Below are 115384 nucleotides of genomic sequence, written 5' to 3' on the forward strand. Positions count from 1 at the left end.
CAATATTGGGTTTTTTGTCAAGAAGTTCTTAGTAGTTGGGCCTCAGGCCCTACAGCGGTTGAGCCTTCGTTACTCTATCTGGACGTATCGTGTTAGGAACAATCACGTCAATTTCGAAACCGATCTGTCACTGCAATATCTTCAAAATGCTTAGTTAGCGTTTTTGTCTTTTAAACTTAGCCTTTATGTATTTTATATATTTAATATTCTCATTACACAATACAAAAAAATTAGACAGTTGACAAAAAAACGCAGGATTTGTATTCGTCGTATTTAATTTCAGTATACGTATGATGTATTTTCGTTCATGGAAATAACTATCGAGTTACATGTCGCGGTTTCTCGATAGAATCTACATTCCAAAGCGGTGGCAGATTTACATACAAATGAATCCAGTAACATGTCGATATAAATTTTCTTAATAAGCATAAGAGACTTCATAAACGAATAATAATTTGATTGGTTTTCTTGATACATGTCGTCAAAATAATTGATGAACCTCAAAAAAATTCCACTTAGATCAAAATGTACTAAATAAAGCGTAACAAATGGTTACTGATTAAAAAAAAACCACCATCGTATAGAAAATCATCCTTAGATCTAAGCGGGATGTGTATTTGTTTTTTGTTCGAACCATAGATTTTTTTTTAATTTATTAATAATTCATTAATTAAACACGAACAGTAGGAACTAATTACGCGCCCCATTCAAAGGCTCAATTAACACCGGACACTAAATTATTTATTTTATTCCAGATAACTCATGAAATAGAATTATATAATCTTTGCTTTCATTAAACAAAAGTTTACTTAATTGTTGCAGCCTTCATAAACGTAAACCGTTTTCATTGGGCGTCGTAAAATAATTCTAAAGATAACGAATCACTTGAAATCTACGTTCAGATTTGCGACTTTGTGACATGGCTCGTCAAATTTGGATTTTTTAAAGGAAGATGGTTTGTAAGTTTAACGTTTAACATCAGGTTTTATACATTACGTAGCCCACTGAACATCTTCGGACATGAACATTTATCTTTGTATTGCCAACGATCTTTATTATTATTATGTTCTATCTCGTATTTTACACTTTCATTTGAAAAAAATAATGTAAAAAAAATTCCTGTGAATTATCTGTTTTTATATAAATTAAATTTAAAATTAGAATTAAATGTTATTTGAAATATACAAGAAGTAAAATGGCATTTAAACTTTCAGGTTTCATATATGACATAGCCCACAGAACATTAAAACTTCACTACGATTTTATCTTCGTACTGTCAACGATGCGTTATAATATGTTCTCGTGCTTGTCACTCACCAATCAAACCTGAAGATAAAACTAATCTTGAGTTTTAACGTAGCTCGTGACTAGTACGAGAGAGAAGTTGGATGACATAGTATTATACATTTATAATTAAAAAAGAAATTATTTTGCATTTTCTTGTTTTATAAATATTACATTTAAAAATAGAATAAAATATTATTTAAAATATACAAGAAGTAAAAAGACACGTAAGGTTTTGTTTTGGTTATACGGTTCGTAGAGTTCCGCTACGAATCCATCTACACGCTACGTATAGTTCATTAATATAACTATTTACTTGAATGCTTCAAATTAATATGAGAAAACGTTATCTAAATTGATGAATCTAAGAAATCCAGATAACAGAAGAATTAATATTTTTTAAAACATGCCCAAATGAAATATTATAACAACATAAAGTAACTCTTCTATAATAAAGCGCAGGCTGTATGTGTCCTGCTTCCTAACAAAAAATGAAAGTATATGTTATTTGTTTGACCACGAGGCATCAGCAAATTGTAATTTGTCAGACATTTATGAATGATTTTTTCGCATTATACTTTTTATTTTTGTCATATAGTTTGTTTTTGTTTTTGTCATTTAGTTAGGCGAACTGGCGAACAGGTAATCATCACCACTGCCTTTAAGAAATATTAATCATACCTCATATGACCAATGTGCCACCAAGCTTCACAAGGTACTAAGATGTTATGTCACGCTGGCTCACTCGCCATTCAAACCAGAACACAATACGTAAACTTAACTTAAACCCTGTACAAGATAGCTTGATCTTTTTGACAGGAGTAAATTTTTCTGATCGACATAACTTTGCATGACGAACGTATTATTTTCTTAATTTAATGATTTTAAAAATTGTAAAAATATTTGAAAAAATACATATAATACAAAAGTTCCTATAGATTCAAGCGGTATCCGAAAATTTTAAGACTTTCCATTTATATAATTGCTTCAAAGTAAAATTAAAATGGAAACACTGACAATAATAGACGCTTGTACATTGTTACATCGGTCGAACGATAGGGATGCGAATAACAGGCAGTAACTGCTACAAATATCGATTACAAAAATACTTATTAAAGATCATTGTTAAGTTATTGTTACCTGCGGGGGTCCTTGTTGCGGTCTTTTTGGCTAGAGGTTGAGGTATCTTTAGCTGGTATAACTCTTTTTAAAAAAATAAGTTGAAAAAAAATTGAATTCTAATTTGAATTACGCATTCCATCGTTCCATCGACTGTTATACATATATGTTATATTTTCTGTTTTTCATCACTAGCCCGTCTGTCAAAAAGATCAAGCTAACTTGAACAGGATATTGGTATTGCTGTTTTGCAGAGCAGCAAGTTGCTAGAACTTACTTCATTATAACGTGTCGTAATGATTATTACAAATGTAATAAATTACATCATTACCGTGATAACAATTCACTGCGTAAAGATAACGCGATTCCCTAATACTATCATCAAAGAGATTTCGTTCTCTAACAAATTAATGTAACGAGTTAGGGGTATGGTCGTATCACCGGATGTAGTGGTTAATATAATTATGACATTATAGTTACACATTCGTTGCGAGTATTATAATATCCGGAGAATATATACCATATAGCATATTATATTTACAACTTGTATCATGCAAAATTGTTATGTTAAACTTTGACGTAACATGACATACAATAGCATGGCTAAATTTTAATAATAATAAAATAAAATTAGATATGTTTTCAGGTTGTTGAGGTTGATCAAAAACATTAAAGAATATAATTTTCTCGATAGAAAAAAAAACCACGAAAAAATTCCACTAATTTTTATAATTATATATAGATATATTTATATATACTTGTAGTGCTACAGATTATTGGCTGGCAAGACAAAAAATCTGGGGCTGAATTAGCGTTTTTTTACTCCACTTTTTTTCCGCGAAAATCTGCGTCTCCTTTCGCATGCTACTTCAAACATAATATACTTGTGTCTCAAATAAATCGCTATGGCGCTCTTAAAATTATAGAAATACGGGAGAAAAGTTATAGCGTTTTCTATTAATAGTTATCATATTATAGTTAAAATATATTTCATCATATTGGGCAGATAAATAATTAAAATTTTAGCTGGCTTTAGACGAGCTCTTAAGATGTAATAACTAAATAACTACAGATCAAGAGCTTAACTCCTCTAAAAATATTGGATTTTTCTATCCAGGAACACTTTTTTTTATCAAGTAGTCTAGACATTTAAAGATGACATTGTTGATGAGTTTGTAGATCAGTGCCTCGGAAACTACATTGAGTTAACAATAAAAAAAATGTGCCCTATAATATCTCCTGGACACTGGAATTACCATTTGTCAAATCCTGTTTAATAACAATTGGAAAATAATTGCCATAAGATAAAATTAAATAAAAAGTCTAACACAGTTTTTGACAATAGATAGATTTTTTATCCACTATAAATGGATTTCTGCGAACCTTAAAGTTTTAGTTTTCCGGTTTGATATCCCTAGTTACATTTGGACTTGACTTGGACTCACCTTGTGAGTCAGTTTAACAAGGGACATAACATCTTTGTTTCTAAGGTTGATGACGTATTTGCGATATAAGGAATGATACCTAGTTAGTGTAGAGACTTTAGCTGTCTAAATGCTGTGTTCATGCTCCGTGTCAGTTAAATAGTTAATAATAGTTATTGGGTTTTGGCTAGGCTAGTATTTGCCGTCCCAGTAAATGTACTACAAACACAATGGGCTAACCTTCCTTAAAAAAATACCTTTTGAAGCTGCGTAAACAACTGTTTCGTAATTCTTTCTTATATATATTTTAAAATTAATTATTTAAAAATCTCCTAAAGGCATGGTTACCCTATTTCTAAGTATCATCCCGCTGCTAAATCAAGTTGCAAATGGCCCACATTTGCATTACAAGGATTTCAATTCGCAGTTCGCTTGCATTTAGACATGATTTGCCACTATACTGTATTACCATGCTAAGTGCAGAACTATTCGGTATTATTAACGTTTAAATAAACATTGTTATGTATTTGTGTATCGAATTTACTATTTTATCCTCGACATCTTAACAATGTGTGGTCTGCTTAGTTTTTTATATCATTTCCAATTAGACTTATGATAAAATATTAGGAAATAGAGATGACAAAATGGTACATTATCATTAGTTAAGCTTAGAAAACGAGAATTATGTATTATTTTTTTAAATTAAAAGGGCCTTTTTTCCTTAAAATTTCCTATATACATGTACAATACATGGGGTATTTTGACTTGCCGAGTACGAATATGATAATTAAAATTGACACGAATTTCATTTTCAAGGCCAAAACGAATAAAATCGAAATACCCATAGATATTTCACTGTATAAAAAACCTTAAATTTTTTTTAAATATAGATTTATATTATATTTATTATTATAGATAGATATTCATAATGTTTAATTAAGAAAATCAAGGTTGGATAAGCAAGTAACTAACATTCGCAAGAAACATTTAATAACTACGGGGAACAAATATGATGTTTGCTTAGCGTCCTTGTTAGTATAAGTGAAATCCGCCAAAGTAAATAACAATCCTGAACTAACTAAAGCAAGTAAGTTGTCACATTTTGTCTTTGAAGAGCCAAATTCAACTTCTGCACCTGAGTTCAAACTGCGTTACATCTCTAATTAGTTTATACAAATATACAAAAACCACATCACGTACTCTACTTTTTGTTGTTTCTGTCGACGCATCTATGCATCGCGCAACGCATCCTATTGGTCAGCTGATCGGCGATGACGACGATGATGTCAGCGCGAGTAGACCAATAGGGTGACCACGGCAGCGGTCTAGGAGGGATACGGACGACCTTTGTACTTGACCCACTCGAATTCTGCCCTTACCGTGTAAAGCACTAATAAACGAAATTTCTTTAAACGCAATTTTTATTCACCCGTACTCCATTTCGCCACCTCAAGAAATAAGAAATATACGCAACAATAAATTCATCACTAAACATTGTCTTGACGTACAGTTACAAAGAATACCAAAATATTATAAGCATATTCATGAGAGTCTTGTGTGATAGTGACAGGTGTTTCAAATAACTTTAATATCAGATTATAATCGATTTATTGTAGTTGGAATTTTAATTATTGCGTTATTCGAAAGCGAAAATTAATAAGTATTAGTTTAAGAAATATTTTCTAAGGTGATCTTTCTGTTTTTACTACTGGAATATAGATTCAAAGTAAGAAATCTAAATAATTTCTGCGAATTTTCGAGATATTTTTCATATTCTGATACAGAGCTATTGCTCTGTATGACCATACCTAAAAATTTGTTGAAATAGGGTATTAACTTTACGATAGCAACATTGAAATATTTTATTTTTATTCTACTAAATTCGCGTTTTTTATATGATACACTTTTGTTTGATTCACATATCACAAAATTCAAAATCAATATTAATTCATACTAATAGGCAAACGAAGAGAGTTTTTGTAATTCATAACTGAAAAAAGTACTATTCCAAACCAGAATATGCAGGGCAGTTCAGAAGTTTTAGTATGAAATACATAAATATTGCTTATATACTGAAATAAATACTAGTTTTGGGTGCCTTCCCGGCAAACACGAGTACAATAAGGGATTTTTATTGAAGAACAAACACTAGAAGATGATTCCTGTTCCTCACCGACTTGGAAAGTTGAAGGTCTCAACTTTTCTCTAGTATAATATATATGTTTTGTATTGTCTTTCTCTTGAATCACTTTGTTTATTAATTAAAATCCGTTATTTAGCTTAAAAGATCTAAGCCAGACAAAAGGAAGCGACTTTCTTTCATTCTATGTAGAAATGGTTGATTTTGGTATCCCAATTAATCTTAAACGTGCAGTAAATGCGTTTACCGGAATCATTTATCATTTATTACTCAATATGTCGGCATTTAAAGAGCCTGCCTAAAGAAATAAATGACATGACAGAATTATTATACACTGACCGTTATAATGAGATATATCTTTATAAATCGACAGATACAAAGTATTCGTATCAACGAAATTGGTTGTCGGACGTGTTTCCAATTCCGCGGAATTATATTAGATCAAACGATATATTCTGTTGACTGCTTTACTAAAAATAACATTGTAATAATTATACCTCTGATTGAATTTACTTTCGATAAATTAGTTTTGAGTAGACCATAACATAAATTAAATTTAAATAAGATCTTAAATGGATGGTAACTAATGCCAAGCTTCTAATAAATAAGAATACCTATAGAAACTTGATAATTTAATTCTAAGCATATTTTTGATTGTATGTACCTATAGCTTAAACTTCAGGTAGTATGAAAATTATCCTAGTACAATAGTATTCGCCCACTTTACTATGACTGATTCAATTTATTTGTTGCAAATGTTGACGTATCATTTTTTTCAATACAGCTTTAGTCGCAGTTAATATGAACATTTTTTTGGCGTGGTAGTAAAACAAGATAATTTTTGGGTACAATCTGTATGCACTTTTATAATGGTACCACAACCTCTACAATCATGCTACCGCTAAACTTAATATTTATATAATTACTGTGTTTCGCAATAAAGGGAAAATTAAGTAATGTAATACAGGCACGAGAAATGAAAAATCTTAGATGGTTAACCCTGTGGCTGAAGGCGAATTGTTTTTGAAGGATGTTTTTTTTATGTGATGAGTGATCGGTACCTACCCAAACGGTATTGCATAGAGCTTTACAGAGTAATACAATATACCTCTTATAGATCAAATGGATAAAACTCTCCAGCATTGCCATGAGGAATCCCAATTGCAATTCTGCATTCCTAAAATAAATTTAAATGAAACAATAATAAATACGACGTTTAGTTTCTGAAGCAAACCCTTCTATTCAATGTACCGAATAGCTCTCTTTATTTTTGTTTAAGTTCAATAACATTTTGAAATAAACTTTTCAATTTCAATTACAATAGTTTTCAAAAGGTAACTGAAATAATATCGAATTTATTGTAATATCCCAAAATGGTCCATTTTCTTTCAACCGTCTAACAGAGCCGCACCAGCAATTCCCAAGCGTCTGCTGAAAACGTCCATTTTTCAATAGCCTTTTTAACTTTATAAACGAAAATCTCATAGGAATTTGAAGTCAAATTTTTGATTAATATTATTTATGGCCTACAATTTTGAATATAACTAGAATCAAGTGTATTGTGAAGATTAAATACCTTTAATAATTATATGCAGGTAATAATTTTGGGTATACATAAATGATATGCCTTAGTTAAGCAGCTTCAGAACTATTAGTAGTAGTCACTAGTTCAAATTATAATTTATCGTTTAATCAATTGTTATTTTGAATTAATAAGCTTTTATTGATACGAAACCACCTTGAAGGATACTCCTGCCAATTACAACAAATAAATTAAATTTTACGGACCACCCGATTAATTCTCAGGCATTCAAATTAATTTACATGTAGATGAGAATATCACAAATTCAATAATATGTATATTTATAACCTTTAATTAGTGCACCCAATTTAAGACATCAATTTACTCGTCATTATATCTAAATTATTAATAACAATTAAATTAGATTTAAGCTAGATTACTAAAAAAATGTCTTATTTGTGGACAGCAAAAATAGATGCTATTGGAGGTGGTCATGTGGAAAGAACGCGCAGCCAAATCGGGGACCAACTTTACTGTGCTCAATTTGTATCTCTATATTATATTTATCACATGCTTACCGGTGCAGGAATTAACGGTGTAGAAGAACCTATGTGTCAGATAAAATTATATTCAACCCGCACTGGAACATCATAGTGATATATGCACCAAACCTTATTTCTAAGAGGTAGGTCTTTGCTAAAGTGCTACACTTTTACGGGTTGGTGCTATTACTATAATATAAAATCCCTAGAAATTCATGTCGTGTCGTTCACGTCACGTACAATCGAAACGAGCGTAACATTCTCTATTTCGAAATTCGTGACAACGCATGAAGTTGACAGTGCATTGACAATTAATATGCATCGCGATATTTGGTCTGCGAATGAAGTGATAATGATGATTCCTAGATTTGCATGAAATAAGTATTACTTATATCACGACATAATTATCTTCGTTATTGTGTAATTAATAGTTTCTGCCCGCGCGTTGGGTTTATAAAGGACGTAAGGTAGGGTACCTAACATCTGAAGGGATTTCAGGTGTTAGGTACTTCTCCTTTTCTCTACCCCTAACGATTATAACATATATAAAAATTGCATGATAATCGGTCAAGTACTAAAATATATGAGAGCTTCCTTGTATTAATTATTATTATTTATATTTTTCTATAAGCATCTTTGCCACTTTTTAATATTTTTTATATATTTAAATTATATTGTTTGAAATTTGATTTATGGGGCATTATTATTAATAATAATAAAATACAATAATTGTTTATAAAGATTATATCATTTATTATTATAAAACTGTACTATAGTACTTGTTGCATACGCGAACTATTAAAAATATTTTTCAAGCGGTTCCCCGAGGATCTGTTCCAATGTACGAACTGCATTCTTAGTTGCTACTTCTATTCTCTGATCGCCATCTTCGAGCAACTCTGCGAGAAAAGGTACACTTTCCGCTAAGAGCGGGAGCCAGTTGCTGCCCAATTGAGATGCCATTGCCACGAGGCATTCCAAGCCTGCGAGTCTGAAAAAAAATATTAACGTATAATTAAGACTCTAAAAAACGGACGACGGGCGACAAAAAATTAACATTGTTTTTATATTATGTATAATTATAGGTATTTTTACCTTATTTCCGCGTCGTTATGTCTCGTCTTCAATAAAACCTGATAATTTAATAGCTTCCAAAGCGAATCGTCAGCGGTTGCCACAGCGAACTGGGATATACAGGGGATTATAAACTCAGTTGCCCTCGTTTTAAGATTTGCTATTCCGCCTACAGTATTCTCCAATTGATCTACAATCGGCTGCATGAGGGTTTCGAATCGGTCCTTATTTAAGAAGGTCTGGCTGTCGTATAAGAACACTATGTGCAGTGTTTTGATGACATATTTGATCAATGAAATACACTTATCGTCTGTATCAAAGAATAGGTCTTCCGTTTTGCTATTGTTGCACGCGTCCAGAAGTTCCGCCGCATTTTTCACAAAGTGACCAGCGAATAATACAAAGAGTCCTTTTAATTTATCAGCGATAGCACTGCTCAACCTGGAAAAAAAAATATTTTTAACCATGGACAATATCTTTATAATTCGTTTAATTAATTAACATAAAACATACCTATAAAATGTGATACTTCTATCCTTACGACCCTCAATATTAGTTCTTATTGCCCAGTCATAGATCTTGAAATAGAACGGCCTAAAGCTCGTTTCAGACAACTTAAGAACGAGACTGACTAGGGCATTTACAACTTCATCCTCTGCCGTGTCGATAACATTAACATCGATGTTTTTATCGGACGCTTCGCCTCTTAATTGTAAAGCCGATAGGAAGAATGACGTCAAATCTTGCTGTAGTGCGGCAAAATCAGCAGTAGTCATGTTGCCGAAACTATCAGCTAGAACAGACATTACTGGACCAACAGCATTAAAGTTTTCCTTTTCCAATATTAATTTATGAGTCTCATTCGCTACCGGTATCAATACTCTCGGTGGAATCGAGCTGGCGATCTTTTTCTTTATATTTATCAATTTAGATGTGATCGGTGAGTGTTTACTATTTTTTTCGTATTCTTGCCACTTAGCAAATAATATTGCGTACTCATACAGAATTTTCTGTAAATACGGACTTAAGAACAACGGAAGACTTTCAACGATCTTCGAAATAGCTGTGACAGTACTCAATAAAACTAGTTCCGGTGTATCAGATTTGCGTTGTTTTTTGAGAACTTTAATTAGAGCCGGCATAAATTTTCTCAAGCTTCCTAACGCATGTGCCTTCAAATTTCCACACAGTTCAGCAAGGCAAAGGACAATAGACGCCATCACGTTGCCAGGTATATTTGAATTGCATGTGTAATCGGTTACCGTTTCTAAAACTGGCTTAAATGGCTGTGGATTTTCTGAAGCTAACATTCGAGCCAATAACTTCAACGATAATAGAGCTGTTTGTTGATTCAATTCTAATTCCTGAGCATCATTTTCATTGAGGTCATCATTGTGAATTTCAATAGTTTTTACAATATTTAAGAGTTCTGGAAGCAATGAGAAAAGTAATTTCTTATCGACATCAGCGAACATCTCGGGACTCGTTTGAATTTTTGAATTTAGTAACTCCATCGCCTTCTTTCGGACTGTTTGTAAACTGTGCGGCAACAGACCCCGGACAACAGACAAGAACATAGGCGCAGATAACAAATTATTAGTGTGATCTAACAAATCGTAACTGTAGTGCAACATTACACGCCAATATTTTCCCGTTTTCTCATCACCCATTTTTGGTATACTTTGAATAAACGTTAATATTTTAATAATGAACATTTTATAATGATGCTCCATTGTTTTTATGTCAACGGCTTGACTATTATGCTGTATAAATCTCGATGAAGATAAACAAGTATTCATGAAAGTCACAATTACATATTTATAATGTCTTAATTGGAAAGGCGTGTGCCCATTGATGCTGAAAATATCAGTGGGGTCCACATCGGTATCCATCGCGTTTTCATCTTTTTGTAATGGCAAAGATCTCATATAAATTATTAACTTCGTAAAATTTTCCAAACAAACTTCAGGCGTGAATTCCAACAAAATACTTTGTCCAAAGTCCATTCTATTGATTGGTGATTCTTGTTCGGCTAAGCTTTTTGGCGTTGTCTTATCCTTTTTCTTGTCATCGCTAAAATGAGCGATATGGGTTTCGAGTAATAAAGCAAGAAATACCCAAAGAAACTGACTAGGTCCTAGTGTTTCTATAAGTTTCTTATAAAGTGGTAATCTTCTGTGTTCAGGTACATGAAGAACCACATCTGCAAAAATACGTAAAACAGGAACGACGCGTTTTTGTAGCTGTTGGAATTCTTTTTCCGTGTAATCCTCGATGTTTTTATCTAATTTCACTAAAATTGGTACAAGGGTTTCTATTATTTTTGTAATTATTTGGAAACTATAGGCATCGTCGTGTCTCAATACTGACGATCCCATAAATGTGAATATTTCCATAGTGTGGTGAAGGACTTGTTCAGGTAGCATATACGCAGCGTGAGATAGTAGTATCAAGGCATGATGTTGCGTCTGTGGATTTTGCGTTCCTCTTATGCATTGCACGACGGTCTCAACATCGAAAATATTCTTGATCGACTTAATTTGTTCTTTATCTGTATCATTAACAAATTTCTTACAGAAATACCATAGTGACGACAAAATTAGTTGTTTTGTATATTCGACATGGGATTGTTCTTCAAATCTCAAACATTTATTGAGTATCTGGAATAAAATTGTGACAAATGAACTATCTACAGTCATTTTCTTTTTACTTTGAACATATTCAAGAATGGTAAGTCCAAGTCGCCATTCATCGGTATCGGCTAAATGATGCGAGAGCATTGATACTGTAGCTTTTTTCTTTTTTGGTACGTTAGCTGCAGGATCTACCACATTTAGCATCTTGTCAAGAATAGGCTTGAAATCTTTAAAATCTATGTGTATCTTCTTCATAACTTTTGAGGCTACACTCGAAATACTAGGATTATTGCTGAACGTTCCAGCTAAAGTTATCAAATAGACGAAGTCTTTAGTTTTTTCATCTGGTATTTTTTTAAAAACATCCTCGTTGATTTGTCTCATTATTAAAACACTTGGACATACAAACGACATGTCCTCATTTAAAACACATTCTTTGTACTCTTTCAATCCAATTTCAATTATTTTCCAAACTTGTTCTTTATTAAACGTAGTAACAGTGGTTTCGTTTATTTGTGAATACACAGTTCTGATCAAATTTGATTCATAAATATCGAAAGCGAATTTTTTATTAAATTCATTTTGTTTTAGACGTTTCTGTACACTATCAAGTGCAGGAATTACGTTACAAAAAGTAGATTCATTATTGATATTGGAAAGGATTTTTACAAGTGATGACTTTATATGTGCTGGTGTATCTCCAATTAGAATCGATGTTAATTTTAATAAGCAATTTCTTCTAAATATTTTTGTTTGCATAGATTTTTGGGTCAGTATCGTCTTAAGTACTTGGGGCACTTGTTCATGATCGAGTATCAACTCTTGTTCGTGATCGATTAATTCTTTTAATAACTGCACATAAACATTTTTTTTATCTGGTGCATCTCTTAATACATTATTTATTATATTGACAACACACTGACGTATTGGCGCAATCGAATTATTTAAATCAAAGAGTATTGTTAATATCAGAACGTCGGAGTCATAAATCCAGTCAGTATTGTTTTGGATAGACAGAAAGTTTGTCATTAACTTAAGGCTACGAAGCTGAAGTTCTGGCGCGATTACATCTTTCGGATCAGTGGCGTATAATATATGCCCACAAGCGAAATTTGCCACGAATTCGAATTTTTCCTTTGGAGTTTTAAACAATTTCTCTAAAAGCTTTTGTGTCAATTTGGCATAATTATCCCCATATGTTGGAATTCCACATCCCGTTATAAATATTTCATACAATCGTCTGATGAGAATAGTTTCGGGTGTATTAAGTAAATTACACCATGGTGTAGTAATAACATCAGGATTCAGCTGCTCCGTGATACTGTAGAGGATATATTCCATTACTTCAAACAAAATTTGATCTTTTTTAGAAAGTTTAATAAATTCTACCATCACATCCGCTGAAAAGAGTGAACTCTCTGAACTCGAAACTATTACTCTACTTTGAACTGCATCTAATAAAAGATTTAATACAGCTGTTGTTTCTGAAACCGGTGCATTATTTAATGAACATGACTTCAGAAGTATAAAAAAGCAAAGATCAAGAGTGCTTTCTTTGTTCAAAAGATTAAAGTCGAGAATGTTATCAAATTGTATACACTTATCAACAAATAGGGCTTTAAATACACATTGATTAATCACTTCAGGATTATCTTCACATGAATTTTTAAAAGCGGTGAGTTTATTTTTCAGTCCGAATTTTTTACCCCATGGAGAAGACAGTATTTTGTATGTGAGCTGAGCTGATTGTTCGTCTTTTGGAAATAAATACGGCATAAGGGATAGGACGATTTCATGGTTGACCGGCAATGTATCCATTGAGCAAAATTTGCTAATCATTTTTCTTACTACACTCAACCATTTCTTAGTACATTTAGAAGCAATATAAACAAAAACATTTGTTAAATCATGTTCATCGAGCAAATCCTTGAAATCTTTATTTGGAATTTCTAAAGCCGCCGAAACCACGTCCATACTATCATCCTTTAATCTGCTCACAATGGAATCTTTCACAAAGCCTTTGTTCTCTATTTTCAATGATTGAAATTCTTTTGCAATATAATTAACAGCCTCAACTCTCATTTCTGGGTTGATATGATTCAGGTTTTCGAATAAGTATGCACTTCCAACTTTACGTGCAACAGCTGGCTTGAACCCTAAAACTTTGGATAGCTGCAGTTTTTGTTTAGAAGGTAATTTGCTATTAGATCCCATTAATTTCTTAATTACTTTATCAAATGTTTCCGGGTATCTGGTTTCTATGTTTTTCAAGAACTGTGAATACCAAGACAATATCTTGCTTGAAATTTCATCATCTTCATCAATAATTTCAATATCACTTTCATCATCCTTATTATCACTATTAGAGGATTTTAATGCAGTCAGTGCACATCTGTAAATGTTAAACATAAATTATTTTAATACATTTTTATTTTTAACAGTAATATTCCATATCTGAATCATTTAAATACATATTGGAAAAAATAAATATAAGTTTAATGAATTTAATAAATAAATAAAATGAAAATTAAATTAATAATATAATACATATATAGTAATTGATATTTTTTTTTTTATCTGTTCTATTTAGGCAAAAGTCATTTGAAAACTTACATAACAATCTTCTCAGGCTGCTGATTCTTGAAGTCCACAACATCAATAAATATTTCGGGTAGTTGGCTAAACCTTCGAAAATCTTCAATATTATTTTGAACAAGAGGCAATATACTGTGCAGAAATACCAAGCTAAGGGTCTGAATATTAATTTTCAGTTCGACCAACTTCATTAAATGCTTACACATTTCATTCATAACATCAACTGATATATTACACAGCACACCTTCCGGTATCTTAGTTAAATGTTTTTGATTTGTATAAATTAAATTTATAAGCAACACAACATCATATGACAAGTCAAATTCAGAGGTCATTAATCGAAATATGACTTCATTTATAGTGTTCTTTTTAAATGTAGCCTTGGTAGATAGATATCCAATTATAACATATGCAGCAGATCTGAAATCCTTAACGGAAGATTCTAGACCCATTAACAATGTCGGTAATAAAGCATTTATTATAGATTCGGTAACATGTTTGCTGGTATTTATAATGCCAATAGCAGTTGAACAGAAAAATGCATATACCGTGTTCAATTGATTCGCTCTTTCACCAAATTCTGTTACATATTTGGAGACACTTTTAGTTATGAATTGTAATGTGGCTGTGTTGGAGACACACTGATTGTATAAAATTTGTCTCGTCAATGGTACACTGCATTTTTGTATCGACTCCAACCAATTCCATCTATTTGAAGTAGAATTCAATTTAAATAGCTGTATGAATCGAATGAATATCTTTGTCTCATGATACGGTAGGATTAGCATCATTATTGCATCTTGATTGTATTCATGTATGTGGTATCTATTGACGAGCCATTCCAATGCTTTGTGAGAGGATTGAAGGAGCAGGTATGGGGAGAGTTGTATGAGGAACTTTTCAATTGTTTCATTTAAATTCTGATTAACCTCTTTACTCTGTACAGCTCTTTCAAAATCTATAGAGGTTATACTAAACAAGGAGTCTTCGAATACACGAAAGCCTTCGTACAATGCAATTAGTTCTTTAAGGCCACTTATTCCAATTTCATAAAAGGTGTTGCGGTCCTTCAAAGCTGCTTCCTTTGGGTCAAAAAGTAGAGACGACTTTTTGTTATCATCTTTGTAAATAGATGATTGTGGAACGGAAAGCTTTTGTAGCTGTTCCGCTAATGACGTAGAAGCCATGTTCACTTGGATTTATAAATAACCTTAAAATAAAAACAGTGATTTTATATATATACATTAGGGTAATTAAAATGTATAAAAAAAAGAAAATTACTATTACCTTTTAAGAGTTAAAAGCACATAACTATGCGAACATAACTTTTTTTTAATTTTAGAATGGTAATTACATAAAAAACTACGTTAAATTTTAACTTATTCACTCTAATTTCTTTGTTCGTGTTAAAGACACTATTTCCTAGCTTGCTAACAAATAATTATCAACATAAATATTCAAGATTTTTACTTAAAAATAATTAATAAGCCGGGACGTATAGTACCCATATGACAAGCACGTGTTAATGACAATTAACAAGTGACATTGACAGTTGCATCAAAACAGTCGGTTTATGATCAGTCGCAGTGTTGCCACCTTGGTGGTTTTCCCACCAGAACTGGTGTTTTTTCAAGGCTTCTGGTGGTATTTTTTCATTATATAGCGCTTTTATTTTTTTTGGTGGTTTTTAGCGGTTTTTAGATATGTAATCTGGCAACACATTTTTGAGAGGGAAATACCCTACCATTTCGGAATTTCATAATTTCACAATTATGAATTACCACAACATGTCATTGCAGCTATTGGCAAAAACACAAAGTACTCTTACAAAATTCAACCACATCCAACAACATCTTCAGCATCGGCGTCAGCGTCGTCAGAAGTAGCGTCTGCATCTGTGAATGATGACGAAGTTATAGAAGATATAACATTTGATAATCTTGAATTATAACTTGTAAATTTTTTTTACTTGTTTCTTTTGATTTTTTCTACTGATTAGGTACAAATGAATAACAAATTAACATTATTTATGTGGTTTTATTTTATTGCATATACAATACTACTCATTATGTCAAGTTATGTATACCGAATATAATGTTTATGTTTAGTAAATTGTAAGTTAGTAAAACTCTTTAATGCACTCTGGTAAAAAACACAAAATTTTAAAAATACGTAAAATTATATAATTAATAAGAACGACATACATATTCGTTTGTTTTTAATTTAAATAAGGGTTTCTTTGTCTGAGATTTAAATGCAATTTTAGCGGAATTTGGTGTTTTTTTTTTAAATCCAAATTTCTGAAATCTGGCGACTTTTTACTCTTGACCTAGCGCCTTAAAAAATTTAAAGGTGGCAACACTGATCAGTCGGATGATAGATGCAGTCATATTTTCACTGAAGTATTACTCGGGACAGAAATAAAATTGTTTGATTGGCTCAACTTGTACTCGGCCACATGTATCAAATTGCGTATTAATTTAATTAATAATCGTAGCTACTGGCGACCACAGAATACCAGCGTTGAAGCTCATTTAACAATGGTTTCAACACAAGCTGAGTGGTTTACCAATTTGGGCATCACATTCTGTCCTGTTTTTTGTCATTTTGTATATTTTTTATTTTATTTTATGATTTGTACAATGTGTATGTCCAAATAAAGAGTTTTTGATTTGATTTTGATTTAAATTATTAAACAAAATGACATATTTATTTCATTACAAATTAAAAAATGCAAACAGAAAACATTAGATATTGTCATTTTTACATGAAAATTAACCTTAAACATAAATAAATGTAAATCCTAAATCCTCCATCAATCCTTAAATTAATTTTATTCTTTTTACATTATTGTTTTAAAAATATGATTATTAGCTTTACTACAGTAATGAGTTAGTAAAGCTGCAATTATTAGAAGTACAACAACAACTAGTATATAAAATAATTTAGATTATATTATATTACAGTTGACACGAGATTGGCTTGATTTATTTTACACATAATGTGTCAGCAATATAACAACAGGACTTTGGAGGTTCTTCTTTAAAAAAATGGATAAAAATTCGGGTTATTGTCAACGATGCAGTAATTAAAAGTATTTATCTATTTTCACGAAGATTATATTAAGGGTAACTATGATTCTTAAAAGCTGGCAATTTCAATATTCAATCATGTTTTTTTTCTAAAATGCCACTGACACTCTGACAGACGACACTACGACAGTAGTAATTTAAATCGTATCAAGTAGATCCTGTGTCCCGTAAAATTTTATTAAAAATTATTGCGTTTATTGTTTATTTACATTATATTAAACTCCAAACATTTTATGAGTCTATTTTGTTTATTTAACATATAAATGCTATTACTAAATTAAAAAAAAACCGTATTGACTTTTTACAAAGTTTAAATAACATTTCTTTGTTCTCGTATCGGAAGCTGCTACAATGTCTTCAATGGCAAATATTTTATTTTTCGTGCTAACTTTATTATTTCACCAAAGCTTTACTTACAAACCCGTGGTTTTAATTCACGGGATCATGACTGGAAGTGGTAGTATGGAAATGATAAAACGCAGAATTGAGGAGGTATGTTTTTAAGCGGAGCATATTCCATTTCTTTTTTCTTTTTTTTATGGCATTGATTGGCGGACGAGCATATGGGCCACCTGATGGTAAGTGGTCACCACCAAAGGTGCTGTAAGAAATACTAACGATTCCTTACATCACCTATGCGCCACTAACCTTAGGAACTAAGGTGCTTGTCCCTTGTGCCAGTGTATTTCATCACTACTTAGCTCAACTTACATAAAATTATATTATTAACTATATTTATCTCATTGTATTGTATCATATGTTTAACTATATGATAATAAAATATCAAACAAATTTTATTCTGTAATCTTTTCATTTAAAAAATAATAATATACATACTTGAGATTTAGAAAATAATATAAAAATTCTATTAAATTTCAGAAACATCCCGGTACAATAGTTTATAATGTCAATAGATTTGAGAGCTGGTCCAGCTTGGAAACAATGTGGCATCAAGTTTTGGAGATTGGCTTGGATGTTGCTAATATCTCAAGTAAACACCCGGAGGGAATCAATCTTATTGGTTAGTTTGTTCAAAAGAACATATTTTCTTTCCAACTTTAATATCCATAAAAAAAAATCATAATGTGAATAGCTCTATAATAATAGGACTATTTACATTATGATCTATAAATGACCAAACTAAAATATGAGATGTTTATAAGATAGACATACATATTTATTATATTTTTAGTTCATAAGCATTATCAAAATTTAAAAAAAATATATATATTTACACTAACAATTATTTTTTTCACTTGAAAAACCTTTTATGCATGCTTCCCTCTGTAAGCAAAGGTATGTGGAACCACTGGCCAAATACCATACCTACTAAAAACAAGCTGTAAACTATGACAACTAATTACTCTGTGGTTAATACATGAAACACTTTTATATTTCCGAATTATTAAATCTTTTATAAGAAGCATAATTGTCAATATATATGCTATTTTCAAATATTTTTTTTGATATATTTTGTAATATGACAATAGGATTGAATATTACTCCTATTGAATGACATGACTTTGCAAAACGCTTAAATATCTAAATATAGAATAGTGTACTAAGAACTTATATGCTTACTAAGACTAGATTTAAACGAAAACAAAGAAATTGTATGTATTGTTGTATTGTATTTGAAATGTTAATGAGATTATTTATCTTAATTACAGGTTATTCTCAAGGCGGTCTACTAGCACGGGGCATTGTTGAAACATTCTCCAATGTGTCTGTTAGCACATTTATATCCTTGAGCTCACCGCAAGCTGGTCAATATGGAGGTATTATTATTTTTATTCTCGTATAAGATCATTCTTAATCTACATTGTGTAAAACTAAGTCGTTTACCATCCTAGATCTTTATCCCATGCTCAGATCTTTTAAAGTAGGCAATGGATTTAAATGCTGTTTTCATAGATTAACAGAGTATATTAGAGTAAAGCTTAGGATTTCAACTTACATTCTTAACTTTATTAAAAAAGAAAAACAATGTATTTTTTTTGTTCATATAAAGAACTATATAGAACTTATAAAGAATTAACAATATAAACATTTTATTTTTCAGCTGGATTCCTCCATGTTGTATTCCCTGGACTAGTCAAAGAATCAGCATATGAATTATTCTATTCTAGGGTTGGGCAGCACACGTCAGTCGGCAACTATTGGAGAGACCCATACCATCAAACATTATATGAGTCATACAGTGTATACCTGCCTTATATAAATAATCATATCATGTAAGTATATATTTAATACTATTTTTTGAATATTTAAAATATTGTCTTTTGAAGGGAGTAAAAATGTGATAATTTTTTTTTTTTTTTTTTAATATAATAGTAATTAAACATTGAAGCTATTGACTGAAACTTTCAAAAGTTAAATTAGTACAAGAATTTCGATACGATAGTCATCCGGTTCCATGGTGTAATGGTTAGCACTCTGGACTCTGAATCCAGCGATCCGAGTTCAAATCTCGGTGGAACCTGGCTTTTTTGTTTTATTTTTTTTTTCATTTGTACCAAATCATTTTTATTGTTTTTATGGAATTATTTTATAATATATATTTCTTATTATAATACATATATATTTTTTTATTATATGACGCATGTATAATCATGTGTTTTAGCGTATTCTTTTACGATTATAAATAAATCTTGAACCTAAGGTCAGAGATAAGTGATTTCATTGAACTAATTTACGTCAGAAAAGTCGATAAATATAATTATTAATTATATTGTTTACGAATATAAATACATATTTAATATGAATATTCTTAATCTCAACCAACATAACTGAAAAAAACATCGACCCATAAAAGTTGCATAGTTTTATATCAAGATTAGTTAGCCTTTTTCATTGACAGTTATTAAATTTCAAAATGAATTTTATTTTCAAGATAAAATCTATTACACTTAATTTCACCTAGCAAGTTAAAGCTACGTTAAGTATATTAATATATATATATATATATATATAGTTCATTTCTAAATTTGAAAATAATAATATGTACTAAGTTTCTAGTCGATTCTCTTTGGTTGAATCTTAATTATGTAACGGCTTAGCTTTATATTCAGTTTAATCTTATATCTATGGTGATATCTTTATATCTATGATGAAAAAAATTTAGTTAATGAATTTTGTGAAATAAAACAGATTCTAATTTAAGACAACAGTAACAGCTGTTTACTATTAATTATTCAGTAAAATATTGCCTATAAGCTCCAATAACCATTGAATTGCAACAAGTTTAATAATATACTTTAATTCTGTGTATAATTTTGATAAATTAGTATTTCTTGTGCATTATTGAAAACTTTGTTAGTAAGTTTCTCTAATATACCATAAAAAATTGTATTGTAACGCCATGTTACAATAGAAGATAAAATTAGGTGTTTTAACGACTGCTAATGCTAACTGACTAGCTAGATAGAAAACTAGCTCGTTTTTAATAAAGTTAATTTTTTCTTACAGGTCTGCGAAATCAGAAGATTTCAAAAATAATTTGCTCCGATTAAAGAGACTTGTTCTCATTGGAGGACCAGACGACCAAGTTATCACGCCCTGGCAGAGCAGGTACATATAAATTAAAATAAAATATAAGAAACCAGAACTGTCATGTCAACAATCATGATTTAAAATCCAGACATAACAGTTTTTTTTTTAAGTATATTTATTTCATGGTAGGGTTTTGTGCAAGCTCATCTGGTTAGGTAAAACTCACTCATCGAATATTGAGATGAGTGAGTCAGTGTAACTTCAGGCACTAGGGATCTTAGTTTCCAAAGTTGGTGTCACAGTGGTGATTTATATTTATGTCGGAGGAGCAGGATGCCGAACAGTTGGGTTCGGGGATTGATTTGACATTTGGAAGACTATGGGGCGTGCAATGGAGATATTCACAAAATAAAACGTATTCAATATCGTCTAATCACTGTATTAATTGATTTTATAATCGTACACCACAAAAATATCAAAAGATTACAATAATTCATCACGATTAAGAGCAAATTGGTTTGCTAGCAACCATCGCATTCGAATTGCTTATATATATGTTAACTTAAAAAAATTGATATATTTGTTTTATTATATTTTAACAAAAAGTTATTGCCATTTATCTTTAATTATTTAATTGTAGAGATCAGCTGTGGGTCGAAAATATTTTTGAAACATTTATAAAAATATCTTTTATTATTTTCAGTCAATTCGGCTACTACGATGCAAATGAAACGGTTGTAGAGATGCGCAATCAAGAAATATACTTATCAGATAAGATTGGACTCAGGACTCTGGACAAGAGCAAGCGGTTGCACATCGTGACCGTCCCCGGGGTAAACCACTTCAGTTGGCATATGAATGTGAGCATTGTAGACGATTACTTGTTACCGTATTTAGATTAAAGATATTCGAAATTCGAAGCCATTCAAGAGGTCAGTTAAATTTAAAAAAAAAAAACAAACAATTTTTTTTAATAATTTTTTTTATGTAATTTAATTTTGAAATTGTTTTGTTTTAAATTTACAAAATGGATACTATATATTTTTAAGCTTAGGGTTGTCAAGTTTGTATTAAAATTTGGAAGAAAATTTAATAAAAATGAATTTTACTTAAATGAAGTAATGATTACCACAACATCAAGAAAGGAATATCTTGTATATTTCATGATTTTTTAATTTCCATAAATTCATTTACACTCGTGTATTAATTGTATAATTAATACATTATTATATTCCTGATTTACGGCGTATTTAAGTCGTTATCAATTTTATTGAAATACCAAAAAAAAAATTAAAATTTGTTACAAAATGGGAGAATTACATATTTCTGCAAACATTGACAACCCTAATAGGGCAACTCGATTACCAAAAACATTAGATATGTTGAGTTTTATTACGGATTAGGGTGTGCCAAAACAATTCCTATTAGTTATAATTAGTATATTGTGCAATGTTATAATTCTCAATATAAATAACACGTAATAACAAATTCTTGTGATAATATGTTCATAAACGCTCAGTATACCTCGTTAGTGATCGTTTTATAATAAAATAATTATTGAAATTGGGTATTTGAATAAAAAATAATGAATAAGGTTTCGTATGTAAGTTTCTTTATTCACCGTGACTCTTAAAAACCTGAACAGATTTGAATGTATGAACTTATGAAGTATCATAACCCTTACTTCATCCCGAGTGACAATGATTATTGATTAATTCGCTTAATTTTTCAGGGCTGTCACGATTTCTTTATTTTATTGGTAATTGATTTTTTGAAATTTTTTGACAATGACTGTAACTAAAATATAAGAAATTCAATCTTGTCTAGTGTTGTTATGTGTACAATGTATAACGTCGTTGTGAAATTTCATATTGTATCACTAAAATAAGTTTTGTGAACATAAAAAAAAAATTGTCATAATATTAGTGCCATCAAATACCCAATTATATTAAATTAAATTTTTAATAAATAGTTTTAATTCATCAGTCAATAAATGATGTACAAATTAATAATAATATTATATTTAATTATTCACATAAAAAAAAAAAATCTTGATGAATCTCATCTTTGTTTATGTAATAATATTAAATGTAATTCGTAACGAGGCTTTTTATAGGTACATTTATTTTATTTTATTTGGGCCATCATTGTCTAGTATTTACTAATTAATTAAATAAATACATATGTGATATCTAAACAAGAATGTTTATACATAAGCTCTTTATTATATACGTAATATTTGACCATAGGCAATGTTAATGATAAAAACGGGTCACAGTCGGAATCTTTAATATGCTTAGGGTTATTTGTAAAAAATAATAATTATGTATTGACTAATATAATACACGCAAAAGTAATTTGTAATTAAATTTGATACGTCGATAGCTCGGGACATGGACCTCTAATTTATGTGTCTTCGATCTGCCCGTCCTGACGTCATCGGGGTTATATAAGAATTTTGTTTGGAAAATTTTTAATAGTTTATTATACATGACGCTGCCACCGGTTCGGATTGATACTATATCGGGAAGAACCGGCAAGTAACCTACTTGTCCATTAATACTAATGACAGAAGATACAGTTTATTATTCATAAATGACATGCTTTTTTATCTATCAAATAATATTCCAAGCCTATTTTGTTATTGATTTTTTAAACCGTTTAGTAAACTTTTAATAAATATTATTCTTGTAATTTCTTTTACGCTATCTATGTACTATTAAATGTAATTAGTCGTCGGTTTGGGATTTTAGAAATTTAGGGGGGGGGGGGGGGAAAGAGTTGGATTATACAGCTATATTATGATATTCATGACATGCATTTTATTAAAGCCATATTACTTTATTACAAGCCGTAAAGTACGGTGATTTTTTTTTTAAATAAAGTGTGAATTAAAATATGTTCATATGTAACCAAAATAAATAGATGACTAGTAGTTTGAATTTTTACACCATGTATCATTAAGGTAATTTATAGTAAATCTAAGTAGGTAAAATTTGTAATAAACTTTTATACGACAGGTGTTGTATTTTTTTTTTAATATAATATGTCCGTACTTCATTCCCTTGAATCCTCTTTTGTTGATATATGAAGTGTCAAATTTGTCATATCAACTTGGTAATATGCAACATTAAAATTATATGCTCTTGGAAAATGAGTTGGTACTCTGATTGGTCAAATCAAATAGCGCGTACTTCCCCCGCTTCATGTTAAATCCTCTCACAGATGCAGGAAAGTCGGAAGAAAGATGTTACAGATAAAAAATACGACATAATTGAAATGTCCTATTTGTCATACTTGGCGTCTAGGTTACCTACTCATCAGATATTCCACCGCCAAATAGCAATACCTACTTAGTATTGTGTTGTTCCTGTTCAAAGGGGGATTTAATTAGTGTGACTACAGGCACAAGGGATGAACTGAAGACTGAACTTAGTTCCAAGCGCCAATGCGCCACCAACCTTGGGAACTAAAATCTCGAAGCGAAGTGATTACACCGGCTTTTAAAATATCGTTAGGAACGTTTGTGTGTTTATAAAACTAATGACTACTTAGATGATAACACAAGTGTCAAATAGAAATATTAAAAAAAAGTTCCGCTGTGCTTCTTTCTTCTTAAGTCTGAAGTGTTCTTTTCGGAGCGGTGGTAGATTTTTTTTTTCTTATATTAAATAAAGATTTGTTTTTGATTTATACTTAATTATATTTATACATGTATATAGCGTAAGTGAAGTTCTCATGTAGTTACTATTTATTTATCGTTTAAAGCTTTTACGTCAAACTTCTATGATCTTCACGATAAGATACGATACTTGGCAATTACATTTCACTGATAATATAAATATAATACGTTTTAAGTATAATATAGACTTTAGTAAAGTGCAGCGAGAGGTATTATGTTATTGTAATTTGTATTGTTATATTAATTATGTTAATTAATATTGTTCTGCGGCTTAAAAAAAATGCATGATGATAATTTCAGAAATTATGATAGGGCATTGTGTTTGCCATCTGGGTAGGTACCACCTACTCATCATATATTTTATAACAAGCAGTGGTAAGTATTGTCGTGTTCTGGTTTAAACGGTGGATGAAGAACTAACATCTTCCTTCCCAAGGTCGGTGGCGCATTATTATATGTAAGTAATGATTAAATCTTTATGGGTATTAGTGACCACTGACCATTAGGTGGCCCATTTGCCTATCCACCTACATACGCTATAAAAATATAAGATACTTGGCATGGCCTAAAAAGATGAGGATCTTTCTTAACTGAGCCTCATTTATGAGATAAATTATACTTTATCTTTTACACCATTCAACAGATAGTAATGATAATGGCTAAATATATATACACAGGTTGTACAACTTCTGCCAGATTTTATAAGTATGTTATGATAGTACTAAGTCTTTAGTCTCGTATAGCTCTTAATACTCTACTTATAGTTTGGGCATCCGGCATAGATCCTACTCATACAGCCTTCTAGCAAATATTTCAAAATATTGATCTATGCTCTCTAACTAATTATAGATATTTAATAATTTATTGCAATCCAATTAATAAAAACATTTACATAAATACACAATGATTTACGAATTGTAACGCGGTAATGACATGCATGGCAACTTTATTAGGTAGAGGAACAAATATGTGGGAAGAGGCACAATAAAAATTAATAAATAATTAATAGCACATAATAATAGTTAGAAACACACATACATTAAAATACACAGGTAGGTATTTTCATAAAAAAAAATCATTAAATATATTATTTATATTATTATTCCGAACCTGAGTTTGTTTGCTTGTTACGCTTTTTCGTCTCAACTTCTCAGCCGATCATCATGAAATATGACCCGTCAGAGGTACAGAAATGGCATCTAACACTTGCAACTGGCTACAAAATTCTGCCAATTTGTTTTGATCATAGATACTTGATGACGCTAGGTAGGACATCCTCGTTATTGTATTTCTAATATATATCCATCGTTCATGTACCGCATCACTAATATAATAGCGTTTAAATAACCTTTAGTTTAATGATAATTGCTAAAAATATAATTCCAATATACATAAATCTCATACCACAGTATTTTAATATTATTGCAAAAGAACCAGCACTTGGCATTATCACCCACTTTAAATTTAGACTATTATCGTGGCTTCCTCGTTGGTCTAGTGGGTATATAAGACCACAGATCCCCGGGTCCTGCGATCAAACCTCGGTGGTGCCGAGAAAAATATTGGGTTTTTCTATCGAAAAAAAAACAGTAACGGCTAGGTGTCTGGATTTTGAAGCGTGTACACTCTCGTGTCTCGAAAAAAACGTAAATCCGTTGGTCCTGCGCCTGAACTCTTTCAGGTAGTGTCGCATTTGTCGTCCCATCAGATAATGAGAGTGAGGGAACTGTGTCCCTGTTTTTGTATACTACAATATGTCTTGCGTAGTTGGCTGATCTCCCTTGAGTTGTCCGCCGTGACTCAAATCGGTCAGGAGGACATCATCATCATCTTTACCACAACCGTAAATTTCTCGATCTTGTGTGCTCTTATTAATAAGCAATTTACATAAACGCAATATTGATCCAAAAATATTTGCAATTTATAACGGTGACTCACAGCGTTGCCGTTTAAATTACATTCCTAAAAATATTTATCGTAAACTATAAACTGTAAATTGCGTAATATTTAAATAACATATTACGTCGTATTGAATGATTTTATTTTGACAGTCGTTGCATAAATGACGGGGATTCATAATATTACCGAAATATTTGTAAAGTTGACGTAAATCTAAGATAAAAAAACGTGAATCAAACGGAATTTCTTAAAAAAACATAACTCAATATAAGATAGGTTTTCTTAGAAAAAACAGATAAGGGTGATCTTGATAAAGAGGCCCGTCACGACAATTCGACAAAGTCTTCACTTATTTTCGTCACTGATAACCAGCACAATACCTTTATCTAACCTTTCAATATCAAACTCTTAGTTCTCCGCAAATAACCTTATATGGTAATGAAATTGTAATGTTTGCTTTCCATACAAAATTCTAAACCTTAAACGAACATTAATCATGATGTTTTGCCATAATAAAGGGCATTACGTTAAAAACACTATGATGACGAGGTATAACGAAGCTATGTCTCAAAGAGGTGTTCTTTAAACAGGATTGATCATGTACTAACCTTTAATTAAAAAAAATATGTAACTGCCTACTTTATTTAGTTATTTTTTGGTTTCCGAACCAATGGTAGATTGAATTAATTGTAAGAAAGTAATTTAATTATAAGTAATAAGTTAGTGTATTCGTTTATTGAAGAAATAATTTGATATTGGAAGGACCTGAACTCAAACGTAATCACAGAAAGAAATTGTAGGTTTTACCGAAAAAAAAAACTCAGTTGTTTTCGGTGGTTTGATAATTAGCGGTGTTTACGCGACACCTCGCGCTTAGAGCTGGTAGGCCTGCTTTAGAACTCTATCTCTTGTCTGTCTATCGTCTATAGGACTATGAGCGTTAGGTAATCGAGGAAACCTGTGTTTTAGAGGATTGGCAATATAGGAAAAGGCACTTACAAACCGTAAAGTCTTTAGTCTCGTATATTTCTTAATACTTTAAAAGCCGGCAACGCACCTGCAACCCCCCTGGTGTTGCAGGTGGTAATCACTTTCCATCAGGTGAGCCTCCTGCTAGTTTGCCCTCTATAACATAAAAAAAAACTCGAATATATCAATCACTTCTAAAGGGTATCCCTTCTCATACGCAATCTTCTAAATTACTATGAAATATCAATTGAATCAGAGACCATGACGTGATCCTATAAGCAGTTGTTGCTTTTTAATTTGTTTAATTATATTCCAAACACAACCAATCTGTCATAGATATAACACTCTTTTACGGTACATAACATCTACTTAAAGATATGTATATCATTCATTACTTCCGAGTATTGAAATAAATGTACTACAGTGACAGTATTTCTTTGTAAAATGTTTTCCTCAGATTTTTTGCTAGTCTGGTGTAAGTTGATAAACTCGTCAGGCATGCACTCGGACATGAGTCATGACTTTTTTCTTTAATAGTGCGTGCCGGTCATCGAATTGGAGACGGTCAAAGATTAGATAAATTGTAATACTTTTACTAATATGTTTATTTTGTACACAGGTATAGTGTACTGGAGTATGCTCGTGTATATAAAGGCGCAGGATGCATTAGCATTAGCAGCCCGTAAATGTCCCACTGCTGGGATAAAGGCCTCCTCTCCCTTTGAGGAGAAGGTTTGGAGCATATTCCACCACGCTGCTCCATTGCGGATTGGCGGAATACACATGTGGCAGAATTTTGTTGAAATTAGACACATGCAGGTTTCCTCACGATGTTTTCCTTAACCGCCGAGCACGAGATGAATTATAAACACAAATTAAGCACATGAAATTTCAGTGGTGCCTGCCTGGGTTTGAACCCGAAATCATCGGTTAAGATGCACGCGTTCTAGCCACTGGGCCATCTCGGCGCAGGATGAACTTCATCAAAACTCATCACAATTATTGTGCATATGTATGGGCAATTAATAAAACTGACAAACTAAAACTTTCCACAACAATATTCCAGTAACTGTTATTTACAAACATTTTAAATCAATTTTCTAATAATTCAATAATTCAGCGAATTGCCGATGTCGAGTTGGTAAAGTCCTGGTGGCTGGTGATTTCTTTTTACGCCAAATGCCTTATGAATGCCAGGCATTATCACAATTTACAATTTGGAATAGTGTTCAAGGCAGTGGCGTAGCTATCGTAGGGCCAGGTGGTGCAGTGCACCAGGGCCCCTGAGCCCTGGGGGCCCTCTAACCTAAGCTATGAAAAGAGCTTTGAATAGATATGAAGTATGGATTTAACTTACTAATGATATGTTCAACTCACTGTATCATGTATCCCATTCTTATTACTATCTATAATTTTGAATGCCAATATACGTTAAAGAGGGGGCGTGGGGCCCGATTCTTTTTCTATGCACCGGTGCCCTTACCCACCTAGCTACGCCACTGGTTCAAGGTATCAAATATTTCCTGCTTAACTGTATATAATTCATATAAATAAAGTTATTTTAGAAAGGCGGACCAAAAATGGGCCTCCTGATCGTAAGTGTAACATAGAAGCCACAAACTGTCTGTATGCCTCGTATCTGTAATTACATTGGATTACATACTCTTTAAACCGGAACATAAAAATATAAAATATTGAATTCCGGTGGTAGAATAGCAGGTTGTTTTTATTAAGATGAATTAGTACCACACGACATTCATCGTATAGCCAAAACATATTTGTGTCATCCTGTATTTACTTAATTGGTAGTAGTTTCTGCTACCTAACCTACTCCTGTGTTTTGGCAAGCACGAAGAGCCATTTGGATTTTCGTATCCTCGAACTATGGGTGTAAGGAAAATAGGCTTTTCCTTGTGAAAAATCGTGCAATATTCTACACAGATAGTCAAAATAAGCCAGGAAGGAATAAAATGTTAAAATTAGGTTATATATATGAGCTAGAGAAAAATAAATCATTAGCCCTCAATTACAATTCTCATAGGTTATAGGTTCTTTTATTATATTTTTTATATTTTTAACATTGCCTTTTTGTATATTGAATAAATACCTATATGAAACCCGCTGAGTTTCTTTCTCTGGTTCTTCTCAGGTCAGGGTATTTTCTTTTCGGAATTTTTCCATTATGGGTAATGTATAATAAGTGTAATGCTTCTTTATTGAATAAAGGTTGAATTGATTTGTTTTTATTACATAACAAATTTAGTAAGGCGTAATAAGAATGTGCACAGGTCTGAGACGCATTTAATGAGAGCCTTGGGAAACAACAAAAATGTTCATTTCAATCTTAAGAACTCTGTATTCTGGGTCAACGGATTTACGTTTCACTCTGATTTGCACTTACAACATTTTATTTTATCAGACACCTGTCTTCTTCTGTTAAATTACTTCGTACCCATTTACGAGTTTTTTTATTGCATTACTCTTAATATAGATTACTTTTAGTTAAGGATAGACTGCAACATAATATTACCGTTCAATAATAAACCTAATAATCTATTTTCAATTAGAATATAATAAGGTTAACCAAAACTTTAACTCCAATTTGAAAAAGGCGTTTTCAAAAATATAACCCAACATAGAATCAAAGTGATGACTTACTTTATTAATTATGATTACATGTTTATTTTCTGGAGAATGTATTTAGTCTTTGACAAAACAGACCCTTCGTCTACATCAGCGTCTCGTGACTCATCGTTCTCAGTGCAAAGATTACATGAATTTTATATAGTTCGTTCATACCTCATGTTTTTCAATGAATCATTACGACGATGTATAATATCATTGAGGATATTTTGATAGTACGAATGCTATGATAAATGTCGAGTTATATTGAATTACCTTATCAGTGGATTGTAAGTACGTCATAGCGGGAAAACGGAAATAAGAAAGGAAGTAAAGAGAAACTGGTCAATGTATACATTTACCTTATATTTTATATCATAGACAAGGTTTATTTTTTTTAATTAGGGTCATTATCACTGTTATTGTTGATAATACGTCATAGAGGTTGATTTATGATTGTATTTTTTTGTTCGTAAATTGTTTGAATATTAAATAGTTACGTACCTACTCCGAAATTATATTGTTAATTATAGTGTTGAGTGTTTTTTTTGTCCACTTCTAATTTGCGGCGAGTACTTTTAGATTCTTTTTGCAATTATTACTTTGGGTATCTATATATTTAATAGTATTTTATTTTTTTTTGAAAATCTTGCAATTAAATACTGGGAGTATTTAATTTAGTATTTAATTGCAAATAATCACGTAGTTATCTCATGTTTCTTATGTAATTTTAGAGTTATCGTCGTCTCGTAATAATTATCAAGTATTAATTAATATAAATCACCCTATGACCTCTGAATCGTTTGGTTTAAAATATATTTTTACCAATGATATGAAAACATCTGCTACAACAATAAAAAAAAAAACACAGTCGTCAGACTCCTATGCTAACATCCTTTGATTTCACGACCGTGTTCTGCGGTGACATTCGAGTTTTCTTTGTTTGCTATTTAATTTCTGCATTCTTTAGTAATTTATTCAACTACAATTGTAAATAAATATAGAGACAAGTAGTATCAGGATATTGTTAGGGAAAGAACGTTCTTAAGGTCATTAGTATAGTGAAATCGTGTCCTGCTTGTTAGCACGTTCATTAAACAGTTCACACGTGTAAATTACGCGAGCAATTGATACCCTTATATCAAAGATATAAAGAGCGGTTTTGTCGTGATGTAGTTATGTTTGTATAACTGTTAAGTAACGTGACACAATTATTTAGAGGTAAATCCTGCTTCATTCAACGTTTTGGAAATTTAGAGTAAAGTTAAGAGGATGTTGGTTATCGAGGTCCAATGAAACGCCGTAAAAACCCAAAATTATATGAAATATTTGAATTCAAGGTCTCAGTCAGATCAGTGAGTGATCAGTGGCCTATGCTCGGAACTGGTACCTACCTATATGTGAAGAATAAAATCGGATCTTAGTATCCGGAGAAGAAAAGGCGTTTCCGACATAGCTTGCATGTTCAGGTTCGTCGAAGGACTGATGGCCGTTGGAGCAAACTTACGATCCTAGAGTGGAGACTGCAGATCTGCAGTCTGATCACACGTATCATAAGATGCTCGATTTTTGTAAGATTGTAAGAGGTCACTTATCAATTGGCAGATACAACATTGTAGTAAGTTATTAAAATTTTTCACATTTTCGAAGCGCTGAAAATAACCAAAATATATATGTATACTCATTGTGTTTGTACGTACTCAGGCCTGCTAAGAAACATAAAAAACAAAGCGTTATTGTTTAGTGGACTAACTGATAAGTGGTTGGAATTTACGCAGACGGTCACAGGTTCTTATCAAATGTATTTAAAATACCATAGATTAACAACATAAAAAAATATTTAATTGTTTCCGAAAACTCTTTTATTTAAGTTTTAAAAAGGACTCAAGGCTCACCACGGTCAATGGACTTAGAACAATTAAGTTATGTACATATTTTAATACCTAGTTTTAAAATGTCAAGGATATCAAATCGGCGAAGGACGAGTCATTACTTATTCTGTTTTTAGTATTTGTTGTAGCGGAAACAGAAATACGTCATCCTGAAGAATTTCAAGTGTCTATCTATAATGGTTTATGTGGTTCCTGATGATCGACGGACTGACAGACAGCGCAGTTTTAGTAATAGGGTACGGAACCCTAAAAATTAAGCTCAATTATCAACGGTTGGATTTAATATCGGTACTTTAAAATGTGTATAGTTTGCTGTCAAGTATTTCCTAGATGTTAGATATCTAACTAATTGTCGTATGGCGGTTTTGTCCCGACGTGAAAATTGTCATTATTATAATTATTGTTTATCTAAGATAGTAACGTAACATGTGATCGAAACCAAGATAGTCTTAACAACATACGTAATACCATTTATATAATACTTTTAACTTTTATAATTAAATATAAATCTTATGTATATAAATAAAACATAAGTATTATGTATTATATTATATGCAGTTATTTATTTGGTAGAAAAGAGAAACTACTGAGTTTCTTGCTTGCTTGCTTGCTTTACATTTAATATAATTGTAGTACTCGTACTATCACAAATATGAGTTATTGGCTCGTTATGTCACCAGTAGCTAGGGATTACACGTCCGCTCTCACCACCGGCTCGCGCGCGACTGTCCCCCCACTACCCGTGTACTCGAGACAAGTATACAAACACTACATCCCTTCCTTAATATAATTATTTATTGAAAATATATCCTTTTATAAATATAGCAAATATAATTGTTGAAAGATAAGTAATATAAAAACACAGAATAATTTTCCAACAAGAAATTTTAATAATAATCACTTAGTACTATAATCAAGAAGTTTAAATTTTGTAATAATATTTAGTAGACAATTTTATACTATAAAGAATAAACTTAGATAATAAACCCAGGCGTACTATTTATTCACTACTAAATCTACTATTTCCTTCACTCTGATCCATTTCATTTTCCTCCTTTTCCTCTTCAATTTCCTTTCCACCATTGTTTTGAACTTTCCATTCACCTTAAATTTTTTTTAAATGTATAACATTGCGTCTAAGTGTTTGACCAGTTTCTTCATTTCTCACGAGTACGTCTCCACCTTCTGTTCTTTCCACTATATGCGGAGTTAATTTGTAATTAACTGATAATTTATTCCCTTTTTCCATGTCCTTCACATATACTTTGTCACCTTCTGTGATCATTGTTTCTTGAGCTCTTCGCTTTCTATCTCCGTACTCTTTTCCTCTTTCTTTATGTATTGCATCCCTGTCTCTAACTTCTGAATCGTCCAATACACGTTCACTAAATAACAATGAAGGAATTTTGTCTTTATTCATCCTCTTAAAAAATAGTTCGGCAGGTGTTTTGCCTGTTACAGTATGTGGTGTCGAGTTATACATCATTAAATATTCCCATACAGCTTCCTTTAAATCACTTTTTTGCACTTGACTTATTTTTAACCTTTTTAAAATATCTCTGTTTTGTCTTTCTACTTCGCCATTCATTTGAGGCCAGTAGGGAATGGTGTTAAATAGTTTTATATTACACTGTCTGCAATATTCTTTGAATTCCTCACTTATGAATTGACGACCGTTGTCTGCTGTGATAGAAACAGGATAGCCAAGGCGACTGAATGTTTCTTTTAATAATTTTATAATCTTTGGACTCGTTATTATTTTAGTAAATTTTATTTCCTTGTATCGACTATAATAATCAATAATAACTAACAAGTATTCATTATTTGGCAAAGGTCCAAGTAGATCTATTGCAATATCTACCCAGGGAGCAACAGGGAGTTCTCTTCGCTTCATTGGAACTGGTGGGGTAGGCAAACCGACAACAGTGCATCCTTTACATTGTTTTACAAGGATCTCGGCATCTTTATCTATACGTGGCCACCAAACCTTTGACCTTAGACGACTTTTCATTGCAACTATTCCCGGGTGACCTTCATGCGCTGCTTCTAAAACCCTCTGTCTTAATTCTTTTGGTATGACAATCCGACTACCCCTAAGTAAAATTTTATCGTAGAAACACAGCTCTGATTCGAAAATTTTATAGTCTTTAATAGAGTCATCCCAATTATTATTATAAATCCCTCTTTTGACATTTTTTTATTTCTGGGTCGTTTTCAGAGCTCCTAATGATATCTTGCATAGGAACTGCACAAGGGCGTGCCTGTTCTACTATATGTTGGACATAATCTTCGATAGTTCCCGAATGTTCATTCGAATATTTACAAAGTCGAGACAAAGGATCGGCAATGTTTGTTTTGCCAGGTTTGTATTTAATATCAAAACGATAAGTCTGCAATCGTAACACCCATCGCTCAACTCTCGCACAAGGCTTTGATTTAGGTCCAAATAAAAACTCCAGAGGCTTGTGATCCATAATAAGGGTGAATTTTTTTCCAAATAAGAATATATCGAAATGTTCAACAGCCCAAACTAAAGCAAGCGCTTCTTTTTCCGTTTGACTGTATTTACGTTCCAAGTCCATCAATGTTCGGTTGCCATAGGCAATTACTCTGGGACCACTACCATCATTTTGAATTAATACTGCTCCTAAGCCCACCGGACTAGCATCAGCAATAACCTCTGTATCATCATTAGCATCATAGTATCCCAGTGACTTGACATTCGATAATGCTTCCTTCAACTGATCGAATGCCCTATCTTGTTCGTCTTTCCACAGATCCTCAATATTTGCCTTTTTTCCTCTCTTTTGCCTCAACAATCTCTTCAATGGCTCAGTCGTAGTTGCAATATTTGGTAACCATTTGTTGATGTAGTTAACCAACCCCAAGAAGCTCTGAAGTTCTTCAATGGTCTTGGGAACACGAAACTCTGCAATGCTTGTCATATATTTTTTAAGTGGTTTCGCTCCGTCTGGTGTCAATTCATGCCCAAGAAAATTTATTTTCTGTACCTTATACACACACTTAGATTCATTAAGCAAAACGTTATTTCCTTTCAAGGTTTCCAAAATTTTTGATAATCTTTCATCATGTTGTTGCTCATTTTCGCCATAAACTAAAATATCGTCAATAAAATTTATTACTCCGTCTAATCCCGCTAGTATTTTCTCTAATATTTTCTGAAATAATTCGGGTGCACAGGTGATTCCGAACATCAATCGCTTATATCTGTATAGTCCTTTAGATGTTATAAATGTCGTTAAGTGTCTGGAATTGGGATGAATTTCCACCTGATGGAAAGCATTTTTGATGTCTAGTTTGGAGAAGAATTTGGCTTTTTTAATTTTCGGCAATAGATTATCCATACAGGGTAAGGGATGATTTTCCCTCATAACTGCCATATTAGCCCGCCTCATATCAACACATAACCGTAAATCATTGTCATCTTTTAGTAAAGGAACAACAGGTGAAACCCATTGAGAAGGTCCCTGTACTTTTTCTATAATGTCCAAATCAAGCAATTCCTGTATTTTATGTTCAACCTTTTTTTCAATAGGAATAGGTATTCTTCTATATGGCTGTGATACTGGTTTGCACTTCTCATCAATGGGAATTTCGACCAGAACATCCTTTAATTTTGGAAAAGGTTGGTTTTTTTTTCTGACCTCATGTACACCAATGCCTAATTTTAAGACGCCTAACCCAATTGCGGTTTCTTTTCCCAATAGATTTCTTGATCCGCCATTAATTACATAAACTTTAGTGTACACAGATCGCCCATTCGTTTTAATGGTGGTATTAAAAGTTCCTTTTACATCCAATGCTGTTTTACTTCCATAAGGATATAATTTATTATTTGAACCTTTGGTTTGGTTGCATACTTTCACACCCTTCATTTTTAACATTTCCCAAGCTGTGTCAGTAATTAGATTTAGTTTGCAGCCAGAATCTATTAACATATCTAGATTAACACCTCCCAATAGACATTCAATCATAGCATCTTCATCATCATTCATATTAAAAACATATTCTTCAGCTGTCTCTTCTTCAATAGAATTTACATCTTTCTCTTGCCTTTTTCTTTTATATTTATTATCTTCATTTTGCTTATTTTCAAATTTCCGTTTCTGTGGTATTGTCCTGCACCACGCACTGAAATGACCTATTTTGCCGCAAGCGTGACAAGTTTTCTTTTTTGCTGGACACTCTTGATTTGGCAAGGTGTGTGTAATGTGTCCACATCTTCCGCATTTCCCTTTTCCTGATTTAATGAATCCTGGCTTAATAGAACGATTTTTTATTGCATTAATATCAGAGCTATTCGAAGTGGTAGTCTTGTTTTGTCCATATCCTTCTAGCTGATACCCCACAGCTTCTAATGTATTAGCCTCCATAATAATTTTATCAAGTGTTACATTATCTCCTAGGGTCAATATTTTCTTACGAAGTTCTGAAGATGAACATTTCTCTACAATCTGGTCAATCAAGTTCTCCTCGGCATTACTAAATTTGCACTTCCCTGCTTGATTTCGGAGCCTAACAACAAACTTTTCAAATTTTTCATTCTCCTCTTGTTTAATTTGGCGAAAAATATGCCTTTCATAGATTTTATTTTGCTTTGGAAGAAAATATCCATCAAGTTTTTCGATTGCAGTGCTGAATACATCAACTCCTTCGGAGGCATCTACATATGCTCCAGGTAGATTGTAAATAATTTCTTGTAGGTCCGATCCTCCTAATAGTAATAACGTAGCCCTTCTTCTTTCAGGTCCATTAATTTCTGTAGCGTCTAAGTAAATATTAAAAGACCTTTTCCATTTTTCCCATCGTAACGCAATCGTGGCGTTGTCACCTTCTAGGTCAAGTTTTTCTGGGGGTGGAAGTAGATTTGCCATATCCGAGTGATTTTGGGGCAACCTGAAACCGAAATGCTTTCTATGCACAAAACATTCAAGTACGTATGATTTACCATTAAACAGGAATGCTCATACTGCATTTTTTAGGAAAGGCTCACATGGCCTATACCACAAAACACAACTTTACAAATTTTTGCGTATGGTTTCTAATAACATGAGGCCCATACTGCCATTTACGCAATAACGTGCAGTTTTTATTTGTTAAAAGGCCCGCACTGCCTACACACAATTACGCATGGTTTTCATTTATATGAAGGCCCATACTACCTGCACACAGATACGTAGGTACGGTTGTCTTTCACTTAAGTTCCCGTAATGCCAACTAACAATAACGCACGGTTTTCATTTTTATGAGGGCCCGTACTGCCTCCACACCATATTTGAATCACAGGTAAGTAAAACTTCTTTGTGATAACTGGGTTACTACGTATACAGTATACACTTTATTTTTATTTCATTGTATAATCTTGTATATTATTTTTATTATTGTTATTATTATTATTTTTTTGTGTTAAACTTTAACTAATAAAATTATATATGTAAATCAATAATGTAAATTCCAACTTATTCAAAATGTTATTAAGCATTAACTTTTTAAAGTCCATCAAACGACTTATCGATCGAAGATCTTAATTGTCACAAAAAGCTAAGAAATATGTATCTGGTATGCATATTAAAATGTGAGTCGTGTTTCCAAAAGTACCTATATAATATTTAATGTCAATATTGGTTTACCCTAGCTATCCATATGAATTATTTTATTAATTATTTTTGTTTATTATCAACCTTGCATTAATATTGTACGACATCGCAAATTCTGTATACAAAATAAAAATTTTCACCTACAAATTTTATTTAATACTATAATTCATAATATAATTTTGTCTTTATTTTTTTAATGTAAAACAAAACAAACCTTAACAATGTATCAAATTATTTATCAAAATTGATTTTTATTTACACCTACCCTCTTTTTTAATTTAATTTAATTTTAGTTTTCAATGAAGTTATTAAGCACAAAATATATTTTTGTACTAACCTTTTTACTCGTCGCCACTTGTAGTACTCGTACTATCACAAATATGAGTTATTGGCTCGTTATGTCACCAGTAGCTAGGGATTACACGTCCGCTCTCACCACCGGCTCGCGCGCGACTGTCCCCCCACTACCCGTGTACTCGAGACAAGTATACAAACACTACATCAATCACGTAGAAACATTACATTATCGAATCGCCATTTTACTGGTTCAGAATGAAGATTAGTCCGACAAAAATCAACAAGAAATTTCAAAATTCCACTCGTGACTCTTTAATACTAATCAATTTACATAGGTATGTTAAATTATATATGTTTAATAGCTTCTCGACCCGACTTTACACGGACACAATAAGGGTCTTAAGAAAACATTTCGTTTATTCATTCGTTTATGTATATTATATCACTCTGTTTAACTATGAAAACCACATTGAAATCCGTTGTTTAATTTAAAAGTTTCAAAAAGTAAATATTTAGGGAAGCGACTTTGTTTTTACTATATAAATATATCTTTCATTAAAAGCAAGTTTTAATACCGATTAATATAAATAGTTTTAATATGGGTTGTTTTTTTTTTTTATTATATTTAAACTTATTAATTGGCAAAGGTAGAAAAGTATACGTTTAGTTTTTTGAAAGAAATACTTTTGCCCCGATTCGTATTGCTTTGCGGAGCTTGAAACAATACGTTACGTTAAGTTTATTTATTTATTTATTTATTTAGGAACACCAACAGTACACATATGCAACATTTATATTAAATATACAGTCAAAAGTATCAGGTCTTCATATGTACACCAAGTTATTAGTATATCGTTATATCTCATATTTATGTTATTTAATGCTTGTCATTGTTTTAAATATGAAAATGATTAGAATTATATTATATACATAATATATAAGTGCATCTAGTTTTGTTGCCATTCCGACTGTATAAAAAAGCCTTCGGTATTTCCCCGATTTAATTAAAAATCCTAACTCTCATTAAATTCGGTTTAGTTGGTCCAAACAACCTAACAAAACTTAATAAAAATTTATATGATCATTTGTATGTATACGTTTTATTACTTGTACATTTATCTACAAAATTAGTCGACAAAATATTTCTTGTAATTATACTAAAGTATGTGAATTCATTTTCCACGTAATTATAATAATAACATAACAATAGGATAAAAACTTTCTGCATCAGAACTTTGTATGTCTTTATAAATAATATAAATAAACTTAACATTATCAGAAAACTAATAAACAACATTTAAAATTACATAAGGTTACGAGAAACGAAAATCAAACGTTACGAGATTCACTTTAAAAACATCGTAAAATTAAACATCCAAATCACACATTAACACGAAAATATCACACCAACAGCTGTTCGTACGGCGAAAAGACGCATATAATTAGATCTCGACGTTGTCTTCCAGAGAAATACGCTCTTCAAAAATCAAATTCAGAGTTCCCGTTAATTTTAATTATAGAGCACTTCAAAGGAAAAATAAAAGCGCAATGATATAAAAAAAAAAACATTTATCCAGTGGTAGTTTACCTGATTTTTAATATTAACGGGGAATAACAACAGTGTGATATTAATTACGTTCAATACACTTGAAAAATCACGGTATGAGGTTACGGATTCGCGATCATCAATGGATGATTCATTCGAAGGGGGATCCCTTATCGCACGCTGCGCGAGCGCTATGCTTCAAAGCTTATAAGCAGCGCGGCTTCCTAATTTAAATCATTCGCACGCTGAACTCAGCACGAACAAGACGCTTCTTTTAAACAGTCGCTCCTATTAATTTAAATCAAAATGAAACAGTACTCTGTCCTCGGTAATAAGAAGAAAGTAACCATGGAGGCTAATCCGACTAGCCTTAAGGTGGTTGGCAATAATTGTGTTGTGAGAGTGAAAATAAATCAAGGTGAAATTGAAGTGATCGGTAATGACTGCCGTGTGGAGGTGGTCGATAATACTGGCACCGTAAACTTAGTTGGCAGCGGTGGTAAAGTTATCATCACTAAGAGGTGGAAGGGAGACAAGGTGTCTATGGTTGGACCTAATTGCCACCTAATGGTAAACGGCAAAGACAAGACAACTCCAACTTATGAAGCTCAGCTGTCGCCTTTCAGCAAGGAACTGGATGACGTCATCGAATCGATCTTTTCTTTCGTGATGCGTTGATCGATCAAGCGTGATATGGCAGGTTATAGCTTCGCGGGTCATCGCTGGATATCGTCGGCTTTTTCTTTGAATCTTAAGCTTCGGTGGAAGCTTGCGCTGTTTCAAGTGAAAATGGAATTATTTGCTTCGTATTGTGAACGTATGGTGTAGATGAGTGTCATTGCAATTTGTGTACTTACCTATTTTGTAAATAGTTCAAAGTTCGATAAAAAATTGCATTATATAAAACAAAAAAAAAAAAAAAAAGTTAATCACCTTAACTGTGACGTAAGATCCTTTTAGATAAAAACATGATATGATCAAGTTATCTATCTTTTATATTATATGCCTTTGTTCAAAATGTATGGTTTTACTTGTCTTCCAATCAAAATACGTTAAAACGATAACACATCGTTCCTATTTTAAACACATGTCAAGAATTTAATGAATTAGAACACACGGTCATAGCGGATGTGACTTCCTTATTTGCCTGGTCTTGCTCTAGTCATATATTACAATATTAAGTAGTACTTAAAACTAATTATAAATACATTGTGTACTGACCGTTTGCAGTAATAAATTTCTATAAACTTTTAAACACCGTTATAAAAACAGAGTTAACGAACTCATCAATTCGAATCTAGAATGAGAAAGATATTTAGGTATATCATTGATAAGATTTGAAATCTAATCGACACAATACTTTAGTTATTATTTTAGAACAAAAAGTTCTTACAAATTAATTCTTAATGACTTAAAGTATAAGTATTTCTTTAGTAAATAATAGTTTAATTACTGATAAACGTTACATATATATATGTAGGTATATGTTTCGGTTTAATTGGATATAGTATTGTAAGTCATTCATATTATCAAACGAACACATATACACGCTTCTGTAATAATGCAATAATTAGATATTCCTAACGCCAACGTCCATACCACGTTGAATACACTGGTTCTCGTCCGATCACCGAAGTTAAGCAACGTCGGGCGCGTTCAGTACTTGGATGGGTGACCGCCTGGGAACACCGCGTGCCGTTGGCTTTTTTTTAGCACTAATAAAGTTTCATAAATTTACATTTAACAAAAAAAATATCTTTGACTATCGCCGCCATTTTGAATTACCATTTACGCCATTTACCATTTTGTAATGCTATATAATTAACTATATCTTTACCAGTAATACGTTAAAGATTAGTTAGTATAAAATGTCGAATGTATATTAAATATATGTATAGGTACAAAGTCAAAGCACGAAATAATTAAGCAGAATGAATGACAAAAGCAAAAAAAAAAATACATTCTGTATTTAACCCATCGCTGGACAAAGGAATCTTATCCAGCCCCTTTTAGCACAACAAGCTCTAGGGTGCACGCAGTGTTCTGATGACTTTCCCTCCAAAATTCGTATTTATTAATATATATGATACAAATACATATTATGTAATTCAATTCACTCGATTAATCAAACTAAGGTTTAATTGGATACTATATTAAAGTCATATCGGTCCTATACATGATGCAAATTAATAAAACATTTATGTAAGATATGATCCAATATTTCAATACATGTGTTGCCAACGTCCATACCACGTTGAATACACCGGTTCTCGTCCGATCACCGAAGTTAAGCAACGTCGGGCGCGTTCAGTACTTGGATGGGTGACCGCCTGGGAACACCGCGTGTCGTTGGCCTTTTTATTTTCAGAACAATACAAGATTCATATTATACAGTGACTTGGAAGTGATTTTTTTTAATTGTAGTGTACATACCTATATATCTTTATAGATAATAGATTGATAACAGAAAATTATTATTATATATTTGTCTATTTTTTTTCCATTATTGCACAGTTGAACATATTCTGAATGTATACAATTTGTTTTTGAGAGTACATAAAAAAAATGAAAATAATCTTAAAGGTGATTTTAGTAATCATTAGAATTATATAGGTATCAATAAATTCATTTTTACTTGCTAAAGACAAACCGTTATATATTATAAATATGTGTATATTATTTATAAATAAAATATTTATAAAAGTTCACTTATTTTATTTATAAAAATAAAACAAGGTATACCTTGAAGTTGAATAAAATACTGATAAAAATGCATATCATAAAGATCTTTGTTTAAGTAATATTTTGTTAGAAAAATATTCGTTTTTCGTTAATTAATCCTCCATCATTTTTCTTTTCTTATTTTTCTTTTCTAAAAACAGAATAAAATATAATAAGCAACTTTATTAAATAAATTTAATATCGAAATAAAACTAGAACAGATTAAATCTTGTGGTAAAATAGTTCTTCATTATTTTTTTAAATTAAAGAATCAATAACTAGTTGTCGCCATTAGCTTCGCTCGCATTTTAGGGTTTTGTCGTCTATTCCTTGGCCTTAAAGTTTGCTAAGCCACTGAACGGAATCAGTGGTTTGGCCGTGAAAGACAAACCAACAGACAGAGTTATTTTTGCAATTATAATATTAGTATAGATTTATGTATGTAGCGGGAAGCCACTGGTTGCGGGCTGCACGAGACCGGTCGTTGTGGCGATCTCTGGGGGAGGCCTATGTCCAGCAGCGCACTTCCTACGGCTGAGACGATGATGATGATGTATTTGTACTTCAAACGGCGGCAACTGATGACGCATTAAATGACCAATGAACGTTCTGATTTAAATCAAATTAATTAATCTAACTTTGATCAAAGTTTCAGAAATTAAATTAAATCCAGATCTGCCATCGTCGCATGAAGCCCAGGAGAATGTTGAGAATAATTAAAAAAAAAAAAACAACTACGAATATTAACTAATTGTCTATCCCAACTTAAATTTAAATATTAAATAAAATCAAATTACTTTATAAGATTTATATAGATTATATAGATTCACATATTCCATTCGTTTTGCTAATAACTCAGCTATATTGTGCACCTATAGCTTATGATTAATATATCTTTATTCATAATAATACAATATTATTACACTTAACAACTCATATCCACTTTAATTCCGATAACAGTTTCGTTGACGTTCAAAACGCCAATTTCTCGCAAATCCTCAAAGTGTCAATATTATAGAATAATCAAGCTCTCGTCAATTTGCTGAAAAATGTTGTTTATTTGACTTTCCTCCTTTTATAGTTGGGATAAAGTATACTTATCAAATGAAACACTACATCCGGTTCGGAAAAGAGAACCAGACCTGAGAAGAATCGACGAAAGAAACTCAGTGGTTTTTATTTTTATTTTTGTTCGATCGATAATTGTTTACCTATATTACATTACATAGAAATAGGCAGGAGAATATTGATTTATTTCCAAAGTGCGTTTTCAACCATGAACTCACTAATTATTTTATCACAAGCGTTCATTATTTTTTTTTTTAATTAGGCTATAACGGCATTCTGTGCGCTTTCTGGGATCCTGCAGTAACGGGAATAATAAGTTTGTGTTTGTTGTCCTCTGTTGAATATCACATTTTCTTACAAATACAAAGTTACCTCTCCCACGTAAAAACGATTACTTACTATTATGCGTAGGTACATCGCTCCAGAAATTGACTTCACGATATGCGCTCGCTGTTTCTGTTTTTCTGGATTTATCAGCCGTCGGATTATTAGCATAAGATCTCCAACTTGGTGTTTCAGTGGTCTATGGAACATGAATTTATTTACAATAAATATAATTATCATTATTATCAACATTAAATTGGAAAGGTTTACTTAAATGTATTCCTTATTGCATCAAATCTTTAAACTAAATTTTACGCATAAATAAAACAAAAGTTGCCTTAGTACAATAGATAAAATTTTAACTAAAAATATATGGTAAAGTATACTAAAAATATGAATATAATAATACATTTTATTACCTGTACATTCATTTGCAACGGTTCTCCAAATATCGATATTAATTCTCTATTCAACGTTGAATTAGGATCGTCTGTCTGATGAGCTGTCGATGAACTGCAAGGTTCAAAACTTGGTCGTTCTGCTGTATGTGATTCTTCTATTGGTTTAAGTACCGCTTCATGAGTAACTTGAGGATTCATTTCTATATTATCGAGCCCTGCGTTTACTTTCTTTACGTTGGTATCAATATTCCGAAGAAATCGAACTAACTCCCCCAGAAGGGACAGGTCGTCTATACTCATAGTTTCTGCTGTCTGTAATGTGAAAAGTTATATCTAAATATTGTGAAGTACATTCTTTTGACATATTGTCATGTAACTTTACACAGCTTAGAATCTTACTGGTAACAAAGGGCAATTCGATTATTTATTAGAATTTTAAGGATAGAGCTTTCGTTAGAGCCTTCTTGAATAAAGTGTTCCGTACTTATAACATACTACTGTCTCGTAAGTCTAGCGGTAACTTTTGTATGCATATACCTTGGGTCCTGTGGTAAGAACGGTATGGGGGTTGAATTTGGCCACTAAGAAGTAATGCGGTATTTTTGAATAAATATTTTGGACTATGTCTTGAGCTTTACAAATGGACAGCGATACTCTCACGTACCTCAAAAGGTATGTTATATTAAATAATAAATATTAAATATTGGACAACATCACATACATTACTCCGATCCCAATGTAAGTAGCTAAAGCACTTGTGTTATGGATATCAGAAGTAACGACGGTACCACAAACATCCAGACCCAAGACAACATAGAAAGCTAATGAACTTTTTCTACATCGACTCGGCCATCGTGTACACATTACTCGACCACGGAGGTCGACATAATAATATTTATAACTAATAATTAAAATATTGTACAGATTACCTGGAGGCTTTGAAGAAGAGCGTAGTAGTAGATATAAATGTGTTAATATAAGTGTACTTATAGATTTAAGAGTTTCAGTAGCAGTTGCTTCTGATTGGGATATTTAACTTTTGTATCAAAATAATGGAGTAATAAATATTTTATAATGTTATATATTAATTGAGCTGAACATATTCGCGAGGCAATATAATGAATTGTGATAACTTACCGACATAGTATGCAATGCAATATACAAGTCAAGTATGAAATTAAATTTAAAACACTATTTGAAATCACCACTCAATTGTCAAAATAATTTTAACGACACAACCACAGGACTGGACTTCTAACAAGAAGTGATGGAGATTTAAAAGAAAAAAGATGTCATCGAAAGGAGGAAGGGGGTCTTCCAAATATACTGCTTAACATAAGGGTTAAAAGTCGGTTGCTTCTTTGTGATAGATACATCCATTGTTCTCAGCGCAGGTACAAGTTATATGTTTGAGGATATTGCGAAATTATACAAAGACATTTTCTGATCATGGTTAATCTTATAATGATTATATTATTTGTAGAAGGTTTTATTGCGTTTTACTAATAAATGCCTAATTATGTTTAGCATTTCTTTGTTTCGTTATCTTTACCGTTTTTTTGATTTATCATAAAGGATTTTAGACGTTTTATATTTTCTTAGTATGTTTATGAATAGGTGATTATTTATTACATTTATATCTGCGTTTTACGATGAAAGTCCACAAAACTTGGATTGAAATTTTCTATCATAAAATATCTTATACTAGAGAATAATATGATAAAGTCTTACGTCGTTATGAATTCTGTAATCCACAATAACATTTATATTGAAACAGAAGAAAAATTACATAGGTACCCATGTACTATAATGTTTCAATAATGCCAAACCAATGATTTACCAACGACCAGAACGCGTTGAATACACCGGTTCTTATCCGATCACCGAAGTTAAGCAACGTCGTAAGCCTTTGCGAATGAACTTGATGGTAAAGGATTATAACTACCGATATACTTTAGTACTGTAGAAAATATCAATCATTCCTCACATCACCAATGCGCCACCAATCTCAGGAACTAAGATAGTGTCTCGTATTCCTGTAGTTATATTGACTCGGGTGAGTGTTCAAACCGAAACACGACAATATTAATTAATAATGTTTTTGAAAAAATGATAAGTGAGTGGTACATACGAAGTAATTTCGATATTACAGATAATTAATGATTGTTGGCACTATGATTAGGATGGTACAATGAAGCAATAGCTGTCAGACTATGATTAACTCTACAAGTAATTGAGAACCAGATTTTGTCGGATAAGAACAGTATCGGTAATATTTTAAATAGGTACTATTGTGCCCCCGGGGCTGAATGAGAGGATTTTAATTTGGTAAATTAAATTTCAAATTGATTTTGGTTAGTAAAATGGTATAGCTAGACGGTCTGTAATATTACAGACATAACGTGACTGATTAAAAAAAAAAAAAAATATTTAAATACAACTTATGAAATATTTTTGGACAATTTAATCAATTAAGACTGAAACTAAACTAAATTTATTGAAGTAAATGTTAATGTTGCATACTCTGTAGATAACTAACTCAAGTCTGTGAATAGTCTGGGATGCTTGTCTCTGTAGGTACCTTTATTTTTGTAGCTTTTTCTTATTAATTTCCAAGCATGTAGAATATACTAAATTTCAAAATATTATGAAACAAATTGCCAAACATATTATCAGTGTAGGTTACATATCAGTTTAATGTTCGATATTATTAATAACTAGCGACCCATCCTGGCTTTTCACGGATGCCATTAATTAATAAGGAAAATGATATGCAAAATTACATACAAATACGTATGCACTCCCTGCTCCCTGGGTTAAGACATCATCATGTCATCATATATCTACTATTTCGACACCTACAATTTAGGAATTTTAGTGAATATCGTTTTTTTGTGCCAAGTTGCTTAAAATATGTTATTTTATATGCATTAATAAAACCGTGAAGAAATATACAAAATTAACGAAGTAACAAATTTATACAACGCCAACTAAAGGCAATTTTTTAAATCAATGGATTTATAATACGCTAACAATTATTAGCGGAGTGTGCGCACACTTTCGAGTTAGCGTAGTATAAATTGTTGGTGTCGATTTAACAGTTTGGTCTGAAGTTTTAAATGAAATGGTTTTAAAATTTATAACATTTAATAAATAACGAACTTTTGTTATCATGAAATATTTCAAGGAAAAAATAACAGTAAACAATAAGAATGTTTTATTTGTTTTTATTGTTGTATTTCTGTAGATCATATTATGATATCATTATTCATTGTTAAAAGGGACTTTACAGGGACTGACTTTTATCTTTTGTAGATATAATCAGGTTTAACACTTATCATTACACCAAATAAAGTCTTCAATGCACTAAAAATATATTACTCAAAAATTATCCTACATATTTTGGCAAATATTTCCTAATATTTAATTCGTGAAAAAAAGGTCTAAATGATAAAGTTATATGATTTTTAGAAATATTTTACTTGTGTTGTTATTTTATTTTTGTGTTTGTGTGTGTTTATTTTTATGTCTATCTGATAAGACATACTATTGGTTTAAATAATAAAAACCAATGTCTCAAACAGATAGACATGCTTAAGAATTATTTAGATCGGATTCAAAGAAATACTGAATATTTAATTTTAATAGTAAGGCCGACCCAAGCGTTTATCTATCTATCTCTATCTATCTATATAGTTAACTATATCTATCTATATAGTTTTTACCCTAATCTGCCCTTGTATAGTTCTGAGAGAGAAATCATAATTTGCGTAAGGTTGTAAAATACGCATCAAATGTCCGAATGTAAATTAAATGTAAACAATAATTTAATAATTTTTTATTGAAAAATGCTTCATAAAATGTACATATTTTACAAACAAATTATATATTTAAATATTTAATTATTTATAACTTTCATAGTGCTGTCTCTTACATTGTTTTAGTTTAAACCTTAATAAATTTATTTCCAGGTTTAGTTTTTCTGTTTTCTTGTCATAATATCTCGCCATTGCCAAATTCTTTTCCTTGATTCCAGTTCTGCTATTGTCTGTAAATAGTTTAAAATGTATACATAATCATATTATATATTTAATTGCTAGCAATTACAGGTACAGAATCCACGCGAAAATTAGATTAGACGTCCTTGAGCCGCGATAACACTGTGGTTAGAAGAAGTAAATCTATTAAGATGATTCTTGGAGGAAACTCCATATACTCAAAAAAGGCCTTTGCCCAAACGTGGGACATTTACATGCTGTTACAAATGGAAGTAAATAAAATCGATCTCCATCCTCAATAAAATCATCATCATCCATCTATAAACTGTTTTTGTTATTTAAAAATTCATTATAATTAAAACATGAAAGTCCACTTTTCACGTAAATCAGTGCAGTCAAAGTCATCTTTGCAGTCAAACTGCAAAGCCTAGATAGCGAGCCTTAAAATTCATTAATAGCTTCTACGACACTTGCTGATTCTTCAGGTACCTATAAGTTTTAATATATTACTAGTAAATCAGCGTAATCTCATTTATTATGAATAAAACTATTATGTAAGACTTAAATTATTCGAGGAGAGTTCCTAGAATTATGATTAATATTAAATAATAATTAATAGAAATAACTCTTACCATCCTCCATCTCGTCATCTTCATCATCATCATCAAAGTCTGTGCTCATGAATTCCGTTACAGTGGATTCGTCGCTTACATCAGACACACTCGTCGTTTCTATGTTCTGTGGAAAGAGATTGTTTTGTTACTAAAAATAATAGAATGATTATAAATTTACTGCAAAGGACACTAATATTTGTTTATTTTCCAAGCAACGAGTTCATACATACTGATCCAACAGCTTGGGCTTACTTAACTCAATGAACCTCGCAGTCCAGATAATAGCATCAGCGTCCTAGGTACAATGCCTCACGACATTATTTTCGAAGGTTTATTAAAAAATATTTTGTATATTTGTCCTTTATTGCTGACATCTTAAGTATGGCCCGTTGCGTTTAATTTAATGTAATGTATAGCTATTAAATAAGAACAAACTTAAAACTCAGCGCTGAATAAAACAAGATCGAGAACTCTTTGACTGTAATAACTATAAAACTTAATTATACGCATATCAATGGCGCAGGATCGTCTAATACGATGCTGAACATTTCGCTGGTAAGATTAGAAGTGACTTCTTAAAGAATAACATTGCTAAAATTAGTTGATAGCTTCTAGCTTAAAGCTATATTACTTTTAACCATATAAATATCTAATAAATCTTTAGTATGATATTTATTTTGCCTTATTAATAAAATAGTTCATTACTAATTACCTCGTGGTTCATTTCCTGAGATTCTTCACAGACTGTTGTTAACTTGTTATCACTATTCGCTAATTCGTCTTCGTTTACTGTGCTTTCATCGTATTTTAAATTGAATTCAGCGATTAAGGAAATCCGGGGATCTAAATTAGCTTTGTCTTTATTATTGACCTGTTTTGTGTAATTGCTTATCGCATCACGAATGACTCGAGGGTTTATATCTGGATTGTTGTGTGTTGCATTTGCTTCTTTATTCATTTCAATCAGAGTGTGAACTAATTCACTTAGAACTGGGAGATCACTGGTTTCAATTTCATTTGTTTTCTATAATAACATAAAGTTGATTAAATTTTGTCTAACTTTAACACTGACATATATTCTACAAGCTGTCTTTACAAACAGCACGAAGTCAACTTCGTGCTGTTTGTAAAGAAATGAATCTGGAAACCTAGCCAGTTCATTCTAAACACAAGAATTATATTTTATAACATATATATAATATAGAAAAGCTAAACTATATTTTGTCTTTGCCTTTTGTGTTATTGTCTTGCTTAGATTATTATTTTTGCAGACATAATTTTCTTTAAATTGGATTTCAGTTAGCGTTATTGTAGTAACGTGTTTATGTGTGGTAGCGACGTTTAGAATCATGGAAGTGGATATCAACGTCGCACGTTGGCAAGTCTGTCTGCTAACAAGCAACTTTGCCATGCCATGGCATGAAATTCACACGAAATGGCATATGATCATACCGTGCAGCGTGGCACGTCACAACGTCGTGACGGATTGACGTCTAACATTAAAATAGAATATAACTTACCGGCATAGTATCTACTGTTGTGTTTATAAAACTAATTGACGCTTTAAAATAAAAAATAAAAACAAAAAAAAGCACTAATTTAACGTTGCCACACTGCACTTGCTCATCTGTTTATGATGATATACGATAAAATGCCATCCCTATTTAAAGATTTAAAGAGTGACAAAGTCAGATAAGGAGGGAGGTTTTAATTATACTACGTACCATTAGGGACCGAGCGTTCTTTCTTTAGGATTAAGCCTTTATTGCTATTTACAATGGGGTTAATACAAGCGTTTCATTTGTAATTTAATACACATCGCAGGTAGACGAAAGTAAAGAAAATCTTCATATCAGTTCGTTGCCAAATGGTTTATGCAATTATTGTTACGGTTATATTTTAAGAGAAAATAAAAAAATATTTATGTATCCTAATAAAGTAAATAGAATAAATGTAAATGTTTTCATTTAACAAATATTTATTTAATTAAAGATTCAGTTTATCTTTTAAAATTATTTATAAAAATTTCTTGTCGTTTAATACGTACTATGTGTTAGTTGTTCAAAGTAGTGGTTTTAAAGATAAAGTGTTCAATTCAGATTAAATTTTCAATAAGTCTATATAGGTACATTAATATTTTAAGGGACTTTTGAGGAAATTACCGGTTTGATTATAATGTCAAGTGGCAGTCGCCATCTACAAACAAGGAAACCACTTGCGCTAAATAAAATCGTATAGCTTTATAATATACATATATATTTAATTAATTATTTATATATAATTTAAATCACCGACCTCCGGCAGATGTAAAGCAATGAAATTGATAAGCAGTCTCACCAACCAGTCGAAAGAGCCAAAATTTGGGGCTTGTTAGGTGCTAAAGTTAAAAAAATAAAATGTGTAAACTGTTAAATTTACGTTGCTGGTAAAACGCATGACGATAGTAAATAAATATTATTTACAATTATGTAACAATATATTCGATAATGATGTTATAAATTTATTATATAAAAAAATATGTCTCGTGGCTAAGTTAACTAATGTATTTGATTGTTTTTGTGTTTGGTCCTATAACGTCATATATTTTTGAGTCGTCACAGCCACATTGTATTTTGATATCAGTTATAGCAAAAAGCCAACGGCACGCGGTGTTCCCAGGCGGTCACGCATCCAAGTACTGAACGCGCCCGACCTTGCTTACCTTCGGTGATCGGACGAGAACCGGTGTATTCAACGTGGTATGGACGTTGGCGAAAGGTGTGATATATTTTTTGATAATATGTAAGTGTGTTATATTCATTATAAAATATAATATAATACGATTATGTTTTAATTTATTATTTCGAATTGCATAACAATCAAACACAATAAAAGGAGGATGAAGAAGAGGACGAAGATTGCAATCTAAATGAGATTCCGGCAACTAGAGATGCATTATGTGCTATAACAACGCTGAAATTTATGGAAATGGAATACGCCATACAGCGCGCACAATAAAATAAACTTAAACAGTGCACTATGACACGTTTTTTCAATAACACCCGTGTATAACATAATTAAATAAATGATATGTACATAAATACATATGTAGGTACTCGATGTTTTATTATTTCGGATATAGAGACATCCGGATATAGCGACGACATTCCACTGTCATTAACCGAAATTCACAGTATATTAATAAATACAAATTATATGCGACTTATTTTTTTTTCATTATTGAATCATAACTACGCCCGCGATCTATACATACATACTTATACGAATTAAAGGAAAAAATCACACAGAAGTCAGTTTGAGTTCAAGAAGCCCTAAAAATATGGCAGATTTTTTAATAACATTTACTAACTCGAAATGTATAGAAGAAAGTAGATACCCTAATACTATGAATTACATCCTTGCCCTATTTGAACAATCGATAAAGACAACAAACAAGTCTTGTTCACTTGCTTAATTTTTCTACTGCTTTTAAATACGGTGACCATGATATATAATATTGGGATATTATCGAAAAACTTATCGATTTTTGTTTAATAATAAATGAGTGTAAATATTAATAATATTAATGATTGTTATTTAGAAAAATTAAAATTGTTGATAAAATATATAAATATATTTGATTGTAAGCTCTCCGCCATACAAACTACAGAGCAGTCGCAGACATGATTTGATAATGGTTATAAGATTTTTATTAAAAGAATGAGAGTGATTGCTGGCATGACACATATCTTATAATTAAAAATATTTTGTTAAATTTCCAGTTTATAATGATGTCAGAAATTGTACAAAGTAAAACATAATGTTTAATTAAACGAATCTTTCGTCCTTATAAAAGTATAGCGCCATCTAGTATACAATAACCTCACCGATAGATGTCGCTTGACAACTTATTAACTTATCTACATCGCGCTGTCAAGTTTTACAATTCAAAGTATAAGTAAGCTAAGTTATTACCTTAATATTATCTCTGGTTTCCCTTCAAAACGAATAAATCTTTCGCCTTTTACTAAAGATTTCCGTGGAGGGGAACACTCAAATGAGTCTTAGATATTTTTGACGGTCCTACTTCGGTAGGATTACAAAAACGAACGACATAATTATACTTCATTGATTGTTAATTATCCATACTTACAGGCTAACTATGATGAGTTAGCCTGTAAGAATGGATAATTAACAAGACATAAAAAAAAAAAAAAAAACTTAAAGAAACAGACAAAAATACTACTGTGCTTATTAAAGAACAAATAAATTACAAAAACAAAATTAAAAAACTAATTAAAATTATAAAGTAAACATCTAAGATAATAAAATACATAATAAGCATAAACAAAAAAATATATAAATACCTCTCATAGCACATACAACAGTGATATGAAAACAGTGTTATGGTAAAAAATATTTCCTTAATTTATTCTCAAATTTCAATTCAGTGTTGCCAAATGTATTGTTTAAAAATGGAATAATAGATTTTTGTAGTTATTCTGCTCTTTTATACAGGATAAAGGAGCAGATTTGCCTAAATTAGTTTTAGTAATCCTATATTGAAAAGTTTGTTTGTGCTTATTTTGGGCTCTTGAATTTTTACTCGGTACTGTGTACCAAGTAAAAATCGTTATTGAGTAAAATCATGTTGACCGCAACATTATTTTACTCAATAACGCAGAACAATCTATATGTCCGCCTAAAAGTTTATGTAATACACAAAGATCCATCATGTCTCTGCGATTGGATAGTGAAATCTTCTTGTAAAAGTGTAACTGATCTTTGTAACTTTTAGTACAATTTAATTTATTACTTTTAAAACCCAAATGGCGCATAATTTATTTCTGTACTCTTTCTAATCTCTCCTTATGACTTTGATGGTACGGACTCCAGACAGTAGAACAGTATTCTAGCTTACTTCGAACCACTGAATTGAACAAAGTCTACTACTTGATCTCTTAAATTCTTTTGTACTTCTTATTAAAAGCCCTAATGTTTTAAATGTTGTTATAATCAAATTATCTATATATAAGGTTTCTTAAATATCTTTTTTCGGAAGAGGAGATAGTCAGAACTCAGAATACTGCATGCACCCTTGCGCTTATTGGGCTTAATATGGGACTAGCTGTATTATAAACATTTAAAAATATAATAATAATCTGTGAAGTTACTATTCTTTGTATTTCATGCAGATATTTTACTTTATTTGTAATTACTTAGTTGATACGAATAAAAAGTGGCTAAACCTAATTTTAAACATGGCCTAGATTAAAGAGACATACAGAAATGATATGTAACTTTATAATACGTGGTTTTTGTATCAGAGTAATAAAAACACACTTAGAAGTATAATTTTCACGAAACATTTGCAGGCTAAAAAAAGCCAACGGCACGCGGTGTTCCCAGGCGGTCACCCATCCAAGTACTGAACGCGCCCGACGTTGCTTAACTTCGGTGATCGGACGAGAACCGGTGTATTCAACGTGGTATGGACGTTGGCGATTGATTGTCCATATTTAAAGTACAACTAAAAAAGAAACTTTATTTACATACGAATTATTAAAATAAATCCTAAATCCCACAATAACTTATTTTTATGGTCACCCTACATAAAAGTATAGAAGATAAATAAACGAAATAATGAAAGTAATTATTTTATATTGTTGCAAATACATCGAGTTTGTCCATCTCCCGTTTAGTGAAAATACACTAGTGTTGAATATCGGTAGGCTTAACTCGATAGACAAACGATTGTCTATCGATATTTAAGGTGTAAGCGATAGAATTGATAATCTATCGATAGTATTGTCACGTGTCAATACTATCGATAGTACCGACACTACCGATACTATCCATAGAATCGCTGTTGCCAATATTATTGCTTACAGAGAGCTAGCAATACTACTGATATTGTCGATAGTATTGCCGTTATCATTAGTATTACCCACAGAGAGCTATCGCTACTATCGATAGTCAACACGATACTATCGAGAATACTATCGATATCCTGAAAAGTTTTCGAGGTCAACTATCGAAAGATCTGGATCACACCATTATATGTTATTAATCCCACCGGAGTAGGACTGTCTCCTTTGTTGAGTTATAACCTATAAGATGTTATTTCTTATAATTTATGTATTCAAGTTTATGAATCCTACCGGAGTAGGACTGTCAAAAATATCTAAGACTCATTTGAGTGTTCCCCTCCACGGAAATCTTTAGTAAAAGGCGAAAGATTTATTCGTTTTGAAGGGAAACCAGAGATGTCAAATTTGAAAGGCAAAACTTAATTGTAATTTCATTTGATCATTTCACCATCGCGATGTAGAACTGTTGAATTTTCGCTAAGCGACATCTATCTGTGGCGCTTGTCGTACAAGAGAGATACTAGATGGCGTTGGTGGTTTATTTATAATCAACTATTTCACAAAATTATTTAAATTTCGTCACATGTTTTAAATGTATCGAGCAGTAATTATATTGTCATATGATCTGAATAATCATGAATACGACCATCGCTAGCAATGTTGTAATATTAGAGAGGAATTGTTAGAAATTTTGTCAAATGATAAAATTATAAAATGGCCCTAAACAAGTTTGTAGATTGTAGTTGTTAAAAGTTGAGCGAAATAATTAACTGTTTTAATTATAAACGTATAAATGTCACGTTTTTAAATAGCAGTGGGAATAGGAGCTTTTAGTAGACAAAAATGCTATAAATATGCCCAAAGCTCAACACTTCACCGCTTTTTCATGACTCATTAGATATTATAGTTACGACTCGGACCCAATTCTTAAATAAAAATTAACTTAAAAACTCTGATAGTAGATAACAAGAACTGTTTGTCGTACTTAAGGAAACAAAAACAATCGATAAAATTAAAAAATATACGATGTAAAATTAAATTTGATATCAGCAATACCAAAAAGCCAACGGCACGCGGTGTTCCCAGGCGGTCACCCATCCAAGTACTGAACGCGCCCGACGTTGCTTAACTTCGGTGATCGGACGAGAACCGGTGTATTCAACGTGGTATGGACGTTGGCGAGTAGCATGACATTTTTAATGTTCCATTTAAAAAATATTTTACAATTATGAAAATAAATGCAAATTTCCCAAAAAAATAAAATTATGGTCACCGTACATAAAAAACAGTAGAGATAAATAAGCGAATTAATAAAAGTAAACAATTTCATTGCAAATACATACATCGAATAAATCTTTCATGTTTTTTCATGTAAACATTTCATGAATTTAAAGAAATTGAAATGTATCTGTTGTAATCCTACCTCAGTAGGACTTTTAAAAAAGTAGTCTTTGCTCATTTTAGTGTTCCCCCTGTGGAAAACTTTAGTTAAAGGCGTGTGTTTTTTTATTATATCCAGGAATATGATGTCCCAAACACAAACTTACATTTTATTTAATAAGTCTCCCAGTACACTAATGCAATGGAAGCATTGAGATATTGAAATTTACTGTTATAAAATATTTGTCAAAATACAATTCATAGTACACGACGAGACCTATATTATAGGGTACGAAGTTATTACTATGAAAAGATAAAATTATGCAGGTGCCCTAAATTTAACTGGAATCAAAATTATTGATGATTATTGATTAGGTACTTATTGATTTTTTTTCCGTTATCATGTATCTTTGATTTTTGTATTTTCGGTCTTCAACATAATCTTAGTCTTAAGTTTACTAATAATAATTAAGTATAAAAAGTATAGAAAACTTTCAACACATGCTTTATTTTAAATTTCGTAGTTTATTCGTGTATTCAATTAAATTCGGTTTCGTAGAATGTAGATATTTTAGAAGGCGCAGTAAGAGAAACTGGTTTAATAGTTTTGGTTACATTTTAGTTTTAGCTGTAAATTTGGTACACTTTTTCGTTTTTCACTATCGCCAACGTCCATACCACGTTGAATACACCGGTTCTCGTCCGATCACCGAAGTTAAGCAACGTCGGGCGCGTTCAGTACTTGGATGGGTGACCGCCTGGGAACACCGCGTGCCGTTGGCTTTTTGCTATCACTTACGTTAGTCAAATTTAATATCACACCTGTGTTCATTACTTACACATTGTATCCATTATGTTTTTGATTTCTTAAGTTAAAACACTACGTATTACCTACTATCAGTAGTTTTAGTTAATTTGTATTTAAGAATTAGCTCCGAATACTTGTCCGGTTACTCATAATTGTCTCTATAATATGCATTTAATTACCGAGATAGATTGCAAAGACTAAATTTTTTTTAATTAAGATAATAACATAACATAATAAATATGTAATTGAATAGTTGGTAAGCAAATATTTTATTGTATCGTTATTTTCATAGAGGGATTGTCTCCTTTGTTGAATTATAACGTATAAGATGTTAATTCTTATTATTTATGTATTAAAGTTTGTGAATCCTACCGGAGTAGGACTGTCAAAAATATCTAAGACTCATTTGAGTGTTCCCCTCCACGGAAATCTTTAGTAAAAGGCGAAAGATTTATTCGTTTTGAAGGGAAACCAGAGATGTCAAATTTGAAAGGCAAAACTTAATTGTAATTTCATTTGATCATTTCACCATCGCGATGTAGAACTGTTGAATTTTCGCTAAGCGACATCTATCTGTGGCGCTTGTCGTACAAGAAGGACACTAGATGGCGTTGGCGGTTTAATTTAATGGAAAAAAAATATTTTAACGAATAGTTTGAATCTATTTGAATATATATATATAGATATATATGATAGTGTGAGGCTTCCTTCGTTTTTAAGTAGAAATTAGTACTATCATAATAACTATTTTTTGTTACAACAAGTTATACATAAAGTCATTATATCAGACAGCCACATAAGCTATTTCACTTATGGGAGCAGGCCTATTCTTAGTATGAGAAGATATTTACCATAGTCTACCATGCTGACCCAGTGCGGGATGAAGATGGCATAAAATTGCTTCAGTTGCGGCTGAATATGCAGTTTCCAGATAGTTTCTATTTATTCTGTCAACATGACAACCTTAAGGCTTGGTTATTTGAACATTAAAGCCGAAATATTAATGATTAGTTTTATAGTCTGTAACTTTTCTCGTCCCCAAGTGTATGAACGTAGTTATTGTACTACTATTAAAAGCTTCCAACTTTTCTGCTATTAATAACACGGAAAATGTACATTTGATTAAGTAATTATAATATTTTATTATTTCACTCAACTTTCAACAACTACAAACTTAGTTGCTTAGGGCACATTTATAATTTACTAATATGATAACATTTCTAACAATTCCTCTCTAATATTACACCGTTGAGATTGTCGTATCTATATTGTTAATTTCGAGCAGGTCTACGATAAGCCTACTCACAATTATAGAACATTAAAAAATAAATGATGTTTTAGTTAACAACATAAATTTCTTAAAATTAAAATTTCTTTTTTTTCCATTAAATTAAACCGCCAACGCCATCTAGTGTCCTTCTTGTACGACAAGCGCCACAGATAGATGTCGCTTAGCGAAAATTCAACAGTTCTACATCGCGATGGTGAAATGATCAAATGAAATTACAATTAAGTTTTGCCTTTCAAATTTGACATCTCTGGTTTCCCTTCAAAACGAATAAATCTTTCGCCTTTTACTAAAGATTTCCGTGGAGGGGAACACTCAAATGAGTCTTAGATATTTTTGACAGTCCTACTCCGGTAGGATTCACAAACTTTAATACATAAATAATAAGAATTAACATCTTATACGTTATAATTCAACAAAGGAGACAATCCCTCTATGAAAATAACGATACAATAAAATATTTGCTTACCAACTATTCAATTACATATTTATTATATTATGTTATTATCTTAATTAAAAAAAATTTAGTCTTTGCAATCTATCTCGGTAATTAAATGCATATTATAGAGACAATTATGAGTAACCGGACAAGTATTCGGAGCTAATTCTTAAATACAAATTAACTAAAACTACTGATAGTAGGTAATACGTAGTGTTTTAACTTAAGAAATCAAAAACATAATGGATACAATGTGTAAGTAATGAACACAGGTGTGATATTAAATTTGACTAACGTAAGTGATAGCAAAAAGCCAACGGCACGCGGTGTTCCCAGGCGGTCACCCATCCAAGTACTGAACGCGCCCGACGTTGCTTAACTTCGGTGATCGGACGAGAACCGGTGTATTCAACGTGGTATGGACGTTGGCGATAGTGAAAAACGAAAAAGTGTACCAAATTTACAGCTAAAACTAAAATGTAACCAAAACTATTAAACCAGTTTCTCTTACTGCGCCTTCTAAAATATCTACATTCTACGAAACCGAATTTAATTGAATACACGAATAAACTACGAAATTTAAAATAAAGCATGTGTTGAAAGTTTTCTATACTTTTTATACTTAATTATTATTAGTAAACTTAAGACTAAGATTATGTTGAAGACCGAAAATACAAAAATCAAAGATACATGATAACGGAAAAAAAATCAATAAGTACCTAATCAATAATCATCAATAATTTTGATTCCAGTTAAATTTAGGGCACCTGCATAATTTTATCTTTTCATAGTAATAACTTCGTACCCTATAATATAGGTCTCGTCGTGTACTATGAATTGTATTTTGACAAATATTTTATAACAGTAAATTTCAATATCTCAATGCTTCCATTGCATTAGTGTACTGGGAGACTTATTAAATAAAATGTAAGTTTGTGTTTGGGACATCATATTCCTGGATATAATAAAAAAACACACGCCTTTAACTAAAGTTTTCCACAGGGGGAACACTAAAATGAGCAAAGACTACTTTTTTAAAAGTCCTACTGAGGTAGGATTACAACAGATACATTTCAATTTCTTTAAATTCATGAAATGTTTACATGAAAAAACATGAAAGATTTATTCGATGTATGTATTTGCAATGAAATTGTTTACTTTTATTAATTCGCTTATTTATCTCTACTGTTTTTTATGTACGGTGACCATAATTTTATTTTTTTGGGAAATTTGCATTTATTTTCATAATTGTAAAATATTTTTTAAATGGAACATTAAAAATGTCATGCTACTCGCCAACGTCCATACCACGTTGAATACACCGGTTCTCGTCCGATCACCGAAGTTAAGCAACGTCGGGCGCGTTCAGTACTTGGATGGGTGACCGCCTGGGAACACCGCGTGCCGTTGGCTTTTTGGTATTGCTGATATCAAATTTAATTTTACATCGTATATTTTTTAATTTTATCGATTGTTTTTGTTTCCTTAAGTACGACAAACAGTTCTTGTTATCTACTATCAGAGTTTTTAAGTTAATTTTTATTTAAGAATTGGGTCCGAGTCGTAACTATAATATCTAATGAGTCATGAAAAAGCGGTGAAGTGTTGAGCTTTGGGCATATTTATAGCATTTTTGTCTACTAAAAGCTCCTATTCCCACTGCTATTTAAAAACGTGACATTTATACGTTTATAATTAAAACAGTTAATTATTTCGCTCAACTTTTAACAACTACAATCTACAAACTTGTTTAGGGCCATTTTATAATTTTATCATTTGACAAAATTTCTAACAATTCCTCTCTAATATTACAACATTGCTAGCGATGGTCGTATTCATGATTATTCAGATCATATGACAATATAATTACTGCTCGATACATTTAAAACATGTGACGAAATTTAAATAATTTTGTGAAATAGTTGATTATAAATAAACCACCAACGCCATCTAGTATCTCTCTTGTACGACAAGCGCCACAGATAGATGTCGCTTAGCGAAAATTCAACAGTTCTACATCGCGATGGTGAAATGATCAAATGAAATTACAATTAAGTTTTGCCTTTCAAATTTGACATCTCTGGTTTCCCTTCAAAACGAATAAATCTTTCGCCTTTTACTAAAGATTTCCGTGGAGGGGAACACTCAAATGAGTCTTAGATATTTTTGACAGTCCTACTCCGGTAGGATTCATAAACTTGAATACATAAATTATAAGAAATAACATCTTATAGGTTATAACTCAACAAAGGAGACAGTCCTACTCCGGTGGGATTAATAACATATAATGGTGTGATCCAGATCTTTCGATAGTTGACCTCGAAAACTTTTCAGGATATCGATAGTATTCTCGATAGTATCGTGTTGACTATCGATAGTAGCGATAGCTCTCTGTGGGTAATACTAATGATAACGGCAATACTATCGACAATATCAGTAGTATTGCTAGCTCTCTGTAAGCAATAATATTGGCAACAGCGATTCTATGGATAGTATCGGTAGTGTCGGTACTATCGATAGTATTGACACGTGACAATACTATCGATAGATTATCAATTCTATCGCTTACACCTTAAATATCGATAGACAATCGTTTGTCTATCGAGTTAAGCCTACCGATATTCAACACTAGTGTATTTTCACTAAACGGGAGATGGACAAACTCGATGTATTTGCAACAATATAAAATAATTACTTTCATTATTTCGTTTATTTATCTTCTATACTTTTATGTAGGGTGACCATAAAAATAAGTTATTGTGGGATTTAGGATTTATTTTAATAATTCGTATGTAAATAAAGTTTCTTTTTTAGTTGTACTTTAAATATGGACAATCAATCGCCAACGTCCATACCACGTTGAATACACCGGTTCTCGTCCGATCACCGAAGTTAAGCAACGTCGGGCGCGTTCAGTACTTGGATGGGTGACCGCCTGGGAACACCGCGTGCCGTTGGCTTTTTTTAGCCTGCAAATGTTTCGTGAAAATTATACTTCTAAGTGTGTTTTTATTACTCTGATACAAAAACCACGTATTATAAAGTTACATATCATTTCTGTATGTCTCTTTAATCTAGGCCATGTTTAAAATTAGGTTTAGCCACTTTTTATTCGTATCAACTAAGTAATTACAAATAAAGTAAAATATCTGCATGAAATACAAAGAATAGTAACTTCACAGATTATTATTATATTTTTAAATGTTTATAATACAGCTAGTCCCATATTAAGCCCAATAAGCGCATGGGTGCATGCAGTATTCTGACTATCTCCTCTTCCGAAAAAAAATATTTAAGAAACCTTCTCGGGAGTCTCACCGATCATCCAAATTTTTTGTGGCAAATTACCTACATTAAGTTTATTGTATAACGTCAGGCGTAATAGCAAACCAGTCACTTAATGGTAAGTGCCCACCACTGTTGTTAGACATACACACACATACTGTAAGAAGTATTAATTATTCCTCATATCACCAATGCGTCAAAAACCTTGAGAACTAAGACGTTATGTTACTCGTGCCTCTATTTAAACTGGCTACCCTTCGAACCGGATCAAAACAATCAAAATCAAAATATTCTTTATTCGAGTAGGCTCATAAAAGCACAATTAAATTAAAAGCTACATATAATAAAGTATTACAATTTTGGGTTAGGAAAGTAGGGCATTTATTGAAGTATTTAAGTTAGGAAACCTGCATTTGTTGGATGAAATGGTGCCACACGAATAGCGATTTCGTCAATATGAGAACAACATTTCCTTTTGTATTGATTTAAATCTATATACATAGATTCTAATGTTCATAGCTGTAAATGTAATTTATGATCATATTGTATTCTCTTATCTCTATTTAAACAAAGTCAATTATTTAAAATTTTCTTAAAATTTTAATAATCCTTTTATTCAAATTTTGATTGTTCCGATTGTGTACACTGTACGTCGTGTATAGATCAATAAAATTCGATGAAGTATAATCGTGTCGTTCGTTTTTGTAATCCTACCGAAGTAGGACCGTCAAAAATATCTAAGACTCATTTGAGTGTTCCCCTCCACGGAAATCTTTAGTAAAAGGCGAAAGATTTATTCGTTTTGAAGGGAAACCAGAGATAATATTAAGGTAATAACTTTGCTTACTTATACTTTGAATTGTAAAACTTGACATCGCGATGTAGAAAAGTTAATAACTCGTCAAGCGACATCTATCGGTGAGGTTTTTGTATATTAGAGGGCGCTGTACTTTTATAAAAACGAAAGATTCGTTTAATTTAACTTTATTTTTAACGTTGTGTAATTTCTGACATCAATACAAACTGAAAATTTAACAAAATATTTTTAACGATAAGACACGTGGCATGCCTGCAGTCACTCTCATTTTCACTTAATTTTTGAATCCAATGAAAACCCTATGCTAATTTATAAAAATCTTACAACCATTAACAAAACATGTCTGCGACTGTTCTGTGTTGAATAGAGGAGAGTTTACAATCAAATATTTTACATTTTCTCTACAAATTTTTCTAAAAAACAATCATTAATATTATTAATATTTACACTAATTTATGATTAAGCAAAAATCGATTTCTTTCTCGATAATCTCCTAATGTTATATATCATGGTCACCCTTTTTAAAAGCAGTAGAAAAATTAAGCAAGTAAGTGAACAAAGACTTATTTATCGATTGTTTAAATAGCGGCAAGGATGTTATTCATTGTATTAAAGTACTTTCTTCTATATATTTTGAGTTAGTGAATGTTATTAGAAAAATCAGCCATATTTTTAGGGCTTCTTGAACTTAAACTGACTTCTGTTTGCTTTATTTTTAATTCGTATAAATATGTGTGTATAGGTCGCGGGCGTAGTTGTGATTCAATAATGAAAAAAAAAGTCGCATATTATTTGTATTTATTAATATACAGTGAATTTCGGTTATAATGACAGCGGAATGTCGTCGCTATATCCGGAGGTCTCTATATCCGAAATAATAAAAAATCGAGTACCTACATATGTATTTATGTACTTATCATTTATTTAATTATGTTATGCACGGGTGTTAATGAAAAAACGTGTCATAGTGCACTGTTTAAGTTTATTTTATTGTGCGCGCTGTATGGCGTATTCCATTTCCATAAATTTCAGCGTTGTTATAGCACATAATGCATCTCTAGTTGCCGGAATCTCATTTAGATTGCAATCTTCTTCCTCTTCTTCATCCTCCTTTTATTGTGTTTGATTGTTATGCAATTCGAAATAATAAATTAAAACATAATCGTCTTATATTATATTTTATAATGAATATAACACATTTACATATTATCAAAAAATATATCATACAGTTCGCCAACGTCCATACCACGTTGAATACACCGGTTCTCGTCCGATCACCGAAGTTAAGCAACGTCGGGCGCGTTCAGTACTTGGATGGGTGACCGCCTGGGAACACCGCGTGCCGTTGGCTTTTTTATTTTTAAATCTCATTTTTTATTTTTATAGTATAAGATATTAAAATAGTAAATCCAGAATAATATTACAAATCTTAAATTAAATTGTTCTAATACGCTTTCAGGTCTTTACTACACAATCTTGCATATACTCCATTGTTAGGCGTGCAACAAAAGACATAGGCTATCTAATACGCCCCCCCTTTAAACTAGTCAAAACTAGTTTAAAATAAAAACTAGTAGAAACTGGTTCCCTCGTTCTTGATTGTGATTGACGTGTCGAATACTGATACCGATGGCCTCATTACAATATTTTTTTTGTAAAGTTATTTTTATTAAGGTTATAAATAAGAAATAATGAAAATAAAGTAACAAATTGATAACATCCCGCTGCATAGCGAATCCTTTCCCTCTCACCAGATTACTCCACCATGCTGCTTCAATGCGTTGATTACACTTGGCAGATTCTCATCTATCACGTGCAGGTTGATCAGCTATAAATACAAATTAAGCTCATGAATTTAGTGGTGCTTGCCTCAGTTTTGAACTCAGAATCGTCAGCTAAGGTTCACGTTTTGTCGTGTCACTGGGCCATTACTTCAAATATTGTTAGTGAGTTAGTGGAAAATTATATATTTTATTACATACAAATAAAATATATTCAACCTAATAATAATGGAGGCAATCCACTAATATAACTAGACAATTTCGTTCTACTTAAAATATAGTCTTAATTTTAACAAACTTTAAATAATTCCATAATATAAAATTTCCATTGTTTTGTCGGAACAAATAGATAGATAAACTCTTGACCTTTCCTGTCTAATTAATAGTTCTATAAACAAATTCAATCAAACGTAGTAGCTATTTTTGATGAGATTGTAACTTAGTACAGTTAAAAATAATAAGCTTAGTTATTTTTTAATATGTAATCTTTAATTTCGCCGAGCACGATACATCGTAATCGGTTCCATGGTGTAATGGTTAGCACTCTGGACTTTGAATCCAGCGATCCGAGTTCAAATCTCGGTGGAACCTAACTTTATATTTTTAGTGAAAAAAAAGATAGATATTATTAATGATAATAAATAATATATAAAACTAAATTCTACATTCTTGTCCGTCACAAACATTTTTTTGAATATTTTATTAATTATTCGTCATAACTTAATGATATGTAATCGATCAAGTCGATTAATTTTAAATCAATTGATTAAAATAAATCAATATTTTTTTTCGATAAAATAATAAATTATCTTTAATCCGAAACCGAACAAAAATGTTTGAAAACAAAAATAATATATCTTTATTCGATTAAAAATCGTAATAATACAAAACACCGCACATTTTCAATAACCGCACCTGTCCAACCTGTCAAATGACTAAAATAACCCTTAACACGTCACAAGTCCCGTTAACCCACTGAAGGCCCGGCTCCGGCCTCTCGGGCCCCGTAGGTTTTAATGAAAAAGCATCAAATTTCATAATTGACGAGAACGCGCCCCGCCCCTGCCTTCTGGGAGCCACAATTTATTAATCAGAAATAATAATTCACAGGTAATGTCGACGTCGCGACGTGAACTACTGATAAGTATCATGTCCGCTTGTAATCGGAAGGGTTAGAGCCGGTAACACTGTTTATTAAAATTTTAATTTAATTAGTTGATTATGATAGGATTTTTAATGTAAGATTTTGTTTTTTTTTATGGCATTGGTTGGTGGACGAGCCTATGGGCCACCTGATGGTAAGTGGTCACCACTGCGAATAGACAAAGGCGCTGTAAGAAATATTAAGCATTCCTTACATCACCTATACGCCACCAAACTTGGGAACTAAGATGTTATGTCCCTTGTTCCTGTGATTACACTGACTCACTCACCCTTCTTAACAGAACACAACAATACAGTGTACTGTTATTTGGCGGTAGAATATCTGATGAGTGGGTGGTACCTAACCAGACGGGCTTGCACAAAGCTCTACCACCAAGTGATTCATAAAAAACATTGTAAATTTAATTTAAAATATATGAATTTTGTTTTTTTTTGTGCTTCACTAACATGAAAACTATTGAACAATAAGACTATGACCAGTTGACGCGTAATCGTCCGTAGTTCGTTATTGGATATATATTTTTTTATTCCGCTGACTGTTTTCCCTTTTTTTATTTAATGCCGAGCGAAGCGGGTACAACACCTGATAATTTAATATATTTGGAAGCAAATATTTAGTCGAATTTACAATAATTATTGCGTGATGATATTTGTTTTTATGAGTAGAATATCTGATGTGCTATAAAGGCAGGCACCGGCTGTTCCCCTGCTTATACAAATATCCATGGTTGGCGGTAATTATCTACCATCAACCGTACGTTTTTCGAAAATAAATTATTTAAAAAATCCTGGGTGTGTATGTGCACAAATGTTGGCGCGGATTTACGACATCAACATGTATCAATGATAACATGTTTTCATATAGTAATTTTGTGTAGTACATTTCTCATCATCATAATTTTTTTTTAGCCCCAGGAAAAAGTATTTATAATTTTTATCTTGAATTGATATTTGTACCTTTGCCAAGAAAATCGTGGAAATACTATGAGGAAAAAGAAAAAACATAAATTGACGCATTATACCACGTAAATACTAATATTTTAAAAAGAGGGAAACAGATTACTATTAAAAGCGGCCAAGTGCGAGTCGGACTCGCCCACGAAGGGTTCCGTAGCAGCAAGTAAAAAGGTTTATGTTTATGAAATTAAATGTTTTTTTTTTATATTTGAGTTGATTGAATGAAAGGTAAATTGCGGTTTACGATTTATGAAATTTTAAAAAAAACTACTTACTAGATCTCGTTCAAACTAATTTTGGGTGGAAGTTTACATGGTAATGGACATCATATATATGTTTTAATATAATAATAGTAGTTACAGGGGAAGGGGGACACATTTTACGACATTGGAAGTGTCTCTCACGCAAACTATTCAGTTTAGAAAAAAAAGATGAAACCTCGATATCATTTTTGAAGGCCTATCCATAGATACCCCTCACGTATGGGTTTGATGAAAAATCATTTTTTGAGATTCAGTTCTAAGTATGGGGAACCCCCAAAATTTGTTATTTTTTTCAATTTTTGAATAAATTCGGTAGTGTTATATGGTGTGGGTTTTAATTCTTTATATGTTTAGATAGACTGTCAAAGCTGAGACCGCGTCAAAAAACAAATAGCGTCAAAGTACATGCACAATCGTGTCAAACGTAGCTGCCACACACACTAAGATAATAAAGTTGGTTCGTTTATTTTGGCTCTTTGATAGTGCGACACTCTATCATATCTATCATCTAAGGGCGTCAGGACGTGGCTTAATTTCATCCAACACATGGATTTGTAACTAAATCTTCAGTTTACTTAAAATCTTTAACAGTTGATTAAACATAGTTTAAAATTGTTAAACTAGCTTACATAGATTTCAAGCCGCGACACGCTAGCGTTCCCTGGACACCGACAACGGAAGAGTTAGCATTTTTTAATTAAAGTAATCAGTTAATACGTAAGGCGCGCCGTTGTATACGCCTCCGAAATGTTTTATTATACAACTAATGGACAACGTTTCAAGTTTCAAGTTATGTGCCTCGGGGACTTGCGTGTCTTGCATCAAGGATACAAAGCTTGTAAATGTTTTAATTAGGTCATTTCGATATGATTTGATATGGTTTTCTGTTTACAAGCGGTCGCGGAAGGAACTTTTGTTACTGGTAATGATTTTTTTAAAAGTATACGTCGTAGGTATTTTGGCAATGCTGTCTGGAAGAGATCGCTTTTTACATCTAACCTACCCTTATTTATATCTTTTATTAATGTGCTTTTATTAATGTGTACAGTAAATATATTATAACGGATAGAAGTTTACGCAAAGACGCCTTTAATGTATTATTTTTTATGTCGTTAAAATATTTAGAGCTTAAACCGCCAATAGGATTAACCATATCTCAAAATATTTTATTTTTTATAACATACTTTTAAAAAGAACTCTCGTTTTGCATGGTGGTAGAGCTTCGTGCAAGATCGTCTGGTACCACTCACTCATCCCGTATTATACCGCTAGACACCAAATGCTAATATTATTGTACTCTGATTTGAAGGATGACTTAGTGTAATTAAAGGTTGTCCCTGACGTAGATGACGAATTGATAAATGTAAGGTATGGTTATATTTCTTACAGTGCCAATGCCAGTGCCGTGGGTGTCGGTGACCCACTTGGCATTCTGACTACTGATTATAAATAAAAATACTATGTAAAATAGATGATTTCTCCGCTGAAAATACTTAAGAAATTAGAGAATACTGTCTTATTGTATCGTCACGACCTTAATACTATATTTACAAAGATGTTACGTTTGTAGCGTTATGTATTATTATTTAATATACACATACCCAATTTATTTAATCAATTTTTAATTAAAATGATTTATAATTAATTAATCAACCGATCTATATTATAGATGATCTATATCAAACGTCATACGGTTCCATGGTGTAATGGTTAGCACTCTGGACTTTGAATCCAGCGATCCGAGTTCAAATCTCGGTGGAACCTTGTTTTATATTCCGAGTACCTTATTACTATTTTTTGTTGAATTTATTATTTTGTTCGCTGTCTGAAAATTTCTTATCAAGTGATTAGTATTAGTCAATTCCTATTTGAGGCAAATATCTTTATGTATAATACGTTTAAATGACAATTCAAGATTAATAGGATATAAAAATGCTATTGAATTTTATCAATAATAATTCCGCGATATCTTCAATGGAATTAATTTTCTCAACAGATTTTAAGTATGGTTTCATATCAAAAGGTTTTTTTTGTTGTATTGAGGATACATTTTTCCGAGAAATACAGCCTAAGAGTTTAAGTGATATTACGAAAATGGTCACTTTTGGTCTGAATATGGATGGTCTTTTTATTATTTTCAATATATTGAGTATGGCTCATGAGTCCTAAAAGTAGATTTCATCAATAATATACAATTTTTTTACATAAGGTTCCCAAGGTTGGGGGTGCATGGGCGATGTAAGGAATGGTTAATGTTTCTTCTAGACAATGTCTATGGGCGGAGGTAACCACTTAACATCATGTGGCCTATTTTTCCGTCATACTACTTATATCAAATAAAAAGAAATCGCAGTCGGTAGGATTCGAACCTACGCTCCCAGAGGGAATCTGATTTCTAGTCAGACGCCTTAACCGCTCGGCCACGACTGCTGCATATATGATACCCTCAATTTAAACAAACCAATACAATATAATTTTTATTCAATTACTAAACTAAGCTCATTGTTTGTACAGATTTAATAAAAAGTAAAATAGTTTGACAAATGTGAGCTCCTATTAGAAAATGTAAGGGTTTTCCTTATTTAATCTAAAAATTGGCTCAGGCTCAGTGTGCGTGGCTTTAATCTAGGTAAGTGCTGAAATATTCACAAATACCTATAACATGCCAAAATATTTATTGACGATGAACGAAAATATTCATGTAGTGCTTGATGGCATTTTAGTGTATTTTTTTTTCAATGAAATAGAAATTGTTTTTGTAAAAAGTATTTATCCTATTTAAACGAGCTGTCGCCAACGTCCATACCACGTTGAATACACCGGTTCTCGTCCGATCACCGAAGTTAAGCAACGTCGGGCGCGTTCAGTACTTGGATGGGTGACCGCCTGGGAACACCGCGTGTCGTTGGCTTTTTGCCACTCATTACGGTGATATAACATGATTAACGAATATACTTATTTCTTTTCTTTTTTTAGGGTTCCGGAGCCAAATGGCAAAGAACGGAACTTATAGATTCGTCATGTCTGTCTGTCTGTTTGTCCGACCGTATGTCACAGCCACTCCTGTCTTTTTTCCGAAACTATAAGAACTATACTGTTGAAACTTGGCAAGGAGATGTATTATTTGAACCGCATTAAGATTTTCACATAAAAATGGAAAAAAAAATACAATAAATTTTGGGATTCCCATACTTGAACTAATACTCAAAAATATTTTTTTTTTATCTATCTTCATACGTATAGGTCTTAAAAAATGTTATTGAGGTTTCCACTATCATTTTTTTCTAAACTGAATAGTTTGCGCGAGAGACACTTCCAAAGTGATAAAATGTGTGTCCCTGTAACTTCTAAAATAATAGAATGATAAAACCAAAAAAAAATATATGTACATTACCATGCAAACTTCAATCAAAAATTGGATTGAACGAGATTTAGTAAGTAGTTTTTTTAATACGTCATAAATCGTAAGCCGCAATTTTCTTTTCATTCAAAAGTTACAACGAACTTCAAGAATTTTTATAATACGTGCTGCTACGGAACCCTTCATGGGCGAGTCCGACTTACACTTGGCCGGTTTTTTTTTTAAATTAAAATAAACTAATTGAAGTATCTATCATGTTTACATTATATGGTTTTAAGGTGTCGGTGAAATTCGTGATACAAACATTCCAACACTCATTGGCATTTGTAATACTTATTAGTAGGAATTAATTTACATTTAATATCTAGATATAGTATCTGATCAGGAAAACGTCATATGTCGAACAAATAAATCTATAGAAAAGAAAACGTGCAACGCTTTTGCAGCAGAAATTAGACAATCACGATGAAGTTTCCAGCTAGCTGATGTTAGAAAAAACAACGATTAACGAGGGTACGTAATATCCCGGTAAAGCATACCCGTCTATTACATCGTATCAACAACTTTAAAACCAATCAAAAAGATCAGGTTCCACCGAGATTTGAACTCGGATCGCTGGATTCAAAGTCCAGAGTGCTAACCGTTACACCATGGAACCTCATGTATATTACTTATTATTATAAGTAGTCTATGATTTCATAAATATAGGTAATTACACTTCAGACACAATATGGACACTTGTTCAAATATATAGAAATCATAAGACGAAATCTCCCCGCTAGAAGTTACATGTTAGTACGTTCTTATTGTCGTTGAAATGCACAAAACCTACCTTCTGCCTATTAATGGTCAGCTTCATGCCGCTGACCATGCAATTTCAGAATTTATCTTTAGGGTATTGATGTGCAAAGGTCGATGATTAGCAGGCGCATACGTAATATAACAGGAATTCGAATAACAGGTTACCTGGATATATGTTACAAATATTGAGTCCGACCCGAGCTCTACAAAAGTCAAAGTCAAAGTCAAAAATCTTTATTCAGTATAGAAGTGTTTGCACTTGCTTATTGATTGTCAAAAATCTACCACCGGTTCGGAATTTAGCACCTCGGACCTGAGAAGAACCGGCGAAAGAAACTCAGCGGGATATATTTTTTTTCATTTTTTTTAACCATTTTCCATGTAGGTACAATCATAAGTATATTTTAGTTGTTTGAAACAGCCTGGAGGCGATCATTTCATTCCCAAGGTGTGCAGTCAACTAAAAAGTCATTAGTGTTGTAATATCCTTTAGCACACAAACGCTCTTTAACGACTCTTTTGAATTTTATAATTGAATAATTTTGAACGTTTTCTGGGATCCTGTTGTAAAAACGTATACATTGCCCCAAAAAAGAGTTACTAACCCTGCGTAATCGGGTACTTGGAGTAACAAGTTTATTCTTGTTCCTGGGAAAATCATTTATGTTTTTGCGTACATACATAACATTATCAAAAACAAATTGAGAAGCGTCAGTCATTATTTTAATTTCTTTAAATTTACCTCTTAACGAATCTTTGTACACTTTGCTCTAAATAAATGTAATATTATGGAAATATTCCTTATCTTGGTATAACTGTTCATTGAAATTGTTGCTCGCACTATATGCATGCTTTCAGATTTGTTTGTTTATATTAAGGATACGTCTTGCAGCAGTCGTGGCCGAGCGGTTAAGGCGTCTGACTAGAAATCAGATTCCCTCTGGGAGCGTAGGTTCGAATCCTACCGACTGCGTTTTTATGTAGAGTACATTTTTGTTGAATGTTCAGCTCCAGAACAGGAGCTTAATTTGTAAGTTCACTAGCGGTCCTTTTTTATCTTTTTTCAAAGACCTCTTCTACTGAAAATTAATTTCCGCTGACTGACATCTTGTTTTGGCAAGTATTTATGGCGTAGCCTTACCTTTAACCTTATGGTTTTTTGCTATAATATTTTCTTTTATGTTTAAAACTGTTGCAAAATATGTGCTATGGGATTTAACTCCTGCTCGTTTCATTGAACAAAAATGTTGGCCTATATTAAAATATGAAAATTCTATAAACGAAAACGCAGTCGGTAGGATTCGAACCTACGCTCCCAGAGGGAATCTGATTTCTAGTCAGACGCCTTAACCGCTCGGCCACGACTGCTGCAATGCAATTCCTTGATATAAACAAAGGAGTCTGGAATTGTACTTCTAGTTCGCCAACTAAACTCTATAAACTAATGTGAGCAAAGATTTAAACGAACAGTTTTACAAAGATAAGGTCCCTATTGGGACCCTATCCCTATGTGAGATATAGTGTAACATCATTTGGAGCGAAGTGTAGAATGTAGAGCGCAAATCAGACTGAATATTCGTAGCATTTATCCAGGTAGCCTGTTGTGCAAAAATATCTAATTATTAACTTACACATGTGAGCCTGTAAATCGTTGACCTTTGTTACACCAATGACTTTGTCACACAAAGAAAAACCATCAAATTGTGAAATTGCTTGGAATGGGCAGGACGTGGGTTTGTACATTTCAACGACAATAAGAACATAGCCGATGTGAATATAATATAATGCAGAATTCGTCTTATGAATTATTAGTATTTGAACAAGTGTTAATATTGTGTATGAAGTGTAATTACCTATATTTATGAAATCATAGACTACTTATAATAATAAGTAATATACGTAAGGTTCCATGGTGTAACGGTTAGCACTCTGGACTTTGAATCCAGCGATCCGAGTTCAAATCTCGGTGGAACCTGTTCTTTTTTATTGTTTTTAAAGTTGTTGATACAATATAATAAACAGACAATTTAGTTGTCACCAAAGTACGTACCATCGTAAAATCCCTTTCTAAAAAGACGTAAAGGAAGACATTGGGTGCACCCTGAATCCATTTGAAACATTAATGGATAGATTCACGATTTTTAAACAAGGTTTTGTAACTACTTCCGGACGCTTATTTCCTATTTTGATGAATTTTAATGGGTAAGAGTACAAAGCAAAAGATTCAAAGAGTTAATTTGGGCACATCGGTAATCTCTCGTCGGTATACTAATTCAGACTATCCGATCCGGGCGGTTAAGAAGGTACTTCGAAGTGGCAAAACTTCTTCTAAAAACCCAGATCCAGTGTAAACAATGTCATATCCGTCTGTTTAAACGAATATGCCAGTGGCAGCTACCTCGATGGTAGCAGATGGTCGGTCTTGTTGAGAAAGGGTACTTAATCGTTGAACTCTTATATTCTAACAATAGCTGATTAAAAACGTTAATAGTTTGACCTTCTCTAACTAAAGATTATTCAGTTTTATTTCTGCTGAAATTGCATTGCTGTCTTAAATACCATCATGCCACCGGGATCCTTCTTTACGGGATTTACTTGGTGGTAGGGCTTTGTGGAAGTCCGTCTGGGTAGGTACCACCCACTCATTAGATATTCTACCGCCAAAAAACAGTAGTCTATATTGTTGTGTTACGGTTAGAAGGGTGAGTGAGCCAATGTAATCACAGGCACAAGGGACATAACATCTTAGTTCCTAAGTTTGGTGGCGCATAGGTGATGTAAGGAATTAATATTTCTTACAACGCCATATCTATGGGCGGTGGTGACTACTTACCACCAGGTGGCCCATTTGCTCGTCCGCCTACCGATATCATAAAAAAAAAATCCATTCATCCATCGTGTGAGAACAGTCAAAACTGAACAGCCTTAGTAACTCGTAACGTACGTTGGCATGTAATATTTCGGTGAAACCTATACCATCTATCTGTTCTATTGGAAATATTTACAACTTTGAAATCTATCAAAAAGATCAGGTTCCACCGAGATTTGAACTCGGATCGCTGGATTCAAAGTCCAGAGTGCTAACCGTTACACCATGGAACCTCATGTATCTTATTTAATATTATAAGTAGTCTACAATTAAATAATTATTGGTAATTACACTTTATACAGAATATTAACACTTGTTCAAATATTCAGAAGTCATTAGACGAACACACATTGTACACTTTGCTTGTAATAAATGTGATGTTATGGAAATACCTAACATTGGGATTTAATCTTGGTAATGTCGTTCACTTAAATCATTGCTCATAGAAGTAGAGTTTAAATCTTGAACTGAAGGTATAATTTAGACTTCCTTGTTTTGGCCAAGCGGTTCAGGCGTCTGACTAGAAATTTCCCTCTGGAAGCGTAGGTTCGAATCCTACCGACTGCGATTTTTATAGACTTTTCGTCATATTATATAATAATTATAAATAATAATAAGTACATGAGTGGAACCACATGGTATAACGGTTAGCTCTCGGGACTTTGAATCTAGCGAGTTCAAATCTCGGTGGAACCTGATCTTTTTGATCGGTTATAAAGTTGGCGATACAATGCAATAGTCACTTGAAATAGGTTTCACCGAAATATTACGTACCCTCGTTAATCGTTGTTTCTTTTAACATCGGCTAGCTGGAAACTTCATCGTGATTGTCTAATTTCTGCTACAAATGCGTTACACGCACTCTTTTCTATTGATATATTAGTAGGACATATGACGTTTTCCTGATCAGATACTATATCTAGATATTAAATGTAAGTTAATTCCTACTAATAAGTATTACAAATGCCAATGGGTGTTGGAATGTTTGTATCATGAAATTCAACGACACCTTAAAACCATATAATGTAAACATGATAGATATTTCAATTTTGAAAAATACTCGTGATATTATTTCAAACTATCGAAAGACTTATATTGGTTAATCATGTTACTTTACCGTCATGAGTGGCAAAAAGCCAACGGCACGCGGTGTTCCCAGGCGGTCACCCATCCAAGTACTGAACGCGCCCGACGTTGCTTAACTTCGGTGATCGGACGAGAACCGGTGTATTCAACGTGGTATGGACGTTGGCGATAGCTTAATCAAATAGGATAAATACTTTTTAGCAAAAACAATTTATTTTTTAATTGAAGATAAAATGACACTAAAATTAAGCACTGCATTAATATTTTCGTTGATCGTCACTAAATATGGTGGCATGTTAAAGATATTTACGAACATTTCAGCAGTTACCTGGATTAAAATCACGCCTACTGCGCCTGAGGCATTTTCTAGATTAAATAAGGAAAACTCTTACATTTTCTAATTGGAGCTCACATTTGTCAAACGTTAGGTTTTAAAACTGTACAAGCAATGAGCTTAGTTTAATATTGGTTTGTTTAAATTAAGGGTATCATATATGCAGCAGTCGTGGCCGAGCGGTTAAGGCGTCTGACTAGAAATCAGATTCCCTCTGGGAGCGTAGGTTCGAATCCTACCGACTGCGATTTTTTATGGATTTTTCATAATATCGTAGGAGCTAGAAATCTGAAACCGTTCTTTTTAACGCAGGTCCCTGCGATGAATTTGTTGGATTTTGTCCCTCTAAAATCCTGGTGATGGACGTTTTTTCACGGCTTTGTGGGGCTGGAGATTCCCTACACCCTTCATGACTTAAATATTACGCAATCGTGTCTCGACCCATGTGGTGCTCAGTGAACGATTACAAGAAATTAAGAGACTATTCTCGATCAGAGACTATATTTATTAAATTTCTAGTGTATGTATTCAATGGTGCTAGCCAGAAGGAGAATGAATGATTTTGTTCCTTTGGCACCAAACACATCGTAGCGTCGTCATCGTCATCACACAATTCGTAGTGCTAAACCATCTTGGTTGCCGTCCTTCTCTAGGATCTTTTAAAGAACCCGCGCATGCCCGTGGTCGAAGGGCATTGCTTAGATGACTGAGACAAACATAGTTGCTAAGTCGAGTGAGTTCCGCCCTCAACGAATTTCACTTTGTTTTCTTAGACTTTACAGACAACGACAGGCAGCAGTGTAAGATAGGCTATGCTGTAGTATTACTTGAACCTCCGATGTTCCATTCCAATATTTAAATAGTTATCAGTCATTAGACATGAACTGCAATGATACTGCGAAGAGCCACCTAGAGAGCGCATCTCTTGGAAGTGACAGATTGATTTTTAATAAAAGTATTTTCTTTAAAGGTTGATATTTATAAAATTTCAGTTGCACTTAATTAAAAAAGTGTTTATGTACTCGTAATTCTAAGTGATCAGCGTCATGTCCATACCACGTAGATCACACTGGTACTCATCCGATCACGGAATTTAAGCAACTTTGGTTGGGTTCAGTATTTGGATGGGTACCACCTGGGAACACCGCGTGCCGTTGGCTGTTTTGAGATCTTAATTTTTGTATTAATCACATAAAAAAGATTTAGAACTAAAATTGATAACAGTTATTTCAGCACGATAGGTATAAAGATTTTATGAACCTTATACCGTAACATGCATACTTGAAATATGTGTAACCTGGGTGCCTTCAAACGCGGCGTGAATAGGTAGCTTGCGGGCCGGCATGGCGAGGGCGACTAGTGCAGCTCATTCTTGTCTTTGTCCTGTAATGTACAGGACGTCTTCGCGTTTGGATTCCACTTCCACTTACCATCAGGTGGAGTGGAGTCATATGCCTACCCGGACAGTAACAATATTTTTTTTACTATTTACTAAAGTACGATAAGTACTACTTTAGATAATTAATCTGTGTTTGTACAAGTGTAATTAGTTAAAGCTATTACAGTTTTACAGCAATTGCTAATTATATCGATTTATAATACGGTTCCATGATGTAATGGTTAGCACTCTGGACTTTGAATCCAGCGATCCGAGTTCAAATCTCGGTGGAACCTGATCTTTTTGATTGGTGTCAAGTTGTTCATCGCTGTTGTATCATCATTAAGGCCCGTTCTCACAAGGTGGACGATGAAGGTATTCCAGCGCTGTGTCGGTATTTAAGATAAAGATGGAGGCGTAATCCGATCCGGGCTTTAGGACGTCTCTTCGTCTGTTGGCAAAACGTCCTTCTAAGAAGCCTGATTCCTTATTATTCACGAATCCGTAAACAGTATCATATAAATTATCCTGCCCCTGGCAGATCCGTCTCTTGAGACGGATCAAGGAAGCAGGCGGTCCGTCTTGGTGAGAAATGGCTCTTAATGGCTGGACTCGTATATTCTAACAATAGCTGAATAAAAACGTTAATAGTTTGACCTTATTTAACTAAAGATTGTCCAGTTTTATTTCTGCTGCAAATGCATTACACGCTCGCCTTAAATACCATCACACCACCGGAATCCATTCAACGGTCGTGTGAGAACAGGCCTTACCCATACAGTTGGCATTAATATTTCGGTGAGACCTATATCACATGACGATTCTATTGGAAATAATAACAACTTTGAAATCTATCAAAAAGATCAGGTTCCACCGAGATTTGAACTCGGATCGCTGGATTCAAAGTCCAGAGTGCTAACCGTTACACCATGGAACCTCATGTATCTTATTTAATATTATAAGTAGTCTACAATTAAATAATTATTGGTAATTACACTATATACACAATATGAACACTTGTTCAAATATTAAGAAGTCATAAGACGAACACACATTGTACACTTTGCTTGAAATAAATGTGTTGTTATGGAAATACCTAACATTGGGATTTAATCTTGGTAATGTCGTTCACTTAAATCATTGCTCATAGAAGTATGTACAGCTTAATTCTTGAACTGAAGGTATAGTTTAGATTCGTTTGTTTATATTGAGAATAAGATTTAAGGCAGTCGTGGCCGAGCGGTTAAGGCGTCTGACTAGAAATCAGATTCCCTCTGGGAGCGTAGGTTCGAATCCTACCGACTGCGTTTTTTTATAGGTTTTCATCAGCCTCTCCATCCGTGTTACGTTTCGCCCCCGTTTGATAGAAATAGAGAGACTCGTCCATAAGTCGAAGATTAGTGCCTAGATGAATAAGACGAGCGACTTTGCAGCATAGCTGTTCAGTTACGTGAGTTCAGCTTTCAAACAATTTCGCTTTGTCTCCTTAGCCCTTACCAACCAGTATTGTATTGGCTATGCCGTAGTGTCATTTACACCTCGGACAGTCCACTATATTATTTCAATAAAAACCAGGACCTATCCGAATGGCACGCGCTCCGGTATTTACGCGGAATTTACGTATGTTTGGGTTCTAGTACCTGATAAATAGTAAGGTAAAGTATAGTATTGATTTGATTAACCTTATTCAACGTGCACAGTTGAAATATGTATTAGGTACTATTTACTAATGTAATAAGTGCTAAATTAGATAATTAATCTGTATTTGTTCAAGTGTAATTAGTTAAAACGATTACAGTTTTAAACCAATTGCTAATAATATCGATCTATAGTATGGTTCCATGGTGTAATGGTTAGCACTCTGGACTTTGAATCCAGCGATCCGAGTTCAAATCTCGGTGGAACCTTGTTTTTGAACTTTTGATTGCACATTCACAATTGCACAAGTATTGGACATTCAAAATGACAAACGCAAAACATTTGTAAGGCCATTGCTGTTAAATAAATATAATTGTAGTACAAAAGATTCTTCTAATAAGATTTAACCAAATTGTTATGTGGGCAGGACCGTTTCATCCGTTCTGGGGCCCTAAATCGTGGGTGACTCCTTGTATTTTTCTTTTGGTCATTGATATTTACAACAAGGCATATATAGTCCAATACAGATATTTTTCCTCTTTATTTGAGGGCCTCAAGTTATCCACGCCTTTCGCCGCCTCAAGGTAAAATATGTAATACTTCGTGTCTTAAAATACATATATCTTAAATAATAGGCCAACAGTTTTTAAAATTAAGGGTATCATATGCAGCAGTCGTGGCCGAGCGGTTAAGGCGTCTGACTAGAAATCAGATTCCCTCTGGGAGCGTAGGTTCGAATCCTACCGACTGCGATTTTTTTGCTAAAATTCGACAAATCTAGATTTAATTATAGTTAGATACGCTATGATGTATTTTATAATTAGTAAAAATAATAATTAAATGGCGTGCGTATGTTGTTGCAATCTTGTACAACATAAATTTAGTCCTTGTTTCCTGCCCATGAATCTGTTGTCGATGGACACCTACACTTAGTGCTGCAGGTTTCTACATCTCATCGAAAATATCATCATGAATGTACAGGATAAAATTACTGGTCGTTACAGCTCGAACTGTCTTACTACTGACCCTCAGGATTAAATTTTTACAGCTATTTTAACGCTGCATGACTAGTGGAAGCTGTCTGTCAGTAAAATACTTGTAAAAACGATTAAATCATTTATTCAAATAGAGTCATAATCAAAGTAGTTTGTTAGTAATATTTAAACTTATTTTTTTATTTTATTTTTCGTGTGGCGACACCCTAATGTATTATCAAGGCTGTTTTATTAACCGTCTTGCTAATATAATTTATTAAATTAAAATTACGTTTGAGATAGTATATGATAATAATAGATTAAGATGGACACATACTACAGATTTCATCTCAGAGAGACGGATACCTCAATAAAAGCAGCTAGCTTATAGGTCTTCAGAGGTAGAGGTCATCATTTTTAATATATTCATACAAATCACTAAAACTAAAGTCCTTAAAAAATTCGCAGTCGGTAGGATTCGAACCTACGCTCCCAGAGGGAATCTGATTTCTAGTCAGACGCCTTAACCGCTCGGCCACGACTGCCACATAGAATTTTCTTAATTTAAAGAATATTATTAAATCTTAGTAGTAACCTAAGTTTCTTCCAGGTTCTTTTCGATAGAATATACATACCGAACTGGTAGCTTTACAAACTCAAACTCAAATTCCTTTATTCAAAATAGAAGCATTACACTTTCTTATTGATGGTCAAATTAAACACTACCACCGGTTCGGAAAAAGGAACATCCTGACCTGAGAAGAACCGGCGAAAGAAATTCACCGGGTCTTTTTTTGCGTCAAATTAATTATATACATAAATGTATATGAATAGAAACAGCCAGTAGGCGATCGTTTCATTCCCAAGGTGTGCTATCAAACATAAACTCACTAATTGTATAGTAACCTTTCGCACACAAGCGTTCCTTAACATTTTTTTTAAATTTGGTAACAGAAGCATTTTGAACGCTTTCTGGGATCCTGTTGTAGAGGCGTATACATTGCCCCACAAAAGAGTTACTGACTATGCAGTCGAGTAACAGGAGTAACAAGATTGTGTTTGTTCCTTGTACCAATGTTATGAGAATCACATTTTCTCATAAAATCATTAATATTTTTTCGTACATACAAAACATTACAGAATTTTTTATTGAGAAGTAACAGTAAATATCATAAATTAAATTTATACCTTAATGATTCCTTGGCTCCTAGGTTATAGATTGCGCGAACAGCCCTCTTTTGCAGCACAAATATAGTATGGATACATTTAATACGATTCTGTTTAAATTGCTTTTTAAAAGTGTTTGAATAAATTAATGTATTATGATTTTGATTTTGACATTATGATAGAGCGTTGCGACTGTTCTTGATTAATTAAAATTTAAAGTGAAAGTATTATTTAACAAATTGGACTTTGTTTAGTGTTTCTCTCTCAACCGGTTCCATGGTGTAATGGTTAGCACTCTGGACTCTGAATCCAGCGATCTGAGTTCAAATCTCGGTGGAACCTGGCTTTTTGCTTCATACTCACATTGGGAAACTTATTTATGATTTTGTTGATGTGTAAAGCCCATTAAAATTCACTAGGCCATCTCGGCTCAACACAACACACACACACAAAATTTTAATTAATAAACACTGTGTAGCTGTACACACTGCTACACAACAATGACGGTCATGTCGTTCTGACCGATTTCGGTTTCGGCAGCCAATCTCAAGGGAGGAGACCAACCAACTACACGGGACATATAATAGTTCACAAGTGTGTAAGCACAAGTGCACTTTCCACTCACTCTTATAACCCGATAGAATGGCAAATCAGTCACAACCGCAAAGAGTTCGGGCGTAGGACCAACGGCTTGACGGGCTTCCTTATACAAGGGAGTGTACACATTTCCTGTTGTCTGTTGTTGAGAATTTTTCGACAGATAACCCCGGTCTGGGATTTGACCCTAGTAACTCAAGATATGTGGCCTTATTTCTAGCCAGACTAACGAGGCAGACGAGATAAAGTATTGCACCATTGAAGGATTATCCAATACACAGTTATATATCGTACTAATTTTTTTTAAATATTTTTGCCTAATGTTTTAATTATTTATTTACTTACAATTATTTGAATAATTTCTAAAGATTAATTATTGGAGTTATACTGTAAGCAAAAATCAGGTTCCACCGAGATTTGAACTCGGATCGCTGGATTCAGAGTCCAGAGTGCTAACCATTACACCATGGAACCGGTTGATAGAAATATCTAAAAAAAGTCTAGTTTGATAAAAAATACTTTCACTTACATTAGTTCCTTTAAACAGCATTTATATCAAATATGTCAATAATTTACTTTTATTTTATACTTTCAATTAAAATTAATTTTAGTAATCGATTAAGATTTAAGAAATACTCATAATTTAGGACATCAAAAATACACGTTGGCAAATAAATAAATAAATTAAAAGTATAGTTAATATTTCTTAGATATCAAAACGCGGAAGGAAATAACTTAATACCTACGTAAAGTTCAAATAATAAGTCAAAAGTCAATTTATGTCATGACCGTAATAAAAAAATTGGCCTTTATAAAAATCTGTTGTATAATATGTCGTATTATGTTTCTAGTAGTAAAACATCGTAAAACATGTATATAAAAAAAATAGAATGTTCAAGAATATTCAATCGCGCTAAGCATGGCTAGCCATCAATGTCAAATATAACCAAAGATGGACATATCCATACTCCTTTGATACGTGTACATCAAAAATGGAACGTAAATTTTTTCGAAAGTGCCGAATAGTCCCGAGGCGCGCCGCTTATCCCTCATTGTAACTCGATAAGATATTTATTGGCGGGAAACATTCGGAAATGGAATGGCTCCTTGGCGGTTACTCGACGTCGCCATAACGCGCACGTCCGCTAGCATTCTACATTTTTATTTTGTCAATATTTAATGTGACGCCCACGAAAGATGGGAACACACATGATGTATACGAAATATGTTTGAAAGGACGTACTATTTAGTTTTATTTTTAATGACAGAAGCAGTACCTAATCTAAAAAATTGTTAATAAGTATTGTAAATTTTTCTAGTTTCTTTTCGTTTCTACAACAATCTTATGTAAGGAAAAATTATATAAGAGTGTTAAGATTCATACTACGATCAATTGCTTTGAAATATATATATATATATATATATTTAAAAAATATGACATGTTCTAAATTTAAAAGTGTTCCATGATTGGTGTGTCTAAAGATAAATCTCACAGAAATGTGATATAGCCTCATGTATAGCAGACATGTCTTCGAGAATACATTTCAAAGCGGACGCTAAGCGACCAGCATAAAATATTATTTTTTACCAATACCGAAACCTCGTACCTCAAAACTATGTAAATCAAATATGACTAAAATGTCACAAATCTATAGATAATAAACAAATAAGGAGACCTTATTTTTTAAAAGCTTGTCTGAACACTGTTGAATTAATTTGCATAAAACATTAACAAGAAGATACAATGCGTTTCATAGGTTTTACTATATAAATGTAAGTTCACCTTTACCCGCTTTAAATTAAGATTATTGTGTCAAGCGTGAATTTCAGCATTTAGGTCAGTCAGGTAGTAAAAAGTGTCACGAAAATATCTTAAACCTGATTTACTTCCTGAACTTCCTCAATCATTTCCAGCACCTGCTGGGCTAAGGCCTTCTCTCCCTGTTCCAATGCAGATTGGTGGATTCACGTATAACGGAATCTCATTTAAATTAGACACATACACGATCCTCACGATGTTTTCCTTCAACGTCGAGTACGAGATGAATTATTATTATAAAGGCGAATTAAGCACATGAAAATATGCACGATTTTGATTGCTGGTAGCAATCATCGGTTAAGATGCATACCTTCTAACCAGTGGCCACCTCAGCTTGCATCGCATATAAACAACATGTACAAGAACGTAAATATAATTTAGATACAGTTGAATACTTAAAGAAATATCCACATTTTATTTCTATTATCATTCATAAGGACCCTCGTAATATTGGACAACATCTCGACCTCAAATCATCATTATTTAGGGTTTTTTGAATAGCTCGACAAAACGAACTACATGTTTATTTTCGTTTTGTAAGAATTATCTTTGACAGTTAACCGTACACAGGCGTCATATCATATCATGAACATCAAAATAATCATAATATTTGGACGTTTTCGCGATAGGAACAGCCTAACTTCAATGCCAATCGAAGGTACCAGCTAAAGTTCCCATAGATATAACATAAAGATTTATCACCAGATGATGGTCATTTATTTCTAGGCATGTTTCTTAAGGTGATATCAAAATTACTATGAAAAATGTTCCATTATTCATTTCCTGATGTATCGGATGAATGAATCATTTGTGAATAATTTTTTTTTTATTGATTTCCAAAGTGGATAAGTGAAAATATTCGTCGTAAAGAAAAAACGTTAAAATTGTTTAAAAACATTGTTTTTTTTTTTATATTTAATTCATACATCTAATTAATATATAATAGGTCTGTTATTTAATATATAATATATGTCGAAAGCAACTGCGTTCCATTCGGTGTCTCACGGCAGCTCTCTCTTTTTTTCGTTTCGATGTGTCAACTTGTGTGAAAGAGCAAAATATACGAAAAATGAACCGTCCGTTTCCACCTTTAAGTATACTAGCTATACTTGAAGTAAACTAAAACGAAACGAAGCATGCAAATCAGTCAAGGGTTGACAAGTATTTACGAGCGACAAGTATGAAAAAACTTCTCGAACTACCCACTTTTCATTTCAAACGTAATCTACGACGACAAATGGTTCGGACCTGAATACATTTTGTTATTTTTTTTTCCGCGTTTCGCCCTCTGTCATTTATTTTTCGTCTGGCATAAAACCATTTTGTTTCGCCGTGAAATCACTAAACGGCGCTTATTAAAGTCTGGTTATTATTTTTTAAATTAAGAACAAGAAAAAAATTATTTTCGATAATCGAATCGAATCGCTTCGAAATAAACGAATGTAATTGGATATTTATAAATATTTTTTTATGTATGTGCGGACATTACTCTATCATATATAGACAGATTTGCTAAACTCTTTTTTTTTGTTCAAAAGATGTCTATTGCAAAATGGTCCCATTCTAATTTCGTAAAGATCTGATGATGAAGTTCACTCGGAAAACGTCTCTGTTTAATAAACAAAATCAACCGTGATTGCTATTATAAATATTATTATAATTATAAATATATTGCTGCTAAATATTGAAGTAATTTTATTTTGTTAAAAACTTTCATTGTAAATGTAAATGAAAAATCGTATCGTATTTTCGTCTCTATAATGCTGACACGTGTGATATTCCATTTTGTACTACAAAATAAGCGTTATAGAAGACTCTTTTTCTTGGATGGATATTATATACGTATTTAACAAAGATATTTGCTCGAATTTCACCGTACGGTATACAATAAAACTCATCAAAATACACTGCGAAGCGAGTGTATATTCCCCTCCACAATCAAACCCTGTGTTGTACCCTTTTGCAGAACTCGGAGAACGATTTGTTCAGCCGTCCGCGGCGACACAATATTACCGGGAAGACTGATGATGTTGCACTTGGCCTTTAATAAAATATTTACTGGTACGTGAATACCGGTACAATAGCTTCTATTAATACTGTGGGATTTTGTTATTGTGTTTTTGGAAAACAAATATGAGTTATTTATGAAGATATTCGGCGATTTGTCCATTCATTAGCCTTATGGGTGACCAGTATATCACAAGTATTTATAACCAGCAAAGATCACCTTTGCTCACTGTTACCCTTTGCAGCACCAATGCGTCAACCATGGGGACAAGGAAGGCATGTTCTTGTGCCGTGATGGACCAGTGATTTTGAGTTTGAGTCCTTGACTCGCACTGAATTCATCTGCTAATTCATTCTGTTCTGTTCATAATTATTTCGTGCGCAGTGGTGTAGGAAAACGTCGTGTGAAAAAATGCACGCGGCGGATGAGAATCTGAAACCAACCCGTATTGGAGTAAGCTACAAAACTTGTCCTCAAATGGGAAATGAGGCCTTTGACCAATAATGGGACATTAACAGGTGGTTACTTAGTTATTATTCTAACCAGAACACAGCATTGCACATGTTTGGACTAACTAATAAGTTGAGTTATCCTGATGACCCTGTACTCAGCTTTAGCTCTAACATAAACAGCTGCTGACCTATGAATAATCAGTTTTGTAGCAGAATACAAAATACCTTAAAAGTGCAAATAAAATACAAGAAATAAAAACATTTTATTACAATTTCATATAAAGTAATATTTCATATAAGACAAAAAGAACAGGTTCCACCGAGATTTGAACTCGGATCGCTGGATTCAAAGTCCAGAGTGCTAACCATTACACCATGGAACCTCGTTATGTTAAGGTAATTTTACTTGTCTAGGTTTTTTCATTGTATCTTGATAATTAACAATCTGAACTAATAATTAATAAGAAAACAATTGTGTAAATATACAGCAGATTATGGAAAGTAAATACTTGGATTTTAAATATAAAATGTTTAAAGGTGAAGGCTTCACAATTAACCACCTTGAGGCTATTAAGGTAGCTGTATTACTGACAGCTGAATGTAATGAACGATGGATTGACATCAATTTAAAATGCAATTACATATTTACAGAAATAAAAGTTAATATGAGGTTTAAGGTGAAACTGGCGGATCATGGAAGCATGCGTAAGCAACCACGAATTTACAATAATTTATCCCAGTGGGTAGTGGTATCTTAACCGATGATTTCAGGTTCAAACCTAGGCAAGCACTGAATATTCATGTGCTATAATTGTGTTTATAAATCGTCTCAGGTACGTCGGTGAAAAAATCGTGAGGAAACCTGCATGCCTTCCAGAAAATGGAGAGAAGGCATAAGTATAGCAGTTACGTTAAAAAGCATTTGATTATACTTTTCATGTGTTATTATTATTCAAAATGTTAGAAAAATATTCATAATATAATTTTGTTAAAAGATTGGATAAAATTTTTATTTATCCTAATATTTTATACCAAAGCAATAGTATAATTACGTTAAACAAACAACCGGTTCCATGGTGTAACGGTTAGCACTCTGGACTCTGAATCCAGCGATCCGAGTTCAAATCTCGGTGGAACCTGTTTTTTTATAACAATTAGAATTATTTGATCTGATTGCCCATCGCTATCTTACCGTTTAGTTTCTCAAGAGTAGTTTTAACAATTCTATACACCAGCAAGAACAAGATAAAATCATCTCCCACAAAGTCCAGGTAAAATGTAAAGCTAGGACTGTATCTGAGTGATTAAATTACTATTTTTAAATGTAATATGTGGCATGTTTTGTTGGATCGTATAAATGTTGCTTTCAGATTAAACTAAATACAATAATATTCAGTATTTACTTATTATTTCATTACTATTCTTTACTTATTTATTGTTGAAGGAAACTGCCGTGACAACGATACGAATATGAATACATTTCTACTTAAAAAGTACCAGCTAACCCAATGGTGGACGATAAAATAGGCCACTTGGGCAAATGATCATAATCACCCATAAACATTGGCCTATAAGGAATTTTAACCATTCCTTACATCACCAATGTTCTACTAATCTTGGGAACTAAGATTCAATGTCACTTGTGCCTTTAGTTACACTGGCTTACTGACTTTTCGAACCGCACCAATCTGATGAGTGGCTTGAACCTACATAGACAGGCTAGCACAAAGCCCTATCACCAAGTAAATTAGATCCATTAAAATTGTAGAATCAATATCTAGATAACAACAGCCTAGAGGCGATACGTGCAGTCCCAAGACTCTTTAAATAAGTGTTTTTTTTGGTTTATTTTAGAAATAGAGGCAGGTTACATTTTAGTTCATTATGTAACGACGTTATATATTGCACCATTACTCATTGTATTAATTATGTATTTGAATGCGGATTCAATAATAGTATCCATAGTAGTGTTGCATATCAATAGTCTATCGATAGTATCGATAGTTGCCCATGAATAATTCTATCGATAGTATTGCAAAAACCATTACTTTAACCTAAACTATCGATAGGCCAAAAATATCGATACTATCGATAGTATCAATAGTATCGCTCCTACCAATAGTATTGCTCACAGAGAGCTATCGATACTATCGATAGTATTGATCAAAACGATACTATCGATAGTCAAACGATCGATAATACAGTAACGCGATCAGCGTACCTATTAAGCCATTGTTGCATATACTTAGCCTAACAGTAGAGATAACTTGCAGAAATTACCGCGTAAGGAAAAACGTCACGCCCCCCTCCAGGCGACATTACCTCTCTTTCCCCTTCTATTATATACGATTTAAGAAAACATTATTTAAATTTATTTTTTGTGATTGCTTAGATCCACATAGGATTTTTAGTAACAACTTTATGTCTTTTTATGTCATGTATCATCTCAATCAAGGCAAGAAAAAATCTTGAGACGCAAATACATCGAAAAAGCTAGCTTAAATTAATATATAATTATTGAATAGTTAAATTATAAAAGTAATAATATGTCTCAGTACTATCTGAAACCACTGAACCCATTTTGATAAAATTTTGTATCCTTCATACAAGATTTCATCAAAGTCTAAGTTTAAGCTTAGAAGAGGGCGACAACTAGTGATATTTAATAAAAAAAATACAGGTTCCACCGAGATTTGAACTCGGATCGCTGGATTCAAAGTCCAGAGTGCTAACCATTACACCATGGAACCGTTATATGATTTGATAGTTTTAGCTTCCACCTTTTTTTTAATTGTATATTTAACCTCACCTGAAATTAGGCAACAATTGTGTAAATACTTAATTGAGTATGAATGTGTTCCAAATTATATTATTAATATAATGAAATATAAACATAGAAGAGTGTACTTCACAAATTTTAATTGATTAAGATTAATACTAAGAGAGTGAGAGAGGTGAGTAATATGATGAGGGAGTATTGAGTAATATGCCTTATTTTTAATGTTTTTACATGAGATTTAAATTTATGGGCTAAGTTCAAAATAGCTGTGGTATCTTATTATGGAAACGAAGACCGTGTCCCAGGAAAGATGTATTAACTTTGTGAAGTCGGAAACTAAGGGTTATTAGATCTTTGGCGGTCACAGCGATTGTAATATTATAATATGATTTTTTTTACATACATTACATTACATTAGCAGCCAGTAAATTTCACACTGCTGGGCTAAGGCCTCCTCTCCCTTTGAGGAGAAGTTTTGGAGCATATGCTCCAATGTGGCAGAATTTCGTTGAAATTAGACACATGCAGGTTTCCTCACGATGTTTTCCTTCATCGCCGAGTACGAGGTGAATTATAAACACAAATTAAGCACATGAAAATTCAGTGGTGCCTGCCTGGGACCCGCAATCATCGGTTAAGATGTACGCGTTCTAACCACTGGGCCCCTCGGCTCATAGTATCATAATATGATTAAGTATCTAATTTTATTTTTATACAAGTGAATTATATTGTATAATATTAATTAATTAATATGGCCCACTTAAAACAAATATACACTTAATAATAACTATACAATGTTTGTACTGAAATATATTAATGTCATAAAAACGCCTATTTTTTTAAAATAGCAATGCGATTGAATAATTATGCGAAACAAATAACTGGTTCCATGGTGTAATGGTTAGCACTCTGGACTCTGAATCCAGCGATCCGAGTTCAAGTCTCGGTGGAACCTTATTTTATATCGTTTGTAATAAAATATATAAAAATAAACTGGTATTATATAATACTTATACATATTTAAATCGTGTAAATGAAATATAGGACATTTCGTAATGTTACTTACTAAGTCTTACTAACATTTTATTTGAAAATGTTCATACAATAATTGTTTCAAAGGAAATTTCTTTCAAAAGTAAATAAAAAATATATATATTAATATAATTAGGAATTTTTTATTATTAACACTTTACTTGTTACAGCAACTGACCCGCTTAGTAGATTAGATATCCATCACCCACCTTTGGCTATTGATTTTGGTGCACAAACTGAGAACTTCAAAAATCTTAAATTGAATAAGCCCAAAAAGCTCAATTTCTATAAGTGTAACTATACAGCACTCAAAGCTGAACTGGGCGTTGTGAATTGGTCTGAAATTTTGTTTTCAGAGGATGTTGATGTATGTGTATCGGAATTTTATAGTACTCTCAAAAAACTCATTACACGATATACTCCTTACTCTAAAAGTTTTGATCCTTGCTACCCACATTGGTTCTCTATTTCCTTAAAGCGAAACATTAAAAGTAAACTGAAATATCATCGTCTTTATCGTATCTACAGCAATCCAAGGGATTATGACACCTTTTCTATGCTTCGCACCAGATGTAAAACCCTCATGGATCAAGACTACAACACATTTGTTACCTCTGTTGAATCAACACTAGATAATGGCTTAAAACATTTTTGGAACTTTGTTAATAACAAAAAATCGAACAAATCAATTCCACAAACGATGACCTACGGTGATCTTATATCTCATGACCATAAAGGTATATGTGAGCTTTTTTCCTCCTATTTTGCATCTGTTTATCAATCGATAACATACAATACACATTCAAATGGTACACCTCCAAAAATATCAGCTAAATATAATAGTGCTCTCAGTACTATCCAAATAAATAAAAAAGAAATTTCTAGCAAAATCAAAAAACTCGATGTAAACAAGGGTGCGGGGCCCGATGGTTTACCACCAATTTTCATCAAAATGTGTGGAAACGAATTATGCTGGCCTTTGTCAATAATATTTGAAAAATCACTTCGTTCCGGTATTTTTCCATCCGTCTGGAAAACCGCGCACATCATTCCAATACACAAGTCTGGTGATAAATCTCGCTGTGAAAATTATAGGCCAATTAGTATATTATCTTGCTTAGCAAAAATATTTGAATCCATTGTTTATGATGCGTTATATCACCACCTTGAGCCATTTATCTCACCTAAACAACATGGTTTCATGTGCTGTGCTATTGGCAAGCGTTTACAAGTCGACTCTATCTATACTGACTTTTCTAAGGCGTTTGATAGAGTTGATCATAAAATACTGTGCACTAAACTTGAGCAATATGGTATCCACGGCGACCTACTGCGTTGGATAGTCTCGTACCTTGACAATAGAAGCCAGTTAGTTGCTATTAAAGGAGAAGTTTCTCTTCCAGTTAAGGTTACCTCCGGCGTCCCACAGGGATCTCATTTAGGTCCCCTACTCTTCATCACTTTCATTAATGATCTAATTGAAAGAATAGAATCTCCTTGCTTATTATACGCCGATGATCTTAAAATTTTCACTATTGTTAATAATTTCGAGGATGCTATGATACTCCAAACAGATTTAAATAGTGTTGATATTTGGTGCAAAGAAAACAAAATGGTGTTGAATGTTAACAAATGCAATGTTATTTCTTTTACAAATAAAAAGCATAAATCTCAGTTTAACTATAATTTGAATAACGTTTGCCTGGAAAGAAAGACCATCATTAAGGATTTAGGTGTTTTGTTTGACGAGAAGTTGAGATTTAATAGTCATTATGATTACATAATTAATAAGAGCACACGTCTTCTTGGTTTCGTTTACAGAGTCACTAAGCATTTCAAAAATCCTTACAGTTTTCTACGTCTTTATAAATCCCTAGTTTGTAGCATCTTGGAGTATAACTCAACTATTTGGTCTCCTAACTATATCACTCACACTGATAAAATCGAACGTGTACAAAAAAAGTTTATTCGTTTCTTATGTCATAAATTGGGTTTATTCGTTTCTTGTCATAAATTGGGTTTACAAAGGAAGTTAAAGCTATATGATGACAGAATGAGTTATTTCAATATGCTTACACTTAAACAAAGACGTATGTGTAACGACCTCTACACTTTACACAAAATAATTCACTCTAAAATTGATTCTTCTGCCTTGTTATCATATATTAATTTTAATACAAAATTTAGATCCCGTCGTGCACACTTGAATAGTTTCGTACTCAGTGTTCACAGTAATAATACCTCATATTATAATCCAATTGTTAGATTTTGTCGTACTTACAACGAGTTACTTTTAAATCACAGTGAAATATTAGACATATTCAATCCCAATTTCCCAAAATTTAAGAACATTGTAAGAAATATTATATCTACGATTCAATGATAGACTGTAAATACTTAATGGTTTTTTGACAGTTAATTTTGAATTTATAAATTTCAGTCCTTGCTCTTTTTCGATAATTGTATTATTTTATGATTATTTTATTTAATTTACTATCTTAATCTCGTAATTCAAATGGATGTGTTGTTATTAGTTTAATTAGTTTAATAGTAATAAATATTCAATGTTTTTTAGATAATTTAATTATTAATGTTACATAATTTCAATTTATCTTAATTATATGTTTTCTATAAATTATTAATTTTTGATTATAATATAAATTAGTACCAGACTGCATTATATATAATTGATATGAGCATGCCGTGTACACATGCTTAGGAATGTAATTTAGCTCAAAATTGTGTAATTTTGTAATTTTAATGTATGTTCTGATTGCATTCTGTTTGTGTACCTATGAATAAATAAAATAAAATAAATAAATAAAAATATTATATCATTAGTCGTGTATATTTTATTCAATTGCAGCCTTCACGCCGATTTCCATGTTTTTAACTTAAAATATGACGAATTTCCACTAAAACTTAAATCCTAAGTTTCACCCACCTAGACGACTAACTTATAAAGAAAAAAGGTACACATGTATCTCTTTAAATCATTAACATAAGCCTTAATTATATTTATATATAGGTATTGACCTATTTTCATCCTCTATTTAGCACCCTAAGAAGATGAATTTTAAAAAATCCTTTCCAAGTGCTCATTTACGTTCCATAAATAATTATTTTGCAATTAATTCCGTCAAACCCAGCACTTTAGGCTGTGCGTTGTGAGTCAGTCAGTCATTTTAAAACTTTATTAAGTAGATAGCATTAACATCTACATATATGTATATATATTCGTGATAAAGTATTACTCGAGGGAAATTTTGTATCAATATATTCGTTGCTGTCACTCCACGAGATGAAGCCTCCTCATCCAATACATTGGAAATCTTAATCCAATACGCTGCGACAGCAAATGATTTATACTGGGAAGCGATGGTGATCGGCAACGATAAAATGCTGCTGATAGTAAAAGAAAATAGAAGGTAGGTGGTTTATGTTTACTTATTTTGTAATGTAGTATAGGTATACTGTTATGTATATATGACCTTACTTGATGTTAGGGCTTAGCGAAAGCCTGTTTGGGTTAGGACCACCCACCCATCACATGCCGCCAAACAGCAATACTTTGTATTTTAGTATTCCAATTTGAAGAGTGAGTGAACCTGAGTAACTACAGGAACATATGTTGCAGAAGGAGGAGTTGTGGGAGCCTGAGGACCGAGGATTATGCCGAAGAAGACAAGAGGGAAGCCGTCAGTGCGATGCGTATCTTCTACTCCTGCTGTATACGTCATTTTGAGTGAGACGGTTTTCTGTACCCCGGAAACCAGCCATCGAAGCGTCATGGTAGCATACGCAAGCAAACCTGACATGCGCACCCAAAAGACGACGGGGTAGCGCTGTTTATTTAGTGAGTATACCGGTGTGATTGGGTGCACCACGACGTAAATGGACGTTGGCGGAATATACGCGATTCCATAGGGAAGTGGTGACCACTTACCAGCAGGTAGTTCATTCACCTGTCGGCCTACATATTCACATATAAACTAAAATTTATTTGTCATTTTATTCTGTGATTGTACACACACAAACATCCACGGATGTTTGCACCGAAAAAAAATTTAAGGATCCTTTACAACGTTAATTGGTCAGCATGTTTTATGTCAAAAATCAAAATCAAAACATACTTTATTCAAGTAGGCTTTTACAAGAACTTTTGAATCCTCGTTTTACAAAACTATATTAAGTGAAGCTACCACTGGTTCGGAATGTAGATTCTACCGAAAATAACTCTTTTTCAAGTCTCGAGTGCCTTAGTTTCACTAACTCACTATCCTTAAACCGGTACTAAAATACATAACAATTCTAAAATAAGTGTATTTGTTTGGTTGTAGAATATTTGATGCGCTGGTGGTACCTACTAAGACGGGCTTGAGCAAAACCCTACCACCAAATGTTTTACTCGTACTTATTATTGATTGTTGAATATGAATTAATTTATTTGAAGAATAATGCCATTGGATTCATAGAAACATCTTTAGTATCGAGCTATATAGGTATACAATAATACTAAAATTTAAAACTAGCTTAATCTAGTTTCTAGTGCATCAACGGAAGACAATATTCGATTTTGTTGCTGTTAAAATTAAAGATAACTTTAAAAAAAAACTAACAAATTATGTTATATAGCTTGCTACATTTTAGCGCTCGAACTACGTTCGTAATCCACTCCGCAGCGTACACACCTGCGCGCAATCACATAATGATAGCTGAAAGGGATTTTTTGTCTCATCCTCGTGTCCGGATGATACAACGTACGGTTATTGAAATCGATGTTACACGTTGATTAAAAATCGACGAAAAACTGTAACGGGAAATTTTCGCCGCCTCTATTTTTTGTGTCTGTGGCGTACGATTTATACAAACATGGAATAAAAGTGTCCCGAATGTATATGCATGTGTTTTTTTAAGAGACTGTCGATATTAAAATCTCTATAAATACTATTATTATTATTTATTTGTAAATTAATTTTAATTTGGTATGAACTTCAAGGAAGGTTTTTTGACCTAACACCTACGACGGAAGTCGCAAGCGAAAATTAGTCATGTATAATTTTGTGATAAACTCAATTGATTTTGATGAAATAAGGACTGGACGGTATCTTGGAATAATTCCTTAATTAAAGCATTGTAATTGTAATTTTAATTTCGAAGATTAATATAACAAACAGACGGACAAAAGGAAGTTAAAATTATATATATAAATATCTTGTAATTATATTTTTATTGTCTTTATATAAACTATAAAACACTGATAGTTATATTCTAAAATATTGTCCGTTAATCTTATAATGTTTAAGATGGGAGTCATTACATTGGTTTTAACAAAATAACTAAACATTATAATAAGTTGGGGACTATACTTTTTTATTAATTATTAATATTATATATATCCCGCTGAGTTTCTTTCGCCGGTTCTTCTCAGGTCCGAGGAGCTAAATTCCGAACCGGTGGTAGATTTTTGACTATCAATAAGCAAGTGTAAACACTTCTATATTGAATAAAGATTTTTGACTTTGACTTTGTTTCCGTTTGATCAATTGGTCGAAGCCGCAGTATGAGGTAATGCAACGGCCCATAACATATTAAGTGGCACCGGTAACTGAGAAGCTATCTGGAAACCGGCTGTCTTGGTATGGGCATGTTATGCGGAGGAATGAGGACCATGTTGTGAGAAAGGTTTTGAGCATGGATGTGGATGGATATAGAGGTAGGGGACGACCCAAGAAACGATGGATGGATTGTGTGAAAGACGATATGGTTAGAAAGAATGTTACTTGTGAGATGACGTCTGACAGAGAAGTATGGAAGAAGAAGACATGCTGCGCCGACCCCAAGTAAAATTGGGATAAGGGCAGGAGGATGATGTTATTTTTTCTAATAAAAATTTCTAAATAATTTAAGGAACTGCTTCATTAAATAAGATATTCTCACGTATTTCTCTTTTCAATAATTCAGCAAATAAAATTACAAATCCTCTTACATTTCTACAAATTTGCAACAAAAATATTAATCAATATTTTTTATCTGTGGGAGATAAATTTGTTTATCCATGTTCTAAATTTGAAATATAACCGGCAACTAGGAGTTCAATTAACAGACCCGTTATTAATGGCCGTTCCGGTCGTCCGATTAAACTCAATCCGGGATCCGCAAGGGCCGGTGACAACAACTCTTAACTGTTGGTATTAAATTTGAACGAAACAAAACTTTATAAATTTTGTATTTATTAATTAATTTTGAACAAAAATATTGTTAAAGAGTTCGATACCTTTTGCTAATTAAAGTATAGCTTTTTGTATGATCGTTTAAATAGGCAAAAATGTACATACAATTTTCACATATTCAGAATCAATTAATTTTAACCTATGAGCATCTAATTTTATGTCATCATAATAATAGTTAAACCAATCAAAGTCCAGAAAGGAAAAAATCACCCCGTTTATCCACCATCCGTATCTAGCTACACCTATAATGTTTGTAAATAAATATATCGTTTTCAATAAACATTAAATAAACAATTTATTAGATCCAGCTCGACATCACCGGGCTCCAGGGAAAGGCACGCACTAATTACCGAAGAGAATCCAATGCAATAAATCACGGGCATAATATAACGCAGTCGCGTCGCACAGGAATGCACGCCCCAAATCCACGGTACAATTTGAATTTCGAAATTCGTACCGCTTCGTAATTTGAATTCGGTGTCACTGGACAGTTGCGCTTTTTTTTTTGAGTGACGAAAGAGTTTATATGGATTGCTATTTGCTTTCGTAGCGGTAGTATTTTATTTTTCTATATGGAATAAAATTTTAAATAATATATTATAAACGTAGAGGCAAATATTAAATACATATAAAATAATTTAATTTAACTGTTAGGCGAATTGCCATCAGTGTACAGATTTTTAAAAGTCCATAGGCGGTAGTCATTTACCAACTATTTCATAAAAAATTCACGATAAATGATTATTTTATTATTTGTCTTAAATCAATATTGCATTACTGCTAGTATATTAATTATTATTTAAAATAAGTCGTGTATTATATTCTGTTTTTTATTTTTCATGTTGATTAAAAACTCTAGACATAAAATCAATTCCAATTTTAAAAATGGAACGTCATTAAAAAAGTATGTAATAAAAATCTAGTCTAAATTGAAATTACGAAGTCTGGAGCGGACGCGTTCAGTACATTTTCGCGTTCCTCCCTGCCGGTTATTTATGAACAGTCACTGAGCTATGTAATAATCTGAGGCGGGATTTAATTTGTAGGACTGATTTCACACTAGGGTGCGAGTGAGATGGTCTTATATACATTTTGAAAAGATGAAAAAAGACAGAGAACCCTACCCTGAGATCGTTAGCGGTTTCAGCAGACAGGCTGTAATGGAAATCGGTGATACTTTATTTTGAGTTCTTTCTGGTGTAGTAAATAGAATAGATTTGTTTGCTCGAATTGGTTTTCCTCTGTCGGGTTTGTTAAAGAACCTTTCAGTGGTTTGTTGCTAATGACGGTCGGAGATTTTGATTTGAATTCTAAAGAATTAGTGTCAAAACTTTGTAAATGATTATAATAATCTAGTCGTACGTGCTTCTAACTATTGTTAATACTTTTAATGGGTACTTAGCCTTATATTAGGTAATTGTGACACAATTTTTATTATGTCTAACGTATAAACTAATTTTGACGAATGAGCTGTTGTCATATAGCGGTTGATCTTTTTATAGTTATGGAAAACTATTTTTTTTTAAATAGAAGCAGAGCGTAAATGGGAAACCTTATGGTAAGTGGTCGCTACCACTTATAAACATTGGCGCGTAGTTGCATTGGATCATTCATTCTGTGAACTGGAAAACAACAAGTATTGCTGTTTGGCGGTAGAATGTCGGATGAGTAGGTGGTACATACCCAGACGGACTTGCACAAAGAATTGGATAATATAACGTCCATCAAATTAAATGCGTATGCAGATTCTGTTATGTACTTTGTATGTATGTATAATTAATTTATTGTTGAAAGGAAGTTCTTTTATGAGTGAACTTACAGAAATCGCCACGACACATTAACCGTTATGGCAACACCATAAGACCTTCCTGCCTTTCCTATATGTCTGTTTCTTTGTATTATAAACGTTTTTATATATTAAAGTTATTTTTAGTAACAATTTTATTTCTAGTCTATTTGATTAGTTTGAAACGTCGTTGACTCATTTCACAGTAATAAATAATATATCGCGCAAGTAATTTCAATCCAACTCCGTTTCAAAAATTTCCCACTGCTGGGCTAAGGCCTCCTCTCTCTTTGAGGAGAAGGTTTGGAGCATATTCCACCACACTGCTCCAATGCGGGTTTGTGAAATACACATGGGGTAGAATTTCATTGAAATTAGACACATGCAGGTTTCCTCGAGGTGTTTTCCTTCGCCGCCGGGCACGAGATGAATTATAAACACAAATTAAGCACATGAAAATTTAGTGGTGGCTGCCTGGGCTTGAACCCGAAATCATCGGTTAAGATGCACGCGTTCTAACCACAAAACGAGCTTATAAGCCAAATGTCGACTAAAATATTTTTTCTATAGTTTATATATTTTTCAGCCGAGAAAACATAAAGAAACGGCCTTTCAATCATATTGATACTTTAAAAATATTCCCTAATAAATATTTGCCATATTTACCAACTTCACTTTAGCCGGCTAACAAGGTTTATCCAATAATGTTATATCTTAATTAATTTTGCACAATTCACGATACCCCAAGTGTGAAGCTGCATTTAGTAATACAAGTGCTGTAATCCCATTGTCGTGGGGCGGTGATTAATTAATCTAAAACAATACTAAACTAATTACCTGGATCTGCCTGTTATCTCAATTGTCTTAGAGTTTAATGTTTAAGGTGATATGTTCTTTGTCTACGTCTTACCATCAGGACCGGATTATCCGGTCCGGAGATATTATTATTAAGCTGTGTTCCGACTTGGGGCCCATCGGCAGGCGGCATAGAGTTTAGTATGGGTAATGAAATTGTTGTAATATAGTAAAAAAACATCGTAATTATAAGTAAAATTACATTGGGATAGAAAAAAATATGTTTCAGGATGTTAGAAAGGAGTCCAGAGACGTGCATAGCTTAGGAGCCCAGACATGGACCATAAGCGTATGTAATGTTACATATTTTTTTTTTATTGAAAGGATACATACATAAATAGATAAATGCGTGTGTTTTTTTATCACATATATCTTTTTTTATGTTATTGGTAGGCGAACAAGCAAATGGGTCATCTGATGGTAAGAAGCCACCACAGTATAGAGATTGGTTTATATCGACAATGCACCGACCTTGAGAGCTAATGTTATGTCCAGCAGTTACACTGGCTCACTTACCCTTCAAACCGGAACACAACAATACTTTATTGCACTATTGGAGGCAAATACTCAAACAGACTACTTGCACAAAGCCCTACTACCAAAAGATAACAATTTATTAACAATGTGTGAGATTTATTTTTTTAATTATTACTGTTGCTGATTTTATAAAACCTCTTTTGAACTATTAATATTATAGATCAAGTATTCCATTAGAGTTCATACCCAACCGATGTTTTAAATTAAAAAATAAATAAATTGTATTATAGTATTAGTTTTGATATTATATATTATTAATTTAAATGTTTAATAAAAAGCAATCAATTTAAGTATAAAATCGTTGTCCATTTTTTTGCACCTGCAACAATATCTTCAATGGCAATTAAAAATACAATTTGAAATTGGAACTCCATTAATGATACGACAGTTACACTTGTTCCATCGTTAGCCCATTTGTTTGCCGCAACGCGACCTAATCCCGGCCTTGTTCCGGGATAATCCGGGATCACGAATCATGACACTATTGTTGTAAGTGTGAAACCGACACAAATAGGCCTACGGCTTTACGCGACCCTAATGTTACCCCATCAATGTGTTTGATATACGAATTTGGTCTTTGCTTCAGAAACTTAAAGATTTATTTTAGTTTAGCAACTATTCATTCGCGATATTGTCGATATAAAAGTATTTATTTAAAAAATATCCTGAGCATAACACAACATTATGAGTCTTATTGCTATTTCATTTTAAGTCTTTTTTAGTTTGATGTATAATTTGTATATGCGACAATTTAGTTTTGATTCCTCTTTTGTTATGGAACAAGGGATGTGCTTTTGAGTGAATTTTATTTTAAACGCTCATTGTGGGGGGCTAATAACGAGATTATTATTTGTGTTTAGGGAGGATTGTTCAAATATTGCTATTGCTTGTTAAATGAAACGGCAAATTTGCTCGTAGTCAGCCGTATGTCTCTATTTTTATGGAAAATTAATTTACTTAGATATTTATAAATTTTCTTCAATTCATTCAACAACAACCCGCTGGCTTTCGTCCAGGGTTCTGACTCCTAATTCTCATATGGGAGAAAGAACGGGGCTGTAGGTCTGGCAGATTGGTCTAAAATCAGATGTGACGGAGAAGACGATTCACACCAACTTTAGTCGCTGGGTCAAATAAAGGCACAGCGTATTTATTTATAGGCTGACAGAGATGCGGTTGTTTTAATAAGACAGAAAGAAAGATAACATCAAACTTCTCTCACAAGTGAGACGTGTCTGTTGACTCAGCCCATCTTATCCTAATAGAACGTGTCATTTGGTTAAGGTGCCACGCAGTATTACCCTGATGGACATTATAGGTGAAGAGTTTTGTTAGACTGTCCTAGAAAACCAGAGACGCTGGTGGAGATACCTTGTCTCACTTACAGTCTTACTCTATCTAAGCTCCTTAGCAGATATTCACATTTTTATCTTTTTTACGTTAAAAATTTATATTTGCTGAATTATTTCCTTGGCATACACAAACAGTTAGTGTAACTGAAATAAAACCACGGAACTATGAAATTATAAGTAAATTGTAAAACGCGATGCAACTGCTGGGTATTATGCAAAGAACCACTAAACCTTATTGCCCATAACGTAAACGTCAACGTTTACGACATTAGACTACGCCTAACGATCTACTTTAGACGCAACGACAAAGCTATGACACGATATCATGAACAAATAAAACGATAAATATTTATTTGATGTAATAAAATTATGACGTTTGTTGAGATTTTTTACTTGAACGCAACGTATATTAAACGTATCAGAACGCAACGTTTCGACAAAAAATATTTGTCTATCGAGTATGCTGAGTTACAGAAATGGTTTTTTTTTCCTTATATTATTTTTTATTACGTACACCTCAATTTTATGACTTAACTACATTTTTATATTTTCTTTTTCTTATTATAAATTTAATTATTTAATTTGTAACAAGCCGTTACTCTACTTTCCTTTTTCACATATACTTGTTTTTAGGATTAAATAATCAATTGTTTCTGCTCACTTAACATGCTGTCTCCTTAGAAAATAATTATGGCAATTATTAAGGTTATTTCGTCTTTGGAAACCACTGATCTTACTAAATTTGTCGTGCTCCTCCTAAATCCTTAGTGTCAGTTCTCATAAAAATCTATCTGACTATCCCTTTCATTTTACTGATTTATTTAAAATTAGGTACTAATGCTTTCTTTCAAAACATACTCTACTATGTACCATCGTTATATTAGAATTTATTCAGATATTTTGATGTAACCTAGTACCAAATAACCAATCACATAAATTGATTTATAATAATTGTTATATTATTGAAAATTCAAGTCATTTTAAAAGAGTCAAATACTTTTAAAAAATATCTGTAATTTTTAAGGGGGTTAATGACATTACTGTTTCTCTCATTCAAAACAGATTTAACAAAATAAAGAAACAGTGTAAAAAAACTAAATTTGTACTTCAACTTATTGTACAGGAAAAGAAGGAAGACAAAATACCTGGCACCAATATTTAGGAAAAGCACGACATTTTTAATAAAGGCGAAATAGGTCTAATAATCGCCAACATGATTTTATTAAGGATCTGGCACGTTAATAAAACAGAAACAATTGATTATTTCAAAGATTAAAAAGTGCTAAAGTAAGTTTGTGTCAATATTTAAAGCGAATAAAACGTATCGGTTTCATCCCGTTACTTATAAAACAATTCGAACGAGTCTCTACATCCGTCCGATAATTATCGTCGATACACATTGACGACACCCGCGGGCGCCGTGAGACACAAGTAGGTACGCTTTAATACGATGTAAATATATTATTTGCGGGGACAAACCGACGAACATTACGGGAATTGCTTTCGTTTTATTTGACTTAACTTATTTATCTATCTCGTTCTAATCACGTGATAAAGGGTGAGTGATCTTATTGATTCGGTTTTTATATAAAGTAAAGTCAAATATAAGTATTTATAACGCGATAACACTTGAGTTTGATTTGAAGCTCATGTAAGCGACACTGAATGAACTCGGCAGTTATTAAATATTAATTTGGATGTTAAGGAAATTTTTGGGAGGAAACCTACATCGTATGAAAATCTGATATATTGAGGTAGTGTCGTAGAATATGCTTAAAACCTCTTTCGAATGTGAAGATTAAGTGACCTGTAATTACAAGGTACTTAATACAAAAAAGGACCTACACAATTTAGCCTGGTAATAAATGTAGAAGAGATTGAAAATGGTTTCCGTGAAAAAAATCGAATGCATGTACATTCTCTTCGTGTAGTGTTATTTTTCTATACTATATATATAAACGTACATAGGTACGCGCACAAACAAATGATGTCATTCTTCTTTTCAGAGTTACCTATATTACTCAATAAAATATTACATAGATGACAAAAACATAAAAAGTTGGTAGGTATTTGTAGATTTACATATTTATTGCATTTTATAGATGAACTAGTTTTAACCAGTTTTTCTCGGTATAATCTACTTTCTGAAACGGTGCTAGCTTTACATTTAACATAATATTATGAAATGATGATTCAAACGTTTTTGTAAGAGTCTAATCGAATAAAATATACGTATTTTGATTAGATGATTAGCAAATCTGTTCCATGAAACACTTAAGACAAAAAATATTTTTATGAATTTAATTTATATCTGTTAAAAGACAACGCTTGTTATCAAATAATTGTGATAATGCTTTGGACGCTCATGAGAATGGTTAAGAAAACACTAAGAACATTGTGTACTTATTTTATTTATTATTATTTAAATTTTAAAAGTAATTAAAATAATACGCAATACGTTTCAACGATAAAAATGTATTAATAAAAAGTTAGGTTCCACCGAGATTTGAACTCGGATCGCTGGATTCAGAGTCCAGAGTGCTAACCGTTACACCATGGAACCTCTGATTCGCTGCTTAAAATTACTGATCCGTTATTTTTATTGTGGTTTTTATTAACAACATTTTAAAGTACGACAATTATTATAAAGTAGTTTTTATTGATGACATGTGGCCCTACCATAAGCGCATATATATTACGTATTTAATTAAATTTTTTAACGTTACAGTTTTACAATTAAGGATCGTTTATAAATTACTAGTTATCACGGGCGGCTGGTTGTGCACAAAATGGTTAGGCACAAAAAACATACTTTCTTGGAGTTCAAGCTCGCTTCATAGAAAATTTCAGCAAATTCGATTTAGTGATTAGGACTCGAAGGAGCAATAGACAGACAGACAGATAGAGTTTCTTTCGCATATATAATATTGAAATAGACTTTAAAGTAAAAACCCTTGGGTCGGGTAAAATTTGGAAAAATCATAACGATTTTTCTTAAAGAATTGAAAAATAAAGCTATTAACAAAAATTTAATTAAATGATACGTAAAATATAAAAGCAATTTTAATTTCAATACACGTACGTTAAGGAACAATTGATTCTGTTTTATATCTGCGAAATAATTTAAGATATTCCTTTAATTGACAATAAAATTCTATTTAACTGGTAACAAATCAATGGAGCAAATTGTTAGGGATCCTACCCTTATTTCTTCCTTGTGTTCCGACTCTATCTAAATCTTTATTAGCCGTGAGATAGCTCTAAGCACGCGATCAGCTTGTACCCATATATCTGTATTATTAAAATTAATTCGTTTTATGTATATAACGACTCTACATAATTTAAATGAATTAAATTATTTGTATTGTGGGTATCTGTTTTGGGAAATTACTACTTTTTTTTTAATAAAACTTAATTCTGATATTAAAATGTATTGGTAGTACTTTTTATACTAAATTATTTTTAAAAAGTTATACTGTATTATTTATAACTAGCGCCTGTAAAAAAAATGATGCAAAATTTTAAAACTGTGATAGAGTTTTGCTTTAATAAAAGTTATTAAAAAATATGTTACATTTAAAATAGTTTTAATCAAGACTTGTAATAGATAACAATATTATTATTATTATTATAAATTAAGCAATTAGGAAAAATATCGAACAAAAACGGAAACCAATTTAAAAATTCAGTTCAGAAATTAAGTCACAAAACATCGTTAGCTTAGTAAAAATAAATAGAAAAATCCATGTAAATGAGACCATCCTAAAATATTTATTAAATAACTGACAATAAAAAAAAAAACAACAAAATTAACAATTAAAAACGAAACATAATAAATGGAATAAAGCATTTTCGAAATCTAAAACCGCCATGCACTAGCTACGAACGAAATCAGATGTATAAACATCGCATGTAAGACCCCAGTACCTTACGTCCTATGGGACGTCCATGCCATTAATTATTCCCGCTAACTACTTAGCTTTCGACACGAAGCTGTATTGCAGACCAATGTGTTTTAATTTTCACCCAATAAATAGAGGTATTCCCCATGAAATATACTGGAGCTGTACATAATGACTAATGTTCTCTCGTACTTTTACATAAAATATTGTAAGCTGTGAATAAAACGTGTGATAAAATTTTATTTATACTAAATTTTTTCAAACAATAATAGTTAGCAATGCGATAGAAAAGCTTATAGAATATAATGTAATATTTAATTTATTTAAATAAACGGATATTAATAAATAAAATCTGTTTACATTTCTTTTCAAAATTATTTTTTTCTTTTAATGTTATATTTAGTCGCAATGATAAATGTACCACCAGTGGCCACTATGTGGTCACCACAGTCCGTATATTGTATGTATGTGTACTGTATGAAATATTGGTCAATCCTCATATCACACATGCATCAAGCTTGGGAACTAAGATGTTGTTTCTTGTTCGAACCGGAACTCAACGATACTAATTATTGATGTTTGGCATTAAAACATCTAAAATCTACCTCGAAGGCTATACATATAAAGTCGTACCAATCTTATTGAATATATTTCATTTTGACTTTAACTTTTACATTTTAAATTTGAGAGTTATAAAATAATTAATACAATATATTTGAATAAACGCATGATTGCCTGGTTTGATACTACTTGTATTAAATTATTTATATAACTTATATAACAATATTGTATAGTAAAAATCTCCTCAGAAACGAACTGCATATTTTGGTATGAGTTTTATGTGTATTGATTTAATGCTTTTCAGTAAGGCATTTAAAAATTGAACCAATTCTCATTTATCTTTTTAACAATTCCGATATAAAATGAAAGTTCTTATTGTTATCTGATTATTATTCATTGCTATAATTGCTGCCGTTAATCTGTTTCTATTGTATTCATTTATATTTTAAGTTAATCAAATTATAAAATATTTAATTTTACGCCGCAACTGTGTAAAGGTTTTTAATTATAACAGTAACTCTGGAAATCTTAGAGATTGACTCTACAATATTATATAACTTATTTTTTGGATTATACATAGAAGATCTATATACAGGGTTAAAGGTAATTCAACGTATTCCTGTTAAGAGGTGATAGAGGTGACTATTTGCGATTTTAATTCCCATATGCATAATTGAATAATTTTTGAGTTATAACATTTTTTAGATTTTTTCAAAATAAGTCAAAAATTCAACTTCAAAAGTTTATTTTAAAAAAAATTATCAATTAAAAATCTAGTTTATTCTTCTGATTTATAAAAACGAATAAACACTGGTTATTTGTCAATACTGTAACAATAATTATCGGTCCAAATTTAAAAATGCGAGACGAAAAACAATAAGCTTAATCATTTTTATAAATCACAGTAAAAAAATAGATTTTAATTTATAGTTTTTTTTTAAATACATTTTTGACTAAAAAAAGCTAAAAAACCATGACTATCCATAATATCATGAAATATATGAATATCATGAAATTTTACTCTACGGTACCTGTGTGTGTGTGCATGTCTTGTCGTGAAGAACGTTTTTTATACTACACACACTAACAATTCGCTGCTAGGCAGCGCTGCAGCACTTAAACTTTATCGTTGAATGGTACATGACAATTGGAATATATACAGAAAGGAAAATTTTGACCGTTTTGTAAACCATGAGTGTAGAAAATTAATACACTGAGTTTTAAAAATTCAGTTGCAAGATTTCAGAATATTTTAAGCAATTATTGTAGAGGTTCCATGGTGTAACGGTTAGCACTCTGGACTCTGAATCCAGCGATCCGAGTTCAAATCTCGGTGGAACCTTCCATTTTACATACCAACAATACAAACTCAAACCATAATTTTATATTATTTTAAATACGATAAATTATTTTTGTACGATATATCAAAAATAACAAACATTAACTGTTTTAAAATAAAAGTAAAACTATTAGTAGTAAAATTAAATTACATTAGAGTATTATATATATACATATATATGTAATAAACGTGATTTTTTTTTTATATTTGATAAAGGCCTTTGTTCAATACCTACAATACAGTTTTTGCGAAACTCAAAAATTTACAGTAAAAATTGTTTTTGGTTATATAATTTCAACAAATAATTATTAGGGCAATATTGGTGTATTGAATGAAAGCGATGTTTTGTACTAATTAATTTATAACAGCCTTAAATTATGCTCACGGACTCTATAATCAGGTAAAACGTCTATAATATTTCAGCAGAAACTGAAGTTAATTTATGTCAACTATTAAAATTCAGTTCTATAAGGGTAATATTATAAAATATTTACTTAACGAGTTAATTAATGGATTATTTTACTGTTACGCTCTGTTACATAGTATTTAAGGAAAAATGTTAATGTTTTTATGAGAAAATGTGATTCTCATAACATTGGTACAAAGAACAAACACACTCCTGTTCTCGACTGCATAGAATCAGTAACTCTTTTGTGGGGCAATGTATACGCTTCTACAACAGGATCCCAGAAAGAGTTCAAAATGCTTCTGTTGCCAAATTTAAAAAAATTGTTAAGGAGCGCATGTGTGCGAAAGGTTACTATACAATTAGTGAGTTTATGTTTGATAGCACACCTTAGGAATGAAACGATCGCCTCCTGGCTGTTTCTATTCATATACAATTATGTATCGCTGAGTTTCTTTCGCCGGTTCTTCTCAGGTCGGGTGTTCCTTTTTCCGAACCGGTGGTAGTGTTTAATTTGACCATCAATTAGTAAGTGTAATGCTTCTATGTTGAATAAAGGAATTTTGAGCTGGAGTTTGAGATTAATACCCAAAAACAAAACCTATATATTTCTCCTCGATTTTTTTTTCTATCATTTAGTATATTATTTAATGGCTATATATATATGTAATCGCTATAACCAAATACAACAATATTATATATACCTTATAACACTAATATTACTAAACCGAATCTGCAATACGATTCTAAAAATATTCACTTCGTATCTCACTCGAAAAAATGTTGACAGCCGGCTTACAGTGATTCGCCATTATGATCCGAGGTAGAGTATATTTTTTAATAATTATAGTCATTGTCGCATGTCATATTTGGACATTTAACGCTCGTGTTCTGCGGTGAATTTCGAGATTACAGAATACCTCTCCAGATATAAATTTGCATTTGCATTATTTTTGCAGTAAAAATGTTCAGTGCAATAAGAATGGTGGAATAAGCCCAAAACATTCTCCTCAAAAGGGAGACGAGGCCTTATTCCAAAAATATCCCGCACATTTATAGGCCGTTGGTCTAAAAAACAAGAAGAAATGTCAGTAATACGCCAATTTTCTAACCATGAATAGATATTCGTATTAATGTTAAAGAAAATCCGCTGCGCTTCTATTAAAACATTATTATTATAAAAGCAAAGTTAACATTGCCCAAGCGATGCTGGACAATGTCAACCTTGCCAAAGCGATGCTTTTATATTAAGATTCCGCAAATACCTCGTTTCGCCAAATAATATCAATATTAAAAGTGTATTTCTAGAATAAATTATAGATGATGAAATTTTTTCTTCCAGGGTAAATAATAATTTAATTGTATATGTATAGCTTAGTAAGTGACGATCGATTCGGAATCGATAGTTACTCAAATGTAATACAGTAAACGACAGAGATTGACGATTCAAAATTGCCTGTAAGATCATTCTAGAAAATTAATTTTTAATTCATCACTTTCTAAATACTATATAAATATAAGTTTTAAAATAAATCACCAACAGATAGAAATTAATCAAAAACATTTATTAGTTGTATTTAAAAGATATATCATGTAATATGATCTACCACTTCAAAGGTAGCTTTACAAAGGAGTTCTAAGCATTGTTTCTTGTTTTTAATATTATGTTTAAAGATTACCCAAATGTTGTGTATTATGTGTAAAATTTAAATGTAACTCACATACACACAGATAATCTTATATTGATTGTGTTATCTCATGTAAGTGAATTACTATTCATTCTAATTTTCTAACCAGAAATATAGTTTTTCATGCATTACCGCAACCTACTTTCGCCCTATATACCAGATTAGAAAATGCTCTTGGTTATATACAACAGATCCAATGAACTCAATTCGATTTGAAGGCTTATAATCCGCAGTCGGGTCCAATTTCATCACCATATCACTTTCCGATATCACCCTTCCACAATAGACGCAGACGCCATCAAATTTATTCAAATTGTACCGTGTCGTAGCCGCAATTTTGTCACACCTGCCTTAATATTTCATCAAAGGAAACTGAACTATATATCACAGAGCACAGAGTACATTTTACAATAGTTATATTAATTTCTCAATTCCGAACAGCACTATATGATTATGGATAGAAATTCTTATTCCACTCAAAGTAACATCCGTTTTCTCTTAGCAGAGGTTCACTCGTCTTCAGAGAATTTGTTAAGCGAATATGAACCTTATTTAGTTACTAGTAGTGCTCTTAAGGTGTAAGTGTGGCTATGGAAATAGGAATGCATGAATTACGCCTGCAGAGTCTTTTGTATCAACGCATATAGAAGCTAAAAGCTATGGGACGTGATGTCTTAAAAACGTATTATGGCGTCAAAACTCGTATAAGTACCTACTTAAAAATTACTAATCGTTCATCCTCATTACGTTCGACCCAATAACACATTATTTGTGGAAGATTTTTGAGCAAGCCGTCTGGTTGGTTACCACCATCACCATATTTTATCGCCAAGCAGTTCTGTTGAGTATTGTTGTGTTCCGGCTTGTAGGATAAATGGGCTAGTGCCATATTCAACACGGTCATAAAATCTTAAGTCCCAATGTCGATGGCGTAGTCAGCAGTGGTGATAACTTCGAGTTCGAGTTCGCCAGTTTATCAGTCTGCCTACCTATCTAAAGAAAACTGATGAGATTTTATAAATTAATTAAATATAAAATAATGATATATACACTATTCTAATATGTATATAACAGGAGAAAGGCCAAATAAATAACATTTGACTGCAAATTGACGCGATATCATGGTCGAGAGCTTGATTAATCTATGATATTCTCTATGGATTTGCGAAAAAAAAAACATTTTGTAAGTAAAATTAAAGTAGATATAAGTAGTACAGTGTAATAGTGTTGTATTATAAATAATGATATATTGATCATAAACTCTTAGTAGTGCACAATTTTTTTTTTTTTAGCATTAGCAACCTGTTAATTTTTCCCACTGCTGAAATAAAGGCCTCCTCTCCCTTTGAGGAGAAGGTTTGGATCATATTCCACCACGCTGCTCCAATGCAGGTTGGCGGAATACACAAGTGGCAGAATTTCGTTGAAATTAGACACATGCAGGTTTCCTCACGATGTTTTCCTTCACCACCGAGCACGAGATGAATTATAAACACAAATTAAGCACATGAAAATTCAGTGATGTCTGCCTGGGTTTGAACCCGAAATCATCGGTTAAGATGCATCTCGGCTACTAGTGCACAATATAGCTGAGTTATTAGCAAATCGCATTAAATGTTTGTTTATCTTTATTCCTACCTCGATTGGAATAGGCTATACTGTTTATTATTCTCCTAATTTGAAGTTGAAAAAGCAGGTGAAGTTAATTTCAGAATATTACATATTAATAGCGTAAGCCGATTCTTATCCCAGTGATTAAGGGACGATAGCTACATGTAAAAAATCAGTTATGGTCTCATTTTGAAGAACTCCAGCCGTTGATGTGAAGAATGGTAAAAAGGTTTCTTGACAGAAATTTACTAAATTGTTACGATTTAACAAATAATTAATTTCAGAGAGCAGAAAAAAGTTACTGCCCGGCTGTATAAGAAAAAAAAAGAAAAACATAAATAAAATGAACTTAAATTATTTTCGACAAACTTCAAATCTAACTGAACGAACTAATTATACTTATTAAAATACCTACTATTTGATATTAAAAATTTAATTTAATAGGTTTTATTATTTCGGCGTCAAATGTAGACGAATGACTTGCAGTTTACAATGAAATGAAACCAAAACGAAACCTTTAAATACCTAAAATATATTTTGAATAAACGTGAACTTTCGCGGGAGACCTACTAGTGTAAATAAATTACTAACAACAATATATGTATTGTTAACATATTGACAGATGAAAATATAAAACATTCCCGTTTTACAAATCAACCAATACATGGTATGACATTAAAAAAACCGGCACGGCTCCAATAAGATGAAATTCCTACGGCGTGTCTGCAGCCAACGTTCCTTTGCCGTCGATAAACGAGTTTAGAAACGTCGGCAAAGTGTAATTTCGACGTCGACGCTTGCAAAGTTAACTTTGCCGAATTTACATAAAGATGGCACGGACGGTGAGTTTGTGACGCATCGGAATCAAGTTAGGGGCGGAGTTACTTTAAAACTGTCGCTTAGTTGAGACGCAGAATCCGTTTATACGATCCGAGTTTTCGCGAGTTAGAGTTTAGTGAACAGCGGTTATTTTATCGACACTTATAATTTCTTAATCATTTAAAAATCGAATTTTGTCTATATTTATTGTTAATAATGTTTAATATATAACTCTTTGATTTATTATTTATTAATCACGAACACGAAAATAGAACAATGATTAATATTTATGATTAAATATTTTAGTATACTTTTTTAAATTTATTTATTGATACAGAGAATCAGTAACCAAAGACAATATGACAATGGTAGGTTCATAACGTGTGATATACCAAAAAGTATATAAAGAAGAAAATAAAAAAACAAAATTAATTATATAATAAATAATTTTGATGCCTATTAAATGCTTTCTTCTCAAATCAATCAAAATATACTTTATTCTACTAAGCATTTACAAGCACTTTTGAATCGTCATTTAACAAACTATTTAAAGTAGAGCTACCACCGGTCCGGAATGTAGATTCTACCGAGAAGAACCGGCAAGAAATTCAGTAGTTACTCTTTTTCAATTGAGACAATGTATGAGATTTTCCGTAAAAATATCGATGAGATGGAAGTCGATAGTCTTACTTGGTGGAAGAGACCAGGGATGTCATGGATATGTGATTTCGGATCTGAATATGGATATGGATGTATAAATAATATTTTACTGGTTGCAGATTCGGATACGAAATTATTTCGGATTATCCGATTATTTCAGTTACGGTTATAGAGCTCCATAACATCTCTGATAGAGACCTTACTTCCGAAAGATCACTGGTGGGCTTTGTATGCTTCGTAGATTACTTGTCATTTATTATTTATTTAATAAGCCAAACAATATATAAGTTTGTGGTAGGGCTTTGGGCCAGTCCGTCTATGTTGGTACCACTCATCTTATAATCTACCGCCGAGTAGTATTGTTGTATACCGATTTGATGAGTGAGTGAACCAGTGTAATTACACCACCAACATCGATGAACAATATATAGGCGATAATTTGTAGCATAAAGTTTGTATACCGTGTAATAAATAAATTATCAAATATATCGATACGCATAATCCCATCTCTATTCATCTCTAGAGGCGTCCAAGTTGCGTATTGAGTTACGCGCCCTCTCGGTCCAATCGTATCATCTGCCTCCAAAGCCATTATAATATCCGTTGCCGGTACATCGTAATCTTCTTATTTACATAATAGCACTTCAGTCACTTCTGTTTGCGTTCTCGCTATTGTTGTTAATAAGTGAATATCTCTTGTATCGCTGATCGATATTTTAGTAACATCAACCCTTTGGAAGGTAATAGTCATTTTTTATATACAAGCTGAATTTTCGTCAGTAATATGAGTTTGAAATGTTGGCTAACCAGACAAACACTTTTGAATTAACATGTGCTTCATTTCGTTTTAATAATATGTCTATCCACCAATCAGGAATTAAGCAATGAGGCGACGAGCCTTAGACCTGCAGCAGGAAAAAATATATAAATATAAATATTGGACAACATCACATACATTACTCTGATCCCAATGTAAGTAGCTAAAGCACTTGTGTTATGGTAAATCAGAATTAACGACTCTACCACAAACACCCAGACCCAATACAACATAGAAAACTAATGAACTTTTTCAACTGCGACTCGGCCGGTAATCGAACTCGGGACTTCGGAGTGGCGTACCCAAGAAAACCGGTGTACACATTACTCGACCAAAGAGGTCGTCGAAACAAAAAAATGTTAATTAAAATATAATTTAATCTATTCTCATATAGTATTTGTCAAATATAGTTACTATTCTGGTCTGTATTATTTATTTCGATGCATATTCAAAGTTAAATTAATATGTACCTATACCTACCTATACCTATATATGTTACTGTAAAAGCTCGAACTACAGTAAATCTTAAGATTTTCCAGTAAAACCTAAGTAACTACGCAACGGATTTTAATGCGGCTTTCATCTATAGAGTAATTCAACAGGAAAGTTTATATGTATAATACATGCACATTATAGTAGAGAAAAGCCGAGAATTTCAACTTTCCTGTCGGAAAACATGAGGATTTTTCTTTTTCTTTATTCTTAAAGTTGTATATAGAACCGTAAATGTATCCGTGTGAAGCCGGGATGGGTAGCCAGTTATATTGTAATAGCAGATGAAGCTGCCCAAAAAAGCTGGAAAACCAGTTAATAATAAATTTAAAATTTATTTTTACTTCAGAATATATAAAGATTAATTCTTGGAACTATAAATAGTATGTATATAAAAATTTTAGTTACACCATAACGGAAAGGACGAAATCAAGAGCGAGTATATTTAAATTAAAAAATAAATGTAAATATATATTTTGTATAAATTTAAGGGCAGAACACAAGCAGTATATTGGCAGACATTTTATCACACGCACATTCTTCAATAACAATTCTATCAGGGGGCGTATTTGAATGCTCCCAGTAATTGATTCGTCGCGGTGCTCTTTGAATTTCAATGAGACATTAAACGGTGTAACTCACTTCGTGACGGCCGTAAATCAAACTGCTAAGATGGAGATATCGAGAGCTCTTTACTTTGTAGATAATTATATATTTATAATATATATACCTATTTATTAATTCTAAATTTCTATATTATTATTTTACATTTTTTTCGCTTTTAGGGTTCCTCACTCAAAAGGTAAAAACGGGACCCTGTTACTAAGACTTCGCTGTCTGTCCGTCTGTATGGGCCAGGCTTTATCTCAAAAACCGCGAGCTAGACAGCTGAAATTTTCAAAAATTATGTATTTCTGTTGCCGCTATAATAAATACTAAAAATAAAATATTTTTTTTAAGGGGGGCTCCCATACAGCAACCGCGATTTTGTTTCCCTTTTTTGCTCGATATCAATAATAGCAGCGGGTAGATACTTGAAATATTAACAAAATATATGTTCACTTATTAATAAATAGTAAAATTAAAATAAAAAAATACATAAGGGGGGGGGGGGGTGCTCTCAGACAACAAAAGTGCTTTTTTGCCGTTTTTTGCACGCTATTAAAACCAGCACAAGATAAACGCTTGAAATATTCACAAAATATTTAGTTTCATTTAACCATTACATATATTACAGAAAATATACTTATATTTAGTGTGTCGCGTTATGTCTGTCTGTCTGTCTGTCTTGCACTTGGCCGGTTCTTTATATACGATTATAATTAAACTTATTCAAATGGGATTTTTATCAACAAATCTATTTATTATCCTTTCATTATTCTCATATCATGTATATTATATTAGTATATAATATATATCACAAGCAATTTCGTTCCAGGTATCCCACGACTACGTTCTATCAGATTTAAAAGGTTTCGATTGAAAAGATTTTTTAAACATCAAACGGTCAATGTATTTACGAATCGCTTGTAGAACGATCGCAAAATTTTATGTCTTTACCTCATGAAAAGTGATTACTGTTGTAAAAAAATTGATCGCGCAGAAGTTTATGCATCGTCATAAATACGACAAAACTCAACATTATTTACGACAAGCGATACGATACTAAGTGATAGGACGATAAAGTTTATTTCGACTAACGTGCGTCAAAGGTTGTTTCTAATATACGAGTATAGTTATCGAATATCGATGTCGTTTTAATCGATTGTATCGAATGAAATGTTTTTTTTTATATTTCAGAATATTAAATAGTAATAGCCTCTAAATATCCCACTGCTTGGCTGAGCTCATTCTCGCAGGGCTTAGTTTAGACCAAGGGTACATTATTGAATACCTACTCAGATGTTTTATCGTCACGCGGCTATGACATTGTTGTGTTCCGGTTTGAAGGATGAGTCCCGTTTGATGGTGAGTGAGCCAGTGTAACTACAGGCACCAAATACAAATCATCTTAGTTTCCAAAGTTGGTATCGCATTAACGATTTGAGGCACCGTTATATACCCAATGTCTATGGGCGGAGTGGACCACTTACGATCACGATTGTCTATCAGACAAACTATTTTCAGTAAAAAAAATCGAAGTAGATTTCAGAGCTCTTTAACTAATATTGCAGGCATAGAGTTTAACTTCCTTAGTCTATTTACCTCACTATGTTTCTCTTAATCGGTTAAAATGTAGGTGATGATTTTAATTCATGATCTTTATCAAAGATCCACGTGTTCTGTAATTCTGGCAATTAGGCGATCTTATTTTATTAATTTTATTTTACAAATAATATGTGTCAAATTATTTTTAAATTTAGAACATTATATTTGAGTTCGTATCTGTTTTTCTTTTCATTGTTTTTAAAACAGACAGAGGTACAAGTAGTTTAAATAATTTATATTTATATATTTCTCGCATACTTGCGCTCATTGCTCATTATTTTTAGGTCAGGATACCTTCTTATTCTAACCGGTGGTCGCGTCGAATTTAACAATCAATAAATAAGTGTGGTATTCATTAAATGGATTTGATTTACTAATGAATGAAAAAATATATTGGTATTGGTTCAATAGTTCCAGAGATTACCTACAGACAAACAAACAAACAAATCTTCCATCTGTATAATATTATTATATATTAAATTGTAAGCATATAAGTATGATACAATTTTATCAAATTACCGATTCAGACACAACTCTGACGTCGAACGTAAACTCGAAAGCCGTATGACACTTAAAGGGCTACCCCTTGAGAATCAATGGAAGCAGAAAATTATGCAAAGAGTAAAGTGGTCAAACTTGAGGGTTCTTTTATGAGTATATCAATATTTTATGAGATATATACTTCGAATCAATCATTCTCGTACAATTTACATTCGAATGACGTTTATTTTGATACATTCAATCATTATATTTTACGCGTGTATTGCTTATGTGATAAAATGTATGTGTTTTTTTTATTGTTTAAATAACATTTTCGATCATATTGATAATAAATATGAATTTTCTAACAATACATAAAATTCCCGACATTTTCTGGATTTAAAAAGTTTCTGATTAATGTCGTAGTAATTGAGATAAGTTTTCGTTACTGTCATTGATATCATATTATTGCTGATTTTCTTTTGTCAGTTCTTCTCAGGTCAGACATATTTATTTCGGACTTCCTTTTTTTAAAATATATTATCGGTTGGTGGACGAAGAGATTGTTCACCTTATAGTCAATTGACACTATCACCCTTATACATCGGTTGGAATTATGTATATGTTTTGTTTATTATTATTATTATCGCCTATGCGCCGTTAACTTAAGAATTAAGATAGTATAGCTCTTGTGCCTGTAATTTCTAAAACTTATTCAAACCAGATCACAACAATACAAAT

The 115384-nt window shown here is 32.3% G+C and overlaps 3 protein-coding genes, 41 non-coding genes and 1 pseudogene across 44 annotated transcripts; 26 read left to right on the top strand and 19 right to left on the bottom strand.

Moving 5' to 3' along the window:
* Window positions 1-8766: 8766 nt before the first annotated feature.
* LOC125076966 (HEAT repeat-containing protein 1 homolog) lies at window positions 8767-15830 on the bottom strand. The gene is made up of 5 exons (XM_047688721.1): window positions 15624-15830; window positions 14355-15546; window positions 9619-14133; window positions 9127-9546; window positions 8767-9022 (listed from the first exon to the last, which is right to left on the bottom strand). Exons 2-5 carry the CDS (start codon window positions 15521-15523, stop codon window positions 8830-8832), a joined length of 6297 nt encoding a protein of 2098 aa, XP_047544677.1. The 5' UTR covers window positions 15524-15546; window positions 15624-15830; the 3' UTR covers window positions 8767-8829.
* A 1719-nt stretch (window positions 15831-17549) lies between these two features.
* On the top strand, window positions 17550-22951 carry LOC125076987 (lysosomal thioesterase PPT2 homolog). Its single transcript, XM_047688753.1, has 6 exons — window positions 17550-17920; window positions 18308-18449; window positions 19099-19206; window positions 19491-19662; window positions 20897-20998; window positions 21624-22951. The coding sequence occupies exons 1-6, from the start codon at window positions 17780-17782 to the stop codon at window positions 21820-21822; spliced, it is 864 nt and encodes a 287-aa protein (XP_047544709.1). The 5' UTR covers window positions 17550-17779; the 3' UTR covers window positions 21823-22951.
* Window positions 19839-19910, top strand: Trnaq-cug. Its single transcript has one exon. It is a non-coding gene; the product is annotated as a tRNA-Gln (tRNA).
* A 16743-nt stretch (window positions 22952-39694) lies between the features above and the next one.
* LOC125077158 lies at window positions 39695-40646 on the top strand. Its single transcript, XM_047688990.1, has one exon. It carries the CDS (start codon window positions 39752-39754, stop codon window positions 40121-40123), a length of 372 nt encoding a protein of 123 aa, XP_047544946.1. The 5' UTR covers window positions 39695-39751; the 3' UTR covers window positions 40124-40646.
* Window positions 40647-41030: 384 nt separating this feature from the next.
* LOC125077458 lies at window positions 41031-41149 on the top strand. Its single transcript, XR_007120752.1, has one exon. It is a non-coding gene; the product is annotated as a 5S ribosomal RNA (ribosomal RNA).
* A 532-nt stretch (window positions 41150-41681) lies between these two features.
* Window positions 41682-41800, top strand: LOC125077452. The gene has a single exon (XR_007120746.1). It is a non-coding gene; the product is annotated as a 5S ribosomal RNA (ribosomal RNA).
* A 9404-nt stretch (window positions 41801-51204) lies between these two features.
* Window positions 51205-51323, bottom strand: LOC125077459 (annotated as a pseudogene).
* Window positions 51324-52533: 1210 nt separating this feature from the next.
* LOC125077462 lies at window positions 52534-52649 on the top strand. Its single transcript, XR_007120754.1, has one exon. It is a non-coding gene; the product is annotated as a U5 spliceosomal RNA (small nuclear RNA).
* A 1285-nt stretch (window positions 52650-53934) lies between these two features.
* Window positions 53935-54053, bottom strand: LOC125077470. Its single transcript, XR_007120762.1, has one exon. It is a non-coding gene; the product is annotated as a 5S ribosomal RNA (ribosomal RNA).
* Window positions 54054-54703: 650 nt separating this feature from the next.
* Window positions 54704-54819, bottom strand: LOC125077464. Its single transcript, XR_007120756.1, has one exon. It is a non-coding gene; the product is annotated as a U5 spliceosomal RNA (small nuclear RNA).
* A 662-nt stretch (window positions 54820-55481) lies between these two features.
* On the bottom strand, window positions 55482-55600 carry LOC125077471. Its single transcript, XR_007120763.1, has one exon. It is a non-coding gene; the product is annotated as a 5S ribosomal RNA (ribosomal RNA).
* An 864-nt stretch (window positions 55601-56464) lies between these two features.
* LOC125077472 lies at window positions 56465-56583 on the top strand. Its single transcript, XR_007120764.1, has one exon. It is a non-coding gene; the product is annotated as a 5S ribosomal RNA (ribosomal RNA).
* Window positions 56584-56972: 389 nt separating this feature from the next.
* LOC125077465 lies at window positions 56973-57088 on the bottom strand. Its single transcript, XR_007120757.1, has one exon. It is a non-coding gene; the product is annotated as a U5 spliceosomal RNA (small nuclear RNA).
* A 1053-nt stretch (window positions 57089-58141) lies between these two features.
* Window positions 58142-58257, top strand: LOC125077466. Its single transcript, XR_007120758.1, has one exon. It is a non-coding gene; the product is annotated as a U5 spliceosomal RNA (small nuclear RNA).
* A 389-nt stretch (window positions 58258-58646) lies between these two features.
* LOC125077453 lies at window positions 58647-58765 on the bottom strand. Its single transcript, XR_007120747.1, has one exon. It is a non-coding gene; the product is annotated as a 5S ribosomal RNA (ribosomal RNA).
* Window positions 58766-59629: 864 nt separating this feature from the next.
* Window positions 59630-59748, top strand: LOC125077454. Its single transcript, XR_007120748.1, has one exon. It is a non-coding gene; the product is annotated as a 5S ribosomal RNA (ribosomal RNA).
* A 662-nt stretch (window positions 59749-60410) lies between these two features.
* LOC125077467 lies at window positions 60411-60526 on the top strand. Its single transcript, XR_007120759.1, has one exon. It is a non-coding gene; the product is annotated as a U5 spliceosomal RNA (small nuclear RNA).
* Window positions 60527-61176: 650 nt separating this feature from the next.
* LOC125077455 lies at window positions 61177-61295 on the top strand. Its single transcript, XR_007120749.1, has one exon. It is a non-coding gene; the product is annotated as a 5S ribosomal RNA (ribosomal RNA).
* A 1031-nt stretch (window positions 61296-62326) lies between these two features.
* Window positions 62327-62442, bottom strand: LOC125077463. The gene has a single exon (XR_007120755.1). It is a non-coding gene; the product is annotated as a U5 spliceosomal RNA (small nuclear RNA).
* Window positions 62443-63669: 1227 nt separating this feature from the next.
* On the top strand, window positions 63670-63788 carry LOC125077456. Its single transcript, XR_007120750.1, has one exon. It is a non-coding gene; the product is annotated as a 5S ribosomal RNA (ribosomal RNA).
* Window positions 63789-64737: 949 nt separating this feature from the next.
* Trnaq-uug lies at window positions 64738-64809 on the top strand. Its single transcript has one exon. It is a non-coding gene; the product is annotated as a tRNA-Gln (tRNA).
* A 3485-nt stretch (window positions 64810-68294) lies between these two features.
* Window positions 68295-68366, top strand: Trnaq-uug. Its single transcript has one exon. It is a non-coding gene; the product is annotated as a tRNA-Gln (tRNA).
* Window positions 68367-68950: 584 nt separating this feature from the next.
* Window positions 68951-69032, bottom strand: Trnas-aga. The gene has a single exon. It is a non-coding gene; the product is annotated as a tRNA-Ser (tRNA).
* Window positions 69033-69394: 362 nt separating this feature from the next.
* On the top strand, window positions 69395-69513 carry LOC125077461. The gene has a single exon (XR_007120753.1). It is a non-coding gene; the product is annotated as a 5S ribosomal RNA (ribosomal RNA).
* A 1036-nt stretch (window positions 69514-70549) lies between these two features.
* Trnaq-uug lies at window positions 70550-70621 on the bottom strand. Its single transcript has one exon. It is a non-coding gene; the product is annotated as a tRNA-Gln (tRNA).
* Window positions 70622-71655: 1034 nt separating this feature from the next.
* Trnas-aga lies at window positions 71656-71737 on the top strand. Its single transcript has one exon. It is a non-coding gene; the product is annotated as a tRNA-Ser (tRNA).
* Window positions 71738-72050: 313 nt separating this feature from the next.
* On the bottom strand, window positions 72051-72132 carry Trnas-aga. The gene has a single exon. It is a non-coding gene; the product is annotated as a tRNA-Ser (tRNA).
* A 535-nt stretch (window positions 72133-72667) lies between these two features.
* On the top strand, window positions 72668-72739 carry Trnaq-uug. The gene has a single exon. It is a non-coding gene; the product is annotated as a tRNA-Gln (tRNA).
* A 1055-nt stretch (window positions 72740-73794) lies between these two features.
* Window positions 73795-73866, bottom strand: Trnaq-uug. The gene has a single exon. It is a non-coding gene; the product is annotated as a tRNA-Gln (tRNA).
* Window positions 73867-74767: 901 nt separating this feature from the next.
* On the bottom strand, window positions 74768-74886 carry LOC125077457. Its single transcript, XR_007120751.1, has one exon. It is a non-coding gene; the product is annotated as a 5S ribosomal RNA (ribosomal RNA).
* A 332-nt stretch (window positions 74887-75218) lies between these two features.
* Window positions 75219-75300, top strand: Trnas-aga. Its single transcript has one exon. It is a non-coding gene; the product is annotated as a tRNA-Ser (tRNA).
* Window positions 75301-76655: 1355 nt separating this feature from the next.
* On the top strand, window positions 76656-76727 carry Trnaq-uug. Its single transcript has one exon. It is a non-coding gene; the product is annotated as a tRNA-Gln (tRNA).
* A 569-nt stretch (window positions 76728-77296) lies between these two features.
* Trnaq-uug lies at window positions 77297-77368 on the bottom strand. Its single transcript has one exon. It is a non-coding gene; the product is annotated as a tRNA-Gln (tRNA).
* Window positions 77369-77656: 288 nt separating this feature from the next.
* Window positions 77657-77738, top strand: Trnas-aga. Its single transcript has one exon. It is a non-coding gene; the product is annotated as a tRNA-Ser (tRNA).
* A 528-nt stretch (window positions 77739-78266) lies between these two features.
* Trnaq-uug lies at window positions 78267-78338 on the top strand. Its single transcript has one exon. It is a non-coding gene; the product is annotated as a tRNA-Gln (tRNA).
* A 401-nt stretch (window positions 78339-78739) lies between these two features.
* Window positions 78740-78821, top strand: Trnas-aga. The gene has a single exon. It is a non-coding gene; the product is annotated as a tRNA-Ser (tRNA).
* A 685-nt stretch (window positions 78822-79506) lies between these two features.
* On the bottom strand, window positions 79507-79588 carry Trnas-aga. The gene has a single exon. It is a non-coding gene; the product is annotated as a tRNA-Ser (tRNA).
* Window positions 79589-80480: 892 nt separating this feature from the next.
* Window positions 80481-80552, top strand: Trnaq-cug. Its single transcript has one exon. It is a non-coding gene; the product is annotated as a tRNA-Gln (tRNA).
* A 657-nt stretch (window positions 80553-81209) lies between these two features.
* Trnaq-cug lies at window positions 81210-81281 on the bottom strand. The gene has a single exon. It is a non-coding gene; the product is annotated as a tRNA-Gln (tRNA).
* A 4116-nt stretch (window positions 81282-85397) lies between these two features.
* Window positions 85398-85469, bottom strand: Trnaq-uug. The gene has a single exon. It is a non-coding gene; the product is annotated as a tRNA-Gln (tRNA).
* Window positions 85470-86153: 684 nt separating this feature from the next.
* Trnaq-cug lies at window positions 86154-86225 on the top strand. The gene has a single exon. It is a non-coding gene; the product is annotated as a tRNA-Gln (tRNA).
* Window positions 86226-87764: 1539 nt separating this feature from the next.
* Trnaq-uug lies at window positions 87765-87836 on the bottom strand. The gene has a single exon. It is a non-coding gene; the product is annotated as a tRNA-Gln (tRNA).
* Window positions 87837-88748: 912 nt separating this feature from the next.
* Trnaq-cug lies at window positions 88749-88820 on the top strand. Its single transcript has one exon. It is a non-coding gene; the product is annotated as a tRNA-Gln (tRNA).
* Window positions 88821-102151: 13331 nt separating this feature from the next.
* Trnaq-cug lies at window positions 102152-102223 on the bottom strand. Its single transcript has one exon. It is a non-coding gene; the product is annotated as a tRNA-Gln (tRNA).
* A 3170-nt stretch (window positions 102224-105393) lies between these two features.
* Window positions 105394-105465, top strand: Trnaq-cug. The gene has a single exon. It is a non-coding gene; the product is annotated as a tRNA-Gln (tRNA).
* Window positions 105466-115384: the final 9919 nt, after the last annotated feature.

Source organism: Vanessa atalanta, chromosome 3 (assembly GCF_905147765.1).
Source record: "Vanessa atalanta chromosome 3, ilVanAtal1.2, whole genome shotgun sequence".
NCBI classification, from domain to species: Eukaryota; Metazoa; Arthropoda; class Insecta; order Lepidoptera; family Nymphalidae; genus Vanessa; species Vanessa atalanta.

What these genes read in the sequence shown, in the direction of transcription:
- LOC125076966 (XM_047688721.1), bottom strand. Translation starts at nt 15,523, where the DNA reads ATGGCTTCTACGTCATTAGCGGAACAGCTACAAAAGCTTTCCGTTCCA. An exon ending in AGAAGTATCACATTTTATAG is followed by an intron (nt 9,547 to 9,618) that starts GTATGTTTTATG and finishes TTTTTTTTCCAG; the next exon opens with GTTGAGCAGTGCTATCGCTG. An exon ending in CATAACGACGCGGAAATAAG is followed by an intron (nt 9,023 to 9,126) that starts GTAAAAATACCT and finishes ATTTTTTTTCAG; the next exon opens with ACTCGCAGGCTTGGAATGCC.
- LOC125076987 (XM_047688753.1), top strand. Translation starts at nt 17,780, where the DNA reads ATGTCTTCAATGGCAAATATTTTATTTTTCGTGCTAACTTTATTATTT. An exon ending in GGAGGGAATCAATCTTATTG is followed by an intron (nt 18,450 to 19,098) that starts GTTAGTTTGTTC and finishes TCTTAATTACAG; the next exon opens with GTTATTCTCAAGGCGGTCTA. An exon ending in GCAAGCTGGTCAATATGGAG is followed by an intron (nt 19,207 to 19,490) that starts GTATTATTATTT and finishes TTTATTTTTCAG; the next exon opens with CTGGATTCCTCCATGTTGTA.
- LOC125077158 (XM_047688990.1), top strand. Translation starts at nt 39,752, where the DNA reads ATGAAACAGTACTCTGTCCTCGGTAATAAGAAGAAAGTAACCATGGAG.